This window comes from Acomys minous (genome assembly GCF_964271855.1).
Source record: "Acomys minous genome assembly, chromosome: 7".
NCBI classification, from domain to species: Eukaryota; Metazoa; Chordata; class Mammalia; order Rodentia; family Muridae; genus Acomys; species Acomys minous.
Genome location: NC_140488.1, coordinates 72,341,241 through 72,484,741, shown reverse-complemented (window position 1 = coordinate 72,484,741; position 143,501 = coordinate 72,341,241). Strand labels below are relative to the sequence as shown.

Here is a 143,501-nt window from a genome sequence, read left to right as displayed (position 1 = left end):
TACAGACCTGAATGAATTATTTAAATTTTGTAACGTTCAGTTCAACTCAGTTCAATCGTCTTTTTGAATGTTTTTTTCCTTTGTTTTATGTACATCGCTGTTTTTTGCCTACGTGTATAACTGTGTGAGGGTGTCAGCTGGAACTGGAGCTAAAGACAGTTGTGAGCAGCCATGTGGGTGCTGGGAGCTGAACCAGAACTCTCAGAAAGAGCAGCCAATGCTCTTAGCTGCTGAGCCATCTCTCTCCAGCCCATCAGTTCTTCATCTATAAAGACAGATATAAAGATGTAACTGAATGAGTCTCTAAACTACCATGTCCTCTCTCCTCCTCCTCCTCCTCCTCCTCCTCCTCCTCCTCCTCCTCCTCCTTCCTCTCTGTCTCTGTCTCTCCTCCCCCCTCTCCCTCCCCCCTCTCCCTCCCTCTCTATCTCTCTCTTTCTTCCCCACTTCCCCAGAACTAGCTCCGTAGACTAGGCTAGCTTGACTCAAAGATTCTCCTACCTCTGCCTCCCAAGCGCTGGGATTAGAGATTTGGGCCATTATGCCCGGCTTCAAAACTTCAATTGCAAACCTGCATATTCTTATTCATGAGAACCAACAAAAGTGCACCACCCCATCCAGCCTTCCTAAGCAACTTTAGACACTGTAGCTGTTTGGCTCAGAATACAGGGCTTTGGGAGTCAGAAGAGAGTCCAGATTTAAAAGCGCATCTGTCATTTACTAGCTCCATGATCTTGGACAGATTATTCTCTTTGTCTCTACATTACCCTTGTGCAATATGAGACTCAGCATGATACGGTCCTCACAGTGTTGTGAGGGAGGTTAAATGAGATACGTACACAGAGCACTTAGCACAGTCGGTGACACTTAGCAAGTCCCCAAAGTACCATTCAACATAAGAAATTAATAGAAAGTTTCCTCTTTTGTAAAATGTTAATAAAAAATGTTTTCCCTTTTCTCAGGATTCTCTGCGTAAGGGATTGACATATGTGTATCTTGAGATATTTTGGGCAAAGTCCTAAACTCGCTTTTATAGAATTTGCTATCCCTCGACTGCGTGCATAGAGGTAAATATATCCCGCATTAATTAAAAGACACTAAAACGAGAACGTATGTCCCCTGCGTACAAGAGACTGACGTCCGAAACGCAGCACGAAGATCAGCACCCGCAGAGCGGACCTCGAGAATTCCCTGGAGTTCACCTCTACCGGCCCCCTCCCCTTGGAGGCGCGCAAGCGTACACCGAATTTACTCCCTGGTCCCTCATGCCCCCGCCTCCAACCCCCGCGCTGTCTGCACAACACGCAGGCGCGTCTCCTCAAGTGCTTTCCCTACCCCCTCCTCTTTCTCTTCAGTTCATTCCCCCTCCTCTCCCAGCAGCTCCGCAGGTTCAAACTCTTCTCCTGGAGAGTGGCGGCGATCGCGAGGTCACGTGATGAGCATCCTGCTGCCCAACATGGCGGAGTTCGACACCATCTCGGAACTGGAGGAGGAGGAAGAAGAGGCAGCAACGTCGTCGTCGTCGTCGTCGCCGTCGTCGTCGTCGTCGTCGGTATCTGGGCCCGATGAGGACGAGGAAGATGAGGAGGAGGAAGAAGAGGAGGAAGAGGAGGAGGAGGAAGAAGAGGAGGAGGTGCCGCCCCCGCCTCGGGTAGTGAGCGAGGAGCATCTGCGGAGATATGCCCCAGACCCTGTGTTGGTGCGCGGTGCCGGCCACATCACTGTGTAAGCGATTGGGACGGGGGCTTGCCGAGGCTGAGATTTAGCTACAAACGAATGAAAAAGGGCATTGAGGGGCCTGCGGAGTGGGGGAGGGTTGACTAAGAGATACTGTTAGCAAAGGACACCTGGTCTAAATGGAGACACCGCAGGTTGAATAGATGCAGTGTAAAAGAAGCAGGGAGGATGATGCATCGACCCTGAGGAAAGAGTGAGTGTAGGACATGTAGTTGCAGGGGGGAGGGGGAAGCCAGAGGCACTGGAGTAGGGGTGATCCGCTTGTGCGTGTGCTGGCAAGTGAATAGTCTTAAACTGCAGGATGTACTAGGCTTCTCTGCTGCCAAGATTGAAGGCTAGTGGAAAACGGCTACTGCTGTGACATGTGACAAGATCTAGGTTTGGATTCTTCAAAACAAAAATGTGATGCATTTTGTGAATAATATAAATATTCATCCACCTACATATTTATCCATCCATTCTTACTATCTAATGCTTAGATGAATGAATATCGTCATCCTTTCTCTGTTGAACGCACTACTCTGACGTTCCTTTAATATCACATCCTGAGAGGTTCAGGTTGATAAGAATCTATGCAAAGTAGGAAGAGCAATGGATACTGAGTGAAAGGTCTTGCTTGCTAATCTCAGTTTCCCTTCTTACTGGCCCCATGACCTTGGTCAGTTGATTCTTACTTCCAGGCCCTGGGTTCTCCACCTCCAAAATGAAGGGTTTGGAGTGCGAGGTTTCTAAGCCCCTTTGGGTCCGAAATAATTTATGACATCTACAAGGGATCTTGTATGTCCAAACACTAAATATACAAACGTTAAATAGAGAGAAGTTAGCCCTTGATGAATTGAAGATGATTTCTTTAAAACTTATCCAGCATGGATTCTTTTACATTGAAATCCTGTATCATCTTTGAGAAAACAGAGTGTGCAAGGACTTAATATCTTCTTGGTTGTACAGTAAAAGAAGAAAAATTGATCTCTGGGCTTTGAAGAGTCCTTCTTTGCTTGGATTGTAAATACTTGGCATTTTGAATATGGTGTTGTGTTCTTTTGCTGCGTTTTCCAACTACATTTGCTCCTTTCCATCATGTCAGACTATTTTAGCTTTTGATCATGGCTCACATAGTCCCTTTGACTCAGTTGAGTGCTTGCATGAAATCATTCAATATGTACCAACTCCTCAATAGTGTTGTCTTTTAATTTTTCACAGTTAACCATTTTAACTGTAATATACTTTTAAAATCATTGAACGGATGTATTATCAAATATTTTTCAATTGTGGAAGGCTTTGGGGAGACCTTTAGGCCTTATTTTTTTTTTAATTAGGTAATTTTAAGACAGTTTTTCTCAGTCCAAGATTTTTGCAGATAACCTGCAATGTTCAGGTGCCAGCTTACTGTACTGTTAGACTTGCATTCCTTTTTCACTAGGGAGACCATTATTCAAGCTAATTATGATTCTGGTGTCCAGGATTCTTTTATGCAGATTGTTTTAAATGACCAAACCAAGAAAAGGTATTTTTTTATGCTGACCCATAATTTTATGTTACAACTCCCCCATTATTTTTTAAAATTCTAACAATGAGTACATAGCAAGGAAGCATAATTTAAGTTCTCTAAAACTTCCTTGTAGCTCCATTCTACTCTCCACACAACCAATTTCCTTTCTTCATTTAAAACAGAGCACCAAGATTTGCTGTGTCTAGCCCCTTACAGGTAATAACTCCCCTCCCCCAGTTTAAAAATTCTGGAGTTAGGTGTAAAGGATAGCACCGGTAGCGTCTTGGTATTGTGTCAAGAAGAGTCCAGAAAGCATAAGTCAATACTTAAATCACTAGACATGAAGTTAGTTTTGAAAATGGTTCAGTTTTATTGTATACATTTTCTCATTTAGGAAGAACATTTGATGCTAAATATCTAGCAATTTAAGAAAAAATACGACCTGTTTAAAAGGTCTGCAAAAACCTAGGCATGGTGGTTCATACCAGTGATGCCATCACTTGGAAGACTAAGACAGAGAGAGTGCCATGAGTTCAAGGCCAACCTGGGGCACATAATAAGGTCCAGGCCAACCTGGGCTACAGAGTGAGACACTGTTGTTAATAAAAATGTTTGGTTGGGACTTGAGACATGAACTGTAAAAACTGATTGTCAAATGAACTAAAATCCTTAAGAAATAATCTTAATCTGATACATCTAAAGTATCAAATTTTGTTTCATTCTTTTTCTGACATAGGCATGTGTAGATTGCTCTAAACTATATGTTGTATTGGTTTCGTGGGTGTTGTAGTGATGAAACTCAAACTATAGCATTGTGCATCCAAGCAAGTACTGCATCACTGAGCTACACCCCTGCCCCTAAGTGAGTGAACTATTTCTTGTTCTCTTCTTGTAGGCTGACTTTTTTCTATTCTGTGTGCAGCATTCATCTATAGAAGATTTTGCTTCTATTTAAAGTTTAAATTTTGAGAGTTGTCACCATCAATTACATTTTTTTTTTTCGAAACAGGCTTCCTCTGTGTATCCTTGGCTGTCCTGGACTCACCTTGTAGACCAGGCTGGCCTTGAACTGACAGTGATCTGCCTGCCTCTGCCTCCTGAGTGCTGGGATTAAAAATGTGTGTCACCAAGCCCAGCCAAACTAGATTTTTTTTAAAAAGGAAAGTATTTTGTAGCTTTTTACCATGAGTAAGAGATAACTATTTAAGGTGGTAGATATATTTATCCTGATTCTAACTCAGTATATCTTAGTATCTTAAACTCAACATTTTTTCCTCACCAAATGGGTTGTATTTCCAGTTGCCACATTTGTAGCAGGGGCACCAAAATTGTACTCTCCCAAGGTAATGTTTGAAATCTTTGAGTCATTTTGACTCTTCTCCTTGAATTGCCCTATGTCCAATTTTCCCAGAATTATGTCATCATATATTTGGAAATATGCTTAGATTTTTTTCATTTTCTCTGTTCCTATTTGGCACCACTCTTGTTTGAGTTGCCATCATCTCCTTCTTGAATTATAGGCACAGTCTGCTGCCTCTCGCCATTTCATCGTACATGCTTGTGCCAAATTAATTTTCTTAAAATTCACTGTGCTGCTGCAAACCTGCATTGGATCTTTATTAGATCTGAGTTCTCCCAACATCAGGATTTAAAGAGTCCTTCTCCTTACCCAAGACTCCTCTCTTCTGCCTTCCAAACTCTTGTCTTCTAGCCTCCTCCCAAGGTCTTGTACGAGATGGCAGTCCCTGGCTCCAATAGTACCTCACTTTGATCCTATCTAGAATCTAGTCTAGATTGTCCTATAATTATATTCAGTCCTTCAAAAACAAAAGCCTTCTGATACCCACATATCCTTTAGCTGCTATCCACATGTGCTGTATGTAATTCCTCTAATCTGGATTCTCCCACCTTAATTGTGAAGAATCTGGCCCCAGTTGAGAGCACTGTGATCAGAGAGTAGGAGTACCTTTAGTTCTCCCAGTACTTGCCCGGCATGTCTTTTTCTTTTCTTTGTTTTTGTTTGGGGAGAGGTGGTTTAGGACAGGATGTCTCTGTATAACCCTGGCTGTTCTGGACCAGGCTGGCCTCAAACTCAGAGATGGCACCTGCCTCTCCCTCCCAAGTGCTGGGGTTACAGGCATGCACCACCACCACCTGGCCTCCTGTCTTGCTTTTTATATACCAGTGATCCATCTGGTAGGTGGGCGCGGTAGGGCACTCCTGTGTTTTCGGTTATCCAGTGGTTCCAAAGATGTATCTCTGTAGCTGACTCTGCTCAGGCTTTTACCTAGGCTACTTCACTCTCAAATGTACCTTATCGCCCTCTATTCTCCATCTCAGTTGAGTGTATCTCCTGTTCCCTACCCTTTCTTCTTCTCACATTTCCCAAAGCTAAGCATTGAGCAATTATTAATAAAGAACTTAAGTGCCGCTTGTTTTCCTCTCTTCTGCTACTTCTCTGATTCCGGTCTCTTTTTCCACCCTAACTAGTTGTCTAACTAGTTGTCTAACCCCTGTCCTTGTCCACTCTGACACCTATCCTTCATCCTGTTGCTTGATTAAAACATCAGAAGTACAGATTTAATTGAACTGCTCTCCTGCTTAAGATTAGTCTGGTTTCTGCTTCATTACCAGGATAGAGTCCAAGCTCTGGAACATAGCATACAAAACTGGACCTAACATGTCTCCATCATCTCCTTCCATGTCCTTTGCTGCTTGTATGTTATTTGTCATAACATGCTATTTCTTTTCTTTTTAATTTTTTTACTTTTTATTTATTTAGTTATTTGGTTTTTTGATACAGGGTTTCTCTGTGTAATAGCCCTGGCTGTACTGGACTCACTTTTAGACCAGGCCAGCCTCTAACTCACAGAGGTCCATCTGCCTCTGCCTCCCTAGTGCGGAAATTACAGGCGGGTGCCACCACGCCTGCTATTTCTTATCGTCTATGCTATTATCTTAAAATGCTGTTTATTATCTTACATGTGTTCAAGCTAGTGCCTCCATCCTAAATGCCAACACACACTTCCTCTCACCCTGACTATCCAAATGTTACCATTTGTTATCAGTCTTCTTTGACCTTGCTAAATTGTAAGCTACAACAGCAAAAACAGTCCTTCGTTCCCTATGAATCTTCAGTGCCTACCATAATACCTATTTAAGTAGGGTCGTTGAATGTTGATTCATTTTCATGATAGTCCATGCCCATTGTTATGCAAACTATACTGCAGGCCCTCAACAAATGCTAGGTGGTAGAGTCTTGCTGCAAAAAGGACTCTATATAGCTGTGATGTTATCATAATCCCAACCATGAGGCATCATCCCTTTCCAGCTGATGGCCTCAGCATCCCTCTAGGAAGCTTTGTTAAGTTACACTGTGTGCCAGGGTTCTCCAGTTCACTTATATCATCTTCATATTTTGGCCTTCTAGTTACTTTAACAAAATATGAATGTTAACATGAAATTAATTATAATTAAGCCAGGTGTGGTGGGGCACATCTTTAATCCCAGTACTGGGAGGCAAAGGTAAGTGTATCTCTATGAGTTCAGAGCCAGCCTGGTCTACATAGTAAGACCCTATCCTTATTTTTTAAAATTACTAAATTAGCTCCCATAGGTTTGAGTCTATTAGGAACAAAGTAATGAATATCACTTGCAAGTATGAAGTATTTCAGAAATGCAGTATATATCAGTTAACTTTTCTTCTTTTTTTGGATAACTATCAGGGCATGGTATATTAAAATGCAGAAAGCATGCATCTGATAAGATTTTTATTATAATTTATTTAATTTTATTCTATGTGCATTGGTATGAAGGTGTCAGATCCCCTGGAACTGGAGTTATAGAGGGGTTGTGAGCCACCATGTGGGTGCTGGGAATTGAACCTGGGTCCTCTGGAAGAACAGCCAGTGCTCTTAACCACTGAGCCATCTCTCCAGCCCCATCTGATGATACTGTGTTTATAAATAGAACCACACTTAAAAATGTATGGCTATCTGCCCTTGCTAGAGTTCCTTATATAGAAGTTAGTTGAACTGATTGTTGGATTATCAGTTTTTGGTGAGTCTCCTTAGATATAGAATCAAAAATAGACGGTGAAATTTATTTATTTTTATTTTTTAGTTTTAGTTTTTTGAGACAGGGTTTCTCTGTGTAACCTTGGCTGTCCTGGACTCACTTTGTAGACCAGGCTGGCCTTGAACTCCCATGATGCACCTGCCTCTGCCTGCCAAGTTGACTGCACTGATTCTTAACCTGAGCACATGAACTTTCATTTCCACAGGGTTTTACATGATTGAAAATAGTCATTTTTACAAGCATGAAAAGCAAGAAATATAGGGGGGCAGGGAAAAATAAGGAAAAAGATCCATTTTTTTTTGGCCTCCATTTCCTATAATCCAAAAAATTGTTCCAAGAAAATAAAATGTAGAGGCATTGAAAACACTTAAAGAAAATTTAGTCATTGACAACCACCACCTTGGTCAACTTCAAACACATAATAGACTCTACATTTAATAAAGTCAATAAAATGACTGCATGAGTGGTTCCCAAGTGCCTCTTTGTCTGCTGCTGAAGAGTGCCACATCTTGGCTAATGTCTATCACTGATAAGCAATGAATAGATGCGTTTGTGTAGCCTCTGTACAGCCGTAGCCCTAGTTCTTTTTTTTTTTTCCCAAATTTATTTATTTATTACATACACAATGTTCTGCCTACATGGGTGCCTGCCCACCAGAAGAGGGCACCAGATCTCATTATAGATGACTGTGAGCCACCATGTGGCTGCTGGGAATTGAACTCAGGACCTTTGGAAGAGCAGCCAGTGCTCTTAATCTCTTGAGCCATATCTCCAGTCCCAAGCCATAGTTCTTAAATTCACAGTTTGCTTATGAAACAGAGAAAAGTATTTATTTAACACCAGTTATTTTAATATTATGTTTGTAGCTACTAAGTGAAACCCTCAGAATTAAGGTTATTTGAAGTAAGCATCTTTTTATGTCCTCACTGCTAAAGAAAGAAAGCAAAATTAAGAACGAAATCCTTGTTAAGTGAGAATAGGATAACTATTTCTTGTTAGCCAAAATTATGAGAGTATTGGCCTTGGTTTGCTTTTCATTAGGCTTTGTCTGGTTTCTGAGAGGGATTCTCGATACATTGTCCAGCTTGACCTGGACCTCACTATCCTCCTGCCTCGTCCCGGGATTATAGGTCTGTGCCACTATGCTGGCTTCTTTATATTTTATGGTATAGAAACAGTTTTCTGTAGTCACAGGTTTTGTACAAATCGAACCGTTTACAGATCAAAAATATCTGAAAAAAAAATTACCATCTACATTGAGCATCTGTGGACATCCTCTTATCATTATTCTGTAAACAATATAAAAGAACAATAATTTGTATGGTAGTGCATTAGCTATTACTAGGATGATTTAAAGAATATAGAAGGATATACATGGGTTACACGCAAATACTACGCCAGTTTAAAATAAGGAACTTCAATCCCAGCACTTGGGAGGCAGAGGCAGGCTGATCACTGTGGTCTACAAAGGGAGTCTAGGATAGTCAAGGCTACACAGAGAAACCCTGTCTCAAAACTACCCCCCCCCCAAAAAAAGGAAGTTGGGGCTGCAGAAGTGGCTCAGCAGTTAAGAGCACTTGTTGCTCTTACAGACAACTCTTTCTTAGTACTGCATGTAGAGGTTACTACGTGGAGTTCAGAATGGAGTTCAGATTCAATTCCCAGTACGCATGTGGATGTTCATAACCACAAGTAACTCTAATTCCAGGATATCCAACGCACCTTTCTGACATCTGAGGGTACCAGGCATACACATAATATACAGGCATACATGCAGGCAAAATATATCTGTGATAAAATGAAATACATATGAAAACTTTTAGTAAAAAAATTAATATAAGGGACTTGAGTACCCAAGGATTTTCCTATCCAAAGTGGAGCTTAGAACAAGCTCTTACAGACACCGAGAGATGTCTACATGTTGCTTATAATGGTTTTTTTTTTAAGAAATAAAAATAAGCCGGACAGGGATGGTATATGCCTTTAATCCCAGCACTTTTGTTTAAAAAAAAAAAAAACTTCTTTTAAAAATATTCTTTTGGGGGCAGGCATAGTGGCGCACGCCTTTAATCCCAGCACTGGGGAGGCAGAGGCAGGTAGAGCTTTGTGAGTTTGAGGCCAGCCTGGTCTACAAAGTGAGACCAGAACAGCCAGAGCAACCCAGAGAAACCCTGTCTCAAAAAAAAAAAAAAGGAAAAAAAAGAGTGATTTGCCTAAAGTCAAGTTCCCATCTAGTTAAGAAGTAGTGAGAACTAAAACTTAATATCTTTAATATAAATAAAAGTAAAGTTCCCTTGATGGGGAGGATAGCAGGCTACCAAGAAGAGACTTGATACCCTAGCATCATATTCAGGGGGAGGAGGTCCCCATCAGTCACAGTCATAGGGAAGGGGAATGGGGTGAAAGTGGGAGGGAGGGAGGAATGGGAGGATGCATGGGATGGGATAGCATTGAGATGTAATATGAATGATTTTATTTTTCAATAAAAAATAATAAAAAATAACTAAACAAATAAAAGTAAATCCTCTTCTAAAATATGGAAACAATATTTTAAAAAGTAAAGGAAGTATTTTTTACTTCTTTCCTTTTTTGTTTTGTTTGGTTTTTTGAGACAGGGTCCCTCTGTATAGCCCTGGCTGTCCTGGACTCACTCTGTAGAGCAGTCTAGCCTCAAACTCACAGAGATCCGCCTGCATTTGCCTCTGCCTCTACCTCTGCTGAAATTAAAGGCATGTGTCACCACTGCTCAGTTTTTTATTTGTTCGGTTTTATTGTTTTTTTGTTTTGGTTTTTTGTTTTTGTTGTTGTTGTTGTTGTTTGGTTTTTTTTAGGGAGGTGTTGTTTTGGTTTCTTTGTGTAGCCTTGACTATCCTGGACTCACTTTGTAGACCAGGCTGGCCTGGAACTCACAGACATCCTCCTGCCTCCGCCTCCCAAGTGCTGGAATTGAAGGCGTGTGCCACTGCCCAGCCTTGGTTTTGTTTTTTCTTTTTTTCTTTTTTTTTTTCTTTTGGTTTTTTGAGACAAGGTTTCTCTGTGTAGCCTTGGCTGTCCTGGACTCACTTTGTAGACCAGGCTGGCCTTGAACTCACAGCGATCTGCCTGCCTCTGCCTCCTGAGTGCTGGAATTAAAGGCTTGCGCCACCACACCCGGCTTGGTTTTGTTTTTTCAAGACAGGGTTACTCTGTAGAGGAGACTGGCCTCTAACTCAGATATCTGCCTGTAATGTTTTATTCAGAACATAATCTATTCAATTTAATATTATTTTTAAGGCTTATGTATGGGTTTTTTAGATCCCTTAAGTTTGGTTTTAGCTGGCACATATGTCATAAAGTTGTACATATTCAGGACACATTTTTTAAATCTGAAGACCAAAAGAAAATGTCATGGGTTTATAACATATTGTGAGAAAGGACTAAATATGCTGAATAGAATAGATTTTGTTCTTTCTTTTTAAGGTTTGGATTGAGCAACAAGTTTGATACAGAATTTCCGTCAGTTCTGACAGGGAAGGTAAGTGGATTTGCGTTGAATTTTCCAATTCTAATGCACTGTGTTATGGTTTATTCAATGTTATGACAAATGCTTTGACTCACCGGTAATGAAGCCAAATAACAGGAGGCCTCTCTACATGGAAGCTGTGTTCGCAGTGACTAAACGGTGTTTCCATGACTACCAGCCTCTGGCCAGCGATTTTGTTGGTTCTTCCTTAATGTCAGCCATTGTTTATTTACCTGTTCAGCTTTTCCAGTGTTGCCTTTTTTGTCCAGCACAGGTAGCTGTAATTGTTTTCATTTAGATCTATAATTCTCAATCTTTTATTGCCAAGGTTATCTTTTAATGGTGTCACTATTATTTTTAAAGTGTTATCTGCTATGCATCATTTATTACTGATAAAAAGGATCACGGTTTTTGCTTATATGTTTTTCTTCCTTTCAGATTGAATTTTTAAAATCGGACTCACAGCAATAAATAACTACCTTTCTATTCCCAGGGTTCTCTATATTCCATTGTATAGATAAGCATTCATGCTCAAAATTCAAACTTCGCAGGTTTCAAAGCTGTAAGTCTACATTAATGTACTGCCTGATGATTTTTAAATAATACTGCATTATATACTGAAAACTCACCAAAGTCAACAGATTTCAGGTTCTCTAAAAAAATGATAAATGACTGTTTAAGGAGCTATGTTAACTTGCTTGACTGTAGTAAGTATTTCACTATGGGTGTGTATGTACATGTTGAGCTGTTGTCATGGCATAGGTCTGCAAACCGAGCACTAGCATTCAAGAGGGTCATGAGCTCCTGACTAGCCTGGGTTACATAGTGAGAACTTGTCTCAGAAAAAGAAAGAAGGAAGGAAGGAGGGAAGGAAGGGGGAGAAAGGAAAAGAGAGGGGAGGAGAGAAAGAACAGAGGCATGCTGCATACTTGAAATATTGCCTTTTTAAAAGCACTGTATTTGGAACAATTCTCTTACAGAAATGCAAACCATCAGCTTGGGAAGATGGCTCAGTGGGCGAAAAAATGACTGCTATACAAGCGTGAGAACCTGCATTCAGACCCCCAGCACCCATATACAAGCCACAATGATTGGCAACTGTAACCCCAGTGCTGGGTAGCAAAGACAGACAGACAGACAGACAGACAGATCCTAGGAGACACTCTCTGGCCAGTTAGTCTAGAAGAAATGATGAGTTCCAGGTTCAGTTGGAGACCCCATCTCAAAAAATAAGATAGAGAGCGATAGACCTTTGGAGACACCTGAAGTCAATCTCTGGCCTCCACACTTGCACACATGTGCACACACAAAGAGAGAGAGAGAGAGAGAGAGAGAGAGAGAGAGAGAGAGAGAGAGAGAGAGAGTGTAAATGGCTTTGGTTTCTACTATCTTCTACCTTCCTCTCCTAATCATTTACAATGCTTTGCCAAGGGCAGCAGCAGCTTAAATTTAGATGTATTGGACTGAAGAAAGAGATGACTCAATGGTTAAGAGCACTGGCTGATCATCCGGAGATCCTCTGTTCAATTCCCAGCAACCACATAGCAGCTCACTACTGTCTATAGCTCCCATGGGATCCCATATCTTCTTCTGGTGTGCAAATGGCAAGTGTATGTACAAACAAAACACCTATATACATACATAAATAAATCTTTTTAAAGCTTAGCTATATTTTATAAACATTATTAATAAACATTTTCTCCAAATGTATAAAATTAAACATGGAAATATCTCTTCAATAATAACATATAGGCAAGAACATGGTAGCTTTAATATTAAAATTAAAGAACAATGTAAAACAAATAATCTCCAACAGAAAATTTATTTATATTTCCCTTAATGATACTGCATGTGTTGTCTGGGAAATTACATCCAGCTTTAATATTAGCTGCCTTTTTTTTTTTTTTGAGACAGGCTTTCTCTGTGTAACCACCTTGGCTCTTCTGGAACTCTGTAGACCAGGTGGTCTCAAACTTACAGAGATCTGCCTGCCTCTACCTCCTAAGTGCTGGGATTAAAAGCGTGTGCCACCCCCACCTTCCACCCCGGCTCTAGCTTAATTTTTTTTTACATGCTTAAAATTAGAGTTCTAGAAAGTTCTAGAAAATTAAAACCTTCAAAAAGTCAGTAAATAATAGCTCTCAAGCATAAGCAGTATCCATTTTTAAAAATTAGCCATTTTTGTGGTGACGTACCTTTTTAATATCTTTTCACAGCTCTTCGTTTCTTTCCAAATGTTCTGGAACTGAAAATTCTATTGCCCCAAAAGATACTAGAATGTTTTTAAAATCAGAGTTGTAAGAATGGTAAGCTGGATGTGGGTTGGGGTTCGATATTTACTGTACATATAGTCCTTGGCTGGTGCCATAACTTGAGCAGTACCCCTGGGCCCAGATCTGCCCATCATAATGTTCTTCTTGTAGGTTTCTAGGACCCTCTGGATCCTTCTGTTTCCCCATTCTCCCTTGCTTCTCTCACCTAAAGTCTCAATAAGATATCCTACCCTCTGTCCCACTTTCCTGATAAGTGAAGACTTTCATGAGACATGCTCCTTGGGCTAGTGCCCTTGATGGGGAGGCCTGGTGGCACTCAGAGGAAGGATAGCAGGTTACCAAGAAGAGACTTGATACCCTATGAGCATATACAGGGGGAAGAGGTCCCCCTCAGTCACAGTCATAGGGGAGGGGAGTAAGGGGAAAATGGGAGGGAGGGAAGAATGGGAGGATACAAGGGATGGGATAACAATTAAGATGTAACAAGAATGAACTAATAAAAAGAAAAAAAAAGAATGGTAAGTATCCATTCATACAACCTAGATGATCTGGGTGGGTGCTATTCTTGAAAACATTTCTTCTTCTTCTCCTTTTTTTTTTTTTTTTTTTTTTTTTTTTGGTTTTTCCAGACAGGGTTTCTCTGTGTAGCCTTGGCTGTCCTGCGCTCACTTTGTAGACCAGGCTGGCTTTGAACTCACAGCGATCCGCCTGCCTCTGCCTCCCGAGTGCTGGGATTAAAGGCGTGCGCCACCACGCCCGGCCTTCTTCTCCTCCTCCTCCTCCTCCTCCTCCTCCTCCTCCTCCTCCTCCTTCTTCTTCTTCTTCTTCTTCTTCTTCTTCTCTTGTCTGTCTTTCTTTTTTAGAAAGAATTTTGTTACGTACCCTAAGCTGTCCTGGAACTCATTATGTAACCCAAGCTGGTCTCAAACTTGTAGCAATCCTCCTGCCTCAGCTCTCTAATTCTTATGATTAAAGCATGAGTCATCATGCCCGGCTAACACATCTATTCCTTTCAGGTGATTATTTGTACAGTACACATCATACTGATATACAGATGTTTGTTCAAATATGTGCTATTTCTATTGTATGCATTTTCTCATGTATTGGGTAATACAGAAATGATAATGCAATGTTTTCTTAATATGTTTTTGACATTGAGAAAAGCGCTAAAAATAATTCTGAAATCCTGATCCATGTTTGTTTGTTGCTGTGGACCAAGCCCAGCACTTTGTTCACACTAAGCATGTGTTCTGCCACTGAGCTTCATCTCTGGTTCCTAAAGGTCTAAGTTTTAAAGTTATGTGATTATAATATAAATACAAGTTTTATTTCCTTAATGAGAAGAGTCTTTTTCCCCAGTAGGTACTACTTCATTAGTATAGATTAGTGTGGATTATTAAAAAACATTCCTGTAATAAGGTGGGTCTTATATAAATATGAAAAACTAAATTAAAAGGTCTTAATTCCCAACTTAATCTTCCTTGTGTAAATTGTCTTAAAGTGAGTAACTTTAATAACCTAACAGAAAAGAATTCCTCTTCATAAATATCAGTCTTTTGGCATGAGTGAGATAGTCTAAGGAGCTGGCTTGAGGTTTAAAAAAAAAATTACAGCCAAGTGGGAAAGTCTAAAAGGCCATTTGGTAAGCTCTACAACTCACTATTAACTTTTTGCTTCTTTTGTGTTAATTCTTGTAAGTGCAAAAAAAAAAAGATGGTTTTCCCTATTTCACTAAAGGTAAGTTGTCCTGTCATGATAGGACAAATCTTGTAGGTGTACGTGTATATACACACACAGATTCTGAGCACCAGAACGTGAAAGACTGACGTAAGTTTTAAAAAAAAAGAGATGAAGACGTCTTCCTTAGCTGGAAAGAAGAAAAGGGAGTTGTGGGGAGAACAGTGTTTAGTGTTGGGAATGGTAAGCCATAAAAATTGACCTCCTCTATTGTGATCCCGTATGACAAGTGATTGATAGGCCTGTGTCCCTCACAATGAGGGAGGCAAATCAGTCCTGCTGGGCTTTGCTTCGATTTTTGTCTGTTTGCAGAGTCTCCTGTATCCTGTTATAAAATATTATGACCCTTTCCCCCCACCTTCAAGATGTTGTTTTCCTTTTTCTTTCCAAGAGAGTCAAAAGGAATGAAATGGTTCTTTACAACCTACTGTCCGGCTAGAAAGTCAGAGGCTCCTAGCCGGCATCCAGCACTGGGACCACTCACTCGTATACAAGCAAATGAGTCCAGCCACACTAACTGGGCTTCTGCACTTAACCAATCCTTTATCTCGTGTTTAAAGTTGACGGTTGCTGGATTCTCATCCCCTAGCTCTGTTTTGTGACTTGTACTGCTACTCAAACACAGGGTTTGGTTTTTCCCCAAAAGCCAGTCCTGGCATCTTTTTAAAGTCAAAATGTCTACTGTAATATATTGTTTGAGATTCTAGTGAAAGGTTTTCTTTTCAATATGTTTGTCTTGTGAGCCAAAATTTCTCATTTTTAGTAACTTGACCAGTTGAGTTTTAAATTGTCTATAGTAAGAGAGTATCTCTTAAAAGTAGAGTGTTAGAAAAGGAAAATTGCCAGACTTGAAGAGTGCTGGGATTGTCATTTTCTGAAACATGTAATGAAAGGCAGTTTCCTAACAAACTGTGTATACCATGATGTGTAGTTGGTTTCACTCACATGTTTCAGATTAAAAGCTACCCTTTTCCTCAGCCTTCTAATACTGTTGTTTTTCCCTGCTTAAAAAAAAAAAAACTTCTTTTTTTTTCTTTCTTTTTGGTTTGGTTTTTTTGTTGTTGTTGTTATTGTTTGTGTGTATATGTGTGCATGAGTTTGTGTGTGTGTGTGTGTGTGTGTGTGTGTGTGTGTGTGTGTGCATGAGTGTGTGTGTGTGTGTGTGTGTGTGTGTGTGTGTGTGTGTGTGTGTGTGTTTCAAGACAGGGTTTCTTGGCTGTTCTGGACTCACAGAGATATTCACCTGCCTCTGCCTCCTGAGTGCTGGGATTAAAGGCCTGTGCCACCATGCCTGGCTGAAACGTTACTTTTTTTTTTTACAAATCCTTATACACTGTTTTGTTCTTTTGGATAGATTCATTTCTATCTCTGGTATAACTCTTTACTTTTAATTTTTTTATCTGTATTTGCATACTTGTTTTTAAATAAAAGTTTAAATCATAATTACAAACTTTTTTGGGTTTTCAAGACAGGGTCTCTCTGTTTACCAGCACTGGCTGTCCTGGACTCACTTTGTAGACCAGGCCTTGAACTCACAGAGATCCACCTGCCTCTGCCTCCCAAGTGCTGGGATTACAGGAGTCAAACTTTCTTTCTTTCTTTTCTTTTCTTTTTTATATTTTGAGACAAGGATTCTCTATGTTATCTTGGCTGTCCTGGACTTGTTTTATAGACCAGGCTGACCTCGAACTGACAGTGATCCACCTGCCTCTTCCTTCCGAGTGCTGGGATTAAAGGCGTGTGCCACCATGCCCAGCTTCAAACTTTCTTTTTAATATGAAAAAATGTTAATTGCCAAACCAATCACTTAAGTAGCAAAAGCACAAACGTTGATGATTACAACTACTGGAAAACACAGATTTGCCAAGAAATGAGGAGGCAAGTCTTTAGGATCAAGAAGAGAAAATGAAAACTGATTCTTCACAGAAAGTCCCTAAACCAACAACAACTCAATAAATTAATAACATAGTATATTAAATTTTCAGAAGACAAATAAAACAGTGAAGGACTTCTGGGCTGAGTGGCCCATGCCTGCAATCCCAGCACCAAAGGAAGAAGAGGCAGGCAGATCTCCATGAGTTCGAGGCCAGCCTGGTCTACAAAGTGAGTCCAGGACAGCCAGGGCTACACAGAGAAACCTTGTCTCAAAAAACAAAAACAAAAGTAAATAAATAAATGGATCATCAAAGGACTATAGGTGGAGCATCTGCTTAGTGTGGGCTAACCCCTGGGTTCCATCCCTGGTTCTGAGAAGAGGGAAAAAAGAAGCAGAGGGGAGGAATATCTCTGAACTGAAGAGCAGTGAAATGTCCTTCAGAGTGAGGCAGATTATTCTTTCATGTACAACCTATATGTAACAAAACTGTGAGGCTTTCTGTGCCCATCTGATCCATCCCTTTGCCTTCACAGAAGTTGGGCAACAGCTTTTCATTCTCCATTTCTGAGATGTGATTTGCAGACCTTTTGTTTGTTTGTTTGTTTTGGGTCTTTTTGTTTTGTTTTTCGAGACAGAGTTTCTCTATGTAACCTTGGCTGTCCTGGACTCACTTTGTAGACCAGGCTGGCCTCGAACTCACAGACATTCTGCCTGCCTCTGCCTCCCGAGTTCTGGGATTACAGGCATGTGCCACCATGCCTGGTTGCAGACCCTTTTTAAAAAAAATATTCCAGCCAAGAAAATCCTAAGTTAGAACTTCCATTTCCAGTGACTATATCAGCGTTAGAGAGATGGCTCAGAGGTTAAGAGTACTGGCTGCTCTTCCAGAGGTCCTGAGTTCAATTCCCAGCAACCACATGGTGGCTCACAACAATCTATAGTGATGATTTGGTGCCTTCTTCTGGTGTGCAGGTGTACATGCAGATAGAGCACTCAAACATAAATAATTTTTTTAAAAAAGCAAAAAAAAAAAAACGATACCATTTCATGTTATATATGAGGTGCTGTAATTAAGAAAATTTAAATGAGCTGGGAGTGGTGGCACTCGCCTTTAATCCCAGCACTAGGGAGGCAGAGGCAGGTGGCTCTCTGTGAGTTGGAGGCCAGCCTGGTCTACAGAGTGAGTTCCAGGACAGCCACACCTATACAGAGAAACCCTATTTGGAAAAACAAAAAAATAAAGTAAAATAAAATATTTTTAATTGAATTATCTTACCTACGATTTTTCTCCCCTGGACATGGCAAGAACTAGAAGGAGTCTCCTGATTTGGCTGATTAATGTTTTCTGATTTCAGTTATAAAGCATGACTCTGTTGATTTATTTTTATATTTACCCCCTAAAATGTCAGTTCATTGGAATTATTGGTGCAAAGTGACTGCCACTGCACCACGTTGGTAACAGTGTAGATGGAGAATGAAGTCCATTTTTCCCATGTAAACTAAGTTTTAAACTCTACAGTTACAAAACTGGTCACTGTTAGCAAGAATAGCCAGTTCATGGCCAGTTTGTGGACTGAATAATTAACTTATAGATGACACAAACATTTCTAATGAAGCCTACCTACTTAATGTTTTCATTGTTAACATGCTGAATTGAATCTGTCACATCCGCTAATACGTATGTGTGTGGATTCTAAGACATCCAATGCTTCTCTAGTATAGCCTTTCGTGTGGAAGAGTGAAGTTTTTAGGTTTGTGATGTCACACATCATCGCGGCGCTTTCATTTTACAGCAACTTAATTTTCTGCCAACATCATAAGACCAGATGCTGCAATTTTCCCCATGAATTTTGCAACTGCCGACTTTGTGAATAACGTGGTATCATCTTGATGATCCAGAAGCATGATTTTACTGAAAGCACACTATTTTTAGTATACTTTTGAATGATGTAACTTGAGAGGAGAATTTGTGGTGTAAATCTTAACTACATGGGTCACTCTCATGCCTTTAAATGGACTTTACATTGTTTATATAGAAGCGCAAGCCACCACTTCCAGGAACAGGGATAGTAACTAGAAATATGAAATTTGTATAAAGACCTTCCAGCCTTCAAAACTCAGAGTGATTATGAATCTGCTATGTGCTGAATACTAACAGACTGCTTTAAACATAATTACTAGATATTATCTCTTGCTAATGTATTTCTCTGCAAACAGCAGCAAGATTAACTATTATATTGCAGATTTGCCCAAAAGAAAAGGTAATAAGAGTTTATCTCAAAGGAATCCAGGATTATTATCCATGCCTAGTGTTTATTTCATTTCTCTGGTTAGTCCCTGGGTTGTTGTTTTTGTCTTATGCTTCTGGCAATCACTCAGCTCTAAGTCAGGGTACCCAAAGGCTGAGGAATGTTTGCTAACAAAGGTGTTGATGGGTTTCCTTTACTATCCGTCATGCTGCTTTCAGATTATTGTTGGTCATTTCAGCACATTGTGAATATTACGTGAAGTTCTTCAGGCATGAAATGATATTGCTTTACTCGCTCATTATCTCCCAAGAGTATATGCTACAGATTTATGGAGAGAATATACTGAGACATTGAAATAGTTGTGGTGAGACCTTTTCCTTAGGAGGAGAGGTAGTAGGGAGCTATCCACACATTTTAAAGATAGTCCCCCTGTTTTAGGTGGCTCCAGAAGAATTTAAGACCAGTATTGGCCGTGTGAACTCATGTTTGAAAAAGGCTCTCCCAGTCAATGTGAAGTGGCTGCTGTGTGGATGTCTCTGCTGCTGCTGCACCCTGGGGTGCAGCCTGTGGCCTGTTATTTGTCTCAACAAAAGAGTGAGTATAACCAGCCTATTGTATAACAATAAAAAGAGCTGACATTTATTGGACACTTACTATGTGGTAGAACTGTTTCCATGATTTATTTAATTCCCCTAACAATGCTGTCCTTATTTTCAAGCTAAAGAAACTCTGGGAAGAGAGAGTAAGCCACTTGTTCAGCCTTTTTCAATGCTTCATCACTTAATATGAGTTTCCATCATTTGATTTTTTTTTTTTTGAGACAGGGTTTCTCTGTGTAACAGCCCTGGCTGTCCTGGACTGGCTCTGTAGACCAGGCTGGCCTCGAACTCACAAAGATCTGCCTTCATCTGCCTCCCATGTAGCACTGGGATTACAGGCATGTGTGTCACCACACCCGGCTGAGTTTCTACCATTTGAAATAAATGCAATGTAACTGATGTACTTAAGTAAATATATATGGATTACTTTTCTAAAAAGAAAACCCAGAGGGATGACTTAAAATAGTTCCGAGCTATAGGTGTATTAGGAGAGCATCTTCGGCTCTGAAGCTAAGCAGGGGGACCAGCAATCCTCACAGACGAAGAAGCCCTTAGCTTTGAATATGTCACAGTAACATTCTTTTCTAGTCGTATGTCCTGAATTTAGGACCTTGTTCCCAGCAATGAAAAACCTGTGATTAAAAGACCTGAAGAGATGGGTAACAGCACTTTCTACGCAAGCACGAGGACCTGAGCTTAAATCCCAGCGTCCGTGTCAAAAAGCAGGCATTGATGGTCACAGAAGGGTCACCGCAGCTTGCTGGTCATCAGCAAGAGACTCTGTCTCAAGGAAATGGATGGAGCTAGAGCAGGGCGTTCTCCTCTGACCTCCACAAGCACACACACCACATGCATGTCTGTACACACACACAAACGAATTATGATTCGATCCAGTGAGGGAAACACCCATTTTACCTAAAGTTCTTTCCGTAGTACCTACTAATATTTTGTTTAAACTTGTAAATAACAATTGGTCCACCAAATCAGATAAAGTATTATAAGTTGAAAATACTGTCAAGAAATACTTTTATCTTGCATTTTCACTTAAGCTCTTTCATGATTACTTCAAAAAATAGATAATGAAATGACTTTTTTTTTTAAACCTAGGGCATTGTGCATGCGAGGCAGGTGCTCTACCACTGAGCTATAAGTTACCCAGGCTGATTTGGGGCGAGGGTTGTTCTAAAACAAGGTTTCTGCCAGGTGTGGTGCCGTATGCCTGTAATCCCAGCACTTGGGAGGCAGAGGCAGGCGGGATCTCTGTGAGATTGAGGCCAGCGTGGTCTACAAAGTGAATCCAGGACAGCCAGGGCTATTACACAGAGAAACCCTGTCTTGGAAAACAAAAAGCAAAAACAAACAAAATAGGGTTTCTCTGTGTAGCCCTGGCTGTCTTGGACCTCACTCTGTACACTAGGCTGGCCTTGAACTCATAGAGATCAACCTGTCTCTGCATCGTGAGCCTGGGATTAAAGGCCTGTGCCACCACTGCCTGGCAGGTGATTTTTGGGGGGGGGGGAGAGTGGGTTCCAGACAGGGTCTCTCTGTAGCCTTGGCTGTCCTGGACTTGCTTTTGTAGACCAGGCTGTCCTCGAACTCACAGTGATCTGCCTGCCTCTGACTCCCAAGTGCTGGGATTGCAGACATGCACCACTACACCAGCAGAAACTCTGCGCCACCACACCTGGTATGATGTTTTTTTTTAAAGACAGGGTCTTACTGTATAGCCTGGCTAGACTGGACCTCATTATGTAGTCCAAGCTAACCCTGAACTCACAGAAATCTGTCTGCATCTGCCTCTGCCTCCTTGGTACTGGGATTAAAAATTCACCCTAGCAGACAGCTGGCCTGGGCTGATCCTTCTGTAGCCCAGGCAGGCCTTGAGGTCATGGGCTTTTTGTTCAGTCTCCTAAACAACTGGGATTATAGGTGTGCGTCACCAGGCTTTCCGAAAGTAAAAGTTAAACACTTTACTGATTCCTTTTAATAACCACCAGTAGGTCAGAGCTTTGCTTTAAATACAGTTTAATTTGTTTGTCAAAGCGAGCATAGTATTTTCAACTGGCTTTCTCTAAGTTTTAAAAAGACTGACGACATAAAAATTTTAATTGTATCTTTTAGAAGTTAAATCAATAGCTTCCACCACTTTATTTTAAAGTCTCAGTGTGAATTAATCATGATTTGGATTTCCCATCATAAGTATAACCAGTCTCAGTTACTTCGAAACAAGGTTTTGGGTTTTAATGTTATCAAGGATATTTTTCCTCTGTGACTTACTTTTTGAGACAGGGTCTCTCTGTGTTAGCCTTGGTTGTCCTGGACTCAGTTTGTAGACCAGGATGGCCTTGAACTCACAGAGATCCCCCTGCCTCTGCCTCCTAAGTGCTGGGATTAAAGGTGTGCGCCACCACCACCTGGCCTGACTTTACTACTCTGCCAGATGACCCAAGGTCAAATTTCAGACCTATTTCAGGTGGCTTGTAGCCACCTATAATTCCAACTCCAAGGGATCTGAAATTTTATTGTGGCTTCCATAGGCACCCTCATACACATGGCACACATATATATGGCTTACACACACACACACACACACACACACACACACACACACACACACACTTTTTTTTTAAATAAAAAATATAAATCTTTAGAGATGACTATTCAGACTAGGGATAAATCGCAACCGTCAGAGTGCTTACTCTGCATACACAAAGCCCTAAATGCAATCTCCAACACTAAATAAACCGTGCATGGTAGCACATGTCTATAATCTCAACACTTGAGACGAAAACAGTAGAAGCAAGAATTCAAGAGTTCCTGTCTGAGGGGGGAAAAAAAAAGTTCAAGGCTATCCTTGGTTACATGGTGGGTTTGAGGCCAGCCTGGGCTATATAAGATCCTGTCTAAAACTATCCTTTAGTAGGGATTTGTAAACTATTAATTACCCCAATGGCCAAACCATTCTTGGATATTTAAAATAATTATCTGAATTTAAAAATTAGAATAGTAAAGCCGGGCACTCCAGAAACAGAGGCAGGCGGATCTCTGTGAGTTCGAGGCCATCCTGGTCTACAAACTGAGTCCACGACAACCAAGGCTAACACAGAGAGACCCTGTCTCAAAAAACAAAAAAACAAAACAAAAAAATTAGAATACTAAAACCACAGATCAGTGAGACAGCACTTGCCTAGAGTGTGTAGTGAAGTCCTAGATTCTACCCCTGGCACCTCATTAATGAATTAAATAATGTTTAAAATAAGATTTGCACTATGCACCCAGCTTCTCACAAAAGGGAAAGATCTGAGAAGATTGGGCTTCGGTGAGAGTTAACTGCAGCCACATAGATACACAGGGTCCAGTAGGTTTTGACTTACTGCTCTTCATGTGCCATGGAAGCAGCCATGGTCTCATATTCAGCTTTGAGTCTTGGCCACGCCACCACCTGTACAATGAAATGACTTTAAACTTTTCTCCTTTTTTGCTTTGAGCTGTGATAAATTGAGAAGGCTATTAAGAAGGAAGGGTCTATTCCTATAATACAAATATGATATTTTATGAGGTAGAGCTTGTAATCCACCATGGTGCTTGATTCCATGTTTTTTTTTAATTCAAGTATTTTTTAATTTGTATTTATTATTTTTATCTCTTTAAATGATTTATTTGTATTCATTTTATGGGCATTAGTGTTTTGCTTGCATGTATGTTTGTGTGATATCAGTTATTTGGGGTTTTGTTTTGAGATGAGGTTTCTCCCTGTGTGTAGCCCTGGCTGTCCTGGAACTCACTTTGTAGACCAGGCTGGCCTTGAACTCACAGAGATCTGCCTGCCTCCACTCCCAAGTGCTGGGATTAAAAGCACATGCCACCACCCCCGGTTTATTTTTTCAAGTATTTTTTGTTTTGTTTTTAGAGACAAGGTTTCTCTGTGTAGCCTTGGCTGTCCTGGACTCCCTTTGTAGACCAGGCTGGCCTCAAACTCACAGAGATCCACCTGCCTCTGCCTCCCCAGTGCTGGGATTAAAGGCATGCGCCACCACCGCCCAGCTCCAGTACTTTTTAAAGAAAGAATTTACATGCCATAAAACTTAGTCATATTGGCCAGGCTGTGGTAGCACACGCCTGTACCCCAACACTCAGGGAGGCAGAGGCAATTGGATCTCTGTGAGTGCGAAGGCAGCCTGGTCTACAAAGTAAGTCCCAGACAGCCAAAGCTACACAGAGATACCCTGTCTCAAAAAAACAACCAAATCATACTCATATTAAGAAGATGAACCAAGGGCCTGGAAAAATGACTACAATTGAGAGCATTTGCTGCTCCTCCAAAGATCCTGAGTTCAGTTCCCAGCAACCACATGGTGACTTACAGTCGTTACAATAGAATCATTGCCCTCTTCTGACATACAGACAGAGCACTCATATACATAAAAATAAATAAATAAAAGTTTTAAAAGATGAACCATTTAGTTTTAGCATATTTACAAAAGGTGCCTGTACGACCATTGCTACAGCCTAACTTTAGAACATTTCTATCACCTTCAAAAGGAAATCTTGGGACTAAAAGGAAAGAAATCTAGTGGCTTCAGATTTCTCCCCATGCCTGTTCCCAATCCCAACCAAGTGCGATCTACTTTGCCTCTCACCTTTCCTCCTGGGACGGTTTCAACAGTGCATTCGTACAGTATACATTACTTCGTGGTTGGCTTTGAAACCAAGAATGATGGCTCTTATTGTGTAGAAACGCATACAAAAGATGCTTTTGAAGCCACTTTCAAGTGTATACTTTAATGGCATTAAATACATTAACGCTGTCATGCAGCCATCACCAGTATGCAAGGCCAGAACTTTTTCATAATCCCCAAAGAAAAAAGCCTATACCCATTAAGCAGTCGTTCTCCGTTTCCCTTCTCCTCAGGAAGTGAAGAAGTTCTCCCTCCCCTATCTTTCAGAAGAGTTTTTAAAGGATTAGTATGAATTCTTAAATATATCTGGGAGAATGCACTAGTAAAGCCTAGGATTTACTGTGTTGGCAAGGGTTTGCCTTGCATGCACTCTCTTGACTTGGCTTAATCAGATTTACTCAGGCTTAGTGAGGTTTTGTATTTCTATTTGAGTCAATTCTAGGAATGCATTTGATCATTCATCTAGGTTCTCTGGGTCTTCTGCGTATCCGTCCCTGTAAAGTTGATAGTAAAGGTTCAGACAGTCATTTAAGTCGTCTGGTACAGCTAGAGGTTTGTCTTCTCTTCTTTTTTCTTTCTTTCTTTCTTTTTTTTTTTTTTTTTTTTTTTGGTTTTTTGAGACAGGGTTTCTCTGTGTAGCCTTGGCTGTCCTTTTGTAGACCAGGCTGGCCTCAAACTCACAGTAATCTGCCTGCCTCTACTTCCCAAGTGCTAGGATTATAGGCATGCACCACCACGCCTGGCTATGGTTTGTCTTATTTTCAAAGACGAAGACCTTTTAGTGTTTTGTTTTGTTTTGTCTTGTTGTTTTTCAAGACGGTTTCTCGGTGTAACAGCTATAAACCAGGCTGTCCTCGAACTCCCAGAAATCTGCCAGCCTCTGCCTCCCTGAGTGCTGCGATTAAAGGATTACAGCACCATGCCTGGCTAGGATGATCTTTTCAAGTTCTATCAATTTGCCTCCAAATTTCATGATGTCCTTGCTTTTAATAGCTGAATAATATTCCATTGTGTAAATATACAGTTTCTTTATCCATTTTTCAGTTGAGGGGTATTTGGGTTGTTTCTAGATTCTGGCTATTATGAATAAAGCTGCTATGAACATGGCTGAGCAAATGCCCTTGTTGAATGGTGGAGCATCTTTTGGGTATATACTCAGGAGTGGTATAGTTGGGTCTTGAGATAGAGCTATTCCTAATTTCCCGAGAAAGCGCCAAATTGATTTCCATAGTGGTTGTACAAGTTTGCACTCCCACCAGCAATGGAGGAGTGTTCCCCTTTCTCCACATCCTCACTCTTAATCACAGTCCAAGCCTCCAGAATTGTGAGATACAAATTTCTGGGGGTTTTTTTTCCCCTTTTATTGAAAATAGACAAAGGCCAGGCATGGTGGCGCACGCCTTTAATCCCAGCACTCGGGAGGCAGAGGCTGGCAGATTGCTGTGAGTTTGAGGCCAGCCTGGTCTACAAAGCAAGTCCAGGACAGCCAAGGCTACACAGAGAAACCCTGTATCGAAAAACAAAAAACAAAAAAAGAAAGAAAGAAAAGAAAATAGACAATAGATTATTTTCTCACATAATATATCCTGGTTATGATTTCCCCTCCCTCTACTCCTTACAGTTCCTCCCTACCTCCCCTCCATCTGGATCTACTTTTTTTCTGTTTCTCATTAGAAAAAGAACAAGCTTCTATGAGATAATAATTATTACAAAATAAAATATAATAAGATAAAAGAAAAAGTATCACATTCAAGTTTGACAAGACAAATGGAAAAAAAAGAGCCCAAAGGAACCACAAAAGAGTACATACTGTTTTATTATACTGCCTGAACAGATTAATTCCTGTATATATGTATGTATTGTCTGTCTTTTTCTTTTCTTTTTTGTTTTTTGTTTGTTTGTTTGTTTGTTTTTGTTTTGTTTTGTTTTTCAAGATAGGGTTTCTCTGTGTAGCCTTGACTGTCCTGGACTTGCTTGTAGACCAAGCTGGTCTCGAACTCACAGCGATCCACCTGCGTCTCCCAAGTGCTGGGATTAAAGGCATGTGCTACCACCACCTGACCCTGTCTTTTTCTTCTTTTCTTTTCTTTCTTTCTTTTTTTTTTCTTTTCTTTCTTTTTTTTTTTTTAACAAGACAGGGTTTCTTTGTGTAACAGCCCTGGCTGTTCTGGACTCACTTTGTAGACCAGGCTGGATTAAAGGCGTGTGCCACCACCGCCTGGCTTCTCTTCTTTTTATTCAGTCTATTTTGTCCTATATTAGCATAGCTGCCAGAGTTCCTTTTTGGCTAATTTATCATCAGTGTCTTTTTTCTGTCCTTTTATTCTTTTATTTCTTTCTTTTTTTTTTTCTAAATGTATTTTCTCACACTTCTGGAAGGTAAGGAGCCTGTCCTAGGGCTTTATTGCTGTGAAGAGACACCATAACCAAGGCAACTCTTCTAAAGGAAAACATTTAAGTGAGGCTGGCTCACAGCTTCAGAGGTGTAGACCCTTCCCGCCATGGCAGGAAGCATGGTGCAGGCAGGCATTGCTAAAGAAGGAGTTCAGAGCTCTACATCCGGATCCTCAGGCAGCAGGGAGTGAGCATATCTGAGACCTCAAAGCCTACCCCCACAAGGCCACACCTCCTCCGACAAGGCCACACCTCCTAATAGTGCTACTCCCTAGGGGCCCGAGCATTCAAACAATGTGAGTCTATGGGGGCCATTCCTGTTCGGACCACCACAGAAGTCAAGGTCAAGATGTCTCCAACATTGTGCATAATGGAGCACGCAGCACTTTGGAGGCTAAAGCAGGCATGTTTCTGTGAATTCAAGGCCAGCATAGTATTCATAGTGTTTCACGGCCAACCAGGGCTGCATAGTGAGGGAGACCCTAGTCCTTGGCTTTAAAAAAAAAACATCTCCAATCTTCTCTTCCTATAAAAATACCAATCATAGCCAGGTGTGATGGCGCATGCCTGATGATCCCAGCATTCAGGAGGCAGAGGCAGAGGCAGGCGGATCTCTGTGAGTTCCAGGCCAGCCTGGTCTACAAAGTGAGTTCCAGGGAAGCCAAGGCTACACAGAGAAACCCTGTCTCAAAAAAACCAAAAAAGAATCATAACCAGGTACATTACCTCATGCCTGTAATCTCAGCACTGAGGCAGTAGAGGAAGCTGGAGGGCCATGCCTTGAGTTAAAGACCAGCCACAGCTACCTAGTAAGTTTGATGCTAGCCTGAAACCCTGTATCAAATGACAAGGCAGAACAATTCCAATTGTTATATTACACCACACCTATAAGACCTCATTTGTCCTGAAATAGCTCCTTCAATACTCAATCTCCAAATACAATCACTTTCCAATATAAAGCGGGGTGTGTGTGTGTGTGTGTGTGTGTGTGTGTGTGTGTGTGTGTGTGTGTGATTTCAACATGGGTTTTTCAGAGAACAAAATTCAGCTCATAAAGACTGGAGAGATGGCTCAGTGGTTAAGAGAACTGGCTGCTCTTCCAGAGGTCCTGAGTTCAAGTCCCAGCAACCACATGGTGGCTCACAACTATTTATACCCTCTAATGCCCTCTTCTGCAGGTGTACATGCAGATAGGGCACTCATATACATAAAATAAATAAAACATTTTTTAAATGACAGAAAGATTTAACTTTTCTATTTTGTTGATTTTTAAAAATCTGTTATTCTTTTGTGTTTGTTGTTTGTATATTTTTGTTTTAGTTTTTGGGTTTTTTTGTTTTGTTTTGTCTTTTCAAGACAGGGTTTCTCTGTGCAGCCTTGGCTGTCCTGGACTCACTCTGTAGACCAGGCTGGCCTCGAACTCACAGCGATCTGCCTGCCTCTGCCTCCCGAGTTTTGGCATTAAAGGTGTGCGCCACCACCACCCGGCTTTCTTTTGGGTTTTGGGGGGCAGTTTGTTTGTTTGTTAGTTTGAGAAAAGGTTTCTCTGTGTAACAGTCCTGGCTGTCCTGGCCTCGTTATGTAGACCAGGCTGACCTCACACTCAGAGAGATCCGCCTAACAAGCGCTGGAATTTAAGGTGTGTGCTACCGCGCTGAGCCCTCATCATTCTTTTCTCACCCCTCAATTCCTATGCTACCTCCTGGTGTGGTTTGAATGGTAATACCGCCCCCCATAAGATCAGATGTTTGAGTACTTGGGCCTCAGTTAGTGGTGCTGTTTGGAGAGCTGTTGGAGCTGGGGTGGGGCTACGAGGTGTTATTCCCAGGCCTCTGCACCATGTTTATGGTTCACCTTGGAAGCCTCCCCTCTTCCTGCTCCTGCCAGCATGCATTCGCCCCATCATAGAATCCAGCCCCGTGGAAGTGTAAGCCCAAATAAATTCTCTTATACGGTGCCTTGCCCACGGCATTTTATTACAGCACTAGCATCTAACTCCCCATCTAACATATCACTGCTTTTCATAGTGAAGCGTTGTTTTGTTTACTTTTCATGTTTTGTGATAAAATCCCTGACAAAAGCAACTGAAGGCATGAAGGACTTCATTTGCCTCGTGACTCCAAGGACTATAGTCCATGGAGGCAGGGATGACATGCTTGTCACTCTGTCTGCGGCATCAAGAGTTGGCCGCTCGAGCCGGGCGTGGTGGCGCATGCCTGTAATCCCAGTACCCAGGGAGGCAGAGGCAGGTGGATCTCTATGGGTTCCAGCCCCGCCTGGTCTACAAAGCGAGTCCAGGACAGCCAGGGATACATAGAGAAACCCTGTCTCAAAAAAAAAAACAAAACAAACAAACAAAAAGACTTTGCAGCTTGTTTGCACCGTGGTTGATCAGGAAAACAGAGAACTCAAGGCCAAATTTCTTGGCCTACCTTCAAAGGCCTACCTCAGTGACCCACCTCCAGAAGCCATGCGTCCTTCCCAAAAGGTTCCTCAGCCTCTCAAAAAAGCACCACTAGCCAAAGGTTCAAACACATGAGTCAACAAGCACTTAGCTTTAATAGAGCCCATTAGTTTCAATAGTTTGCAGACTCTGCTCCTATGTATGTCCTCCCCTTGGCCTTTATGTTGCTACTGCCCCAAATAACATAGGCCCATATATATATGGTTGGTATTTTGGGAGGTTGTTGTTTGGGCATTTTGTTTTTGAGTTATTGTCTTACGTTGTAGACTAGGCTGGTCTCTAATTCACAGAGATTCACCTATCTCTGCCTCCCAAATACTGGGATTAAAAGCATATGCCACCATGTCCAGCTGGACCCATTTTTAGTAGCCCAGGCTTGGGATGCTTCCAGAAGGGGGAAAAAAAAAGACTGCATCTGTTCCAGAGTATGCTCACTAATCCATTTCCAATGGGGCACCATTTCTAACAAGATAGGAGCTAAAGGATCTATGCCCAGTTTTAGCTGTTTTTCTTTTTTGTTTGTTTGTTTGGTTTGTTATTGTTGTTTTGTTTTTCCAGACAGGAGTTCTTGTCCTGGGCTCACTTTTTAGACTAAGCTGATCTTGAACTCATAGCGATCCACCTGCCTCTGCCTCCTGAGTGCTGGGATTAAAGGTGTACACCACCACGGCCGGCCCTACTGTTTTTCTTTTAATAGTGTTCAGTTTTTAAAAATAATACACATACTTTACAAGCCAGTAATCTTCAAGGTAAGTATGTTGCAATTTTTTCTGAGCCCACTACTTATCTTTTCAGTCTCATAACAATTGTCTGTACTATACCAGAATTTCAAAGTTTTCTTAATTTTCATCATAACCTATTTTTTTCTATTATTGGTCCTTCTTCTTGGCTGTGAATCTGAGAATCCATTGCCAAACCTAAAGTCACCTCAATTTTGTTTCAGGTTATAGTTTCAGGAATTTTATAGTTTTCAGCTTACATTTGTCTACGATCTTTCTTTTGACTTATTTTTACCTGTGAATGTCCACTTGTTCAAGAACTATATGTAAAAATACCATACTATCTCTTCTCCCATGCCTTTCCTCACTTGTAAAAATCACATGGCTACACATTTATGTGCTTTTTTTTCTGGCCCCTCTAATCAGTCCCACTGATGCTATAATGAGCGCTTCTGTTGTTGTTGTTTTGTGTTTTTATCAATAGTACACTGCTTAGTTAATGTACTTTTACAGGGTTGGAGAGATGGCTCAGTAGTTAAAAGTACTGGGTGCTCTTCCAGAGGTCCTGAGTTTAATTTCCAGCAACCACATAGTCCCTCACAATCATGTACTATGGGATCTGATGCCCTCTTCTGATGTGCAGATGTACACGCTGATAGGGTGCCCATATATACATAAATGAATACATGATTTGGGGTTTTTTGGTTTTGGTTTTTGCTTTTGTTATTGGTTTGGTTTGGTTTGGTTTTTGGTTTTTTGGTGGGTTTTTGTTGTTGTTGTTGTTGTTGTTGTTGTTGTTGTTTGTTTTTTGTTTTTGTTTTTTTTTTTATTTTGGTTTTTCAAGACAGGGTTTCTCTGTGTAGCCCTGGCTGTCCTAGACTCACTTTTTAGACCAGGCTGGCTTTGAACTCACAGCGATCCTCCTGCCTCTGCCTCCCGAGTGCTGGGATTAAAGGCATGCGCCACCACGCCCGGCCTAATAAATGATTTATAAAAATGTACTTTTATACTAAGCCTTCAAGACAGGTAGTAGCCACCATCCTCTAACTTTGCTCTCCTTACGTACTTTGTTGAGCGCTCTAGCTTTCAGGTTATAGTGTAGGAGTTTCATAGTTTTCAGTAAACCTTTTTGTATAAGGTAAACTTTTTAAAAATAAACTCTAGAATCAGCCAGGCGTGGTGCCACTGGCCTGTAATCCCAGCACTCCGGGAGGCAGAGGCACAGGCAATTAGATCTCAGTGGTAAAGAGCACCAGCTGCTCTCCCAAAGGACTTACATTCAACTCTCAGCACCCACGTGGCAGCTCACAACTGTCTGTAACTCCAGTTCCAGGGCATCTGACACCCTCACACAGACACACATACGAGCACATAAAATTTTTTCAAAAGAAAAGTTATGGACAGACCCAGGTCCTCTGCAATAGTAGTAAATGTGGCTAGGCTTCATGCACACCTTTAATCCCAGCACTCAGGAGGCAGCAGCGGGTAGATCTATCTCTGTGATTTCAAGGCCAGCCTCATCTACACACTGAGGTAGACTGCATCGTGAGACCCTGTCTCCAAAAAAAAAAAAAAAAAGGTAGAAAATGTTCTTAACCACTAGGCCATCTCTCCAGCCCATGATTTAACTTCTTTGATAAAGGCTTATGAAGAAGATGACTTCTTCTTCTATGAGTTTTCTCTCCTTCAAGTAATCATTCCATTTCATGCCAATGCTCAACCCCGTTAGAGAACCCACTTACAGTAGCTGTTTTCCCCCTAGGGAATTTCATAATATTTTCATCATCATCTTTCTCCTCACCCAACTACTCTGAGATCCTCCCCCACCTTCCTACCCACCCAACTCCATGTTCTTCCCTATAAAAAGAATTTTAATTTAAAAGAAAGAAAGAAAGAAGGCTGGAGAGATGGCTCCGAGGTTAAGAGCACTGACTGCTCTCCCAGAGGTCCTGAGTTCAATTCCCAACAACCACATAGTGGCTCACAACCATCTATAATGAGATCTGGTGCCCTCTTCTGGCCTGCAGGTGCACATGCAGGCAGAGGACTGTGTACATAATAAATAAATCTTTAAAAAAAAAATAATAAAGCCAGGTGTGGTGGCCTTTAATCCCAGCACTTAGGAGGCAGAGGCAGAAGGATCTCCGTGAGTTCAAGGCCAGTCTGGTCTACAGAGCAAGGCCAGGACAGCCAGGGCTACACAGAGAAACCCTGTCTCAAAAAACAAAACAAACAAGCAAACAACAAAACCCATGGTGTGGGCCAACATGGGTGCTGCTGGAATTCCAACTTATCTTTTGACACACGATCTCTCACTGGGCCTGGAGCTTAGCACTGTTCTGACTTGCCTGGCCAAGCTTCCCTTCTCTGCTCCTCCCCACAGCACTGGGGTTATAAACACAGGCTACTATATTCAGCTTTTACATGAATACAGAAAATCCAAAGTCAGGTCCTCATGCTTGTACATCGAGCATGTGACCCACTTTACCCAAAGTAGACTTTTTTTTTTAAATCTCATCCAATGACCTTCTTTATCTCTGATAACTTGCCCCCAACTCAGCTTTGATACTGCCTGCCACCCACTCTCCTTGGAATTGCTGTCAGCATTTCTACTCTTAGACTTTCTATATCTCTTTATGTTTAATCTGTTTGTCTATATATGTAATGTGGGTTTTTTTGTAGACAGCATACGCTCTAAATCTCGTTCAACTGATACATTTGAACCGTTAGTGTTTAAACTGGTTACTGCTATAGTTGGAATAGTGCTGAGCCTGTTTTATACTATCTTCTGTTTATTTACTGTGTCTTGTTCTTGTTCCGCCACTCTTTTTCTGCCCTCTTCTACTTTAATATTGTATATGACAACACTTCTACCCTTCTTTAGCATATATCAGTTCTATTTCTTTATGTATTCTATGGGCGTTGTTTGAACCTGCATGTCTCCACACCAGAAGAGGGCATTCGCTATAGATGGTTTGGAGGCCACTCTGTGGTTGATGAAAATTGAACTCAGGACCTCTGAACGCACAACCAGTCCTCTTACCCTCTGAGCCTCAATTCTGAGCCCCTCAATTCTGTTTCTTTATAAACTTTTTTAGTGATTACCTTACATTTACAACCAGGTCAAGTGCTAGTATGCCCAGTGCTTCTAGGCCTTCTTTTTTTTTTTTTTTCTTTTCCCTCCTTTGGCTTTTCGAGACACAGTTTCTCTATGTGTAGCCTTGGCTTTGTAGGCCAGGCTGGCCTCGAACTCACAGTGATCCACCTGCCTCTGCCTTCCTGAGTGCTGGGATTACAGGCATGTGCCACCACCTTCCTCTTAACTAAAATCAAGTATCAAATAATGACATGCCCTTTCCCAAGCAGTACAGATGCTTGCTGCTCCTCCCTCCTATTCGCTGTAACATCTCTGCGTTCATCTCCTTACCTACAAGGAGAGTCACCAAGTTAGTCCTATTGTTACCTTGAACAAACTGTTACCTTTTAAATGAGCTAAGAATAAACACACATGCACACACGATTTTGTTTTACTTTCACTTATTCTTTCTATAAAGCACTTGTCCTGTCTTTATGTAGATCTGAGTTTCTGGAAAGTAAAAATCCAACCTTCTTAGTTATTTTAAGTATAATACCGTATCTAGCACTGTACTTTCATGGTCGGTTTTCAGAATTGATTTATTTTACATGACTAAGACTTATTTCCTCTCAATAATCAGCTACTCCTGTCTCGCCCTTCCCAGTTCCTGGCATGCTCTCTGCTGTTGCTGTGAATTTGCATATTTTATATTATTCATATAAGTGCGCAGGACCTTCCTGCAGAGGCCGGAGAGAACAGCATACCTTTGAACTAGAATGACACCAAGAGCCCCAAAACATTATTCAAATGCAAATCTGAGGCCGGGGGAATTAGCTCTGTCTGTAAAGCCCTTGCCTTGCAAAACTAAAGGCCTGAATTTGAGCTTCGGACCCCACGTGAAGAGAAAAAAAAAAGCCTGCATTTGCAGCTGTAGCATTGAGGACACTGAGGCAAGCTCACTGCCCGCCAGCCTCACCTTCTCAATGCCGGTGAGAGAGGCAGCTGTCTCAAAAGAATGAGGAAGCAAAGAGGGGCGTGGCAGCGCACGCCTGTAATCCCAGGCAGAGGCAGGTGGATCCCTGTGAGTTCGAGGGCCATCCTGGTCTACAGAGTGAGTCCAGCCAGGGGCTACACAGAGAAACCCTGTCTCCCTGTCTCGGGGGCAGAAGGGCGGGAGGGAAATGAAAACAATGATGGACAGCACCTGAGAAATCATAAAGGGCAATGCCTCTGTCCTCCGAGTGCATGTGCAGAAATACAAACCTGGTTTGATGAGTAAAATGGGTTTAATGGGGCTTAATTATTTAATAGTGAACTGGGAAGGGCTGCACTCACCCTCAATTAATGAAGTTGCCAAACATGGTACCTTCCTGCCTTACCAGCCACCTACTTTATATTGCTTTAGACCAATTAGTGCTTCGACCCTCTAATACAGCTCCTAATGTTGTGGTGACCCCCTCCAAACCATAAAGTTATTTTGTTGCTATTCCATAAGTGTAATGTTGCTACTGGGTTGTTTTTGTTTGGTTGGTTTGGTTTGGTTTGGTTTGGTTTGGTTTTGGTTTTTCCAAACAGGGTTTCTCTGTGTAGTCCTGGACTCGCTTTGTAAACCAGGCTGGTCCAGAATTTACAGAGATCCTCCTGCCTCTGCTTCCTGAGTGCTGGGATTAAGGGCGTGCGCCACCATGCCCAGCTAATTTTGCTACTGTTAATGCAGGATATCTGGTGGTGTGGTAGAGAGCCACATGTCGAGAATTACTGAGACTATAGTGGAAACCTGGACTTAGTGCGCCACCTTGTGACCATAAGTGGAAACACACAAAACCAAATTGGGGAAAGTTAGATATTTTTTGTTGCTGTTTATTTTGTTTTTGTTTTTCTCAGGATTTTTCTGTGTATCCCTGGATGTCCTGAAACTCACTATGTAAACCATGCTGGCCTCAAACTCCTGCCTCTGCATTCAAGTGCAGGGGTTAAATGCACATTTCTCCATTACTTTTTTTTGAGACAGAGTCTCACTATGTAGATTTGGCTGTCCTGGAATTCTCTATGGAGACCAAGCTGGCCTCAGCTCACACAAATCCTCCCGCCTCTGCCTCCCTCCAGAGTTCCGGTGATTAAAGGTATGTGCCACCACACACTAGATGCGTGCTTCACCCTTCTCCTCCCCCTCATCAGAGATTCTGCTGGTTTCAGCAAACGCTGGCTGATAAGAGAAAGTAGGCTTCAAAGTGTCCTACAGATTCATGTATCATTGTATTGAGGACCAGGAATTTGACAGATTCCCTGATAGGCAGACAGAGGGGCCAGAGCTAAGTAATAAAGGTAGAGAACTTCCAAAAGCCGCTGGCTTCTTCCCCACCCTCCTGGACTGAAACAAACGCCTGGCAGCTTAAGACAAAACCCTGGAGAGCTTTTTTTTTCCCCCTCTTGCACCTGTAGGGCTGGCTCCTTGCTGGTTCGTTGGTGTTTCTTCTGTGTTTAGGAGATTAATCCCATATCAGATATATGACTTGCAGATATGGTCTCAAATTCTGTTTATTCCTTTTCCTTTTTCTTTTTTCTTTTTCCCCTTCTCTGGGTTTTATGTTTGGGGTGGGAGGTTGGGAGGGCTGGGGATTTGTTTTTGTTTTGTTTGGGGTTTTTGTTTTATTGGGTTTTTTTTCAGGGTTGGATATATGCCGGGCATGGTGGATACACAGAGAAACCCTGTCTCGAAAAGCCAAAAAGATAAAAAGAAAAACCAAAAAGAAAAAAAAATTAGTTGTGTGAGTAGGTTTATTTTTAGGCTCTCTGTTCCATTCTACTGGTCTATATATCTGGGGAGATTTTTGGTTTGTGTGTGTGTAGGTTTTGGGAGGGTGTTTTTGTTTTTGTTTTTCAAAGTCTCTCTGTGTAACCTTGGCTGTCCTGGACTCCCTTTGTAGACCAGGCTGGCCTCAAACTCACTGAGGTCCATCTCCCTCTGCCTCCCACGTGCTGGGATTAAAGGTGTGTGCCACCACTGCTCGGCTAAAGACCAGTATTTTGGTCATGAGATGAAGCGTTATATTGTTGAACTGTTTACACTGTGTCACTGCGATATAGAAATAGAGAAAGAAAATCCCCAAAATTGGTATAGAATCACAAAAACCCACAAGCCAGAGGAATCATGAGAAAGAATAAAGGTAGAGATATCACCTGATGTGAAACTATAATTGAAAAGATAATCAAAACAGTCTGACACTAGTATAAAAGCCAGACATATGGTCCCAGAGAGATGGCTCCAGGGTGAAGAGAACTTACTTTCTCAGAGGACTGGGATTCAGTTTTTAGCATCCATATTGGGAGGCTTAAAACCATTTGTAATTCCTACTCCAGGAGCTCTGACACCCTTTTGTGGACTCCATGGGTACCAGCACATATGTACACACATATTGCAAAATCAATAAATCAAAACAGCTGGGCGGTGATGGCTCACGCCTTTAATCCCAGCACTTGGGAGGCAGAGGCAGGCGGATCGCTGTGTACCACAGCATGTACCACAGAGCTATCCATGTGTGTACTTCATTTGGAAAATTATGAATTAAAATTTGGTTGATTGATAGGTGGATTAATAGTTTTCTTTTTTTTCCCCCAAGACAGGGTCTTTCTGTGTAGCCTTAGCTGTCCTGGACTTGCTTTATAGACCAAGCTGGCCTCGAACTCACAGAGATCCACCTGCCTCTGCCTCCTGAGTGCTGGGATTAAAGGCGTGAGCCACCACCACCTGGCAGGTGGATTAATAGATAGATCTCCTTTTACTGGTATACAGTAACCACCCAAAGTGTTATTCTGCCTTTGGCGGTTTCTTTCAGATACATTGCCCTTTTTTTGATTGACTTATTTATTTATTCATTTTTGGATTTTCAAAATAGGGTTTCTCTGGGTAGTGTTGGCTGTCCTGGACTCACTCTGTAGACCAGGCTGGCCTTGAAATCACAGAGATCCACCTGCCTCTGCCTCTGCCTCTGCCTCCTCTGCTGAGATTACAGGCATACGACACCACGCCTGGCTCTTTTTTCTGATTTGTAGTAGAAAAAGCCGAGAAGAAACTAATAGTGCCTTACAAGAAAGCAGAAAACCAGCCGGGCGTGGTGGCACACGCCTTTAATCCCAGCACTCAGGAGGCAGAGACAGGCGGATTGCTGTGAGTTCGAGGCCAGCCTGGTCTACAAAGTGAGTACAAGATGGCCAAGGCTACACAGAGAAACCCTGTCTCGAAAAACCAAAAAAAATAAGAAGAAGAAGAAGCATAAAACCACCGACTCCTGTAGCTTATGATGTGCTTTAGCCCCTCTCCTCACAGAAGCTTGATTCTTTTCCTTAGACCAGAAGATCGATTCAGAAGTTACTAGAATGGGAAAATAACAGATTATACCACAAGGTAAGACATTTTAGGCAAATAAATGACCTGTTCATGTTTGCATTATCAGACTGAAAAAGTAAGTAGTCCGTACATTCTTCAGAAAACAAAGGAACGGATTCATGGACTACACCTCAGTTATTAGGGTTATTAGCATGCATTCTTTTTGCTGTTGTTGTGTTTGTTTGTTTGTTTTTGTTTTTCGAGACAGGGTTTCTCTGTGTAGCCCTGGCTGTCCTGGATTACCATTGTAGACCAGGCTGGCCTCGAACTCACAGTGATCTATCTGCCTGCTTCTGTCTCCCGAGTGCTGGGATTAAAGAAGTGCGCCACCACCGCCCAGCGGGGTGTGCATTCTAGATATGGGTTTTGAAGTGCTTTTTTATGGCCCAAAGCCTAGATTGTGGTTTTAGTGACGTGTTGAAATGTAATTAGCCAAAGATGATTTTTTTTTAAAAAATTCTTAACAAAGCTCTTACCTTCTTAGCTTGCTTTGCACTGGAAGTTGACTAAAAGGAAATGTGAAACTAGCAATATGATGGAGTATGTAAGTATGAAGCAGTTTTCATTACGTTCCTTGGATTTCACCCCAAGTGTAATGAGTTACGTTCACCACCTGTTGTCTGTGCTTTTTTAACTTCTCAGCCCAAATTTCTGTCAGTTGGGGTACAAAGACCACCATTCATTTTCTTTAGCTTTGTGGGCAACCTAAAGTCTCGTGGCAGCCTAGTCTCGGAGCCTGTGCTCAGTGGACAGTGTTGTACGCCCGTCATTTCTCTTACCACACAACTATAACATATGCTGTACCACAAACCGCAACATATGGCAGCGAGAACAGCTGCTGCCTAGCAAAACACGCCAAGGTGCAAGCTTGTCAAAAAACTTACCTAAGGAATTGACTTTCAGTTTTGGACTCACATCACTAGGTGTTTTTTTTGTTTGTTTGTTTTGTTTTGTTTTGTTTTACTTGGCTGGCATTTAACTTGAAGTGAATAAACTATTGAATGAATAAAATCTATTTAAATGGATTTGAATATAGGCTAAAAATTTTTGCTGAAAATCTATAATCTTGCTGTATGTGGTCACACACACACACACACACACACACACACACACACACACACACACACACCTCATTCCAGCAGGGGCGGGTGAGTTGCTGTGGGTTTCAGGCCAGCCAGGGCTACATAATGAGACCCTATCAAAAAATATTTCAAAAGTGCACAGCTTTTTTCATAAAGCATAAGACCACATATGAACAATATGATGTATTCATTCCAAACTTCCAGGGTTTATCACTAAACATTCAGGGGCTGAGACTACAGTGCAGTCAGAAAAGCACTTGTTCAGCATCTAGAGCCCTCAGATTGGTCCCCAGCACTGCTTTACACAGGCTGCCTGTAATCTGGAAGTTCACAGTCATCCTTGGCTTCCTAGCAAGGTCAAGGCTTGCGGGACATACATCGGACTGCCTTCACCATGTAATAATAGACGTGACTCGCGCCTTTAATTCCACCTCTTAGAAGCAGAGGCTGGTGCGTGGGTACATATCTTTGAATTTGGGGCCAGCTTGATCTACATAGAAAGTTCCAGGCTAGCCAGGGGCACATAGTGAGACCTTGTCTCACAAAACCAGAAATCTCGTGAGCCTTTCTGGAGTTCAGCTGTTTTATAGCCAATCCGTTTGAGCAACTCATATTTCATAAACAACTTACAAAAATGAATAATCCTCAACTAATATTCTCTGCTTTAATTAAAAAATAAAAACAGACATTTTTTTTCTAATCCATATAAAGAAGTTTTAATCTCTTCTCCTTGGCTGAAAAGAATCAGAGGTATAAAAATGTAGTAGAGCTTGGCTCTCAGCAAATAGCTGTCATAGATCAGGCCGTAGCAGCTGTTAGGTCTAGTGGGTAGGCTGGTCTGCCAGTTGAGTTTTGTCACAACTTGTGCTTAATTCTTTGAAGAACCATTTTGTGTATGTCACTCACTTCCTATGATGCAGGGTAAAAATACAGTCCTGTGGGACTCAACTGGATTTTGGGGCTTATGTAAATTAAATGAAGACTATTTTGTCAATATATTTTTTTCTGTCTTTGTTTTACAGGTAATACTAATAGAATTCTTACCAAAATACCCCATATTCCGACCCGACTGAGGAGTTTTGTTTGGTCACTTGTGTGTTATCTGTCATTTCCTACCCTTAGTGCCTTGTAGGTGATCTTGGAATGGAGACGGTCTCCTTTGCTGTGTTCAGTTTCTTCTTCACAACAGTAGAATATTCTCACTCTTATTTGTGTTGATTTAAGAAGACAATTTGCACATCCTTTTTGTTATTAAATGAGGCTTGTGTTTTGCACTCTCAATTTTTAAATGAACACACAAAAACATATACACGTATATATAGTTGACACTAAAAACACCAGTGCTGGTGTTTTATGAAACAAAACAAAAACCTTGTTCTGAGCATGCTGCCTTATGATTTTCATACTCACTGTTTCTAAATATGCATCATTTTTCTAGGCTATTTAATGCTCTGTAATCCCTTACTGAACACACCCAAATAAGCTTTTGGTAGCTTTTAGAAATGGTTTTACTCTGCTTTTAAAGAACATGCAATTAATAACGCTGGTTTCCTCCTGCACTTTGCTAAGTTGTCACTTATGTTAGTGGATAAAATATTTAAACTCCTAATGATTGTAAATATTGTCTCTTTGCATAATGTAAAATGTGGTATGCCATGGTTTACAGAATGTATTATTATTCTCAATGTATTGCCAACAATTCCGCGTAGATTTTAATATGAATGAAGTTTGCAAGTCCTTTTGAATGTAGAGACCTTTACCATGCTGTTTTGTGGCAAAGCCAGAATGAGGATGTTAAATTTCAGGTGCGAGGCCAGACTGCCCTTCCTAACAAGTGGATTAAAATTGAAATCATTTTCAGATCTTGTGCATTACACCGGAGACAAGAACCTTACTTTCGCATTTAATCCACTGGTCTTCATTTATCTCCACTCCACCACCCCCCATAGTGCTTGACATCAAGCGCATTTTATGGCCTCACCTGCTCTCATCCCCTTGCCCTTATGTGTCCTTTCCGTATGAAGATACATAGAATTCCAGTCTTTAAGTGTCTTGATAGCCAGGCTCACGCCTTTCATCCCAGCATTCGGGAGGCAGAGGCAGGCAGATCTCTATACATTTGAGGCCAGCCTGGTCTACAAAGTGAGTTCCAGGACAGCCAGGGCTCTTACACAAAGAAACCCTGTCTCAAAACACAAGCAAAAAAAAAAAAAAAAAAGGAGGGATGGTGTCTTGACAAAACTTTGCCTTTTGTGAGGTATCAAGACCTCCATGAAAGCCATGGCTTATCCTCTTATGAAGTTCCGGCGTTCTACATTGAGAAAGTGCTGAGAAATTCTGCCTACATCGTAGGCCTGCCAGGATTGATAAAATAGGCTCAGCCTTCTGCTTGAAGATCATTTTTAAGCATTTAGAAATTATTAATGAGGAAAAAGTAAATTTAGATAAAAGTGTTTTCGTTTGTAAATTGGCCACATGTTTTGATTGGTACATACATCTTTCTCTGTTTTCTTTTCACAATTAAATTGAGTGAGATTACTACTCTCTACTACAATTTAAAATTATAATATAATAAAGGTTTCATATCACATAAATTCAACTGCAAGTGAATGCCTGTATATAGGCATTGTTTATAATTTACATTGACTGGTATACAATCTCTTTGTCCTACTGTTAAGTGCTTTTAAGTAAGTTCATCCTAGTGAACAGAACAATCATACAAGCCAAGCCTTTTTAAGGCACTTTTAAAAGTTAGACTGAATCTGAAATCCTTAGTCCTTGACCTAAGGAAGAAAGATACCCTGTTTGATGTGTGGTTCTAATGGTTTGCACAAACACTTTTGGAGTCCTCTTCCCCCATGTCACCCAGCCACCCCAAATCTCTAAGTCTAATATATTGTGTATGCCTGCAAATATGTTTGCCTGCTGCAAAACTGAAGGTGTATTTTTATAGACAAGAAAGAAGCTTCTGAAAATGCATACCCAATGTCTTCTTTTATAGCTAAGGTCAGGGAAAAATATATCTATGTTTTATGTTCCAGCTAATGTCAACAAATTTATGCTTCATACTGTGATGTTTTAATACCAAAATTAATTTCCATCTTCACACAGAATTCTTACTTCTGACTGGTAAAATAATTTCTTGTAAATGTCAACCCTGAGCAATCTTCCATTTTGTTTGTCACCTTAGAATTTGACCAAATGGTGATTAGAGTAATTTTTTTTTTTGCCATGTACATATCACACTTCATTTTGTTAAAAACAAAAAACAAAAACAAGAAGTGTAATGAATTGTTTCCATGAAACAAATATTAAGATAGGAATAGATCGTATCTGGAGGTGACCAAGTATAATTCAAGTTACAATAGTATTTGTCATTTAAAAAAAAAAAACATTTGACACAGTATGTCAATTCCACTTGAGCTACTCACTCATAAGTGGGTTATTTTATTGTTCAGTATGCTGTTGACTGATCGTAGTTTCTTAAGCTACCCAGAAAACAATCAATTTTCTCTTTTCCTTTCTTCTTATGTGACTTTTTTTTTTCCACACTGGTTTCCCTTAAAGGAAGATGATTAGAAGCTGGGTAGTGTGCATGTGGGGAAGAGGTTCTTTTCTAACCTGACAGAATAAACCTTGGTTCCTAATCCCTCCCCCACAACACTTTTTTTTTTCTATTAGCCTCAGGATAGAATATAACTCGTATTTTTCTATTGGGTTAGCCAAGTATTTCAAGAAAGTTATTTTTGACTGAAAAATTAATTTTGTTGATACATGATGTTCCTTTATTAAAACTGCCATGGCAGTTTTCAAAGGAAAAGAGTTTAAAAATAACCTGTTTTTGCCAAAGCATTTAAATCTCACTAGGCTTTGAGATTGCAAGTTAAAAGAGTTATTTTTGTGTCGCATTCTGAAAAGCCTGGCATGGTGGTTTACACCTTTAATCCCAGCACTCAGGAGGCTAAGGCAAGAAAATTGCTATGAATTTGAAGCCAGCCTGTACTACATGAGTTCAAAGCCAGCCTGGGCTACAGAATGAGATCCTGTCTCACGAAAGAGAAATGGGGGTGTGGGGGTTGTCTGTTACTTCTCATTTGATCCAACTGGTCATTTTAAAGCTTATCTAAAAGACCAATAGCATCTATATTATTAATAAAAGTAAGGGCGAATGTCATTTGCGGATTAACTCCATCTCAGATATGTCCTCTGCTCGCTTCCCCTCTTACCCCATGTTCATTTAGGAAAGAGATTATTGTAATTTGAGAGCTAGACGGGAAAGTGCCTTGTCTTTTTCAGAGATAATATGGTATGTGGAAGGAAGCAGAACGAATAAGTTAGTAATTATTATTTTCAACTAACCATGATAGCATCAATTATTATATTTTTCTTATGTAATCCCATTTACATATCTGCCAATCATATATATTAATGACAAAATATCACGGAATAAAATTACCAGTCACTTAAAAATTAGCGTGATTTTTTTTAATGCTAGTAAGCATAGAATTTAACATGGTTCTGGAAGGACAAATGGTCTTTGATTGAAGACCCTACCAAAACACACTTAGGAATTGAATGTCCGACAGGCACAGTGGCGCACACCTGTAATCCCAGCACTTTGGGAGGCAGAGGCAAGTGGATCTCTGTGAGTTCAAGGCCAGCCTGGTCTTACAAAGAGAGTTGCAGGACAGCCAGGGCTACACAGAGAAACCCTGTCTCAAAAAAAAAAAAGCCCATATTTCTTATATTAGCATGACCTATGAACACTAATATCTCAGAAAATAAATTGTATTCATGCCTAGCATTGTCACTTTTAGTGAGAGTTTGATAATTTTAGGAATGCTCAATAACATTTATAAGTCTAACAACAGTTAAGGATTTTTAAATGTCTGAGACCTTTACAAATCATTAGCACTTTTACTTTTGCTTACAGGTAGGCTGCCACCTAAAATTTAAACCACTACTTAAACATGAAGACCCCAGATAATATTTCATTTGCATTTACTGTACTCCTAGGCAAATATAGACATTATACTAATCTGATTAATTGGAACAGTTTCACATAGCGGAAATATGTTTTATTAAATTTACAGGAAGTGTTCAATTCGTTGAAATTAAGTCCAATTATGCCTATAAAAGTCTGCTTCTTTAAAAAAAAAAAAGGTCTATTTTACAACTATGAAATCATTCAGGTTCCCTTGAGTGGTGAACTGTTGAGAAATTTTTCATGGTAAAGAATAAGTTTATTAATACTTTCATAAACTTAATAAGTTTATCATATACTTTGTGAGCTAAAAGTAATTGAAGGATATCTATAAATATATCCTTCCGTGTGTGTGTGTGTGTGTGTGTGTGTGTGTGTGTGTGTGTGTGTAATCCTTATCTTGCTCCAACTTTTCCTTACCTGATTCTGAGCCAGCCTTTTTATTTTGATGATGGCAACCTGAGAATATGTTCCATTTTCTGTGAATTTTGTCCAAGTCAGACTTAAAGAAGAAACAGTCTATCTACTATTGTGAGCCCCAGGCAAGTTGACCTAAATTTCATGTCAGTGATTTTCATTTGTGAAAGTAGAGGGTTGACCCTTGAGCTGGACAGAAAGCGAGAGCTTTGCTAACATGCTGTGGTTCTGAGAAGCCCTAGAAGAGCTTCGCTGTGCAGGGTGTGAGACTGGTTCTGCTCAGGTCTCCACTCGGTGGAAAGTTGCAGTGCCTTGCACACAGTTTGAGTTCACTTTGCTGGATGGCTGCTAGTTGATACATGTTACTAAAAACAAATCTGATGCCTCGTAGACCTTATTCGCTCTGTGCTGATAAAAGTGAATGTAGCTTCCCTAGGAAGTGAGAGCTGGGATCTCTTGTTTTGCCATACGGCATGTGACTAGGCAGTTGGTATCTAGGCAAGAATTGTAGGTGTAACAGGAGCAGACATGTAACAGTATCCGCTTAGACAACGTGATGAGTTGCATGTTCAATTTCACATCTGCTTCAGTGTCTCACCAAGTTCCCTACTTGTGAAAAGGTCAATCAGATTGGAAAGGAAAATGGCATAGAGTTCAAGCCCACGTCACTTCTGGTTTAATTCTTTGTTCTGCTGCTTAGTTCCTCTGTACCTCATGTCCTCATTGCTGAAGTGGGGACAATAATCTGGACCTACCTCACAGGGGAATTGAGGGTCTTTTTCATGTGTTCGTGTGCTTAGAAGCTGCCTACGAGAAATATTGGATAGCATAATTATATAATTTCTAAGTAGCTGTGTCTTTCCATCTGTGTTATGATGTTTTCTTTCTTGGTACCACCCTACAGAATACGTGGTTACAGTTGATTTTTTTTTCCAATAGTCATTTTTGTTGCTGATGCCCTGTTTGTTAAAGCATGAATGATTGTATTAAATCAATACTTGATTTAGGGAAGAAAGCAGGTGGGTATAAACCAGTGGCTCTCAGCTTGGGGCTGATGAAAATAGCAGTGCAGAGTATCCTTGAGCCTCTCTCAAAAATTACCAATTAAAAAAATAAATAAATAAAACAACAACACTAAAGGCCACACACTGACCTATCACACTCCTTCTACACCAGCCAAACAAGACATGGAATCACCATGCATTTCTACTCATGTTCTTTCCTGTTCTCTGTGTGACACTGCTTACCGACACTGATTAGAAGCTGTGAACGGAAGTGTGCGTGTAACTAATGTAAATGAGGAAGATGTCCTTAAGTGTACTTTAATATATACTTGAAAGTGGGGAAGGAATTGAGAGATCCATATAATGAAAATGTTTGGAGCCACTTTTATAAAAGAACTATTTGCCCCTCTCAATACATTGCTTCCTGGTCCCTGAATGATGGAGAGAGAGAGAGAGAGAGAGAGAGAGAGAGAGAGAGAGAGAGAGAGAGAGAGAGAGAGAGAGAGGAGAGGATGTGAGGTGTGTCCATGTACGCACACAGGATTGCAAATGTACGGTGTTCTAGTGTCATGTTCTAAGTAACAGTTTCTCAGCCTCTTAAAGTAGTTCTGTGTGTAAAGTCTGTATGATAATCAAGGCAATAAGTTCTCAAATGTTCCTTTTAAAATCCTGCGCATTTGATTTGCTTTTATCTTGGCATAAGTTTCCTGCTTTTCTGTTTTTCTTGTAAGCAAAGAGTTAAAAATTGTTTTCATGCGTGGACTTTGGAACCCGTTACAACTGTTTGAAATTATATAATCTACAAGCTAGTTTGCCATCCTTGGACTAACCACACCCAGGTATGAATCTCTACTGTAAGAACAGGCCATCCAGATAGCTGCAGAGAGCTGGCATCATTCAAAACAATCTGGTGGATAACGAAACGACTTCTACGTTTTCGCAGAGGATTCCTGTTGGGACAGCTTTACCGGAAGAGAATAATAGTGGCTATGTCCATCAAACCAAGAACTATCATGCATCTTGTAGTGTTATGTAGCCTGTGGAATGAATTCCTCTTCCCCCTTGAGTCCAGGACTGACTCCCCTGGAAGAACTCAACCTATATACAGCTGTGCCAAAATGAAGGCTACCTGCCTCTGAACCTTTCACTGCTGCTTCTCTCGTTGTTCACTTGTCAGATAAAATTTTATTCTCAGGATGCAGATTCCAATAAAGTATAAATCTATGTTAATGAGTTGACCCGTGTGGCTTTGAGGTGCACCTTCTCAATTTACTACCTTATGTTTTCATCATTCATAATAGCATTACTTGGGGGTGGGTACAGTAACTCACCTGGTCAAAAGTCTTGTTGCCAAGCCTGATGACGTAACTTTGATCTCTGAGACCCACATGTTAGAAGGAGAAACTAATGCCCACAAATTGTTCTCTGACCTTCGCACATCAATCACATCACACAAGTAAATAAGTGGAATTTTAAAACTTTTTTCAAGAAAGGGTTTCTCTGTATGACCCTGGCTGTCCTCGAACTCAGAGATCCACATGCCTCTGCCTCACAAGTGCTGGAATCAAAGGCGTGTGCTACCACTGTCCCCACTAAATTAATTCATTAAACAAACTTTAACACTTTTTTGTTTTTAGAAGAAAGCATTTATTTGGCTTATACATCCAGGTCACAACTTTTCATGTCATATAATAAAGTTAATTTATATTATGTTACACAAGTTTAGACCATCACTATACTTTTGTTTGTTTGGTTGGTTGGTTTTGGTTTTTGGAGACAGAGTTTCTCTGTGTAACCCTGGCTGTCCTAGACTCACTTTGTAAACCAGGCTGGCCTCAAACTCATAGTGATCCACCTGCCTCTGCCTGCCAAAGTACTGGGGTTACAGGTGTGCGCCGCCATGCCCAGCTTGTTAAAACCATCACCATAGTTAAGGTCAAACATATTCTCATCTCTTCAGAAAGATCCTTCCAAGCTCCTTCAGTGTCAGTCTAACATCATAACTCATGCTGTTTATTCCCAGCCTTTATTCCCAGCACTTGGGAGGCAGAGGCAGGCAGATCTCTGTGAGTTTGAGGCCAGCCTGGTCTACAAAGAGAGTCCAGGACAGTGAAGGCTACATAGAGAGACCCTGTCTCAGAAAAAAACACACACACAAAAAAAAGGGTCAGAGCACTTGCAGATGGTCTGGGTTGATGAGCCAATGAGCACCCACATGGTGAGTCCCAGGGAATCATCTTCTGATCCCTACAGGCCACTTTATGCACATAATGTGCATACATATACTCAAGTATATGTATACACACACCCACACACCATTTTTTAAATAATAAGGGGAGCTAGAGAAATTGATCAGCAGTTCAGAGCTCTACTGCTCTTTAGAGGATCTGGGTTCGGTTCCCATGTTTTTGTTTTTGTTTTTTTTTTTTTTTTGACACAGGGTTTCTGTGTAGCCTTGGCTGTCCTGGACTCACTTTTTAGACCAGGCTGGCCTCGAACTCACTGAGATCCCAAATCTAGCTGGCTGGTTCAACTCAGGTGTTCTGGTTCAAGTTCCTCTCCAAGCTGATTGATTGAATCTGGCTTCTCTCTGTTTTTCATTGAATTGCTCTGCTTGGTCTCAAACTAATTTTAGCAATCTGGCTCCTCATCCTCTGGCTAGTTCTGTCTTCACCTGTCTTGCTTGTTCTCTCTTCAACCTCTTTGGAAATGTAAGACCTAGGGGGCTAGGTCCTACTTCTCGGAGCCCAATGAGACACGAGAGTCCAGTCAGATGCAATCAGCCAGGGATGCTTTATTGTTCCATCACGAATAAGCAAAGCTTGGGTCTTTTATACTCTTACAGAAGCAGAACTTAGTACAAACATGATTGGTTAGTTGACCTTTAAAATGATTGGTTACTAGTTATTTTATCCTTGAGGGGGCAAGAACTCAGCTTGGGACATCATCTGCTGTCAGGTGCTCAGGACAGGTATGAGGGTGTGGTTTTTCTCAGAAAGTACAGAACAGCCCTGGGGCCATCTCAGAAGGTACCTAGTGGCCAGGATTGAAAAACAACTTTTCTGTCTTTAAAAAAAAAAAAAAACTCTCCGGGGGAGTGGAGGGGGCCTAAGGCTGGAGAGATGGCTCAGAGGTTAGAAGCAAAGGTGCTGAGTTCAATTCCCAGCAAAAGTAAACCGCAATGGTGCCTCACAACCATCTACAACAAGACCTAGTGTCCTCTTCTGGCTTGAAGACATACATGCAAGCAAAACGCTGTATACATAATAAATAAATAAATCTTAAAGGAGGGGCTGGAGAGATGGCTCAATGGTTACAAGCACTGACGACTCAGAGTTTAATTCCCAGAAACCACATGGTGGCTCACAACCATCTATAATGTGATGCCCTCTTCTGGCCTGTGGATGTACATGCAGGCAAAGCACTATACATAATCATAAATAAATAAATCTTTAAAAAGAAAAGAAAAATAGCCAGGCAGTGGTGGTGCACACCTTTAATCCCAGCACTTGGGAGGCAGAAGCAGGGAGATGTCCATGAGCTCCATAACAGCCTGGACTACAGAGCGAGTTCCAGGACAGCCAGAGCTGTTACACAGAGAAACCATATCTCAAAAAACCAAAAAGAAAAAGAAAAACTCTCCCGGGAAAAACTGCTTCTGATTTCCACAAACTGAACTGCCACAGACTAAACTCCATTGCACTGCCTCTCAACTCACTGACACAAAGGCCTGTAGCACTACACCTGGACCTAAACTTTTCTTTACCTGAAACTTGCTCAGTACCAAGATGGCCTTAAAAGCCAGGTGTGATGGTGCATGCCTTTAATCCCAGCATTTGGGAGACAGAGGCAGGCGGATCTCTGTGAATTCAAGGCCACCCTGGTCTACAAAGCCAGTCCAGGACAGCCAGGGCTACACAGAGAAACCCTGTCTGGAAAAATTGGGGGAGGGGGATAGTGCATACAAGGTATTATAGCACAATAGAAAGATATGTACTGGAAAAGCCTAGAAGAATTAGCCATGAATAACTCCCCAGGGCTTATGTGCATCTCATAATAAGACAGGAACCCTAAAATAATGGAGCCCAACCGATTAAAACTTGCCCAGGAACCCCATGCTGGTGGAGGAAAAAAGGGTCAAGGACTTAGTACAAAAGAGAAACTTGCCTTACAGGAAGAGATTTCCCACAGGTCTAACAGCTTACCACATGCTCAGGTTAGCATATGCATATCTGCTAGCTTCTGTTTACCTTTGTTGTCAAAGTTTAAGGCTGTTGTTGGGTACATGAGAAGGGATTAGTAAACCCCGCAGTGGTGGAGCACGCCATTAATCCTAGCACTTGGGAGGCAGAGGCAGGCGGATTGCTGTGAGTTCGAGGCTAACTTGGTCTACAAAGCAAGTCCAGGATAGTCAAGGCTACACAGAGAAACCCTGTCTCGAAAAACCAAAAAGAAAAAAGAAAGAAAGAAAGAAAGAAAGAAAGAAAGAAAGAAAGAAAGAGAAAGAAAAAAAGAAAAAGAAAGAAGGAAATAGTAGCCTTGGGGCTATTGAGGGTGGACCTTTCTGGCATGGTGAGCTTTTCACCTCCCTGCCCCTTACAACTTACAACTTAAATGTCCACTCCTGAGGTAGAGGTTTCAGGGCTCTGTAGAGGCCCTTCAAGGAAAACTAAACTTCCTCCAGGTGGAAAGAATGGAATCTGAGCTCAGACTCTGGTTCTAGGTGGAAACTGACATTCTGATCATTCCAAAGATTAGAAAAGGACATACTATTGTCTCCACCCTTAGCAGTTAACCCAGGACTGGAAGGATAGTTCAGTGTTTGCAGGTTTATTACTCTTGCCAAAAACCCACACTCAGTTCCCAGCCCCCACGTCAAGTGGCTCACACCACCCATAACTCCAGCTCCAGAGGATCCAATACTCTGGTCTCCGTGGGAATGGCAGACATGTGGTCCTCATAAATTCGCATGGGCACTCACACATACACAAGAAATCAATAAATATCTTTTTTAATAGTTAATCCAGTTGGGCTTGGAGTCCAGCCCACAACTGCTCGTCCACCTGCATTACTGAATGTGCCATCTTACATGGACACTAACTCATCCAGCACAGCTTACTCTCTTCCTCTTCCTCCTGGGAGGGGGAGTGGGGGGGTGCTATTAAAGTTTACAGCTGTATTCTCAGTATTTTTGTTTGCTTGTTGGTTTTTTTTCAAACTGTAATAGAATGGCCCTTGAGCTTAGTCTGTGGGAGTTTTATTGGTTGTTCTTGTTTGGGGGGAATCTTTGGTCTGTCCTTTTGGGGGAAGGGATGGGGGCAGCACTGTCTCACTATATAGCCCTGAATGGCCTGTAACTCCCGACTAGAGAGATCCACTTGCCTCTGGCTCCCTAGTGCTGGGATTCAAGGTGTATGTCACCGTGCCTGGCTGTGAATCTATTATTAAAGTCTTCTGTTAACAAGATTAAGTCCATAATGAGGATCTGGAATTTCCCTGTGAAGCTACTACAAGAAAGAAAGAGACAATGAGTTGGGGTTTTTTTGGTTTTGTTGTTGTTGTTGTTGTTTTTCAAGACAGGGTTTCTCTATGTAGCCTCTGTGCTGAGATTAAAGGCATCTCCTTTTTTTTTTCCGTGAAAGGGCTTCTCTGTGTAGCCTTGACTATCCTGGACTCGTTTGTAGACCAGGCTGGCCTCGAACTCACAGTGATCTGCCTGCCTCTGCCTCCCCTGTGCTGGGATTAAAGGTGTGCGGCACCATCGCCCGGCTAGCATCTCCATTTTTAAGTTAACATTGTAAGGGAAACATTGTGCATCCTTACCAGTCTTTAAGTGCCCTAGATGTAAAGCTTATCTGTTATCCTGAAGCACTATGCCATTATAGGACTTGGAAAGATCTTCTTGCTTCTCCATGGATGGTACTCTGCCCATTAGTCACACCGTGTACAGCTGTCTAGTGTGTGCGCACAGATAGATCTCTGTGAACATAGAGAGGATGCTCTGGGAACTCAGACAAGAACTATGCTGAAAAATGAAGTATCCCTGAGCTTAGTAGACTGTTCTCTGACAGGGCCTGGCATTGTCATGCATCTATGAATTGATGTAGCTCTTGTAAGTAGAAATACTTCTGGCATGTTCACATCCTGTAACACTGTCAGCTTACTCTTTCGCTATCTAATTAGCAATTGCGTATGATATACACTATTTCCACAAATGTGTTTTCTATTATAGCCATCCAGATTTATAAAAACTACAGTACATGTTGGAAATATTATTCAAGTTTCTCCATAAAAGGTGTATTTGTCAGCCTGGAGAGATGGCTCAGAGGCTAAGAGCAGTGACTACCCTTCCAGGAGTCCTGAGTTCAGTTCCCAGCACCCACATGGTGCCCTACATGCCGGCAGAGCACTGTATACATAATAAATAAATCTCTTTTTTTTTAAGGTGTATTTGTCAGACCACAAATTCCGTTTTTTTTTTAATTTGGAAATTAGAAAATACTCGTGTTTTAACACCATAACTAAAATATTACGATATCATGAGAAAAGGGGGTAAAAAAAAAACTTGTTTTCTATTCCTCTGTCTCCCTCAAGGGCACAGCAACAAGCACTTAAGATAACCCAGCTGAGCCAGGCGTGGTGGCGCAATCCTGTAATCCCAGCACTAGGAAGGCAGAGGCAGGTGGATCTTTGTGAGTGTGAGGTCAGCCTGGTCTAAAAAGTAAGTCTAGGGCAGCCAAGGCTACAAAGAAAAACCCAGCCAAGGCTGCACAAAGAAACCCTGTTTCCTGAACCCCTCCCCCACAAAAAAGATAACACAGTTGGTTTTAGTCAAGCTAAGTAGTCAGCAGCTGGATCAAGACTAGGTTAATTAAAGTTAGAGACTTCCCAAACACAGCAGACTCCCAGGACAAAAGTCTTTGCGTTCACAAATGCTGCCCTTGCAAGGTATTTTCTTTATCATTTGTAAGAGGTAGATAAACCACATAGTGAAGAAATGCTTTGAGATCCCATTGGCTTCCAAGCCTTTCCATTCCTTAGACCTGGGCCTAAACACATTTTACATATCTATAGGGCTTTTAGCATTTCCGCAGCTTTCCGGATTCTCTCAAAAACTTCCAGTCACCAAAAGTTTGGGCTTTGTAAGTAAAGTAGGCATAATGATCTCTAATTTAAAGATAGAGAACTCAGCCGGGAGAACCCAGCACTCGGGAGGCAGAGGCAGGCGGATCGCTGTGAGTTCGAGGCCAGCCTGGTCTACAAAGCGAGTCCAGGACAGTCAAGGCTACACAGAGAAACCCTGTCTAAAAAAAAAAAAAAAAAAAAAAAAGATAGAGAACTCATTCCTAAGAGGGGAAGTGAGTGTCCTTACTGCTGCCTTTGTCTTTTAAAGCTTACTTCATCCTCTTGGCTGGCTGATTCTAAACTGACCATTCTTTGTCTTTCTCACTTTCTGGACTCTGAAGCTCTGACAGTCACAAAGCAGCCATGTCTGCCGGGCTGTGGTGGCTCACGCCTTTAATCCCAGCACTCAGGAGGCAGAGTCAAGCGGACCTCTGTGAGTTCGAGGCCAGCCTAGTCTACAAAGTGAGTCCAGGACAACCAAGGCTACACAGAGAAATCTTGTCTCAAAAACCAAAACAGAACAAAGAAACATAAAACACTGATATCCACCTGCTTCTGCCTCCCAGAGTGCTGGGATCACAGGTGTGCATCACCACTGCCCGGCTACATGTTTGTAACATTTTTAATATCAGTTGAGACACAGTAATCCAACTGACTGAACCCAATGAATATTTTCCTGTTTTTCATAAGAAGGGTTTGGTTTGGCTCAAAAAGGTTTGATTTAAAATATGGGTGGTTGGGCTTGGTGGCACACACCTTTAATCCCAGCACTCGGGAGGCAGAGGCAGGTGGATGGCTGTGAGTTCGAGGCCAGCCTGGTCTACAGAGTGAGTCCAGGACAGTCATGGCTAACACAGAGAAACCTTGTCTTTGAAAAACCAAAAAAATAAAATAAAATATGGGTGACCTAACATAGAAGCCAGGAAACTAGAAACAGGCCTTTGTGTGCGGGAAGAAAGATCTTAAAGGAGTAGTTACTGTAGAATACACGAGATAGGAAGAAGGTCAAAGAAGAAAGCGGGGGGGGGGGGGGGGGCGGGGGGAGGGGGGCGGGGACGGAGATAGCAGGGTAGAACTGGGGAGGGGAAGGGAGGGGTTACTAACACTGGGGATTTGGGGAAACGCCATGTAGAAACCTACTATCTTCTAAGCTTCCTTAAAAAAAATGTTTTAAAAAAGTTTAAATGGGGTTACCCTGTACTGGGAGGTGGGGAAGTGGGATATAATGTTCCTCTCATAAGTCATAAATAATCAAACCAAAAACCCAGGGCCAGGTGTGGAATATCTCCTTTAAGTTGTTGGTCAGAGGGTTCCCAGAGACCCCCCCCAAAAAAAATAATTCAGGCTATTGTCATTGTTCTTGGTTGCCTCCAAAAACCTTGATTGCTAAAGGCATCATACATTTTGACCACAGGCTATAGAGAAATCAAGCTGGCAGTGACAAGGAAGCCTCTTCCCTGCTGGAGAGCTTTTCATAGTACCAGAGGGCACTACGCAGCCTGCTGGAGGACAAAAGTCATTGATACTCTTTCCTATCTGTGAACTCTGTTTTTTTGTTTTGTTTTGTTTTGTTTTTCAAGACAGAGTTTCTCTGTGTAACAGCTTTGGCTGTCCTGGGACTCGCTCTATAGACCAGGCTGGCCTCGAACTCACAGAGATCCACCTGCCTCTGCCTCCTGAGTGCTGGGATTAAAGGCATGCGCCACCACATCCAGCATCTGTGAACTCTGCAAGCTAGGTTAGTGATGGGCCTGGCAAAATAGTCCTGTTGGCCTACAGTAGCAGAAATTCTATGGAAGTAACCACCAGTCTTGTTTTTTTTGTTTTCTGCCTTTTGTTTTGTTTTGTTTTTCTCAAGACAGGGTTTCTCTGTGTAGCCTCGGCTGTCGTGGACTCACTTGGTAGACCAGGCCGGCCTCAAACTCACAGCAATCCACCTGCCTCCACCTGCCTCTGCCTCCCGAGTGCTGCTGGTGTAGCACCATGCCTGGCTAGAAGAGTTTTTTCCTGCCGTTAGGCATTGTCTATCCTGTAAGTGAAGGCTTTGTCCAATGGGAAAGCATATAAAAATAAAATCTTATCACAATTTTTAAATGTCTGATTTAGTAAAAAGACCAAACAAAATCCTATTTTTCTAAGCCAGTTTTAAAAATAAAAACACTGTTAAGAATAGATTAATACTTTTTAAAAAAGAGATTTCCCTTACTTTGATGTAATACACCTATGTCATGCTTCCACTAATAAATTTTAAATGCTTTTATTCTGTTTTTGTTTTGGGGTTTTTTTGTTTGTTTGTTTGTTTTTTCGAGACATGGTTTCTCTGTGTAGCCTTGGCTGTCCTGGACTCACTTTGTAGACCAGGCTGGCCTCGAAGTCACAGTGATCCATCTGCCTCTGCATCCTAAGTGCTGGGATTAAAGGCATGCACCATAACCACCCAGTTTATTCTTTTTTTAAAAAAATGTATTTATTTATTAAGTATATAGTGTCTTGTTTGCATGCACACCAGAAGAGGGCACTAGATCTCATTATAGATGGTTTTGAGCCACCATGTGGTTGTTGGGAATTGAACTCAGGATCTTTGAAATAGCAAGAAGTGCTCTTAACCTCTGAGCCATCTCTCCAGCCCTACATTAATATTTTTTAATGTATTGTAAACTGGGCATGGTGGCATACAGACCTTTAATCCCAGCACTAGGGAGGCAGAGGCAGGCAGATTGCTCTGAGTTCAAGGCCAGCCTGGTCTACAAAGCAAGTCCAGGACAGCCAGGGCTACACAGAGAAACTCTGTCTTGAAAAAATCAAAACAAACAAACAAAAAAATGTAACAGAAAAGCAAGTGTTAGTTTTATGAAGTTATTGGATTTTCTTTTTTCTTTTTTTAAAAGTAACTTATTTTTATTCTATATACATTGGTGCTCTGGCTGCACGTATGTCTGTATGAGGATGTCAGATCCCCTGAAACTGGAATTACAGACAGTTATAAGTTGCCATGTCGGTGCTGGGAATTAAACCTGGGTCCTTTGGAAGAACAATCAGTGTTCTTAATCTCTGAGCCATTTCTTCAGTCTTGGTTATTGGATTTTCATCTTTAAATTTTAGTTAAAATCCATTTTGGACACAGAGAAACCTTGTCTAAAATAACCAAAAAAGTAAAATAAAATAACAGTAATAATAATCTACTTCGGCATAACTGTACCCACTTTTTAAAAGTCTCACAATCCCTCTGTAACATACTTTAATTCACTAACTTTGTTTCCATCTATATCTATTTTTGGTTTTCTTTGTTTGTTTGTTTTGATTTTTTGAGGCAGGCCTTTCTATGTAAATCTACTTTGGGGCCATCTTTTTGCTTATTGTTTGGAGACAGGGTTTCTCTTGTAGTCCTGGCTGTCCTGGATTCACTTTGTAGACCAAGCTGTGCTTGATTGAACTCACAAAGATCTGCCTGCCTCTGCCTCCTGAGTGCTGGGATTAAAGGCGTGTGCCATCATGCCCAGCCTATTTTTGGACAATCTTTACCATACAGAGTCATTTCTCATCCAAAGCATTTCCCTGGACTCGGAACCACCAGCCCAGAGAAGACACCAACCAAAATGAGGTGCCCCAACCCCCGCGTGTGCGTGCGTGCGCGCGCCATATCAATAACTAAACAAGAAAATGCCACATAGGCCAATCTGATGGAGGTGATTCTTCAAATGAGGTGCCATCGTCCCAGCTGACCCAAACATATGTCAAGTTGACAAAAAACTAACCAGCACAATCGTTTATCAAAAGTACATCTCATACCTATAACCTTTATAAATTGTATTGATTGTCCTTATCTTATTATTGGTGTCATTATATTTTTTATAAAATATAGGAAATACAATAAAAATTTAGGAAGCCATGTCTAAACCAAAGAAAACAAGTATATGATATCTTAAATAGGTAGCAATTATAGAGACAAAACATATTGGTCATCTTGTTTTCTTTATATAATTTCATAAGGATTTTTTTTTTTTTGCTTTTTGAGACAAGGTCTCTCTGTGTTAGCCTTGGCTGTCCTGGAGTCACTTTGTAGACCAGGCTGGCCTCGAACTCACAGCGATCCACCTGCCTCTGCCTCCCGAGTGCTGGGATTACAGGCATGCGCCACCACGCCCGGCTGATTTCATAAGGATTTAAGTCATTTTAACAGGTACTTTGAAATTGCTCTTTTTAGAAAGGATGGTTCTCTTTGGGCTTCTGAGGCATCCAGAGTAGGATATGGTTTGAGCATTTGTGCCTGCATTTTTTCTAACAGCACAGCCTAGATAGTGCCAACTACCTATTGGGGGGAAAGGCTGAATCTTGGACCAGGAGCTATTAGCACACAAAAAAAGCAGTTAATATCTCAAGTAATAGGGACCTTCCTACAACCTCATAGAACCAGAATGGAGACAAGGATCAAGGAGGTAACATCATGACCAGAATGGTCTACTTATATACACCTCGCTTTTGTTTTGTTTTGGTTTTGGTTTTTGGCTTTTTTGAGACAGGGTTTCTCTGTCCTGGAACTCTCTTTATAGAACAGGCTAGCCTCTAACTCACAACAATCCACCTGCCTCTGCCTCTCAAGTGCTGGGATTAAAGGTGTGTGCCACCACTGCCCGGCTCACCTCACATTCTTCTTTTTTTTTTTTTTTTTTTTTTTTTTTTTTTTTTGGTTTTTTTCAAGACAGGGTTTCTCTGTGTAGCCTTGGCTGTCCTGGACTCACTTTGTAGACCAGGCTGGCCTCGAACTCACAGCGATCCGCCTGCCTCTGCCTCCCGAGTGCTGGGATTAAAGGCGTGCACCACCATGCCCGGCTTCTTTCTTTTTTTTTTTTTAAATGTTATATGGAGATTACTAAATGAGCATGGGGGAGAGGGAAAGGAGGAAGGGGTACCCCAGAAAGATAGAGGAAGAGTAGAAAGAGAGAGGGGAGAGGGGGAGCGGGAGAGGGAAAGGGATAACTCACCTCATATTCTTTAAATCTCATAAATCTCATCTTCTTCAAAGTTTTCTATTTAAAACATGGTGGCACATGCTTTTAATCCCAGCACTTAGGGAGGCAGAGGTAGGTGTATCTCTGTGAGTTCAAGGCCAGCCTGGTTTACACAGCAAGTCTAGGACAGCCAAGGCTGTTACTCAGAGAAACCTTGTCTTGAAAAAAAAAAAACTAAAAAAAATATATACATTTTTTCCTATTTAAAGTCAAAGGGTCATGTTAATACCCCCCCCCCAAAAAAAAACAGGCATTGGTGGCATACACCTTTAATCCAGCACTCGGGAGGCAGAGGCAGATGGATCTCTGTGAGTTCGAGGCCAGCCTGGTCTACAAAATGAGTCCAGGACAGCCAAGGCTACACAGAGAGACCCTGTCTTAAAAAAAAAATGCTCCCAAAGAAAGATCTGAGACCATTACAAAGCTCTATTTGCTTGCCCAAAGTGGTCTCATTGATTATGTATACTCTCTTAGTCTCTCTTCAAACTGTCTGTAAAGGTTTTATTTCATTTTATGTAGTGTACATGAGTGTTTTGCCTGCATTTATGTAAGTGCAACATGTAAGGGAAATTGCTGTGGTAGATCTTTGGCCAGGAAAACCTAAGTGAGGTGTTCTGGTTTCATTCTGTTGCTGTGACAAGTACTGAAAGGACCAGACAGACTCCATTTTGAAAAAGAAACTCCATTTTGTGTTAAACCTAGCCAAGGGCTGAACCCAGATTCCTGAAAAACCACAAACTAATCTAAACAGAAAAACATTCCCTAGCAACACAATCAGCTCACCTTGGGAAAGTCCAAATATACTCTCTGCTGGTCAAGCTGACCAGCAGGTGGTCTCCCACTTAGCCACAACCAATTAGAAGAAGCCAGGCCAAAGTCCCAAACGCCCCCATGACTGCTTCAACCAATCTTTTCTATGGGCCAGCTTGCCCCTACACCTATTACCCAACCATGAAACGCCAAGGCTTGTAACTCCCTGTTTGCAGCTTTGCCCAAATATCATCCAATCATATACTGTAAAACCCATTTCTTCTTTTAAAACCTATAAAAACTTGTCTCAATTGAGACTCGAGGCCATTTCTCTGCAACTGCTGTGCCTGTGCATGGGAGGGATGGTCCAGGTTCGAACCTGCAGTAAAGACTTCCCTGTCATTACATTTGGACTCGGCTCTTGGGTGCTCTGTGCCAGGCGAAATATGGGCATGACACATGGTGCATTCGCTGGTAACCCCGAGATCCCCCCAAGACCTCTGACCCAATGGGAGTCTAAGCTGACAGTAAGTGTTGTGTTTGCTGTTGTTTGTCCGGCTCTCAGTCTTACTTTCACATTGTGGTCTCGAGACAACTGAGTACAGGTAGTGATCAAGTTGGCTGAGCGGACGTGCCTTAGGGCCAACATTACAGGAAGTCTGGAAGATGGTCCAAATTCCATGGGTGGGGACAGTGTGCCCCTTTGTGAAGAACCTAAGGAGGTTCATGCGTAGGGTCAAGGTGGGTCACTCCCACAGCCTGCGTGGGGCCAGTGTCCCATTTTCGGTTTTGTTTCCGATGGGATCTTGGGCACACAGTTTCTGTTACTCTTGACTTTGTCTGATGTTTATGCCTTCTTGTTGCTCTTTATCTGACTGAGACTTGAACAGACATGGGACAGACCACTTCCACCCCTCTAGATTTAACGACAGACTGTGACAACCCCCTTTTCCCTCCTTATGAACAATTTTAAGAAAATTTGTTTAATTGTTTAAATATTGTTTTACGTTTTATATTCAAGGGCGGGGCGGCGGGGGTGGGGGTGGGTGAAGGCCAAACTTCATCTGCTGGTTGTTAGTTCTAACTCATTTCAAAGACTCTCAAGAAAAAAAGAAACAGCAAAAACTGATAAACTAGCTCTGTCCTTGGAGCCAGGCTGGGAGTCTCCTGCCTAGATCAAACTGGCAACAAGCCTAGGGCTGCCTGAACTCCTAATGATGTGCTTTCAACTCCAGCAAGCCCAGAAGCCTCAACATGGTCAGTGCAGCGTCACTACACCCAACAGGGAGAAATAGGTGGCTGAGCAGTGGGAGCTAATGTGATGGGTCTTTTCGGGGACTGGGTGGTAAACGGTGACTAGATGAAGCCACTGGTATGGTCTTTTTCAGTCCTAGTCACTCCTTGGACTCCTTGGCTATGGGCTGTTCAGAATGGCGCCAGCCTTAAATTACATGCTTAATTATTTGTTACAGATGTTAAAGATTTTCAACCATACCCAATAACCAATGATTTATAACCAAGATATACAGAACACATCCAGCGGGGTGGTGAACGCCTTTAATCCCAGCACTTGGAAGGCAGAAGCAGGCAGATCACTGTGAGTTTGAGGCCAGCCTGGTCTACAAGGTGAGTCTAGGACAGCCAGGGCTACACAGAGAAACCCGGTCTGGAAAAAACAAAACAAAACAAAACAAAACAAAAAAACCCTAACCAAACAAAAAGATATACAGAACATAATAAAGTTATACCTGTAAAGCCAATCAGAAACAAACATGTAGTAAAATAGACAAAACTCGTCCTCAATTTTTTTTTTTCTTGCTGAGGTTTCAAGGGAGGAGCATCTTGCTGCCTGCCTGGTTAGCACATTACAGTTCTCATTAATTTTATAGCATAATTTAAAAAGGATCTTACAAGCTGGGCATGGTGGCGCACGCCTTTAATCCCAGCACTCAGGAGGCAGAGGCAGATGGATCTCTGTGAGTTCAAGGCCAGTCTGGTCTACAAAGTGAGTCCAGGACAGCCAAGGCTACACAGAGAAACCCTGTCTTTAAAAACCAAAACAAAGAAATTACACATCCAGCATACATATATCTGTGAACTTTCATCTAAGGATTGATAATTTTCTTACTGCCTGTAATGTTTAAATTTTGTTTTGTTTTGTTTTTCGAGACAGGGTTTCTCTGTATATCACTGGCTGTCCTGGAACTCACTCTGTAGTCCAGGTTGGCCTCAAACTCAGAGATGCTCCTACCTCTGCCACCCAAGTGCTGGGATTAAAGGCATGCGCCACCACCATGTAGCGATGTTTAAAATTTAAGTTTAAACTCTTGTTTAAAATATATGAGTGTAGCCGAGCATGGTGGCCTTTAATCCCAGCCCTCGGGAGGTAGAGGCAGGAGGATCTCTGTAAGTTCGAGACCAGCCTGGTCTACAAAGCAAGTCCAGGACAGCCAAGGCTACACAGAGAGCCCTGTCTTGAAAAACAAAAAAACAAAAACAAACAAACAATATATATATATATGATGTGTGTGTGTGTTTGTAACATAGATATTATGTGATTTAATCCTAGCTCAAAATATTCTTTATTTGATGGTAAAATGTTAAGGTTATGAAAATTGATTCAGATTGGCAGACTGCTACATTGCAGATTTTAAAAATGAGTGATTCTAAAGATACCTTTAAGTTGAAGTGTATTAACTTTAGAGATATTCAGTTGTTTACACTGTGAAAAAATCTGGTTTTGACTTCTAAAAATTATGGTTATACTCTGACTACACTCTTAAACAAATGTAAAAAGACTCATTTGTATTAATTATGTTACAATCAATGCAGATTACTAGTGACTTAAAGGAAACTTCTGTAAATCATAAGTTAAATAGGTAACAACACTGATGAATTTTCTTTTAAGAAAACTGTTGTTCATTCTATAATGATATGCCATATGGGAGTCAGAAAATGTCCAGCCCCTATATCTGGAGATCTTCATGCAGAAGTAAAGGAGCTGCAATTTAATGGTTGTCATTTTATTATTAACTGTTAAAAATAAGTAATTGAGAAGTGCAGATTATCAGTTATCTCATGAATGACTGTATTCTTAAAATATCATTGACTGTGCTTATGGTCATGAGTGATTGCCAGGATGGGATTTATTTGGCCTCATAGATTGCTGTGAGTTCTAGGCCAGCCTGGTCTACAAAGTGAGTCTAGTATAGTCAAGGCAACACAGAGAAACCGTGTCTCAAAAAAACAAAACAAAACAAACATACAAACCAACAAAGATTATCTAAAATATTAAAAGGACTAACAAAGTATTTTTATAAATACTAGAAGGCCTAAGAAAGTATTTAAAAGTTGGTAATAAAAAGAAAGTATTTGAGGGTCTAAGAAAGTGTTTAAACGTTAAGCTCAACTGATAAAGATTAGAGGATGTTAAGAGAAGTTTTAAGAGCCAGGCTATGGTGGCACATGCCTTTAATCCCAGGACTCAGGAGGCAGAGACAGGTAGATAACTGTAAATTTGAGGCCAGCCTGGTCTACAAAGTTAGTCCAAGACAGGCAAGGATACACAGAGAAACTCTGTCTTGAAAAACCAAAATAAATAAATACATAAATAAACATAAGTTGTAGAGCTACAAAAAAATGACTTAAGGCATATAAAAAATGAGATTAATAAAGTTCTGATAAGCTGGGAAAGCACTGACTGGTTATTAATCCATCACAAGCTCAAGATTCTAATGTCCCTTTGGTTGCCTTCTGAATATAAACTTTAGGGTAGTTATCATTATGCTAAAAACAAGTCTGTCCAATCTGTATATCAAGGCTACTGGAACTGAGGGGGAAAAAATGTTCTCAAAAGTATGAGTCTACTGCTGCTACCTTTTACAATTATAATATTAATGTGCTTCCCTTTGTAAGATAAAATTCATAAAAGCTTCAAGAGAATCAAAAAGTCATAAGAAGTGGAATCCACATGCCACAGATCAAATGAACTCCTACCTGTTCCTGACAATGGGAATTTACCTGGTCTTGGGATTCTTCACCTTCCCCAATTACTAGAAAATTCTAATTCTGTTCTAGGTTTATATTTGTCTCAGTATATTTTTACCTGGCTAACAGACTCCATCCAGAGATCACCTGTAGATTACAAGCTGGTGAGATCTGGACCTGTTGGAAGCTGATGTTAACCAGCCCCTCAGACATGATTGCTCCCTGTCTCTTCAACTAGATCGGCTAAGCAGATGCTTCTGGTAAGTGTCCCATTACCTAGCCTTTAACTAGCTTTTCCGCCTTCCTGGGTCACTGATAACAACATCCTAATGTCAGCTTGAAGAAGCTACAGAGGAGACTACAGCATCCATTATCCCACCTAATAGGCTGAAATGCTCCGTAAAAACAAAAAGACTCTCTGGCATAAGGGACAAACGGGCCCTTAATTCTGTTTCTCCAGGTCATGCTATGTGCCCCTTATATGATAGACTCTATGTTATGTTTGTCCAAAACCATATCACTGATGGTTTGCATCATGGTTCAGTTCCTCTCCATGGCTGACCACTTTGATATTCATGGTTTTAGGTCCTTTGCTCATTTTGTTTCTCCTTCTCACCTTTCAGCCTTGTATCCTAAATATGCTAATACAATTCATAAAAGAAAGACTAGGTATTAATCATCTGATGGTTACCAGCCCCTACAAACTGTGGACCTAGTCAGTTATGAAATACAGAGAACATAGAGGCCCGAGATTGAGCTTCTCTAGTCACTAGAAGAGGGGGAAATGAAAGGACCAGACAAACTCCATTTTGAAAAAGGAACTCCATTTTGTGTTAAACCTAGCCAAGGGCTGAACCTAGATTCCAGAGAAAACACAAACTAGTCTAAACAGAAAAACATTCCCTAGCAACACAATCAGCTCACCTTGGGAAAGTCCAAATATACTCTCTGCTGGTCAAGCTGACCAGCAGGTGGTCTCCCACTTAGCCACAACCAACTAGGGGAAGCCAGGCCAAAATTTCTAACGCCCCCATGACTGCTTCAACCAATGTTTTCTATGGGCCAGCTTGCTCCTACACCTATCACCCAACCATGAAACGCCAAGGCTTGTAACTCCCTGCTTGCAGCTTTTCTGCCCAAGTGTCATCCAATCATATACTGTAAAACCCATTTCTTCATCTAAAACCTATAAAAACCCATCTCAATTGAGACTTGAGGCCACTTCCCTGCATTGGCAGCATCAGTGTATGGGAGGGGTGGTCCAGGTTCGAACCTGTAGTAAAGACTTCATTGTCATTTCATTTGGACTCGGCTGGTCTGCTCCAGGAGAAATATGAGCATAACAGTATCATGACCAAGGAAGCAACTTAGAGGAAGGAAGGTTTATTTGGCTTTCACTTTTGGGTCACAGTCTATCACTAAGGGACTTCAGAACTTTAAGCAAAATCAACAGAGGAATGCTGCTTACTGGCCCACTCGCAGGTTCATACTTAGATAGCTTTCTTATATAGCTTAGGACCACCTGCCCATGGTTGGAGCAGGCCTCCAATGGGCTAGGCTCTCCTGCATCAATTAATAACAATAGACATACCCACACGTCAATCTGTTCTGGACAATCCCTCAATTGGGAATCCCTTCTTAGTTGACTCTAGGTTGTGCCACATTGACGGTTAAAGATGACTAGGACAGCCGGGCATGGTGGTGCACGGCTTTAATCCCAGCACTCGGGAGACAGAGGCAGGCAAATCCCTGTGAGTTCGAGGCCAGCCTGGTCTACAAAGTGAGTCCAGGACAGCAAGGCTACACAGAGAGACCCTGTCTTGAAAAACCAAAAAAAAAAGATGACTAGGACATTCTATTCCTTGTCAACTTGACATATGTAGGCTTGGATGGCCTAGAATTGCTATGTAGACCAGGCTGGCCTCAAACTCACAGATAACCACCTGCCTCTGCCTCCCAAGTGCTTGTATCAAAGGTGTGCACCACCATATCTAGCTTAAACCCATTCCTTTTAAACGTTAACCTCCCATTCTTTTTTTCCCAAAAATTCATGTTAATATCATAATAGAAAACAGTCCAATTAAAAAAAATTCCAGTCTTTTTTTTTTTAATCTAATACTTGCTAGGTGGTGGTGGTGCACTTTAATCCCAGCACTTGGGAGGCAGAGGCAGGAGGATCTGTATGAGTTCCAGGACAGCCAAGGCTGCACAGAGAAACCCTGTCTTGAAAAACGGAAAAAAAAAAATAAAAAGCCAGGCAGTGGTGGCGCACACCTTTAATCCCAGCACACTCAGGAGGCAGAGGCAGGTGGATCGCTGTGAGCTCGAGGCCAGCCTGGTCTACAGAGTGAGTCCAGGACAGCCAGGGCTACACAGAGAAACCCTGTCTCAAAAAAACTAAAAAAAGAAAAAGAAAAAGAAAGAGAGAAAGAGAAACAAAAGAAACAAACAAAACACCCACTACCAACAACAACAACAAAATTCCAACACTTTCAAAGTCAGTATCTCTGCCAGGCAGTGGTGGTGAACACCTTTAATCCCAGCACACTCCGGAGGCAGAGGCAAGTGGATCTCTGTGAGTTCGAGGCCAGCCTGGTCTACAAAGTGAGTCTAGGACAGCCAGGACTACACAGAGAAACCTTGTCTTGAAACAACAACAACAAAAGTCAGTATCTCAGCAGGACATGGTGGCACCAGGCTTTCTTTTTTTGTTTTTGTTTTTCAAGTCTGCCTCTGCCTCCCCAGTGCTGAGATTAAAGGTTTGTGTGCCACCAGGCCTGGCTAGTAAAGGGTTTTTAGAAGCAGTCAAGTGAAGTAATGGTACGGCACAAAGATCTTAAGCAACACTGAGGATGTGGGCATGTACTGAGCAGTTTCTTGTTGACCTGACACAGACCAGGGTCACTCTGGGAAAAGGGAGCCTCATTTGAGAAAATGTCCCTATCAGATTGGCCTGTAGGCAAAGCTCTGGGGCAGTTTCTTTATTAATGATTGATGTAGGAGGGCCTAGCTCACTGTGGATGGTGCTTGCTACCCCTGGACAGGTAGGAGGTCCCAGCCCACTGGGCTGTGTCACCTCTGGGCAGGGGGTGGTTCTGGGCTGTACCAAAGAGCAAGTTGGACAGGCCATGGGAGCAAGGCGGTAAGCAGCAGTTCTCTGTGGTCTCTACTTAAGTACCTCTAGGCTCATGCCTTGAGCTTCTGCCCAGGATTCCCTTCAGGATGATACTACATGCTGTAAGGCACCCTTTCCTCTCCAAGTTGCTCTGGTCAGCATTTTAGCACATCAACAGAAAGCAATCTTGAACAGTAATGTGTACCGGTATGGCAATTGCTGTGCCAGATTTGCCCGTGTTTTGGGAAGGATTGTGGTGCAGTGCAGAACTTTGGGCTAGAAAGGCTGTTGAGCGGCCTTTGATTAAATGGGCTGTTCTGTAGGACCTTGGAAGGTAATGCAGCTGAAGAAGGCTGGCTTGTGAGCTTTCAGAGGGAAGTTTGAAAGTACCTTAAAGGATCTGCCTGCCTCTGCCTCCCGAGTGCTGGGATTAAAGGAGTGCACCACCTGGTCTACAAAGTGAGCCCAGGATAGCCAGGGCTACACAGAGAGACCCTGTCTCAAAAAACAAAAAACAAAACAAAACAAAAAAGAAAGTATCTTAAAGGGACCAAATAAATCCTTATCTCCTGTGCAGCTAGTTTTTAATTTGACACAGGCTAAAGCCATTCATTCCCATATGACAAAATACCTTCATCAGATTGCCTATACGCAAGCCTGTAGGGCATTTTCTTCATTAATGACTGTTCTGGAGGATCAGCCCATTGTGGGCCTTGCTTCCTCTACCCAGGTGGTCCTGGGTTGCATAAGAAAGCAGGCTGAAAAACAAAAGGCAGGTTGAGCAAGGCAAGGGGAGCCAGCCAGTAAGCAGCATCCCCCTCCAAGGCTTCAGCTTCAGCGTCTTCTGGCCTCCAGATTTTTGCCTTATGTCTTATTCCGGCTTCCCTCAGTGAGGGAGTGGCCTGAGAATTGTAAACGGAAGTAAACCTTTTCCTCCTCAAATTGCTTTTAGTCACAGTGTTTTATCACAATGGAAACCAAACTAGAACCCAGAAGGACTGCAGAAATACCTGCCTAGGGAAAGACCGAAGACATGCCTATGGGAAACAAGCAGTTACTATTGGTGAGTTCTGTATGCCTGTTTGATTTTTGTTGTTGTTGTTTTGTTTTGTTTTGTTTTTTGAGACAGGGCTTTCTCTGTGTAGCCCTGGCTATCCTGGACTCGCTTTGTAGACCAGGCTGGCCTCGAACTCACAGAGATCCGCTTGCCTCTGCCTCTCGAGTGCTGGGATTACATGCATGCACCACCACCAACAGGCTTGCCTGCTTGATTTTTAACCATAGCTAAGAGCACATTCAGTATGCCAGAAGGCCAACAGGGCAAGCCTTGGGTTAGGCAAATACTACTGAGAAATACATTGATCTGCACAGTCTGTTGGGAGGAAGAGTCAAGCTCTTCAAGAAAGATCTCTGTAACTGTTGCTGATTAAGGAGGCCCAGTACCTGAGCCAGAGGCAGTTATGGGTTACCACCCACATAGCCAGAGAAAGGAAGAGCAAGAAACCGGCCTTTCCCAACCAATGTGTATGTACATATACAAACATACATGAACTAGATTGCAGACATTTTCTTAGCTTTTCATCCTAGCTGGGGGAGTGCCTAGGCATCAGCATTTGTGAGGTTTTCTAATGATGATATAACATTAGGCTATTCTATGAGCCCTTAGGGCACTTAAGAGGTGTAACATTTCATTCATTCATCTGTACATCCCTCGCCTGCACCCTCTTGATCCTCATCCCGCCCTCCAACCTTCCCTGATCCACAGTTTACCTTCTGTGTTCCAGGAGTGGTGCTGGGAAATCTACTGGGCTGGGCAGGTTCATGGGGAAAGCGAGCCAGGGCCAGAAGTGAAGTCTTGGTACCTTTGGAAGATGTCGAGATCTGCTATAAAACACAGTGAATGCAAGAGCATAGAGATGACCCACTGCCCCCCTCCAGTAGTAACCAGGTCCCAGACATTTTCTTCACACTTCCAACCCTGCTGAGAGAGAACTTAAGCACTAGTATTTTCTAGGCCCTCCAACCACAATGAATCTTTAGGATGTGACAGAGATGTGACATTTTCTATTCCTTATCCTCCTAGAACCCCCATGTTACCCTTACCTCCTGGCCCCTAGCTACATCCTAGCTCCCTCCACCCCATCCCAGTCCCACTTCCTGTGTTGCTCAAGCACCACTTCAAGATCAGATGTTAAGATAAGTTAAGGTTAGGTGCTTTTGTTTCATTTGGTCTGTTTTGGTTCCATTTGGTTTGGAAAGACAAGCAGTGTCCTCAATATGGGTTTTGTTGTTGTTGTTGTTGTTTCTCTGTGTAGCCTTGGCTCTCCTGCACTCTGTAGACCAGGCTGGCCTCAAACTCACAGCAATCCACCTGCCTCTGCCTCCTGAGTGCTGGGATTAAAGTCATGCGCCACCACTGCCCAGTCTCTATACGGTTTTAAGGTCTTCCCCCCCCCCAAGACAGGGTTTCTCTGTGTAGCCTTGGCTGCCCTGGACTCATTCTGTAAACCAGGCTGGCCTCGAACTCACGGAGATCCGCTTGCTTCTGCCTCCCAGAGTGTTGAGACTACAGGCATGCACCTCCACACCTGGCTTGGCTTTAAGATCATTATAAGAAAGAGAGAGCCAGCACTTCAGCCAGTGGAAGAAGGACTACAGACCCAAACCTCTGCACACACCACCACCACAACAACAACAAAAAACCTTCATGTTTTCTTAGTGCCTCAAATCTAGCTGAGGGAGAGAAAGTGCCAGTGTTTTCTGGGTCCTCCAATGAATGTGAGCCTTTGGGATAATTAAGGCTCCTGCATTCTCTAATCTTAGACTTCCCCGCTGGCCCCATCACACACATTTGACTCCCCCTGCCCTTTCCCACCACCTTACCCTGGCCCTGATTTCTGAGCTCTCCAAGTCCCATGTGGGAAAATAATGCTCTGTGTCCTAGGGTTTCGAAGGAGTCAAGGTCCCCAGTGAAGTCTCAGGGTTTTTACAAGATAAAAGCTAGTATCTGACCCAGTGGGGGAGCAATTCCCTCTCCTCCCTAATATTAACTAGAACACAGACATTTGTGTAATGTATCCACCATTAGCTGAAGGAGATTCTAGGAGCCCGGCAATAGTTTCTAGATGTTCCCATGAGGATGATCAGACTTGAAGATACTACGGAGATGTGACTTTCTCCCTAAATTCCCAACCTCCCCCATGGGACCCACCCCTGCACCCCTCTCCCTGCAGCTAGATGGCCCTGAGCTCACCTCCAGATCTCCACAAATACTTATGGGAAAGCTGAAGGTATGCACAAGTCTTTGGGAAAGAGAGTGGTTCTCCACAATGATGTCTTTCCCACCTTTACAAAGTAAGGCAGTGACCTGAGTCACTGCAAGGAAAAGCACACATACAACGGGGCCCCCTCACAAAATAGTAGCTGGAAGGCAGGATGGCAGTGCACTCCTTTAACAACCTCCTGTGAGTTGGGGCCAACCTGATCTATATAGTGAATTCAGGTTGAACAGGGCTATACACTGAGACTGTTTCCAGAAAATGTTATCTAGAGCACAGACGTTTCTAGAGTAGCTGAAGGAAAATCTATGTGTTGGTGTTTTCCAGTGTCATCCCTTATAGGGCTGCAATAAGCCTTTAGCCTGCTGCTACAAAGGTGTGGCAGCCTCTCTCTCTCTCTCTCTCTCTCTCTCTCTCTCTCTCTCTCTCTCTCTTCTCTCTCCTCTCTCTCTTCTCTCTCTCTCTCTTTTGGTTGTTTGTTTGTTTGTTTTTGTTTTGTTTTTCGAGACAGGGTTTCTCCGTATAACAGCCCTGCCTGTCCTGGACTCGCCTTGTTAGACCAGGCTGGCCTTGAACTCACAGAGATCTGCTACAGGTGTACGTCACCATGCCCAGCTGACAGTCTCTATTTACATCACACTGCCCCCCCTCCGGCACGTCATCTCGCCTTCCGGTCTCCCAGACCTGATCGCACCACCAAGCATAACATTGTACCCCACCCCACCGCACCGTACCGCACCCTCTTTCATACCCTCAACTTCCGTGCTACACAGGGGTTGTTTGGAGCTCTGATGATCAATGCGTACACCTCGGCGGGAATATCGAGTCAAATTCTGCAGTGAGGTCTTGCTGGCTTTGTAAGGTAGGGGATTCAATATGCGATTCACTAAAAGGAAGAACATAGGACAGCCCACCTAGATCAGTCATTTTCTCGCTTCTTCGAACGACGCTGAGGGAAACCCTAGCAGCAAGTGTGTTATTCTAAGCCTCCTGATGGGGAGCACATTAAGGGTAGGCACTAACAAAGTGCAGCGCAGCAGTCTCTACTTCCTGCTCCACCTCCCTTCACCCCCATCATTTTTTTCTTTTTCTTTCTTTCTTTCTTTCTTTTCTTTTCTTTTCTTTTTTTCAAGACAGGGTTTCTCTATGCCTTGGCTGTCCTAGACTCGGCTATGGAGACCAGGCTGGCCTTGAACTCTCAGAGATCCACCTGTCTCTGCCTTTCCCGCATCATCTGAACCCCTCGCCCCACACAACCCCCACAGCTCCCGCCACCAGCCCCACCCATTATGGCGTTCATTCCAGCCTCGTGCCCACTGGACACGAGACCCACCCACGCCACCTGCGCCCCTCCAGTTCTGCTTGGAACGGTCGGTTGATAAGGAGAGTCAACCTCCACAGTGTGGTCTCTGTAAGGTAGGGGGTTCCAGTACGGCATTGTGAAAGGAAGGATATGAGTGCTTCCTACTCCTCTGCCTTCGCTAGATCTCAGATATTCTCTTAGCGTTTTCAGTTGAGAGAGAATACAGCCGCCGCTTTTTTCTATGCCTTCAGAGGATAGGGGTATAGGATACCACAAACATTCTCTCATTCTATACCCCCAAGAACTGCTTCCTCCCGGCCTATTTCCTCGCCTTCGGACCTCACCTCTCACCTCACGTGCTGGTACCCAGCCACGGTGGTACCCTCCCGACACCACTGCCAGCTAATCCCACCCAGCTTCCTGTTCTATACAAGAAGTGCTGGGGAAAACGTCAATAAGGGTGAGGGGAGATTGGGGAAGGACAAGCTCCATGGTGCTAAGTTGGAAGGTCTCATACCTGAACCAGTAAAAGGAGGCACATAAGATCTATCTCCTCACCCCAACCCTAACTAGATTGCAGAGGTTTTCTTAATATGTCTACCCTAACTGAAGGACAGTTTAGATGCCAGTGCTTTCTAAGACCTCGGAGGAAGACAAGCGTTTAGGGTGGTTGTTCTCTGGTTCTACCCATTTCCAACACTCTGGGCTCACTGGGCCCCGCCCCCTTATCCTGACCCCTCCCCAACTCCACCCACCACTGCATCACAAACACATCTGAAAGGCTGTGATGAAAGCTTGAGGCTCTGGCCCCAGACCGGCGGTGGCGGAGCTTCATTCACAGCACCCACCTAGACTTGGGTGTCAGTCTCCTCCCTGTCCTGTTCCCAAACGCAGGAGTCTAACCCCGGAGCTATGTCTGAAAAGCAGGATCCCCAGACCGCTGAAGCGGCATGCAGCGCAGCGGACTTCCCGGCATTTGAAGATGAGGAAAGTTGGCTTTTCAAAGGTAAAGAGCTAATTTTTTTTTTTTAATCGTTACTGAAAGTGACTCCTCTGGGCTTGAGTCCAGGGACACTGTTTCTTTCAAATTCCCCAGGAACAAAGGGGAAACCATCATCTATCTCCCCAGGTTTTAAGTTTCTCATGCCACCTCTCTCTTGGTTTCTAAGTAATATCCTAGGATCCTTAGTTTTCTCCAAAGCTACCGAACTAAATCAGGGATTCCTTTTAACTGGAGCTTGATGAATAATGAACAACACAAACTTTTACAAATGAACTAAAGCAGCATTGCATGCTACACTGTGTGGAGCTACAGGTAGAGACTATTGGAAAGGATGGCTGGACATGGTAGAATGTTCTAGCTTAAGCTGGACGGTGGTGGCGCACGCCTGTAATCCCGGCACTCGAGAGGCAGAGGCAGGTGGATCTCTGTGAGTTCGAGGCAAGCCTGGTCTAAAAAGCGAGTCCAGGACAGGCAAGGCTAACACAGAGAAACGCTGTCTCTAAAAAACGAAACAAAACAAGAGAATGTTCCAGTGTGAGCCAGTAGTTACTGTCCCCTTTCTTCTTTCTCCTCAAATGTGGGTCATCTGATATTACTCCCAGAGCAAATTGAAGGACCCCTCAACAACAACAAAAGCCCTGTAAGCTTAGACACGTAACATATGCTTTGGATTCACTTTTTCACCCGAAGAAAGTGAGCAGGAAGCCTAGTGATGCAGCACACATGCCTTTGAATCCCAGTACTCTAGAAGCAGAAGCAGGCAGATCTCGGAGTTCGAGGCCACCCTGGTCTACAGAGTGAGTCCCAGGACAGCCAGAGCCATACAGAGAGAAGCCTTGTATCGAAACAAAACATAACAACAAACAAGATAGAAAGTAAGCTGGATGTGGAAGCATATATCTTTAATCTCAGGCCCCTGGAAGGCAGAAGTGTTCAAGAAAAACAAAGGAGCTCAACCTTCCCTCACTTGCCACAAAATCTGCACATTCTTGCCCCTTTACCTCCCAGAACATGTAATGATAAATACAGAGATGGTTTCACAGTTCTTTGACTTCTAATGCATTTAATATTAGTTTTATTTCCACTGGAGTCTATATATGTTTTAACCCTCATTTTGCCTTTTTTAAATTTTCTTGTTTCTGTCACAGTTCTGGGAATCACGCCTAAGTCTTCCTCAACACTGGGCAAGTATTTCACCTTGGAGTCCACCCCTACCTCCACCATGGCATTTCTGTTTGTTTTGTTGCTGTTATGATTGTCATCGTCATTTTGGTTTCATGTTTTGCTAGTCTAGTCCTTTAAAAAAAAAGTTCAGCCTTCAAAGAAATGAGCTCCAGCAGCGCAGGTTTTTTCCCATTAACTCTCACAAAAGTACTTCTCTGGGTGGAGTGGGCCAGCCCTTCAGATGAACTCAGGCACTTTTGCGCAGCCTCCTTTTTCAGCTTGTTTTCCTTTACCTGTTTCAAGAAACTAACTTGATTCCGAAAGTGCTAAATATGCTCTGTTCCTACATTAATTGAGAGACAAAGGTTTACATCTGCATTTTGACATTTTTTTTTCATGATTACAGATGATAAGACCGATGAGCAGGAGAAAGAACCTCTGGAGTAAGTTGTGCAACATTTTACTCATATTAACAATGGTCACCTTCAAGCCACCGGCAGCTGATTTCAACCCATGTGAACAAGAAGTGCACACCAGACTTAACTTGCTAGATGATTTGATGAGCAGCACACAAATGTAGACTTCAATGACACACTCTAGAGCAGTAGCTTGGATTCTATCACACTTTTTTCCCCAAGAGAAAAGAATTTTTGGTCTTCTCACTGATTGAAATTGGTAACTTGCTATATCGTTAAAAAAAAAAAAGTGCTACTGCCATAAGACGTTTTCTTTGGATTTTGATTTCTCATGGCGTTCTGAAGCCCTTGTTATGAACATGGGGGATAGCAATTTCTCTTTTGTTCTCAGTTTTCAGTGGCGCTCTTCCCAAGGCCGGGCGCATTCTGGTTGTTAAGGCTAGTAAATGAGGTTCAATGACTCGGAGAACTGATAACTGGTTCCTAGAAACTGCACGGAGAAAACAGTAGATGCAGCCTATGTATTTAACGATGAGAGCAAAGGGTGGGAGCCTAAATACAGCCCCTTGCAGAATCCTGGTCTACAGTGCCTAGAAAAGCACCCAATCTCCATTGTGAGATGATCTAGGGTCCAAATCTCAACATACTGAAAACATTTAGTGACCACTGACAAATTCTGTTAGGAATACTGGGGATCAAAATTAGGCTAGTAATTGTGACCTCTACCAAAACCAAGAACTGACTGGATAACATGCCAAAACTAAACCTTTTAAAAGTGAATGTTGAAAGCCGGGCCGTGGTGGCACACACCTTTAATCCCAGCACTTGGGAGGCAAAGGCATGTGCATCGCTGTGAGGTTAAGGCCAGCCTGGTCTACAGAGAGAGTACCAGGACAGGTAGAAATGTTACACAGAGAAACTCTGTCTTGAAAAACCAAAAAGAAAAAGAAAAGGAAGTGTTTGGGGAAACAAAAGACATATATCATGTGAGCCAGTTAAAACTGCACCAATATTTGAGACAACTAAACTAGAACAAACAAAATATAGTCAAGACAGATTCATCGCACTATTTCAGTTCCCTAATCTATGAAATGAAAAAGTTGGCCGAGGTGACACCCTTCAGCTTTTAATTCTGTCGAATGCATTTTCTGAATTCAATAATAGTTATTCAACCATTTGGCTTTAGCCCCTGATTGTACTTTAAATGACAGATTAGTGCATGGGTTTCTGAATTGCATACAATCTGATGATGAAGCAAATAGCTCTTCAGTGTATTTATTATTATGTCACTTTTCTCTAGTCACCCTGAGTTTCTTCACCTGCAAGATATTCTTCAAGAGGACAAAGTCAACAGCACTGATGATAGCGAGACTTGCCAAACTGTAAGTGAGACAAGGAAGACAAAGACACCAATATGTGGGGACCTGGAAATCACATTAAATGTGGATGGACTCTAAACATAATAGAATAGATATGGTGTTAGGGTAACGCTGTCCAGTGAAAACTGAACCACACTGAGAATATATTTAACTGATGGTCAATTTTTTTCCTCCCTTAGAGCATTTTTGTTTGTTTGTTTATTTTTGGTTTTTGTTGTTGTTTTGTTTTGGGGGGTTTTTTGTTTTGGTTTTGGTTTTTCAAGACAGGGTTTCTCTGTTTCTTTGTGTTAACAGCCCTGGCTGTCCCGGACTCTCTCTGTAGACCAGGCTGGCCTCGAACTCACAGAGATCCACCTGCCTCTGCCTCCCAAGTGCCACCACAGCTGGCTTTCTGTTAGAGCTTTAAGGGAGGGATAGCTAGATGCATGGACAGATAACTACTTAAAGAGTATTTTCTTTATTTTTTTTTTTTTTTGTTCTTTTCCATACCTATTAGTAGAAGTATTTCTAGAAGTAAGAGTAGGAAAAGCTTTTGAAAACTGGGGTATCCTCGAACTGAGAAATCTGCCTGCCTCTGCCTCCTGAGTGCTGCAATTAAAGGTGTGTGCCACCACCACTGGCTGTAGGGAGCTGTCTTGCTGTTTTTAAACCATTGATTCTAATTCAGCTCCTGTGAAACATTACTATAACAAATCAAATATTGGTCCCATAGGATAAGTCTTCAAACTTTTAAAGATTTATTTTATTTTTAATTCTGTATATGCATGCATGTCTGTGTAGATATGTGCATCTGAGTGCAGATGCCCCCAGAGAGCAAAGCCATTGGGCACTGGCTTTTCTGGAGCTGCAGTTACAAGTGGTCATGAGACAGCTAATGTGGGTGCTGGCATCAAGCTTTGGTCCTCTGGAGAACCCACAGCATTCTTAACCACTGGGCTATCTCTCTAGTCCAAAGGCTTCTCAGTATTAAATTAGCCCTAAATCTTCTCCAGGATGGGTCACACCATCACAAGTCCTTGTTATGATTTGATTTACAGTTCCCTCCCCATTCCAGTTCTCTAAACACGTATTTGTCTGCATTCTTTTATTCTTCTCTCAAACCTTACATCTCAACATCAGTTTCTCTTCCCTTCATTCCTCCCAGCCCCACCCCACTCCCCACTTCCCTCTTCCTCAGATTTGTTTGGGGAAAATTTTTTGGTTTTGTTTTTTGGTTTTTCTTTTCTTTTTCTTTCTTTCTGTTTTTTTTTTCTTTCTTTCTTTCTTTCTTTCTTTCTTTTTAAGACAGGGTCTCTCTGTGTAGTCTTGCTGTCCTAGACTCGCTTTGTAGACCAGGCTGGCCTTGAACTCACAGCGATCTACCTGCCTCTGCCTCCTGAGTGCTGGGATTAAAGGTGTGGGCTACCATGTCTAACTTGTTTGGAAATTTTTAAAGTGGGGCTTTCTAAAATGAAGGCAATATGGGCTGGAGAGTTAGCTTAGTACTTAAGAGCTTTCACTGCTATTCCAGAAGGCCTGAGTTCAAGTCCCAGCACCCAAATTGTACAGCTCACAGGCCCTTGTAATTCCCAACTTGAGGGAATCTTACTGCTGGCCCCTGAAGGCACTATCACTCATGTATACACACATATAATTACAAATAAAAATAAACCTTATTCACAGCACTTGGGAGGCAGAGGCAGGAGGATCTCTGTGAGTTCAAGGCCAGCCTGGTCTACAAAGTGAGTCCAGGACAGCCAAGACTAACAGAGAGAAACCTGTCTCGAAAAAAAAATTGTTTTAATTAAAAAAATAAAAATAAATCTTCAAAAACAAATACATTTTAAAATTACATATATCTTTTTATTCTCTGTATGCTTATATATATTGGGGTGTTTGTGTGGAAGTCAGAGGATGCCGATTCTTCCATCATGTGCTGCTCAGGGATCAAACTCAGGTTGTCTGGCTTAGTGAAAAGTGCCTTAACGCACTGAGTCATCTTGCTGCTTCTACATATCTTGCTCTTTTTCCTTGGTTTCTGAGGATCAAACTTGGGTTGCCAGGCTTACATGACTAGCACTTTTTACCCACTAAGCCACCTCCTTAGCCTTCAACATGTTAGATATCTTAAATAAATGTCATTTTTATGTGTTCACTATAAGAGGGTATGTCTAATATAGTAAGACCAAAAAAAAAAATCTTGTCAATTTTGAATGGGCCCATCACAAGTTTATTCTTGGCTGAATTAATGAAGCACAGTGTACAGAAGAAGGCAAGTAAAGTCACGTCTTACCACGTTTCACCCAGCTTCCGGAGTACTGTGAATTTTTATTATCATTTTCTAAAGTGTAGGTCTGTGAAATAGTTTTTTTTTAGCCCATAAATAGTTTTTAAAAGCCAGGTGTGGTGTCTTGAACCTGTGAACCCAGCATTCCTATGGCGAGATGGGAGGCAGAGACAGAATAGTCTGGAAGCTTCTAGGCCAGCTAGCCTGAAGTGTGCAGCATGCCAGAAACAAGAGCTACCCTGTCCCAAACAAGACAGAAGATGAGAATCGACTCTTGAGAGTTGCCTTCCACCACCACATATGTGCCTTTCTCTCGCTGTCCCTCCCTCCCTCCCTCTCTCCCTCTCTCCTCCCCCCTTCTCACACACACTTTAATTAATTTATTTATTTATTTATCTTTTGGTTTTTCGAGACAGGGTTTCTCTGTGTAGCCTTGGCTGTCCTGGACTAACTTTGAAGACCAGGCTGGCCTCGAACTCACAGCAATCTACCTGCCTCTGCCTCCCAAGTGCTGGGATTAAAGGCATGCGCTACCACCACCGGACTACACACTTTAATTTTTGAAGATTTATTTATTCATTTATTATTTATACAGTGTTCTGCCCACATGTGTGCCTGCATGCCAGAATAGGGCACGAGATCTCACCATAGATGGATGTGAGCCACCATGTGGTTGCTGGGAATTGAACTCAGGACCTTCAGAAGAATAGACAGTGCTCTTAACCTCTGAGCCATCTCTCCAGCCTCCACACTTTAAAATTTAAACATAAGACACAGTACAATACAGTCTTATCTGCTTAGATACACTATACAGAAAGTTTTAACACTATGCCTGGGGTTGGAAGTTACCAGCAAAAGGAACATCAGTGTGGAAAGATGAACAATGCAGAGGATATGTGCTTAAAGTATGAGAAGTGAAACAAGAAGGCAGAGAAAGGGTCAGCCTCAGCTGGAAAAATACACATCACGTGACAAATTTTCTACCTCTCTATGCATGTATGAAATGACCAAAATGCACTCAAAGTATTGATTTAAGTACCCTAAGCCAGGGCGATAAGCCTGGAGAGCCGAGGTGACTGAGACCTGGATGGATATAATCTCTCTCTCTCTCTGTCCCTGTCTCTCTGTCTCTCTCTCTCTCTCTGATTTTTCGAGACAGGGTTTCTCTTGTATTCCTGGCTATCCTGGATGGTTTGTAGACCAGGCTGGCCTCAAACTCAAGGAGATCCATCTGCCTCTGCCTCCCAAGTGCTGGGATTAAAGGCATGTGCCACCACTGCCCAGTTCTTTATATGTTTGATTTTTTGTTTTTTTGTTTTTTTGTTTTTCGAGACAGGGGCTCACTTTATAGACCAGACTGGCCTCCAACTCACAGTGATCCACCTGCCTCTGCCTTCTGAGTACTGGAATTAAAGGCGTGTGCCACCACCGCCTGGCTTGATTTTTAAGACAAGGTCTCAGTATGCAGGCCTGGTTGTCCCGGAACTCACTATGGTAAGACCAGACTGGCCTCAAACTCCCAGAGATCTTGCCTCTTCCTCCTGAGGGCTGAGACTAAAATCTACCTTTGAGTTGCCCTGCCTCCAGCTCACCAGTGCTAGGACTGCAGATGTGCATCACCACACTTAGATTTCCTTTTGGAGTTTTGAAAGAAAATAAGTATCAGTAGTAATAAAAGTCAACTAAGGATGGTAGTCAGTGACCAAAGCCACTAAAATATTCTCGAACCAAATCAAGTGTCTTCAAGGTATCTGGTGCTTGCATTAATGTGAGCAATGTACCATTGTGAGCACCCTGTACTGTTGTGCCGGGCTTAAATGAAACCCCAATCAAAACTAGGAGCGGATTTGGATGCAAACACACAAGGGTCTGGTTTATTGATTGATCAGCTTAAGCTGGACCCACACTCACCGACACAGTGGATCAGGTGTGAGTCTTGAGTACAAGTAGAAAAGAACTTTTATTGATTGTAGTAACCAAGAGAGCAAGTAAGTGGATTTCCAGTTTGGCAAGCATCCTATTGATTATTTCTTGAACTAATTGATATTCGTCTGGTACCAGTCCGGTGTCTACCCACGAATAATTAACTTCTAAGGAATAACTCTTGAGAAATCCGGGGGAGCGTCTGATCTTCTAGTACTTTCTTATTTTCCAGCTAATTGGCAATTCTATCTTTGTGCCAAGTGTATCTTTGTGGGTTTTCCTAGATCTGGAGTTCAAGAGTAGGTCACCCAAATATAGAAATGAAAATATTAAGCATATTGAAGTTTCTTTGATCCATCAGTACCCAAGGCCTACTTTCTCAAAAGTTACCAAGTTACCTAATGATTTTGATGTGGGAGAGAGGCCTAGAAGTCTAATTATAAGGTACAACTCTTTTTTTTCTTTATTTTATTTTATTTTATTTTATTTTGGTTTTTCAAGACATATTTTTTCTTCTTCTTCTTATTATTATTATTATTATTATTATTATTATTATTATTATTATTATTTTGGTTTTTCGAGACAGGGTCTCTCTGTGTAGCCTTGGTTGTCCTGGACTCACTTTATAGACCAGGCTGGCCTTGAACTCACAGCAATCTGCCTGCCTCTACCTCCCACGTGCTGGGAGTACAGGCGTGCGCCAGTACACCAGGCTTTCTTTCTTTTTTATGTGCATTGGTGTGAGGGTGTCAGATCATCTGGAACTGGATTTACAGACAGTTGTGAGCTGCCATGTGGGTGCTTGGAATTGAATCTAGGTCTTTTGGAAGAGCAGACAGTGCTCTTAACCACTGAGCTATCTCTCTAGCCCCCACAACTTTATTTTCATCAGTTAAGACTATCAGCTTAGCTGGGCGTGGTGACGCACACCTTTAATCCCAGCACTGGGGAAGCGGAGGCAGGCAGATCTCTTGAGTCCAATGCCAGCCTGGTCTACAAAGTGAGTCCAGGACAGTCAAGGCTACACAGAGACACCCTATCTTGGAAAACGAGAGAGGGGGGAGGGCAGAAGGGAGGGGGAGAGGGAGAGGGAGGGCGACAGGGAAACAGACAGACAGACAATCAGCTCTAGGGCTAAAATTAAGACAAAAGTCCTCCTTTGATGGCCAAAAGTTCTGTCTACTTCATTTTGACTTTGCCCTGTGTCTTTATTACTCAATAGGGATATAATAAAGATGATGATGATGATGATGATGATGATTCTAGCAACAGTGACAGCGACACTGAAGATAATGTGAAGGTTATCATTGGCAACATAAAGACCAACCCTGCCATGTATATGTATGTAGCCTTAAGTGTGCTTGGGTTGTGGGACATCCAGAGAGGAAAAGTACATTATGAGTTGTCTCTCTGTTAAGTGTTTAATCTTATCTTTGGTATCAGCTGAAAAGAAATGTGATGATGACTGCCCCACACACTAGTTTTTTGTTTTGTTTGTTTGTTTTGTTTTGTTGACCTTTGGTTTTTCAAGACAGGGTTTCTCTATGTAGCCCTGGCTGTCCTGGACTCGCTTTGTAGACCAGGCTGGCCTTGAACTCGGAGATCCGCCTGCCTCTGCCTCCCAAGTGCTGGGATTAAAGACGTGTGCCATCACCTCAGGCTCATGCTCCGTTCTTTTAGTACTATTATTTTGCCAAGTGATAGTGGAGGCATACATTTGATGTCGGTCTTTTTCCTTTAAAATGGAGAAATAGGTGATAAAAGCTCCAGCACCTGCGAGGCAGAAGCAGGACCATCTCTGTGAGTTCTAGGCCAGGCTGCTCTACATAGTGGCTTCCTTTTACCTCTGTCTCCCAGAGTGCTGGTGGAATAAAGGCTGGCCTTAAGCTTACAGTCAATCAGTCCTGCCTCCTCCAGCGCTGGGACTGCAGAAATGCATCACCACATTCAGAGTGCTTTTTGAGAGCTATGTAGAGCCTGATCTACATAGTGGCTTCCAGGCCAGGTAAGCCTACACAGAAGGAGAGCCTGTCTCAAAGACAAGAGGGGTAGATAGTCTGTTTTATTTTTATGTTTGTTTGTTTGTTTATTTATTTATTTATTTATTTATTTTAAGCTGGAGTTACAGATAGTTGTGCGCTGCCATGTGGGTGCTGGGAATTGAATCCGGGTCCTCTGAAAGAATAGCCAGTGCTCTTAACCTTGAAGCCATCTCTCTCCAGCCCCAATAGCCTGTTTTGTGTGTGGCTAAGTTCAAACTCCCCACCCCCACCCCTTCTAAGGAAGACAGGTGGTTTTTGTTCCTTTGTTTATTTGTTTTGTTTTTAGTATTTGATAAACAAGGAAACAGTAGCTCTAATCCAACTTTTTTTTTTCAAGACTGGGTTTCTCTGTGTAGCCTTAGCTGGCCTAGACTCACATTGTAGTCTAGGCTGGCCTTGAACTCACAGCGATCCACCAGCCTCTGCCTCCCAAGTGCTAGGATTAAAGGCGTGCGCCACCACCGCCCAGCTCTAATGCAACTTTTACCAAAACTTCTAATTCCTTCTTTGGTCTTTTCTGTTATATATCTTCTTATCATTGATAAGAATGACATCTTATCATTAAAGTAAAAAATATAAATTTCAAATCACCATTCCTTTTGCTAGAAGACAACCTTAGTTCAAATATGAATGGGTCACATTATCACATGTGCATTGATGACTTTTGTGTCTCTAAATTTTTGGTGTTAGCCTATTGGCAATTGGTTACACTATCTCTGTATTCTAGGGAGATGCTTACTAATCTGAACTCCTCGCAAGCTGACCGAGACCGGGAAGTCGCTGAACCAGGTATCTTTCTTGCCCTTAGGATTGTTATTGAAGTCAAACATTGCATCCTTAGCTGAGCATGATGGTGCACGCCTTTAATCCCAACACTTGGGAGGCAGAGAGGCAGGCAGATTGCTGTGAGTTTAAGGCCAGCCTGGTCTACAGAGTGAGTCCAGGACAGACAAGGCTACATGGAGAAACACTGTCTCAAAAAAAAAAAAATAAATAAAAACCAAACAAACAAAAAAAAAACATTGCAGCCTGACATACATACAAGGAAAACACTCATAAAAATAAAATTAATAAACTCGGCAGTGGTGGCGCACACCTTTAATCCCGGCACTCGGGAGGCAAAGGCAGGCAGATCTCTGTGAGTTCGAGGCCAGCTTGGTCTACAAAATGAGTCCAGGACAGCCAAGGCTGTTACAGAGAAACCTTGTCTCAAAAATCAAAAAACAAAAAAATGTAAAAACATGGTAAGCAGGCATAGTGGTGCACACCTTTATGCCCAGCATTCCAACACTCAGATAATCAGGCAGGTATCTATGAGTTCAAGGCCAGCCTGTTCTACGTAGCAAGTTCCAGGGAGCTAGAGCTATTTAGTGAGGGCCTAAGAAACACAACCATGCACAGTGCCTCATGCGTGTAATCCCAGCACTCGGGGAGGCAGAGGTAGATGGATCACTGTGAGTTCGAGGCCAGCCTGGCCTACAAAGTGAGTTCAGAACAGCCAAGGCTAAACAGAGAAACCCTGTCTTGGGAAAAACCAAAAACAAATAAAGTAAAACATGCAGTGTGGGACTGGAGATGCTCAGCCTCACACCTGTGCATGCACATGGAGTGCAGGGAGTAAAGGCATGAGCCAGCACCCTAGGCTAAAGTACATTTTAAGCAAAGGAAAGCCCAGTGTGGTGGCACAGGCCTCTAATCCCAGCACTCTGGAGGTAGAGGCAGGCAGATCTCTGTGAGTTCAAGGCCAACCAGGTGTACAAAGTAAATCCAACACAGCCAAGGCCAGAGAAACCCTGGAGAGAGAGAGAGAGAGAGAGAGAGAGAGAGAGAAAGAGGAGATAGGGAGGGGGAAGGAGAGAGGAGATAGGGGAGAAGAGAGGAGAGAGAGAGAATCAGCAAGACTTGGTAGTCTTTGGTGGGTCCTTTAAAGGTGTGCACAAGGGAGGCATTACTGGAAAACAAAAAAATAACTGAAAGCCTTTCTTCCACAGATAATGCCACGAACCCAACTGATTAAACAAGGATCAAAAGCATGGTACCATCACCTGCCATGCATAAGTGAAGCTGTAATGAAAACAAACAAACCAAACCTGACTTTCAAAAACAATGGCATCATCTCTACCCACTAACCTGAAAGCAAACCTACACTAAACTGCTGGAACACATGGAAAATACTTAATTTGAGACCAGATGTAAAGTGAGGAAGCTCTTTTGAGTCTTTAAGTGTTTTAAGAATAGGAAATCCTTGTTCAACATGAAAAGTCACCCTCAAACCATCTAACCCTAGGGGAATTTATTGTCCATTGTCAAATAAAATGTTTTTGTGGTGAAACCTCTGAGTTTCTGTTTGACAGTTTCCAAGTCACTGCCCCTTCCTTGCTATGCTAATTGTCTTATCCCCTCCCCCTTTTTTTGGTTTTTCAAAATACAGTCTCTTGAGACAGGATTTCTCTGTGTAGCCTTGGCTGTCCTAGACTCACTTTGTAGACTAGGCTGGCCTCGAACTCACAGAGATCCGCTTGCCTCTGCCTCCTGAGTGCTGGGATTAAAGGCATGCGCCAGATATTTGCACATTCTTTATAATAAAGTTTTAATTTTTAAAAAGAGGAAGATATTTAAGAATTTAGATAAAAATTTAAGAATACATTACAATCACTTTTACCTTACCAACTAGAAGTATTTTTCCCAGATCATGTCACTAACTATAAAAGTGGGAATCAGGGCCAGGCCTGGTGGCACAGCCCTTTAATCGCAGCATTCGGAGAGGGAGAGGCAGGCAGGTAAGTCTCTGTGAGTTCTAGGCTAGCATGGTCGACAAAGAGAGTGGAGGTAAGCCAAGATTTGTTTCACAGAGAAAGCCTGTCTCGAAAAACAAAACCATTTCTTTTTTACTTATGTGTGCACGGGGCAGGTTGCCGGAGGATGCCGTAAAAGGGTGATGGATCCCCTGGAGCTATAGCTTATAGACAGTTGTGAGACACCTGGGGACTGAACATGAGTCTTCTAAAGAGGAGCAAGCATGCTTTTTTCTAGCCTCACCCCAACAGGGGAAATATTTTGTCTTAAGCCTCAAGAGCAACGTTTAGCTCTAAGTACGTTTTCCACACTCACAGAGTGCAGTTTCGGCTCACAGGGCTCTAGGCATGGCTCGCTAGACACAGTTCTTACAGCACTTCCTGTCAGTTGGAACCAGCTGGCCTGCACCTCTCCCAAGCTTTAATTGCGTACTTGGTGGCTCGGCAGTTCTTTGAACCCCGTAGTGCTCCTGTTTGCGCACGCGCGGGTGCGCGCGCGCACATGTACGCACACACGCATATAGAGAGAGAGAGAAAGCGAGAGAGATGCACAAACACACAAGCCGGTATGCGCGACACACGCAAAGAAATACTGCCCTGTCATGTTTGGGACTTATTTGGAAGAGTTATCCCTTTCTTTGCAATTTCTGACTTGGAGTAAGTATGTCTTCCTATTGTCTGTCTCACAGTTGTATTTTTTATTTTTTGAAATTTTTGAAATTATTTTTTGCTTGTTATTCTTATTGTGGGGTAGAGTGGTCAGGAGACAACTTTCGGGAGTTAGTTCTTTCCTTCTACCTTGTTTCTGAGGCAAGGTTTTTCTTGCTATTGCTACCATACTGTATGCTTCAGTCTAACTGAAAGATGAGCGTCCGGGAGATTCTCCTGTCTCCGCCTCCCATTTTTCTTGATGAGAGTTGCTGGAATCACAGATTCAAGGTACCTATTCAGCTTTTTTTTTTTTTAAATATGGATTCCTGGCATTGAACGTCGGTCTTCAGGTTTGTATATCAACTGCTCTTTCCTACTGAACAATCTCAATAGCCCTTAGAGTTTTGTTTTTCTAGCGTTTGGCTTTTCTTCACATACAGAAGCAAAGTACATAAATGCTCTTTTGGTTGGGTTTTGTTTTGTCCTTTTTTGTTTGTTTGTTTGTTTGTTTTCCGAGACAGGGTTTCTCTGTGTAGCCTTGGCTGTCATGGACTTGCTTTGTAGACCAGGCTGGCCTCGAACTCACAACAATCCACCTGCCTCTGCCTCCCGAGTGCGGGGGTTTAAGGCGTGCGCCAGCTCCACTGCCATAACTTTTTTGGTTTTTCCAGACAAGAGTTTCTTTGTGTAGCCTTGGCTGGCCTGGAACTCACAAAGATCTGCTTGTCTTCGCCTCCCAGAGTCCTTGTGCCACCGCACCCAGCTCCATTGCTGTAATTTGTTTGTTTCTTTTGTTTTTTGAGACAGGGTTTCTCTGTGTAGTCTTGACTCACTTTGTAGACCAGGCTGGCCTCAAACTCACAGCGATCCTCCTGCCTCTGCCTCCCGAGTGCTGAGATTAAAGGTGTGCACCACCACACCTGGCCATTTTTGTAATTTTTGTTTCTTTTTTGGTTTTGGTTTTTTGTTTTGTTTTTCTTGTTGTTGTTGTTGTTTGTTTGAGGCCAGCCTGGTCTACAAAGCGAGTCCAAGACAACCAAGACTGCACAAAGAAACCCTGTCTTGAGCAAAAATCAAAAAATGGTAAGACGTTTTTGGATGGAATTGAGTCAATAACCTATGCCTTCCTGAATTGATTTTTGTCCCTGTTAGAGCAGCCGAGCAGTGGTGGCACACACCTTTAATTCCAGTACTTGGGAGGCAGAGGCAGGTGGATCACAGTGAGTTCGAGGCCAGCCTGGTCTACAGAGCGAATTCCAGGACAGCCAGGGATACACAGAGAATCTCTGTCTCGAAAAACTAAAAGGGGGGGAGGAACTGTTAAAGGGACACATTAATGTCTTTTGTCTTCCATTTCTTTTGCACTGAAAATGGCGGCAGCCGCCCTTTCTGCCCTCCTATCTTGTCTTGGGTTTTTCGAGACAGGGTTTCTCTGTGTAACAGCCCTGGCTGTCCTAGACTTGCTTTGTGGGCCAGGCTGGCCTTGAGCTCACAGAGACCCGCCTGCCTCTCATGAGGGCAGCTATCTTTTTTTTCCCCTGCAGACAATGTTTCTCTGTGTAGCCTTGGCTGTTTTGCCCCATTTGTAGACTGTTGGCCTTGAACTCACAGTGATCCACCTGATCCACCTGCCTCTGCCTCCTGAGGCTGGGATTAAAGGCGTGGGCCACCACACCTGGCCTCCCCTTCAGTCTTGTAAGGGCAACAGGCAAGCCTGTTATCTTTTTTGTTTTGGTTTGGTTTTTTTTTTTTTTTCTTTTTTGAGACAGGGTTTCTCTGTGTAGGCTGCCCTAGACTCTTTGTAGATCAGGCTGGCCTTGAACTCACAGCGATCCACCTAGTTCTGCCACCTAAATGCTGGGATTAAAGGAGTATGCCACCACGTCTGGCTATTTATTTATTTTATTTATTTATTTATTTATTTGGTTTTTTGAGACAGAGTTTTTCTGTATAACAGCTCTGGCTGCCCTGGAACTCACTCTGTAGACCAGGCTGGCCTCAAACTCACAGAGATCTGCCTGCCTCTGCCTCCCGAGTGCTGGGATTAAAGGAGTGCGCCACCACGCCTGGCTTTTTTGGTTTTTCTTAAGACAGGGTTTCTCTGTGTAGCCTTAGCTGTCCTGGACTGGCTTTGTAGACCGGGCTGGCCTTGAACTCATAGGATCCGCCTGCCTCTGCCTCCCGAGTGCTGGGATTAAAGGCGTGCGCCACCACACCTGGCTCAAGCATGTTATCTTGGAAAGGGATCTTTTGCCTGATACTAAACTTGCAATCACCGATCACAGCTGGGCGTGGTGGCACAGGAACTGAGTTCCAGGCCAAACAAGACTACAGAGAGAAACCCTGTCTCCAAAAACCAAACAAAAAATTAACAAACCTACAAATCGCATTGAACTTGAACTTCTGAGCTTCTAGTACGTAAGAAGTGAATGTGCTGTTTATAAATGACCATTCTCAGTATTTTGTCCTAGCAGCAAAAGCAGACTGAGACAGCATCAATGAGTTTCTTCCCTTTTAAGTGTAAATATATTTCATTGGATTTATATCACACTTTGTTTATCCTTTCATCCATTAATGAACATTCATGTTGTGTCCTAATGTCTCCATTTTAAGGTCTATAAAGCTTCTTTTAGATGTAAATTAAAGATTTGAATAAAATTCAGCTAAGAGAAATTTTGAAGAAATTGCTAATATGTGTTAAGGAGTAACTATAAGTCAAATAAGGGTATATTACATACAGATTCACTTATTTAAAGAATTTTAATTGTGAGCGGGGCGGTGGTGGCGCACGCCTTTAATCTCAGCACTCGGGAGGCAGAGGCAGGAGGATCGCTGAGTTCGAGACCAGCCTGGTCTACAAAGTGAGTCCAGGACAGCCAGGGCTATCACACAGAGAGGCCCTGTCTTTAAAAAATAAAAGAGAATTTTAATCGTATGTAAGTATATAATTCAACTGTAGGCCATAGTGCTTTGATATGCACATGGTGAATTGATTACTATAGGTAAGATAATTCACAGAAGCATCTCTATAGTTACCACAGTGGGAGGCACACACACAATGTACTCAGCATATTTTAAGGGCATAATATAGTGACTGGAGAGTTGGTTAAGAGCACTTGCGGCTCTCACAGAGGACCTGGATTCAAAGGTTTCCAGGACCGACATGGTAGTTCACAATCATCTATAACTCTGATCCCAGGGGACCCGATGCCCTACTGTGTGCCCCGCCCCCAACTTGAGTGCCAAGCACATATGAGGTACATAGATATTTAATCAAGACACTCAAGTACATAAAAATAAGTAAACTCTTTTTAAAGAGATATAATATAGTATCATTAACTGCAGTGCCCTGCTATACTTTATTTTTTATTTTTTGGTTTTTCAAGACAGGGTCTCTGTAGCCTTGGCTGTCCTGGACTTGCTTTGTAAACCAGGCTGGCATCGACTCGCACTCACAGGGATCCACCTGCCTCTGCCTCCCACGGCTGGGATTAAAGGCATGAGACACCACACCCGGCCCGCCCTGCTATACTTTAGATCTGTAAAACTTTTTCATCTTATATCTGCTATATGTGTGTACCTGGAGGGTCCAGGAAGCAATATCAATATTGAACCAAGGTATCAATGTCAGATCATTGTCTGGCACAATGTGTCTGGCACAAGAGAGAGAAATAAAAGTCCTTGAAGAGGGGGCTGGAGAGATGGCTCAGAGGTTAAGAACACTGCCTGCTCTTCCAAAGGTCCTGAGTTCAATTCCCAGCAACCACATAGTGGCTCATAACCATCTATAATAAAAATCTGGTGCTCTCTTCTGGCTTGCAGGTATACATTCAGGCAAAACATTGTATACATAATAAATCTTTTTTAAAAAAGTCCTTGAAGAGTGCAGCTTGTCCCAAGGACAGGTAGTTTATGTTTAAAGATAAAAGGTCCAACTTGACTCAGGGACAGCCAGGCTGTGCTCAGGGTCCAGCTTGACTCAAGGACAATCAGCTGTGTCTAAAAATATTCCACTGTCCCTGGAATGTACTAACCCCTCCCAGCCAGCCTGCTAAATTCTGCTTTTGCAAAAAGATATTAAAAAGCACTTGCTTCTGCTTTTCCAAATCTGCATCTTGAATGAGTTTGACAGACCCTGACGCCGAGCATCAACATCAGACTCCGCCTCTCACTGGGGACTCTGGAAATTAGACTAGAAATCTCTCTGGAGGTCTCAGTCTTACATATCAATTGGTTTTTTGTTTGTTTTTTGTCTTTTAAGACAGGGTTTCTCTGTGTAGCAGCAGTGGGGCTGTCCTAGACTCCTTTTGTAGACTAGGCGGGCCTCGAACTCACAGATCCGCCTACCTCTGCCTCCCAAGTGCTGGGATTAAAGGCATGTGCCACCATACCTGGCCCCAAAGTAAGAATTTCATTAGCTATTTCCATACATGCATATAACGTAATTTTATTTTTTTTATTTTTTTGGTTTTTTTGAGACAGGGTCTCTCTATGTTAGCCTTGGCTGTCTGGGTTCGCTTTGTAGACCAGGCTGGCCTCGAACTCACAACGATCCGCCTGCCTTTGCCTCCCGAGTGCTGGGATTAAAGGCGTGCGCCACCACGCCCAGCTGTTGCCTAGTTTTGAAGAAGGGAGTGACAAGGTCTTGGTTTATTCATTCTGGTTTTTAATGTACAGGTGATTAGGTGTTCGCAAACTTTGTGGAAAGGGTTATAAGGTAATTTTAATATATTCACCCATCTTTTATTTTTTCAAGACAGTTTCTTCTGTAAACAGCCCTGGCTGTCCTAGTGCTGTCCTTGAACTCACAGAGATCCGCCTGCCTCTGCCTCCCAGTGCTGGGATTAAAGGTGTGCACCACCACGCCTGGCCTCGCCCCTCCATTCTTTCTTATCGCTCCTCCCTTCCCTTCCTATTCTACATCCTCTGTGGTGCCACTTTTAGCTTCATACCCTTTTTTCTTTCCTAGCAACCACTTATGAGAGGAGACCTTCAGCACTCGTCTTTATAGAATAGACTTATTCTATTTCCTGTCATTTCCCCACAAACAACATAATTTTGTTCTTTTGAAATTCTTCTTTCTTTTTTTTGATACAGGGTTTCTCTGTGTATCCTTGGCTGTCCTAGACTTGCTTTGTAAACCAGGCTGGCCTTGAACTCACATGATCCACCTGCCTCTGCCTCCCAGGTGCTGGGACTAAAGGCATGCACCACCACATCCAGCATAATTTTGTTCTTTTATGGCTAAAATTCCATTGTGTATACATGCTACATTTTATTTGTCTATTCATCAGACGAGCAAACTCAAGGTTGGTTCCATCTTCTGGTTATTGTGAGCAATGCAATGGCAGATGTGGCTGTTCAAGTGGGTATAGTAAGCCAATTTAGGTTTGGGGTGTGTATACTCCAAAGTGATATGGCTGAGTCATGTCAAGGGTCTATTTTATTTTATTTTGTGTGTGTGTGTGTGTGTGTGTGTGTGTGTGTGTGTGTGTGTGAAATCCTCATACTAATTTCCATTAGAAGATGGACCAATTTACATTCCCATTAGCAGTGAATAAGAACTCTTTTCTCATATGGCGTAGTGTGTACAAGCCTTTAATTCCAGCCCAAGAGGCAGAGGCAGGTGCATTGCTGTGAGTTTGAGGCCAGCCTGGTCTACAAAGCGAGTCCAGGACAGCCAAGGCTAACACAGAGAAACTCTGTCTTGAAAAATAAAAAAACAAGCTGGGCAGTGGTGGCATACACCTTTAATCCCAGCACTCGGGAGGCAGAGGCAGATGGATCACTGTGAGTTCAGGGCCAGCCTGGTCGATAAAGTGAGTCCAGGACAGCCAGGGCTGTTACACAGGAAACCCTGTCTCCAAAAAAAAAAAAAAAAGTTATTTTCTTGTTTTGTCAGGAAAACAGCAAATGGTAGATGATGACACCAAGGCAGTGGGAGGGCCCAAGATTAGGAGGCCATGGTAACAGTTTTAGGGGCCACATATGTTGAGGCCATGGGACTCATGGAGATAAAGCTGAAGACAAGGAGTGGATCCCTGTCACCAAGTTGTGCCACCTTGTTAAGGACATAAAGATCATCAAGTGTTTGGAGGAGATTTATCTGTTCCCACTGCTCATTAAGGCATCTGAGATTATTGACTTTTTCCTAGGTGCATGCCTGAAAGATGAGGTTCTAAATGTACGTCAGTGCAGAATCTGACACGGCCTGGCCAGCAGACCAGGTTCAAGGCTTTTGTCACTATTGGAGACTACAATGGTGTTAGGTGCTCCGAGAAAGTAGCCACTGCTATCTGAGGGGCCATCATCGTGGCCAAGCTTTCCATTGTCCCTCTGTGGAGAGGCTACTGGAGGAAAAAGATTGGCAAGCCACACACTGTTCCTTGCAAGGTGACAGGCTGTGTGGCTCTCTTTTGGTGGGTCTCATCCCTGCCCCCAGAGGCAGTGGCATCGTCTCCTGTGCCCAAAATGGACCTGCACTGTCATCCCAGGCAACTTTGCAAAGGCCAGCGTTGAAGCCATCTCTACGACCTGACACCCGACCTCTGGAAAGAGACCGTGTTCACCAAGTCTCCTTACAGGAATTCACTGATCATCTTGTGAAAACCCACACCAGGGACTGGAGAGATGGCTCAGCGGTTAAGAGCACTGACTGCTCTTCCAGAGGTCCTGAGTTCAATTCTCAGCAACCACATGGTGGCTCACAACCATCTATACTGGGATCTAATGTACACTGTATACATAATAAATAAATCTTTTTTTAAAAAAAGAAACACAACCCACACCAAGTTCAAAGGACCCAGGCTCCAGCTCTAGCTACCACATACGGGTTTTATACAAGAAAAATAAAGTAAATTGAGTCTTTTTTAAGTTCTTTTCCCATCCCCATCCTTGACAATTAGTATTGTTTTTTGTCTTGATTGTAGCCATTTTGACAGCGGTGAGGTAGAATTTCATTGTATTATTCATTTGCATTTTCCTGATAGCTGAGAATGTAGGGTATATTTGCAGGTATTTATTGGCCATCTGTACTTCTTCACTGAAAGGTATCTGTTCATTTCTACTGTCCATTTGTTGATCGAATTGTCTTTTGCTCCTCAATTCTTTTAGTTCTTTATACATTCTTATTAATTAATATTCATATAAGATGGGCACGATGGTGCATGCCTGTAATCCCAGCAGTTGAAAAGACAAAGGCAAGCCGGGCGGGTGGGGCACGCCTTTAATCCCAGCACTCGGGAGGCAGAGGCGGGCGGATCACTGTGAGTTCGAGGCCAGCCTGGTCTACAAAGTAAGTCCAGGATGGCCAAGGCTAACACAGAGAGACCCTGTCTCAAAAAACCAAAAAAAAAAAAAAAAAAAAAAAAAAGACAAAGGCAGATCTCTGAGTTCGAGGCCAGGCCAGCCTAGTCTAGACAAGAGAAAGCCTTTCTGGAAAAACATACATGTATATGGCCTATGTCAAGCGTTATAGTATTCTGTCTAGCTCTAAACAGAATCTCTTTGGTGGGATCAGCTACAAGCTCCTACACCATGACTTTGAACAAATGCAGTAAAACCAATCCAATAAAGCCAGTCCAACCATTCAAAAGGCCCATACTGCTTGCAACTGAGGTATGCTCATGGCCCAATGGTACAAACAACCCCAGGGAACACTGGTCAGAATAAAAGACCCCACACACATTGCTACCTACCCCTGGGAGTAACTCCAGAGACATTATCCACAGGTAGATTGGGGTGGGTGGCTATCTGGGTCTGCCTGGTTCTACACCCTGCCATTGAGCATCAGGCAAAGTACTGATACTATCTGTCTTAGTGAAACACAGGTCTCCACCTGGTGCTAGGGCAGGTCTGGAGGCTGGGGACATTGTCTGGAGAGTGGTGCTGCCTGAATTGGGTACCAGTCAGGGAGGTAGTTCTTTGGCTCCCAAGGCTGATGCTAGGGTGAATTGCATCAGTCTCACAGCACAGGAAAGTGCAGCCCGAGTTAGAGGAAAGGTAGTAATCAAAGCCCATCCTGAGCCTTGTGATAATGTCAACCAAATTTCTAGTCTGACTGTTACTGATGAAAGTCTGGCGACTGGGAGCTCTGGGCTGGCTCTCACTGAGATGCTGCTTGCCACTGAATGAACTCTAAGGTAAGACTTGACCTGAAACTTGATTTCTTCCCATTCCACTGAGCTGGAAGCCAACAACTCTATCTCTATGGTGCTTAAAGTTGGGAAAAAGCAGCTCTTCCTTTTTTTTTTTTTCTCCCATCCTTTGAGACAGGGTTTCTCTGTGTAGCCTTGGCTGTCCTGGACTCACTTTATGTAGACCAGTTGACCTCACAGTGATCCACCTGCCTCTGCCTCCCAAGTGCTAGGGTTAAAGGCTTGTGCCACCACCTCCCGGCCTTCCTGTTTTCTTTAATGAGCTTTTTCTTGTTATTTTTATTCTACTAGTCACACACTATTGTCTCTCAACTGATAGTCTAATTCTTTTCTAACTGTTGCATCCTCGGATCAGAAGAGTGCTAGGGGCTCTTAGCCACCATGGTTCTGCCCATTTCCTGACATTTTACAAATGGAAAAACAGCAAACTCCAGACCTTAGCTAAACATTGCAATACTTTAGAAGTTTCTAGCTAACCAACAACAGTTACGTGACAAACAGCTTACTTTAGTTTAGCATTATTTGACTTAAGAAGTAACAATTTAAAAACGGAGCTGTCAGGTGTGGTGAGGTGAGGAAGGTCGATCTTTCTGAGTTCCAGGCCAGCTAGGGCTGTATTGTGAGAGCCTGCCTCAAAAATAGCCATAGCACATAAGGAACATGAACATGCGCCGAGTGAGGTGGCACACACCTGTGATGTCAGCACTCAGGGCGACAGAGCTCTGTGAGTTCAAGGCCAGCCTGGTTTACAGATGGAGTTCCAGGACAGCAAGGGTTATTACACGGAGAAACCCTTTCTGGGGGAGTGGGGTTGGGGGATCTATTGATAAAAAAAAGCATGAGAAAGGAAAGAAGAGAGAAAGTGCCAGGCAGTGGTGGCACACCCGTTCAATCCCAGCAATCGGGAGGCGGAAGTAGGCAGATCTCTCTAAGTTCCAGGCCATTCTAGTACACCGAGTGCGTCTAAGACAGTCAGGGCTGTTACACAGAGAAGCTGTTGTGAAAAAAAAAAAATTTAAAGGTATTTGTTCATTGTTCGCACATTTTATGTTGTCTGTTTAGCACAGGTATTTCTTATCTCTTTCACTGTATAAAAAATAAAGTTCATTTTAAAGTCTCTCTTTCCAAGTAAAGCTTCTACTTGTAAGGGGTTATTGCTTCATTGTTTTTAAATCAGTGCCACAAATCATATATGTAAAAGATGATGTCAAAAATGTATCGCCATGCTCAGCTGTTATTTTCGTCTTCTTTTCTTGTTTCTTTGTTTGGTCGGTTGGTTTTTCTCTCTTTCTTTTTCCTGTTTGTCAGTTGTTTTTCTTTTTAAGCATTTTTAAAAATATATTTTATTAATTTATTCATATTACAGCTCAATTGTTACCCCATCCCTTGTATCCTCCCATTCCTCCCTCCCTCCCTCCCATTTTCCCCTTATTCCCCTCCCCTATGGTTTTTTGAGACAAGGTTTCTCTGTGTAGCCTTGGCTGTCCTGGACTCGCTTTATAGACCAGGCTGATCTTACAGCGATCTGCCTGCCTCTGCTTCCCTATTGCTGAGATTACAGGTGTGGGCCATCGCACCCAGCTTTTCGTCTTCTATTCTTTCTTTACTTATTTAGAAAAACAGTCTGGCTCTCTATTCTAGGCTGGCTTCTAATCCTTCAGCCTCTAGCTCCTGAGTTCTGGGATTACAGATCTCTAGTACTACAAATACACACATACGCACATATACATACACATAAATATATACATATATACAAGCATGCACATGCACAAATGAAGATAGAATTCCTTTATTTCTATTTTGTTTGGTTTTCATTTTGTTATTTTGTGGTTTGTGTTTTTGAGACAGTCTCTTCCGTGGCCCTGGCTGACCTGGAACTCATATTGAAGACAAGTTTGGACATAAATTCAGAAATCTGTCTGCTTTTGCCTCCAAGTGCTGAGATCAGGGCATGTGCCACCATAGCACACCATATTTTTATTCTATTTTATTCATACACATACACACACACATATATATATATTTATATATTTGTGCGTGCGCATGCGCAGGTGTGCGCGCAGGTGTGCGCGCACGCGGAAGTACGTATGTGTGTGTGTGTATGTATGTATGTACGCGCCCTAGCTTGCAAGTTCTCAGTGTGAGTACAGGCACCAGACCACAGGACCATGGCAGCGTGTAGCAATCAGAAGACAACTTTCAAGATTTCATTCTGTCCTAGGAAGGTAAAGCTCTTAAATTTGGTTTTGTATAAAAGATGCGGTCATTTATGTCTGCACCTTACTTTATTACCTATGTTTGTATGTTTGCTTCTTACTGCGAATTTAATAGAAAGGAGAAAATGGGGGCTTTGTGCAATGATTTTTTTTTATTTTGTTTCACATGTAGAACAGTTTCAAATAGATATCTCAAGTGTTTCCTTGGTTAATAAAGATAATTCACCTCATTTTCAAAAAGCCTCCAAAGTAGGGAAATCTAAGCTCCTGGTTTTCTCCTAAGGCCTACAATGGTGTTCTGGTGTGGTATAATTTGCGGCATGATTTGTAAATTATTACTGTTTCTCTGGGTGTTATTTCTTATAAAGAATTCACGCAGGAGGGAGCCATGGAGCCTCTGGGAGGGAGACTGACAGCATGGCAGCCCATCTTTTCCACTGACAGGGGAGTTTTGGGGACCCATTAGCTGTCATTGTCATTGTTCTTGTTGTCGCCGTTGTCTTCTTTCTTTCTTTTCTTTTGGTTTTTGGAGACAGGGTTTCGCGTGGTAGCCCTGGTTGTCCTGGACTCACTCTGTAGTCTAAACCACTGAGCCATCTCTCCAGCCCCCAAAAGCCACCTTTCTTTATGGAGTTGAATTTCTCTTGTATGACTTTTCCTGGGGAAAAGTGAACGGAGTCTATCTAACTCTAGTTAGGTGAACCCACGAATTTTGTGGGGTAGGTAGAATGTTACTTACAGGAACATGGGCGGACCAAAGACAGTTGTGCCACTAAAAAGCCCATCCCAGCATGGCTAATGACAACGTCTCTCACGGACACCTGAAGCTCACCAATTGTGAGGCAGACTGGCCTGTGAGAGCCAAGGTTTCGCCTGTCCTGTCTCCTCAGAGCTGGTACTACAGGCGCACACCAGCATGCACTTCGTTTTATAGGGGTGCTGGGACTTGAACTCAGGTCCTAATGCTTTGCTGATTGATCTGTCTGCCTGCTTTCTGAGTCTAAAGGGCCTTCTTTTAGGAGGGAATGTTTCAATATAGAGAAAACTGCTATACAACTCTTTTTGGGGGAGGTAGGATTTTCTTTCTTTTTTTTGGTTTTTCAAGACAGGGTTTCTCTGTGTAGCCTTGGCCATCCTGTACTCACTTTGTAGACCAGGCTGGCCTCGAACTCACAGCGATCCGCCTGCCTCTGCCTCCCGAGTGCTGGGATTAAAGGCGTGCGCCACCACGCCCGGATGGGAGGTCGGATTTTCGAGACAGGGTTTCTCTGTGAAGCCTTGGCTGTCATGGACTCACTTTGTAGACCAGGCTGGCCTCGAATTCACAGCGATCCTCCTGCCTCTGCCTCCCCCAGTGCTGGAATTAAAGGCCTGCGCCACCATGCCCAGCTCATAACTCTTTAAAAGAGAAACCTTGTCCTGATTTTAAGGAAGAAAACATAACTTTGACATTTTAAGAATTGGGCTGGGGAGTTGGCTTGGCGCTTTAGACCACCGGCTGCTCTTCTACAGAACCTGGGTTTAATTCCCAGCACCCATGTGGTACCGTCTGTGTCTAGGGCTCTAAGCATGCTCGTGGTGCTCAGACATACATGCAGGCAAATATAGCTACACATAAATTTTTTTTAAAAAAAGAATTTTTAAGAATTACTAGCTGGCTTTTCCTCAGCTGCCGCCAAGGTGCTCGGTCCTTCCGAGGAAGCCAAGGTTGCACATGTTGGGGTGAGGCCCTCACTTTATCTGGCGACTGGCACCATGCAGGCAGTCCACAACACGGCTTGTCTCCTTCCTAGAGGATAAGATCAACGCCCCCATTAAAGCAGCCTGTGTCAACGTTGACCCTTTCTGGCCTGGCTTGTTTGCAAAGGCCATCCCAGGATCAACACTGGGAGCCTCATCTGCAATGTAGGGGTTGGTGGGCCAGCTCCAGCAGCTGGAGCTCCCCTACCTGGTGGTCCTGCCCCAGCTGAGGAGAAGAAAGTGGAAACAAAGAAGGAAGAGTCTGAGGAGACTGATGGCCCAGGCTTTGGTCTTTTTGACTAAACCGCTTTTGTAAACATGTCCAATAAAAAGCTGGTAGGGCTGCGGTGGCGCACGCCTTTAATCCCAGCAGTTGGGAGGCAGAGGCAGGTGGATCGTTGTGAGTTACAGGCCAGCCTGGTCTACAAAGCGGGTCTAGGGCAGCCAAGACTACACAGAGAACCCCTGTCTCGAAAAACAAAAAGAAAGAAAGAAAGAAAGAAAGAAAGAAAGAAAGAAAGAAAGAAAGAAAGAAAGGAAGGAAGGAAGGAAGGAAAAAACAGAAAGAAAAAGAAAAGTTGAACCTGTAAAAACAAAAACAGAGGGTTGGAGAGATGGCTCACAGGTTAAGAGCCCGGGCTACTCTTCCAAAGGTCCTGAGTTCAATTTCTAGTAACCACATGGCGGCTCACAACCAGCTATAATGAGATCTGGTGCCCTCTTCTGGTGTTCAGGTGTACATGCAGGCAGAGCACTGTATATGTAATAAATAAATAAATCTTGAAAAAAAAAAAATAAAGCCGGGTGGTGCATACCTTTAATCCCAGCACTCCGAAGGCAGAGGCAGGTGGATTGCTGTGAGTTCGAGACCAGACTGATCGAGAAAGGGAGTCTAGGACAGCCAAGGCTACACAGAGAAACCCTGTCTCGAGAAAAAAAAAAAAACCAAACCAAAAAACAAAACAAAGAAACAAAAAACCAGAAATAATTATTAGCTGTACATTGTAGCACACGCCTTTAATCCCAGCACTTGGGAGGCAGAGGCAGGCAGGTCACTGTGAGTTCGAGGCCAGCCTGGTCTGCAAAGTGAATCTAGGGCAGCCAAGGCTACACAGAGAAGCCCTGTCTCGAAAAAGCAAAACAAAAAAAAACAAAAAAAAAAAAAAAAAAGAAATAAAGAAAATCTATTAATCTTGGTTTCTACCAAGATCCTCAGGGCCAAGAGCTGAAAGAAATGCAGTTTGAAATCAGGAATTGTGATGTCTTCATCTTTGCTCTTTTTCAGGGTTGTTTTGGCTATTTATGGGCCTTCAGTCATCTATATATATTTTACAGTTGTTTTTGCTATTCTGAAATACAAAAGCCAGAATCATTGGGAGTGCAAGAAGTATTGATTGAGTCTACAGATCCCTTTGATTTTTTTTTCTTTTTTTTCCCCTTTCATTTTTCGAGACTGGTTTTTTCTGTATAGCTGTGGCTGTCCTGGACTCGCTTTGTAGACCAAGCTGGCCTTGAACTCACTGTGATCCACCTGCCTCTGCCTCCCAAGGGCTGGGATTAAAGGCGTGTGCCACCACCGCCTGGCTTTACAGATCCCTTTGAATGGTGCAAACATTTTTACAATATTAAACGTTCTAGTCATGGCAATTATCTTAGACCAGTCTGTGTTACTATAACAACATTCCTAGGCTACATAAGTCGTGAATAATAAAGATCAATTTAACTCGCGGTTCTGGAAGCAGAGGCATTCAAGAGTGTGCTGGCCAACATTAAATCATAGGAGCGCTGTTGACCAGGAAAGATCTATTTGCCCAAAGGAATACGTGCATAGAAGCAATCAAGGATGGAGTCTAGGCTCATTTTATAGTAACCACTTGAAATCCAAGAAATTGGCCAGTCTCTTGGGAAATGCATTACATCCTCTTAAAGATGCCACTTGTCAACATCAAGACTGAAAATGACAATTGCTGGGAGTAAACCATGTATTTAAACTATAACATCAAGTTTGGTGTAGTGGTACACACCTTTAATCCCAGGGCTGAGGCAGAGGCAGGCAGATCCAGCTTTGTCTATATAGTAAGTTCCAAGCTAGCCAGGGCTGCATGGTGAGACCCTGCCTCAAACAAAAACAATAAACAAGCCAAAACATACAACACCAATGAACAAAGGGTATCTTTGCATTTGATTGTATTTTATTTAATTTCTCTCATTAATGTTTTTCCATTTTTAGTGTCATTCATCGCATTGTTTAATTTCATTAAGTGTCTAATTCTGTTGGATAGTATTGAAAGTGGGATTTTGAAATTTTCCTTTTCATAAATTTATTGTTACTGTACAGCAGTTCAACTGACTTTCTAAAATTATTTATTTATTTTGATTTTATGTGCATTCGTGTTTTGCCTGCACGTACGTCTGTGTGACAGTGTCAGATTCCCTGCAATAGGAGTGCAGAGTGCTATAAGCTGCCATGTGGGTGCTGGCAATTGAACCAAGGTCCTCTGGAAGAACAGCCAGTGCTTTCAACTGTTGAGCTACCTCTCTAGTCCCTCAACTGACTTTTAAAATACTTTTTCTTAACCGAGTGTGGTGGCTCACACCTTTAATCCCAGCACTCAGGGAGACAGGGAGGTGGATCTCTGTGAGTTCAAGGCCAGCCTGATCTACATAGTGAGTTCGGGACAACCAAAGCTACACAGAGAAACCCTGTCTCAAAAAGAAAACCCAAAACCAAAACAAATAAAACACATTTTTTTGATTGTACAGAGTATGGGTAATATATTTTTGTGCCTTTAATATCTTTTGTTTACTGCTGTTCCAATATTAAATTCTTAAAATTTCTATGTGCTGATTAAAATCGTGCTGTTAGTTTACTGAGCATGCTAGGAAAGGTTACAGAGCTCAAATGATGTATCAACAATTTGCCTTATAAATACATAATTTTTCACACAAGTTATTTGTATTATTTTTTGCATTTTAAATATCCACTTGTAGCAATTCTACTAAAAAATGAAATTTATCTAGAAATCAAGTGGAAGCGTAACATTTGCTGTAGTTGAAAATATCAGCAAATGAAGTTGGCCCGACTCACCACACAGATTGGATATTGAGCCTAGGGCCTTCCACATGTGACAACTATTACGCCACCGAGCCACCCAAGCTCCCTCTCTCTTCTCCTTTATTTTATTTATTTTATTTTTTTATTTATCTGGTTTTTTGAGACAGGGTCTCTCTGTGTAGCCTTGGTTGTCCTAGAACTCGCTTTGTAGACCAGGCTGACCTCGAACTCACAGTGATCCACTTGCCTCTGCCTCCTGAGTGCTGGGATTAAAGGGGTGCGCCAAGACATCTGGCTATCTTTAACATTTTTTTGGAGAATATATGAAGACTGTATTCCCATTTCCCTTTCTCTTCTCATCAGCGTTTCCCATGGTCCCCCCACTCCTTCTTAAAGTCATGACCTCTTATTTTTTAATCATGCGCGCGCGCACACACACACACACACACACACACACACACACACACACACACACACACACACACACCTTGCTGGGTTCACTTCATGTTCCAATTCAACATCTTTATATCTATTAAGGACCTCTGACAAGAAACTTTGATTTTTCCTAGGTGTGGAATAGAAACATGCCTCCAAAATAGGATGGTGCCAACATCCCAAAATTGTATCCATGCTAATCCAGTCTGACTTGAAATGCATTCAGTAGGGGCTACCTACAAGGCCTGGAGCACTACAAAGGGCTGTATCCACCTCAAGTCCTACTATACCTAACATACCACTACCCACCTACCTAGCTCCTTAATTCGCATGGCTGTAAGTCTATAGCACAAATATGGGTTTATAGAGCCATCTAGTGGCCAAATCGCAGAATGCCAGATTATTTTGCTGGCGTCTGGAAGGTAGAATAACCAGCTAGAATGCTAAGAGCAGGTATGCTTGCAGGATACTGGGCCAGCACCACGCTTAGCACACTCCAAGGAAACACTTGGATTTTGCCCCAAGATACAAGATTTGAACGCTGAGGCCTAAAAATGAGAATACTGCTAGATTAGTGTTACTCAAGTCTTTTATTTGTTTGAATATCTTTTGACATTGAATTTCCAAGAGACACTTTCTATTCATTTCTATTTTTCTTATTTTTTGCTGTTTTGTTCTGTTTTTGTTTTTTGAGACAGGGTTTCTCTGTGTAGCCCTGGCTGTCTGGGACTAGCTTTGGTAGAGCAGACTGGGCTTGAACTCACAGTGATCCGCCTGCCTCTGCCTCCCTAAGTGATGATTATTACTTCTAAGGCCATGTGCAGTTGGGTGGATGGGGCCATTGAGTCTTGGGGGGAAGGGGCTCCCCACCTCTAGTGCCATGACCATAGGCCTAACTGTGATAAGTTCTGTAACTCTGACTTACTACAGCCTTACTTCACGTAAATTAGAGGATTAGTCAGACCTAAGCCAACACAGATGTGTTCGTGATTGAAGACACGGCCTACCACGATGAGAAGTGTGAGGCTCCCCAAGGTCTGTGTGGGTGATTTAGCAGGCCTTTGATTCGGTTACAGGGGCCGTATCTGAGGCCAATGGCCTAAATCATATCCGTAGCCAAGAACTACCAGTGCTCTTAACCACTAAGCTATCACTTCAGTCCCTTTCTAGCATAACTAGTTGCTTATGTTTTTGTTTTTGTTTTTTGCTTTGGTTTGGCTTTGGGTGTTGCTTTTTTTTTGGTTTGGTTTGGTTCCGGTTTTTCGAGACAGGGTTTCTCTGTGTAGACTTGGGTGTCCTGGACTCACTTTATAAACCACGCTGGCCTCAAAAATCACAGAACTCCATCTTCCTCTGCAACCCCGTGGTAAGCCCTTGAGGGCCCTGACATTGGCCTGGCCAAGAGCATCAAAGCCCACACCCACACCTGTCTTTCTTGACCTCAAGTGTGATTCCGGGTAAACTCTCACTCCCTCCACAGAGCTTGACAAAGATGCCTTCCACTAGCAGAGTGAGGGCTCAGTTATGGGAACTTCGAAACGTCCACTTCTAGAAGTAGGCCTTAGAAGGCCACACAATGTGAGCTTGTCCGTATCAAAGATCCGCTGCTCTCCAAACAGCGTTTTTTTTTTTCCTGAGAGTGCTTACTTGATTCTTGCTTGCATATTGAAATTTGGGGTATACATTTTTATAAAATCTGTATTCTTGGTTATGTGTGGTCTTGGGAAGAGCAGGGTTCTCTCTTCTAGAGTGCATGACTTTTATTTTTTTGTAGGGGGACACAAAATTTCTCTGCAGCTTCTGCAGCCTACTTTGACTTGCCGGGGTGATGGCCACTGCTGGCAGGAGCTGACCCAGGCACTGGGCATCCAAACTGCTCTGGCCTATCTGAGCTCTGACTCAGGCACCCTCAGGTCATACTCTACACAGGTAACGTTTACCCCCAGAACTTTCTGATTCTCTAAGAAAGAAACTGCTTCCTCCACCTTCATTACACTGCACCAGACAGACAGAGACAGCGCAAGGGCCTCAGACAATGTCACGGAACTGTCTATTAAGTTCTGCTGGGCTTTGTCTTTATCACCTCGGAATCTACTATGGCTGCCATGAAACCCAGGCTGAGTTCCTAAAGACAAGGCCAACTTCACCCTGCTCCACGTTTTTTCTTGTTTTTGTTCTGGTTACATTCATCACTGTCCTTGCTTGACTTTCAGCCCTTGTCCTACTCAGGAAAGGGTCATAGCCCACGAGGAAAGAGGATTTTCCTGAGGCAAAGGGACATTTGGCTTCCCCAATGAAAACCCCCCACTTCGCTTTTACAACACAAACAGCAGCTGCAAATCACAAGAATTGCGAGGGCCTCCACTTCTGCTATTTTAAATGAGCCTTTATGTTCGCTGAGCTTTTTCTCTGTGCCTGTTAATGTTTTAACGATTTCTAGGGCTGCTGTGAAATCAGTCCGCTTATGTTTCTTAACTGTGCCTGGGGAGAGAGAGAGGACCTTGAACTTCCTCTTCTACCTGATCCTCCACCTCGTTGCTGTCCCCATCCTGGGAGGGTCGGTTTGGTGGGGTTGGGTGGGACCTGTCTTGCCCATGACCAAACCACGCCCCCAATCCTCCTGCTTTAAGCCTGAGACCAGAGCACCCCGAGTCACCCTGGGCCCCAACCCTCTCCAGGCTCTTGTGGAACATCTCAGTGCCTGTCACCAGGGTGCGAGGGTTCTCGCTATTTGCCAGCAACTCTCACTCATCTCCCTTTTCCAGGGAGCACACTGGAGTACCCTCCAGTGTACCTGTCACCACTGTGCGCCGGCCAGGCATGCAGTAAAGTGACTCTCCAGGGGAGCAGGAAGGGCTTCTCCAGGTCCGGGGTGGGCACTGGAATGCAGTCCATGGCGGCGTCCTGCAGCTTCTGCACTGACTTCACCCCTCGCGCAGGATCACGTTTGCTCACGGGCACGGAGAGCAGAGCCTAGGGTGACTGGTGTCTCCTGTATAACAGCCAGACTCCCGCATCTCCAGCTCTACAAGGCATCTGCTGGGTGCTCCACCCCAATCTGTTGGGGCAGGCAGCAGTAAGTGCTCTCGGGTCTGGGGCAGGGGGCTGTCCTTAGCTCCCACCACCCGGATGCAGCCATCCAGAGGGGCAGTGCCTGTGATCCTATCCTTAACCTAATCGGCACGACCAGGGCAGTCTGTGTGCAGGGCGGGCATAGTGTCGAGCAGCAGTGCCACACTCCACTGGAGCTGCGTTGGTGGTGATACCGGCAGCTCGCGCCTCTGGGGCATTGTCTTGTCTCCTCTTACCTGTTGAACTTGGCTCCACCTCCCTGGGCTAGAATTCTCATGATGGCCGCGGCCAGGGTGGTCTTGCGGAGATGCACATGGCCGATGACGCTACTCGCTTTCACCTGGGGCTCGTCGCCCGTGTAAGTAGTTCTTTTTGGCCTCTACAGCTAGGGCGTGAGGCGAGAAGGGCGGCGGCGCCGGCCTTCGGGGTCCGCAGGGGACTTTGCAGAAATGGGGTGAGGCAGCCACGGAGACCGCCCAAACGGGTCGTCCTTCATAGTAGGGTGGCGGCCGCCATTGTGGTAGTACTCATCGCCTGAGAAGGAGGACTAAGCATCTGGACCCAGTGCGTGCAGGTAAGGTCTCGCACTTGAAACTTCAGGTCACTTCCGCCTACTTTGTTTTTTTTTTTTTTTTTTTCCTTTTTAAGTCAGAGTCCCACTGAGTACCGCTGTCTGGCTGTCTGGCCGGGAGCTCAAGACCAAGGTGGCCTTGCACGCACAGAATTAACGGTGTGTACTGCCAGTCCCAGCCTGAATGTACACTTTTCCTTAACTCGTTTTTCTTGTTGTTTGTTTTTGGTTCTTCGAGACAGGGTTTCTCTGTGCAGCTTGACTGTTCTGGAGTCGCTTTGTAGAGAAGGCAGGCCTTGAACTCACAGCAGTGCCCCGGCCCCTGCTTCCCGAGTGCTTGGCTAACTAGAGTTTTTAGTGGCGCTCTTGGCACTAAAAACATTTAGCCCTTTCAACTCTCTTTTCAGAGATGTTCAGTGTCTGATGACAAAGCCTTCAACTCATGCTTCTGTGTGACTGTGCCACCATTCAGAGCTGCACTCAACTTATTCTCCGCTTAACTTCGGCTGAGGCACGTGAAACTCTCCTGACGGTGAGTTAAAATGTCCTCTTTCGTTTGAGACCGTTAACTCAAAAAATGTATTATATCTCGTGAGCTTATGTAGATTTGCTGTTACTGGAGAGCTTGAACTGGAGCTGGTCTTTGGAAGAGCATTTTCAATCTTTGACAATAATATATATATATAATATGTCATGCACTCTGCTTGCTCTCCCCACACTTTCTTGATTTCCCTCCCACTCTGGCCAGCACCTTATTCCTTAAAAAAAAAATTCTCTCATATTTACAAGTTTTATTTTGTTTAGTGTTTCAGAGTTTAACTAGAGCATCTATGTGACTTTGAGTTTGAAATTGTCAGATACTGTTGGGCTCATGATTGTTTACATGGGTGTGCCGCCATCCTCCCCCCCACACACACACACACAATCTTTTAGTTGCCAATAGTGTAGTGGTAGGGCCTCATGGGCTCTTGGAGTTGGGCCAATACTGCTTTTCCAAAGATGGTAAGGTTTAACATGACTGACTGGGACACCTCCCTCACACAGACCCCTCTGTCTCTTTATGGATCAGCCCTGTAGCCGGGGCTCTCCAGCCCCATAGATGAGGCTTTGGTTTTCATTGTGTTGATGCCAGGAGAACTGCTTTAAGGTAAAGCAGTGTTGCTTCTCTGGCCCATTGGATGGAAACGGAGGCCCTGTGTGGTTGGCACATACCTACAGGACAGCTGTGGCTGAGGAGAGGCATGTCTAACTATAGACCTCTTTTACACAGTACAAACTTTCCTATGAGGATTTCTTTTCTCGTAAGGGGCACTTTCTTTTTTTTTTTTTTTTTTTTTTTAATTTTTAAAATTAATTTATTCATATTACATCTCAATGGTTATCCCATCCCTTGTATCCTCCCATTCCTCCCTCCCTCCCATTTTCCCCTTACTCCCCTCCCCTATGACTGTGACTGAGGGGGACTTCCTCCCCCTGTGTATGCTCATAGGGTATCAAGTCTCTTCTTGGTAGCCTGCTATCCTTCCTCTGAGTGCCACCAGGTCTCCCCATCCAGGGGACATGGTTAAATAGGAGGCACCAGAGTTCGTGTGAAAGTCAGTCCCCACTCTCCACTCAACTGTGGAGAATGTTCTGTCCATTGGCTAGATCTGGGGAGGGGTTTGAAGTTTATGGCCTGTATTGTCCTCTGGGTGCTTCTACTTTGCCATTCTCCCATGTTTCTCTCGTCTATAGTCCCAATAGGATGTCCTCCCCTCTGTCTGAGTTTCCTGGTAAGTGAAGACTTTCATGGGACATAGTAAGGGGCACTTTCATCCTTTAGGATTCTAGAGATATCAGAGGCCCTTTCCCTCACTCAAGGGCCTATTTGACAGCATGGGCCTTCTTTTCCTCGGTCATACAATTCCTCCTACCCACTCTGTCCTTAATTATATTTTGCATCTCGTGGTTCTGTTGTGATTTGTGTTCTCAGAATCCTTCACCCAAACAACTTGAGCTATGACAAACGTGGCCCCAAATCACCCACCAAACAGGGTGACTAAAGTATTTGTGTTCTTAAAACACAAAGAACTGGCTAGGCCTGACTGACCTGAGCTGGGTCTTGTTCTTCCTGGCTTCTGGATCTGGAAAACTGACAAAGAATGTATAGTCTCTTGTCCCTTCCTGGCCTCACTGCATGCCCTCTAGAAAACCCAGTTTCTGACACCGCTCCCCGCAAACTCTAAAGTTACCCTTGCAGCAAGGTGAGATATTGCAGCGGTATTGGTGGTGTGGTGTGCCTGCAGTGGCAAGCTAACACTCCTGGAAGCTAAAATGCTGACCATGCAACCCCCTGGTAAGCCCTCGAGGGCCCTGACATTGGCCTGGCCAAGAGCATCAAAGCCCGCACCCACTTCTGTCCTTCTTCCTCACTTCCGGTGTGTTCCCGGGCAAACTCTCACTCCCTCCACAGAGCTGGATAAAGATGCCTTCCACTAGCGTAATGAGGGCTCAGTTATGGGAACGTCAGACTGTCCACTTCTAGGAAGTAGGCCTTGGAAGGACGCCCTATGTGAGTTTGTCCTGTATCAAAGATTTGCAGCTCTCCCATTGATCCCCCCCCCCCCCCCCCCCCGCCTGAGACAGTTTCTCAAGTGTAACAGCCCTGGTTGTTCTGGAGCTCCCTTTGTAGAGCGGGCTGGCCTCGAACTCACAGAGACCTGCCTGCCTCTCTGCCTCCTGAGTGCTGGCATTAAAAGCATGCACCACCATGACCGCATCCCCCCACTGCTTATTTTACAGGATGTTTGTTTGCATCCTGGAATTTGGGGTATACATTTTTGTAAAATCTGCTTTCTTTGTTATGTGTGGCCATTGTTGCGGGGGGGCAGTGCTCTCTTCTGGCATTCACAGAATATTTCTTTAAAAGATGTACTACAAAGCCAGGTGGAATTGCGCATGCGTTTAATCCCAGCACTCTGGAGGTAGAGGCAGGTGCATGGATCTCTGAGTTTGATGAGAGCAGCTTGGTTTACAAAATAAGTCTAGGACAGGCAGGGCTACACAGAGAAACCCTGTGTCAAAAAAGCAAAGCAAAGCAAAGCAACCAACCAAACAAAACCCAGCTGTGCTACAAAGAGACTGAATTGATGGCTCAGTGGTTTTAAAAAAAAAAAGTGAGAGAATAAACTCTCTCCTAGAAGTTTATGGAGCAGCTCTACGTGTGTTAGGACACACATTTAATACCCAGCCAGGCAATTTTCAGCCTTGTCCTGCGTGGGTTGAACATGAAGGCCACGACTCTCTGCCACACCCCAGGTTTTTGCCCTAAAATGAACCTGAGTAACGAGCACAGAGGTGGCTTTGTAGTAACCTCAGAATGTGTAGCTAAACAGTTTACTTTTCTCTTTTGGCGGGAGGGGGCGTGGTGGAGGACAGGGTTACTGTGTGTAGCCTTGGTTGTTCTGAACTCCCTTTGTAGACCAGGGTGGCATCAAACTAGCAGCGCTCCACCTCCCTCTGCCTCCTGAGTGCTGGGATGAAAGGATAGCTACTCATTTTCAAAGCTCTCTTCCCTATCCTCACCCCACAGCATTCCCTTTGCCACCTTAGACTGTATTGTGGTGCCCTGGATAACAACACTATCATTATTTTTTTAAATATCTACCTGAGGAAATTCTCAGGTAATGGTACCGATCATAATGCCTTGCACTGATCTGCAGGGAGGCACCAAACAACCAACACACACACACACACACACACGAACACACACACACACACACACACACACACACACACACACACACACACGTATATTGGAGGGCTGTGTCTATATTTTTCACTCTACTGCAAGTAACCTGTCAGCAGTCTGAGCTGCTGGCCTTCAAATCCACCTCCGTATACCTTTGGTTACTGCAGCTTTATGGGAAGTTTCAAAATCAGTACAGGTATGCACAGTGTTTCTTAGCCTCTTAATTTCCCTGCAAAGCCCCCTTGTGTTTTGCCCAGGGCCTTGGCTGTCCCAGCGCATTCTTCAGGGATCGCTTGCCTAGCAGGCTCTGCAGCCTACTTTAACTTTCCGGGGTGATGGCCACTGCTGGCAGGAGCTGACCCTGGCCCTGGGCATCCAAACTGCTCTGGCCTATCTGAGCTCTGGCTCAGGCACCCTCAGGTTATACCCTAAACAGGTAACGTTTACCCCCAGAACTTCCTGGTTCTCTAAGAAACTGCTTCCTCCACCTTCATTACACTGCACCAGACAGACAGAGACAGCGCAAGGGCCCCGGACAATGTCAAGGAACTGCCTATTAAGTTCTGCTGGGCTTTGTCTTTATCACCTCGGAATCTACTATGGCTGCCATGAAACCCAGGCTGAGTTCCTAAAGACAAGGCCAACTTCACCCTGCTCCACGTTTTTTCTTGTTTTTGTTCTGGTTACATTCATCACTGTCCTTGCTTGACTTTCAGCCCTTGTCCTACTCAGGAAAGGGTCATAGCCCACGAGGAAAGAGGATTTTCCTGAGGCAAAGGGACATTTGGCTTCCCCAATGAAAACCCCCCACTTCGCTTTTACAACACAAACAGCAGCTGCAAATCACAAGAATTGCGAGGGCCTCCACTTCTGCTATTTTAAGTGAGCCTTTATGTTCGCTGAGCTTTTTCTCTGTGCCTGTTAATGTTTTAACGATTTCTAGGGCTGCTGTGAAATCAGTCCACTTATGTTTCTTAACTGTGCCTGGGGAGAGAGAGAGGACCTTGAACTTCCTCTTCTACCTGATCCTCCACCTCGTTGCTGTCCCCATCCTGGGAGGGTCGGTTTGGTGGGGTTGGGTGGGACCTGTCTTGCCCATGACCAAACCACGCCCCCAATCCTCCTGCTTTAAGCCTGAGACCAGAGCACCCCGAGTCACCCTGGGCCCCAACCCTCTCCAGGCTCTTGTGGAACATCTCAGTGCCTGTCACCAGGGTGCGAGGGTTCTCGCTATTTGCCAGCAACTCTCACTCATCTCCCTTTTCCAGGGAGCACACTGGAGTACCCTCCAGTGTACCTGTCACCACTGTGCGCCGGCCAGGCATGCAGTAAAGTGACTCTCCAGGGGAGCAGGAAGGGCTTCTCCAGGTCCGGGGTGGGCACTGGAATGCAGTCCATGGCGGCGTCCTGCAGCTTCTGCACTGACTTCACCCCTCGCGCAGGATCACGTTTGCTCACGGGCACGGAGAGCAGAGCCTAGGGTGACTGGTGTCTCCTGTATAACAGCCAGACTCCCGCATCTCCAGCTCTACAAGGCATCTGCTGGGTGCTCCACCCCAATCTGTTGGGGCAGGCAGCAGTAAGTGCTCTCGGGTCTGGGGCAGGGGGCTGTCCTTAGCTCCCACCACCCGAATGCAGCCATCCAGAGGGGCAGTGCCTGTGATCCTATCCTTAACCTAATCGGCACGACCAGGGCAGTCTGTGTGCAGGGCGGGCATAGTGTCGAGCAGCAGTGCCACACTCCACTGGAGCTGCGTTGGTGGTGATACCGGCAGCTCGCGCCTCTGGGGCATTGTCTTGTCTCGTCTTACCTGTTGAACTTGGCTCCACCTCCCTGGGCTAGAATTCTCATGATGGCCGCGGCCAGGGTGGTCTTGCGGAGATGCACATGGCCGACGACGCTACCCGCTTTCACCTGGGGCTCGTCGCCCGTGTAAGTAGTTCTTTTTGGCCTCTACAGCTAGGGCGTGAGGCGAGAAGGGCGGCGGCGCCGGCCTTCGGGGTCCGCAGGGGACTTTGCAGAAATGGGGTGAGGCAGCCACGGAGACCGCCCAAACGGGTCGTCCTTCATAGTAGGGTGGCGGCCGCCATTGTGGTAGTACTCATCGCCTGAGAAGGAGGACTAAGCATCTGGACCCAGTGCGTGCAGGTAAGGTCTCGCACTTGAAACTTCAGGTCACTTCCGCCTACTTTGTTTTTTTTTTTTTTTTTTTCCTTTTTAAGTCAGAGTCCCACTGAGTACCGCTGTCTGGCTGTCTGGCCGGGAGCTCAAGACCAAGGTGGCCTTGCACGCACAGAATTAACGGTGTGTACTGCCAGTCCCAGCCTGAATGTACACTTTTCCTTAACTCGTTTTTCTTGTTGTTTGTTTTTGGTTCTTCGAGACAGGGTTTCTCTGTGCAGCTTGACTGTTCTGGAGTCGCTTTGTAGAGAAGGCAGGCCTTGAACTCACAGCAGTGCCCTGGCCTCTGCTTCCCGAGTGCTTGGCTAACTAGAGTCTTTAGTGGAGCTCTTGGCACTAAAAACATTTAGCCCTTTCAACTCTCTTTTCAGAGATGTTTAGTGTCTGATGACAAAGCCTTCAACTCATGCTTCTGTGTGACTATGCCACCATTCAGAGCTGCACTCAACTTATTCTCCGCTTAACCTCCGCTCTGAGGCACGTGAAACTCTCCTGACGGTGAGTTAAAATGTCCTCTTTCGTTTGAGACCGTTAACTCAAAAAATGTATTATATCTCGTGAGCTTATGTAGATTTGCTGTTACTGGAGAGCTTGAACTGGAGCTGGTCTTTGGAAGAGCATTTTCAATCTTTGACAATCTCATAGGCATATATATATATATTGCACTGCTTGCTCTCCCCACACTTTCTTGATTTCCCTCCAGCTCTGGCCAGCCCCTTATTCCTTATTAAAAAAAAGAAACACCCTCATATTTACAAGTTTTATTTTCTTTCGGTTTAACAGTTTAACTCGGGCATCTGTATGAGTTTGAGTTTGAAATGGTCAGATACCGGTGGGTCCATTACTGTATACATATGGGTTCGCCCTCCCTTCCCTATCTCCCCCCCCCACACACACACACACAATCCTTTAGTTGCCAATAGTGTAGTGGTAGGGCCTCTTGGGCTTCTTGGAGTTGGGCCAATACTGCTTTTCCAAAGATGGTAAGGTTTAACATGACTGACTGGGACACCTCCCTCACACAGACCCCTCTGTCTCTTTATGGATCAGCCCTGTAGCCGGGGCTCTCCAGCCCCATAGATGAGGCTTTGGTTTTCATTGTGTTGATGCCAGGAGAACTGCTTTAAGGTAAAGCAGTGTTGCCTCTCTGGCCCATTGGATGGAAACGGAGGCCCTATGTGGTTGGCACACACCTACAGGACAGCTGTGGCTGAGGAGAGGCATGTCTAACTATAGACCTCTTTTATATAGTACAAACTTTCCTATGAGGATTTTTCTCATGAGGGGCGCTTTCATCCTTTAGGATTCTAGAGATATCAGAGGCCCTTTCCCTCGCTCAAGGGCCTATTTGACAGCATGGGCTTTCTTTTCCTCCGTTATACAATTCCTCCTACCCACTCTGTCCTTAATTATATTTTGCATCTCGTGGTTCTATTGTGATTTGTGTTCTCAGGATCCCTCACCCAAACAACTTGAGCTATGAGAAACTTGGCCCCAAATCACCCATGAAGCAGGGTGACTAAAGTGTTTGGGTTTTTTTTTTTTTTTATTTGTTCGTTTGCTTGCTTTGGTTCTTAGGGTTTCTGTGTAGCCTTGGCTGTCCTGGACTTGCTTTGTAGAGCAGGCTCACCTGGATCTCAGTGATCCACCTGACTCTGCCTCCTGAGTGCCTAAATTAAAGGTGTGGGCCACCATCGGCCAGTTTTTGTGTTCTTAAGGAAAACAACTGGCTAGGCCTGGTTGTACAGGTTTTTAATTCTAGCATCCATGAGTTGGAGGCAGGTGGATCTGCATGGTAATGAGGCCAACTATACCCAGTGATGCCCATTATACAAGATTAAAACTGAACAGAGTTAGAAACTATCATAAGGAAACTAGGCTTGGTGGTGCAAACCTGTAATGCTGACACAGGAGGATCAGGAGCTCAGAGTCATTCTGGCTTCATAGGGACTTGGAGGCACACTAGCTCTGACTATGTGAAATCCTGTCTTTTAAAAAAAAAAGGGGGGGGGTGGGGAGTGGTGGTAGTGGAAAGATGGCTCAGTAGTGCACTTCTATTCCAGAGGACTTGTGTTATTTTCCTGCAATCCACCCACCAAGTGGTGACTGTAATTTCAGTTCCTTTGGCTCTACCACCCTCTTCTGGCCACACAAGGGTACAACAGCCACACCTGATGTATAGACATACATGCAGACAAAACACTCATAATATACAAGATTTAAGGAAATTATCATATACAGTACATGGTGTTTTCAAAGCACAGTATTTTATTTGACAAAAAAACTACCCTCACCACCTCCCCCCCCCCACTCCCTCCATCCCCCACCCCCACCCCTACCCCCACCCCTGGGCTCATTGTGACTTATTGATGGTCGCACAAAACACCCAAGAGTCAAGAGAAGTTTGCATTCCACATCAGTTCAGGAGTCCAACTGTGTCCCATGTGTACAGCACTCTTTCGCAGATGGTGGAAAGGCGATGCCACTGTCTTTTTAACAACAACAAATTTGGTTGTAAGTTCGTTTTTGGGACCAAAGCAGATGATGATAGGATGTCCTTATCTTTGTTTAATTGGGAGTCATGGTGATGGCAGAAACTGTGAAAGGAAGGCTGTTAGTTACTTTTTTCCTTTGTACTTTCCAGAAAAGTAGCCCTATCCCTACAAGCTAATATTAGTAGCACCTCAACCGAGTCTGATGTCCAATTTAGTTTTAATGAAAAAGAAACAAACAAACAAACAAACAAACTTTAAAAACTCCCAGACCTCTTCAACCTGGCTCCATCAACTTTTCTGTTTCCTTCTCCATTTGTGGCTGTCATCACTGCCTTGCTAAATGAAGTCTAGATACTTTGAAAGTATGCATGATTTACAATACATAAGCTTCCTCACAGCAAATTGTGACCATAGGCTTAAGGCAACTTGGATAAAGAGGTCACTTTGATTGAATTAATAGATTTTGTTCCCATCTGAGTCAAGGCTTAGCTGATCGCCATTAGGTAAAAACACATTACATTTAACTCTTCTCAACAGTGTTTGGTTGTTTGGAACTGCTTTGAAGTCAAGAAAAAGCAGTCCCCAATTTAGGGTCCAGATAGCAATAATGTTGGTTCGAAGACCAAGTGAGAGCAAGGGTAAGCTGCCCTTTAGACATAGCTTTGACCGTTTCCTTCACTCATCCTCCAGCCCCACCCTCTGAGTGAAAGAAAAACCAAAATGGTCAAAGCAGTCGGTCCTCCTTGTAGAAGGCATCTGTTTTCAAGTTCTTTTGATTTGGCCTTTCTTTCCTCCAATTTTTCCAATTGTTTTCAATTTAATTATTCAATTTTATGCAAGCATGTTATCGTCATCCACTGGCATGTTTCTACCACAGCAAGCCTTGAGGAGAACGTTTCTAAAGTCCCTATGTGCTGCCTGACTATGACAGACCTATTCAGACACTTCACAAGCTTTAGCGTGGAAGATACAAAGCTGAAGCCAGACAAAATGTGCCAATATATTGTAAAGCCTGCTGCACTTCAAAAATGGGTTTGTTTCCCCCAGGATAATACTAAGGAGACTGAGGTTATGGAGTGAGGTGGCTGTCATCCCTCCTGACCAGTAGTGGTCACAGTCATAGGTAAAATAAGGCAAGGTCTAGAAACTTGGAAAAGTTCTTTTTGTGCGGAGGGCTCCTGCAACTTTAAGAGCAGGCTTGCCACAAAACCCAGCTTCTGGCTCATTGCAGTGGCCAAAGCATCGGTGAGGGTGAGGGCTCACACTACATGTTACCTGGGGACTAAGTTGTGCCATTTCCTCAAATCAGACCCCAAAGTTCAGCAGTTCCCTGGGGGAAGCTATGCATATTTGCTTTTCTTCCTTTCTTTTCTTTCTTTCTACCATGGGTCAGGAGCCAAATAAAGGCCTAAGAGCCTCGTGTGCAAATACCTGTGGAGTAGGTGCATAAGGGAAGCAAATGAATGAGTAGTAACCTTCCTCCTATATTCTAACCAGAGGCTGTTAAAAGCAAGGGTCTTCCAGTCTAGAAAGTGCTTGAGCTAATTAATATTTCTCCTTCATAAAGAGCATCAGTCTGATTTTTAAGGCACCTGTGAGTCACACCACGTGCCTTTTGGAACAGGTGTGTTTCATTTAGCTTCCAGTAGCATCCTCTACAATATGTGTAGTTCAAGAAGTAGAGAGCCACAGTTATTCCCACTTGACCAAGCATGTCCACGAGAAGGAAAGTTATATATTTTTTAAATTCCTTCTCACCATGTTGTTTTTTCCAGCTAGAGTGAGAGCTGCAATGTCTTATGTGCTATTGAGATAAATAAAGTATACGTTGAGTTATGTCCTTTAATGTCTTCCTTGTTTTCAGCACTAAGAACTGCCCTTTATTTAGACTTAAGCTTTGCTTTTGTTTTGTTTTTTAAGATTTATCATTAGGTATACAATGCTCGGCCTGCATGTACACCTGCAGGCCAGAAGAGGGCGCCAGATCACATAGATGGTTGTGAGCCACCATGTGGTTGCTGGGAATTGAACTCAGGACCTCTGGTAGAGCAGTCTGTGCTCTTAACCTCTGAGCCATCTCTCCAGCTCTGTACTTAAATTTGATGATTGTGTTAGTATTCTTATTGCTCACATGTCTCCTTGATTCTGAGCCAGGCAATGAACAAATACCTTTCAAAATCATTGATTCATCTTGATTCTCCTTTGAAACACTTCAACTGTAAGAAAAGGAGAATGTGTAACTAATTATAGGGCAGACCTTAAGTCCCCCTTATCCTTCCTCCAAGGTAGGCCAACGAGCAAATGACCTTTGGGGCTTCCTTAGCCAGAATGAATCTTGGCCTTTGTTTGGTTTTCAAAATCTTTAGGTCAATCCAGTGGGTCTTCTAGACCAGACCTGTTTGATTAATTCATCAAACATAACACCACCTTCAGGCAAAGAGCCACTAAATTATTTGCCCAGCAATCAGCTCTATTCTCCAAGCTGGGCATTGGTTCGCACATCTGTAATCTCAGCACATGAGAGGCTGTGGCAGGAGACTCACCAATTAGAACCAGCCTGGACTGTATGGTATGAGGCCATGTCTTGGTGTCTCCTCTTCAGCTATGATCTCTGATCTGTACTAGGTCCACCTCACATTTTAGTTTTAGGACCTAGATTAGGATATTCCATATAAACAGTGTTTTTATTAGACGATGTGCTTTGAATGTACAATGCTCTGGTTACTTGGTCCCCAGGCAGCATGTGTATTTGGGGAGGCTCTGGACCACATTGAGTATGTACCATCTGGTGCTTGGGCCCTTTTCTGTCCTTCTGGTCCCTGGTATCCATGCTATTGGGACCACCTGACTCTGGCCCTTTACTGTAACACCTTTACTGGAAAGGCATTGGTAATTTATCTCCAGCAGCAGTATTCAACATTTAAGAAACTGGATGGAAAAAGCACAGGTTTTTTTGTTTGTTTGTTTTGTTTTTTTAATCCAACTCTTCAATGAAGCCAGCCAGGAAGTATTTATCCTTCTAGACAGGATAGTCTACTTGGTGCAACATACAGTTTGCTAAATCCATATTTTCTCTGTTTTCATTTCATCACTTAAGTTAAATGGAGCTTTGGTCCTGGCCTGTGAGTACTTCATAATGATAGCAAGCAATCTTTGCAAAGCACCACAGTAAGATGCATATATTAGGCGAGAAGCATTCTGAGTAAATGTCAGCCAAGATTATACTCAAAAAGTAAGCACTGTTCACTGATGAGGCCAACAGTTAGGTCCTGGCTTGATGGAACTGCACACTTCATAAAGCTCCACACACAGATCTTTGCTGTGGGTTAATAATAATGGTAATGAGTGTTTGTACCCCCCAGTTGCCACATCTGGGGGTAAAATAAAATAATCATTGCTTACTAGGCAAATATTGCATACATATGTATATGTATGGCAGCTTACAAAATATAAATTAATCTTGCACGTAATTTCTTTAAACACACAAAACACGAGAATGCTTTGTCTTGCATCCCAATGCCTAGCAAGGGCACTGTTCGTAATAAATGATTGTCATCCGGTGTCACATTCATCAGATGATGAATGCCTCATATATTCACAGGTACTTAATTACTTTATTTGCACAGTATAATAAATGTGGCAGAATTTTAAAAGCCTGCAAATTAGCGTCAAATAAGAAAATGAATTGTTATGTTTATAAGGTACCTCAGAGTTCATAAAAAGCCAACAGTACACATTACTCTGAGCAGTGGGCACAATGGAGTATAAGTTTGCATATCTCTCCAGTGTCCATGAGAGAATATATATGGTAGACAACCAGTATTGACATATATATATATTCAACAGGCATTTAATTCTTGGTTTGAGATTTATCTCACTGTGTTCCCAGGCTGGCTTCAAGTTTCCGTGCTCAATTGGTCCTGTTGCTTTAGCTGCTTGAGGTCAGAGTATATACTACACACCCAGCTTGTGAGCTTTCTATACTATTCTCACGTGGGCCAAAAGTACAATGAGAGTTTTGTATAGAGACCATGCCTGTCTTATAGGCAGTTTTATTTGTATGCGTCATGTCTTCCCTTTCCAAAGTGCCTTATAGTCAAGAAAATACACACGGTCATAACATGACCCGGGCAAATTAATACAGAAGTATTATTAACTTGCCCTCATCAGCAAAGTATAGACTGATTCAATTGAGCATTATCTCATCCCTTGCAAATAAATAGTATAGTATGCGAACATTCTAACTTCATGGCAGAGTTACTCAAGACAATTTACCTTGCATTTCATGCACCCAAAACAATGCCTGATGCATGAGAGGGAGGAGTTAATATTCATTCACTTGTGCACCTGGAGCTATCTAGTGCTTTAGCTTACAAAGCACTTAGAATGTGCTCTTAAATTTTAGTTCTGTGGTACAATGTGTCCCTTTGTTATCCCTGGTGCTGAGCATCGAATTTGGTAAATCATAAGGTGATTACAATAGGGTAATCACTTGCATTTGTGGCATATTTTGTAGTTTAAAGTCAGTTTCCATATGACTCTTTCCCCCCTGCTACCTGGTATGTTATATTTTACTGAGAACCACCAAAGTAGCGGAAACACATTGGCCTTAAGTATATGGATTATTCTCCATTCGAGCCTTATATGTTTATATAATATTTTTTCCAAAGCATGTTTATTCATTATTCCTATAGCAATATTTGTACCTATAGCATGTACCACAGCAGAATGCATGGACTGGATAACAGCATTCGTTCATCAACATTCGCTTAGAAGTGTTAGCGTGCTTTACGGTTTACAAAGCACATGGGTACACTTTGTTACCTGGAAGTGACCAGTTAAGCATCACATCCATAGCACTCAGCACAGAGAAGGACGTTGATGTTATCAGACATAGTCCTTGGCATTTATCGCAGGGCTTGGTCAAGTGCAGGCAGTGGGCCAGTGGGCAGTTCTGACCTTTTGAAAAGGTCTTTTCTTTTTAAAAGAATATACAATTGAGAGCAGCGGCCCACAAAGTCTCAGGTACTTACAGTAAAACCTCAAATTACATTTTCAGATGCTAACTATGTATGATTGCCAATGTGCTATGAGCACGATACTTTATTTCTTTCATATCATTTAAGTAACTTCCCTCTTAAAGGGGAAGAGGAGGGCACAGGAAAGACAAGTCTGTTAAATAGTCCCCAGATTCTCTCACCATTAATCCTAAAGGCGGGTGTTAAACCCAGGGAAATGCACCAAACTACTCAGCCACTACTATAAGCAGGGAGTTCATATCTTATACTGTTCCAAACCTAATCACTGCTCCCATTATTAGAAATGCCATACCCTGCTCACCTAAGCCCAAAGAAGGAAGGTGATGCTGGCTGGCGCTTCTCAGGAGGTTGGCACATCTGCATATTGCTTGTCTAATTCTTCTCACTGGTCTGGAGCAACTCTTCATATTTTCTCTAGATAGCCTGACATTGTTTCCCCTTAACAGCCTGATGCTTTCCTTCTCTCATCAGCCTAGGGCATCTGATGAGATTATGCACTGGCTGGATTTTGTTCTCTCTCTCTCTCTCTCTCTCAAGTGGAGCAGATGTGAAGAGAAATGGAAGTTGTAGAACATCGACACTTTAACAAATGGCTAAAATCAGGCTTAAAACAGACCCTTGCACAACACGGTCAATCTAAGAACTTGTTCCTTTACGGCAAATGACAATATTGAAAAGCACAGCTCAAATGCTGCTCACTTAAATGGAAATCTAAGAAATAGAAAGGAGTCCGAAAAATGTCCCAAGAGAAGGGGGATTAACAGTATGAAGGAGCTGGGGTTCTGGGGGTCTCATCTTCAGACGTCCCCTTGGTCTTGGGCCATAGGCCTCCAGTTTCTAAACTTTATCTCATAGACCTTCTGTCCATTTGGACTTGAGCTTATCTCAAGTTGTATCTTATGATGTAGGTCTCAGTTCTTAAGACTTCACGTGTCCTGTAGAAACGGTCCCTCTCCTATGGGTTGTCAGCATCCTGTCCATCCACCTTAAGAAGACTCGCGCCCTCCTCCAGCTCCTCCTCCATCCAGCTCAGATAGGTCTTCTATGTATCTTGGTCCTTTTAAGTCTCAAGTCACAAACCATCCATCCTCCACGTTGGGCCTTATACATGTGCTCATTTCAGATCTACTTCAATCCTGGCCGGGGTGCTGTGTTTTGAAGGGCAGTCCGATGTGATGAACAGTTCCATGGGTGACATTCTGTACCTATTGGGAAAGGGGCTAGGAAGCCCTGCTGTCGTCACACATCACACACACAGAAATGTGCAAAAGAAGATTACATTAGATAAGAGGTGACATTGAGTTGGGGAAGTAGCAGAGAAAGAATACAAGCAAGCACAAAGCAATGGCGAGAATCACAAACAGCAAAGAGACACTGATGCATAGAAGGAAAAAAGAGAAAACAGTACAATGAAGGCAGAAAGGAAGTAAACAGAAGTAAACAGAAAAGTGTGAAGTGTTGAGTCACAGGGCTGACAGAGTTCACAGAATAACAAGTAAGGTGAGCAAAGAGGGACGCATACGAGGGAGTCGTGAAAGGCAGAGTGAAAAAAGAGCTCAGAGAAAAGCAACCAGTTAGGAAAAAACAAAGAACAAGACAGACACAGATCACACAGGTACCAGAAGAGAAAATGAAACAAAGTTCAAAGCGCTACAAGAAAGAAATTAGTAAGACAAATAATACGGGACTAGGAAAGGCACACTGTACATAGAAAGGGAGGAGACATTTAAGATGCAAACATCAAAACAGAGAAGCAAGAAAAAAAGACACACAACGCAAGGAAGGAAAAAACACAAAGAAAGGAAGAACGGCACACAAAACAGGAAGAAAGACAACAAGGCAAGGAAGAAAGACACACAAGGCAAGAAAGACACACAAGGCAAGAAAGACACACAAGGCAAGAAAGACACACAAGGCAAGAAAGACACACAAGGCAAGAAAGACACACAAGGCAAGAAAGACACACAATGCAAGGAAGAAAAAACACAAAGCAGGAAGAAAGACATACAATGCAAGGAAGACACACGATGCAAGGATGAAAGACATATAAGGCAAGAAAAGACACACAATGCAAGGAAAAAGACACACAAAGCAGGAAGAAACACACACAAAGCAAGGAAGAAACACACACAAAGCAAGGAAGAGACACACACAAAGCAAGGAAGAGACACACACAAAGCAAGGAAGAGACACACACAAAGCAAGGAAGAGACACACACAAAGCAAGGAAGAGACACACACAAAGCAAGGAAGAGACACACACAAAGCAAGGAAGAGACACACACAAAGCAAGGAAGAGACACACACAAAGCAAGGAAGAGACACACACAAAGCAAGGAAGAAACACACACAAAGCAAGGAAGAAACACACACAAAGCAAGGAAGAAACACAGAAATCAAAGAAGAAACACACACAAAGCAAGGAAGAAAAACACAAATCAAAGAAGAAACACACACAAAGCAACAAAGGCACCAAAGATTTAGACACACAAAACCAGGCAGAAATAGACACATGAAACAAGGAAGCCAGACACAAAGCAAGGAAGAAAGATCTAACAAAGAAGTATTTAGACACACAAAACATAAAAAAGAAATAGACACACAGCACAATACACACTTATAAGATGGAAAAAAGTAATCAAAGTCCAACAGAAAGAGGGTAAGAAGAGAAACAGGGAAGAGAAAAAAAAAAGGTGCCATTAGTACAGTAAACTACCCGTGTACCCAGGATTACCTATATTAGTTACTCCTATAATAATCACAATCCCTAATAAGGCAGATGGTCTTCTGCTTATGCAAATATTAGCTTCAGGATTTCTTAGCATAGAGCCAATGGAGCATGTCAATTCTGCTCACTAGTGAATGTTTATACGCACTATGTTGTGCCAAATGGTCTCATTATGCAACACCAGCGCATACATTTTATTTGATAGGCACTGTCATAAGCAGGTCTACCCTACACCTCCAAGTACAGTGAGACACTTCCCTGTTAGTCCAGAAGCTGTTATTCTCAAAGCAGACATGGGAAAAAGGAGAAAGATGACAAGTAAAAAACTAACTTACCTATTTGGATGTACAGTGACTGTCTTTGACTCTTTATCTTCTTTGCTGGCTTCAGGAACATGTCCCACTAAAATCTCCCAGGCTAGGCCTGTTGCCCCAGTGGTGGTGAGCTATTCCCCTGGAGGATCCTCATGCCCCATCTCCACCAACGGATCCTCAAAGGGAACAGGTCACCAGCACTGCAAAGCAACAAGCCCATGCTTCCAAGGGGGGAAATCTAGAAAAGAAGCGAAAGAAAAACAAATTATTGAAATCAAGTATGTAGTAAGTAACCAGCAGTTGTAATAAGTCAGGTATTTTGTTGTTGTTGCTGCTGGGGAGTTGGAGGTAGGAGTAGGGGTGGCTTGGATGGTGGACCCTTATAGATTTGAAGACCTTTATTTTAGTGACATAAGAATTGCCCGACCCGGGCCGCAGAGATGGCTCGCTGGTTAAGAGCACTGTCTGCTCATCCAAGGGTCCTGAGTACAGTTCTCAGCAACCACATGGTGGCTCACAACCATCTATAATGTTATCTGGTGCCCTCTTCTGGTATGAAGATGTACATGCAGGCAGAGCACTGTGTACATAATAAATCCCAAGTTCTTTCCTGCCTTTATTCTCCATTATCCACCAATGAGCAATCCTTTAGATTATGCATTTGGTTTTTTTGTTGTTTTTGGTTTTTGTTTTGTTTTGTTTTGTTTTGAGACAGGATTTCTCTGTGTAGCTTTGACTGTCCTGGACTTGCTTTGTAGACCAGGCTGGCCTCAAACTCATAGCAATCTGCCTGCCTCTGCCTCCCATGTGCTGGGATTAAAGGCATGCGCCACCATGCCCAGTTTAGAGTATAGGTTATTAAAGCCATTGTACATTCAAATACCCTGGGGATAAAAGGGTTAAGCAAATTAGAATTGAAACCAGTGGAAGAAGCCCATCTTTCTAAACAAAGAGTGCTATGAAGCCCCTTAGGAAAAAAACTTCCAGATCCAATGAGTTCTTATTGGCCCTGACATCTTTGAGAAGTGTAATTTAAAAACCGGTGACACCTACATTAATCAACATGCCTGTCACCTTGTGGTTGTGGGGCATTTCTCTAATAGCAACAAGTTAGAGCACTGCCAAAGTGAATTGAATTGTGTTTAGCTCAGTCCTTATGGTGCATATGTAGCAATTGGTGTAGCATTGGAACTCCAAAATTCAAGGCTATTCAGAGAAGCCAGGATTGTGACAAGCCTGCGAAATGCCATTTATGACAACAGCCGTATGTACTCTATCAAGTACAAAAGGCTAAGGTGCCAGAAACGAGCCTTCGTTGCTCTGGTACTCTGTTAGGCATCTCAAAGCAGAACTGTAACAGACTCAAGTTGGTCACAGAATGCTGGGAACGATTTCAAGGCCTAATCAGAAGGTGAGCGTCTCATTAGCTAACTGACCATGCAAGGAGAAGGGGAGAGTGCTCTACTGATTCGCCTCCCTCATTCTTCTCTGAGGAACTGGAAATCAGATATCTCTACTACCCTTCCCACCTCCAGGGAGCCCATCTCTGAGGATAAAGAAAATAGACTAAATACACAGTGGGTTTAAAATGCATGTTTGCATGCAAGGAAAAAAAAAAAACGGTGTGGGAATTGCTGGCTCTGCTTTAAAAAAAAAAAGCTGCAGAAAATTAAAAGCCCTTAAAACAGGAGAGAAACCCAAGAATAGGAAGTTGCCAAAGTACCCTTTTCTCCATGTGGCCTGCAAGTCATTTGTTCCGATTAGCTGGAACTTGTCTAGTGTCTCAAAAGGAAAGATGTGCTGAATTGGAATGAAGCCTGTATCAGCTGCTGGCCATCCTCGAGTCTCATGCAGAGTCGGATTGTCCCTGTGAAGAAAGATAACGCTCTCATTAGATTACAAAAACCATTGAGAAAGGCCCAGCTGGTAAAAGATAACGAATTATCTAGGAAGTATGACCCGACACATCAGACCCTTAAGGGCAGAGATTAGTCCATCAACCAAACAATCAACCCCAAGCCAGTACCTTTGGATGCTGTCCAGCACCCATCACTCCTCTAAAACCGGGCCATCCTTCTTGAGTCAGGGGCACAAAGCCAACTCCAGAGTCTTCCCTGGAAAACAAATTCCAAATGATAATTTGATGATTAGCAACATGATATTCATATTCACGGACGAGTGTTTCTTGTATTGGTGCTAAGAACCTACTGGTGGTAAGAATTCCAGGTGTGGGTATTCTCACGGATCCCCAAGTTCTTAAGAATCATGAGAGTCTTTGAAATTGAAAAGCATGTCTACATTTCAAAGACCCTTTCTTCCTTTCTTTCTTTCTTTCTTTCTCTCTCTATTGTCCTGGCTGTCCTGGACTCACTCTGTAGACTAGGCTGGCTTCGAACTCAGTGATCCACCTGTTTCCGCTGGATTTAAGGCGAGCACCACCACTCCCAGCTGACCTTTCATTTCTTTAAAAGACGAACTGCCTGCATGCATGCATATATGCCTACCACCAGAAGAGGGCGCCAAAAACTCCATTAACTGCCAGGGCTCCTAACCTCTGAGCCATCTCTCCAATCACTCCACCCCTTAAAAAAGGGGGGGGGGAGGGCATTTTCTTTCTGTGTTTTGTTTAAACTTAAGTAACAAGCCCCTGGTGACTACACAATAAAGCCATTTTCTCCTGGGGTGAGCCAGTACACTAAGAGTAAGGGACAGGCAGAATGGTTTTCACTAGACTGGGAAGGCAGGACACAGGCTCAGCAGGGGCTAGGTTACTTTATGGCAGTGCACATGCAGAGAGCTGGTCTGGTTCTGCCCAATCACCATTTCCATTTCCCACCACTTAATGAGGGTGTGCTTCATAAGCATCTATCTTCCTATCCACTTGTTCTACTGGGTTCTTTGTTTACAAATTCTTGAAAGTCTGGGACAAGCCATTGACAGCTTGGGAGAAAGCTCATTTTTTAAAAAAAATTTATTTAAAAAAATTTTATTAAATATTTTTAACATACATTTATGTTATTGCACATATATACAACAAACTACACCAAGAACTATGAAATAATTAGGAACTATATGAATGTTATGTTCTTAGTGTTTTGGCTATTTGTATTTTACAGCCTTAAAGAAAACATCTTTCCTATCTTGGTGAGTCTAAAATTCTGAATGTAAATCAATCTCTATCAACTTAAAACAACTATCTAGACCTAAAAACATCTTAAGCTCTAAACAACTAAGCTTCATTGTAAGACTAAGCAACCTGGTCTTCAACCCCAGAGACTTGAGAAGGAATAAAATTAATTACCTGAGTATGCCGGGAGTACAGGTTAGTAGCTTTCCAAATGAGAAGATGACAGAGACAGTTTGCTGTCTTTTTTTTTGCTTGCTTGTTTGTTTTTGAGATTTATTTATATAGTATTTTGCCTGCTTGTGTGCCTGCACACCAGAAGAGGGCACCAGCTGTCATTAGAAATGGTTATGAGCCACCATGAGGTTGGTGGGAATTAAAGTTTGGGAAAACAACCAGTGCTCTGAGCCTTCTCTGCAATGCCCGAAGGCTCATTCTTTTTTTGGTTGGGGTTTTGTGTGTTTTGTTGTGTTTGAGATAGGGTTTCTCTGTGTAACAGCTTATTTGTAGACCAGACTGGCCTTGGAGTGCTAGGATTAAAGGTGTGGGCCACCAAGCCCAGCTTCCAAACACTCAGAAAAAGTTGTTCCTTGAAAAAAAAATGTTTCATTCTGAAGAATTACTTGTATTTGAGTTAGAAAAACAGTGGAATGGTTTTTGTTTCCCAAAGATTCAATACCTCAATATGCATTATTCCCAAGGCAGCCAGACAATGGTAAACATTTGAGTGTGGGAAACAAGCTCTGAGGGAATTTACACAGGGGTAAAACGGATGGTTAGGGTGCTACAGATCATTTGCATGCGCACAAAGGCAAAAGAAAGCAAATGCAAAAAGTCTAACTGTTATGGGCAAGAATGTTTTCTTCAGCTAGAAAAAAAAGGAATAAGTGTTTGTTGTTTTAACTTAAAGTACCTGTTGAAAATTGTATGGCGGGTCCCAGTGGGGTGGTGCATGCCTGGAATTCCAGCGGGGCTGTGGATCTCTGTGATTTTGAGGTCAACCTGGTCTACAGAGTCTAGGGCAGCCAGGGCTACAGAGAAACGCTGTATTAAAAAAAAGAAAGAAAGAAATTACAGCAAAGTTTGCTCATAAAACTTATACTTCTTGGGGCTAGGGAGGGAGATGGCTCACCAGGTAAGAGCACTGACTGCTCTTCCATAGGACAGGGGTCCCAACACCCATTCTCACACACAGACACAGATGCAGGCAAAACAACAATGTACATTTAAAAAAGAGATCGGCTCATTAAAAACAAACAAATGTATGCTTCTTCATTTCCCTTTTGCTAAAAAGATTATAAGCTACAAAATTATCTCTGAGCTCTGTGACCCATAGTCATCTGTTCAGGGGCAGAAATGCAGAACATAATTATCAAATTTATATCCCATTCCTATGCTTAACTCCCAAGCTCAAGTTTCTGAGACTGAGTGGACCATCCTTTGCACCCTTGGCATATAGCCAAGTATAATGGCAGGGTCCTTTACTCTTTATATTTTCCCATGCTTCCAAGAGGTTAAAAACAGATGGCATTCAAATCATCAGCAAGACTACTCAGATGGCACTAGGAATAGTCTGAATCCCTGGGGCAAAGCAAGCACACTTTCTTCTTTAAGAAGTTATGAGCTCCAGCCCTCATAGACTTGCTAAAATACAATTCATGTAAGACAGTACTTGGCCATCGTTTTCTAAAATGATGTCAAGCGTGTTTATGTTACAATCATCTCAGGGGGGAAATTACGTAAGATATTCCTGCTTATTTTGGTGTACCTTGGCATAAGGCTGGGCACACAATATTCATCTTTCCGTTTCCTTGCCCCCCCCCCTACACACACACTGTGCCTAAGATGAGAAGAGCTACCGACTTTCTCAGCCACATGGACTTTTCAGTGGGTGACACATAAGAGAAAAATCAAATGCAGTGGGGAGACTAGAGAGGTGACTCAGTGGTTAAGAGCAGCAGTACTGACTACTCTTCCAGAGGATCAGGGTTCAATTCCCAGCAGCCACATGGCACTCACAACTGTCTGTAACTCCAAGATCTGACACCCCCACAGACAGACAGACAGACAGGCAAAACACCAACGTACATAAAATAAATAACTGGAAAAAAAAAACAGTGGGAAAAAGCTTAGCAGCTACAAAGTACCACTTACTGTGTTCTAAACGGCCAGAGTCTTCTGTAACTGGGTCCTGAGCTGAGTGAAGTTCTTGGTATCCTCAGAAAAATACTGTCCTGTTTCAATAACTTTGACGACCTGCCGTTGTGATGACTTATTTTCATCAGCAATGCCACATTAACTACTCAGCAGCAGTCTGGCAAGATGGCAAGGAGGGTAAAGGCCCTTGCTGCCAAGCCTGATGATCTGAGTTTGGTCTCCAGGACCCACAAGATAGAAGAACCAGCTTCCATTGTTGTCTGATCACCATGTGACTGCATAAGTAGGTACTCAAGGAGCGCGCAGGCATGAACACGCGCGCGCGCGCGCGCGCACGCACACACACACACACACACACACACACACACACACACACACACACTTCAAAACAAAAAATACTCGGCGGCCGCAAAACACCTTTTACACTAGAGAAAGAGATTTTTTTACTAGGCAGATCTCTAGATCTTGCCATGTGTTTTAAAATGCAAAGTGGGGAGACCGATCCCCTTGTCTCTAAGATAAAGTTCCCAGTTTAGGATGGTTCTTTTTAAGCTGCTTCAAAGTACTGCCAGAATTTAATGGCGAGTAGAGTGAATTAACTAAATGTGATTGATGGCCAATAATATTCAAAGACAACTTGACATGTTCTCGGCTAGTCTTTTCGCAGCCACCTTTTAAAAAGACGCAAGGGCTGGTGTTCAATATGCAGACAAGATATGCAGGCAAGATTACAAAGTTTAGTTGTCTTCCTAAAAGTTAATGATACCAAAGGCCACACAAAGATTTGATTTTTGTGTTTTAAACTTGAGTATAGCCCAATTATACTGGTCTTACGCAGTCTCCTCTACAACTGCTTTCATGGTATTGGAGTAGCAACAGTTGTAGTGATCTAGCCACAGGCTCAGCACTCTCAGTAAAATCTGCTTGGTTGCCAGAGACATAATATAAAACGTCTATTTTAACTTCAGAAAAGCTAATGATCACATAATCGATTCTACGTTATGATCCAAATCCTTTCCTAAAGAATAAAAACATCACCAACTTTTCTGGCAGTTGATATTGTACAATAGCAGTATACAAAAAACAAGCTTACATTTTTTTTAAAAAGGTTTATTTATTTTACAATGTTCTGCCTGCATCTATGCCTTCATGCCAGAAGAGGGCACCAGATCACTTTATAGATGTGAGGCACCATGAATTGAATTCAGGACTTTTGGAAGAGCAGCCAGTGCTCCTAACTTCTGAGCCACCTCTCCAGCACCCAGTTTAAGCTTCTTAAGCAGGCAGTTGGCTCCAGGAGGAAGAAGGGAAGAGAGGAACACTAAAGCTTCCTTCTCTGGGAGACAATTTTCAGTTGATACCATATAAGGAAAGCCCCAAATATAAGGTGGCCATCAAGCCCGCTAGGCGACTTGCCTGGAATATTTTGCACATAAAGCCATTAATGAAGGTAGGCAGGAAGTTAGTTCCTGGCCCTAGAATGTACCAGCAATTAGAATTGGAGTACTTAAGAAATGCAAGTACGAAGGTTCATCCACCTAGTCTCGGCCGGCTTTTGATGTTCCATGTGTATAAATAAATCAAAGTAGGGAGCTCTTGGACAGATGGGCTGAAAAGTGGGATAATCAATCATTACTGCGTTCATTAATGACACAGGTAGCTTTTGAGTAATCATTGACATTACTCAGGGCAATGCAGGAAGAGGAGGTGTCTCTGTTCAGTGGGGATAGGACTAAGGAAAGGTCAATGGAAACATTGCAGCCATTTGAAGTGGGTAAAATGATGGTTTCTGGGACTGTTGACTTTAAGTCAAGAGAAGGGCATTGTCCAGTCAATCCTATCCAGGAGGCAGAAGGGACAGTAATGGGATTGGGGAAGGGTACAGTCTTCTTTAATGACTGGATTGTGAGAATTAGTCATCCAGAAGAGTGGTCCATGGACAAGTTAGGGGCTGGGCAGAAGGAAGACTGTATAAAGTGTGAGATAGTGAGTATTTAGGATTTTATGTACTAGAACAATGCAATAGGGATGGAAATATGGGTCATTGTTTGGTGTACAGGGCATAAGCATACTTTATTATGCCAATGGGAGATTAGAGGAGGGCATTTGCTCAACAAGTCAGAGTAGAAAATAAGCCATCAAGAACTGCCATTGTGCCTACTAACAGTCCCAAAATAAGTTTAGGAAAGAAAGCAAACCATTGGTCATAGTCACTATGTTCATTAAACAGTTCTGGGAACTTTAAGTGGCCCAGCAGTATCCGCCTTAATGCAAAGGGGGCGGGGGGCATGGTAATTCTGGGAACTTAGTTGGTCAGCAGCCTTGATGTCATGCAAAAACAGCACAGAAGTCTGACATTTTTGCACAGTAATTATCCAGATGCTGAGGTTGTGAATAGTTTTTGCTCCTCAGCAGCCCCAGGCTGCTAGTAAGACCTAGTTAGTAAGAACTACCTTCAGAACCTTTGCTGCTGTACAGGCCCACACGTGCAAGTGTAGTGTCCATACCAATGAGAAGTACTCACACATTGCTAATGTGCCTCTGATGTCCAAGGAGTAGAAGGATGTAAAATCCGACTCCAAAGGTACGACGGACAGCTGTGCTAACGCACATTAAAGTCCAAATGAAGGACGCTTCATAAAAACTTCTTTCTGCTGTAAAGCAGAGAGGTAGAGGGTACAGGGGTCCCGAGAGAAGTGCTCAGACATTATTATTTGTTCATGTGAACTTTCCAAATGAAAGTCTGTAGTAACACTTCCTGCTGAAGGTGATAAGGAAGTTAGTGGGATCCTTTTCAAGTGCACAGAGCAGGAGGAAATGCATGCATATAATATATAATACATAATATATAATATATAATAATATAATAATAATATATACTACATGCCACACACTAACAGTCCAAAGAAGGCAACCTTGCTTGATCAGGATACTCCGATGTACTGCAAGTAAAGGGTGAAGGAGTATGACCTTTGTCTACTGACAAAGACAAACGAAAAGTTCCACTGTATATATTAATGGTCCACTAGCAGGGACCTTGTGAGATAAACAGTATCCTTTGCAGTAGTGCAAGAGATACAACGGTCCTAACAGTAATAAGGTTCTGGATAACCGCAATTTTGCACATTAACTGCCCAGATATTTTTATTAAAGTCAAAGACTCATGTCCTTATTATTTACATTAATGTTCAAGGGATATAGCAGTCAATTAAACCCACACCCTTTATACAAATATTAAGACATTATTAAGTAATATTTAGTAATGGACACTCCTGGAAATTAAAGAGAGTGTAAAGCAGGGAATATCCTTATCCTATACCCAGAGAAGATGGAGAAGCCAAGGGATGAGTGATCCTTGCTGTACTGCAAAAGGGTCTGAGATTAGGATCTTATTCAAATGGAACTAGACATGTCCAGTTAATGCCCACTAATATTCAAGGTATGTGGTTGTGGCCATTACAGTTTTGCAGTTTGACTGCTCAAAAATAAAGGAGTTTGGCCACGTGCGTTCCCTGCTGAAAGGGAAGGGCAGAAGAGTGGGCAGTGGTTGGGCAGTGATTTCCTTCTGTAGTGAACAGAAAAGGCAAATGCAATCAGACGTCATTAGCAAGTCACAAAATGGGACCTTATAGGTCAACACCACCATAAAGGTGTTTGGCCATGTGCATTCCCTGCTGAAAGGGAAGGGCAGAAGAGTGGGCAGTGGTTGGGCAGTGATTTCCTTCTGTAGTGAACAGAAAGGACAAATGCAATCAGACATCATTAGCGAGCCACAGAATGGGACCTTATAGGTCAACACCACCATGAAGGTGTTTGGCCATGTGCGTTCCCTGCTGAAAGGGAAGGGCAGAAGAGTGGGCAGTGGTTGGGCAGTGATTTCCTTCTGTAGTGAACAGAAAGGACAAATGCAATCAGACATCATTAGCGAGCCACAAAATGGGACCTTATAGGTCAACACCACCATGAAGGTGTTTGGCCATGTGTGTTCCCTGCTGAAAGGGAAGGGCAGAAGAGTGGGCAGTGGTTTCCTTCTGTAGTGAACAGAAAGGACAAATGCAATCAGACATCATTAGCAAGCCACAAAATGGGACCTTATAGGTCAACACCACCATGAAGGTGTTTGGCCATGTGCGTTCCCTGCTGAAAGGGAAGGGCAGAAGAGTGGGCAGCGGTTTCCTTCTGTAGTGAACAGAAAGGGCAAATGCAATCAGACATCGTTAGCGAGCCACAAAATGAGACCTTATAGGTCAACACCACCATGAAGGTGTTTGGCCATGTGTGTTCCCTACTGAAAGGGAAGGGCAGAAGAGTGGGCAGTGGTTTCCTTCTGTAGTGAACAGAAAGGGCAAATGCAATCAGACATCGTTAGCGAGCCACAAAATGGGACCTTATAGGTCAACACCACCATGAAGGTGTTTGGCCATGTGCATTCCCTGCTGAAAGGGAAGGGCAGAAGAGTGGGCAGTGGTTGGGCAGTGATTTCCTTCTGTAGTGAACAGAAAGGGCAAATGCAATCAGACATCGTTAGCGAGCCACAAAATGGGACCTTATAGGTCAACACCACCATGAAGGTGTTTGGCCATGTGCGTTCCCTACTGAAAGGGAAGGGCAGAAGAGTGGGCAGTGGTTTCCTTCTGTAGTGAACAGAAAGGACAAATGCAATCAGACATCGTTAGCGAGCCACAAAATGAGACCTTATAGGTCAACACCACCATGAAGGTGTTTGGCCATGTGCGTTCCCTGCTGAAAGGGAAGGGCAGAAGAGTGGGCAGTGGTTGGGCAGTGATTTCCTTCTGTAGTGAACAGAAAGGGCAAATGCAATCAGACATCGTTAGCGAGCCACAAAATGGGACCTTATAGGTCAACACCACCATGAAGGTGTTTGGCCATGTGCGTTCCCTACTGAAAGGGAAGGGCAGAAGAGTGGGCAGTGGTTGGGCAGTGATTTCCTTCTGTAGTGAACAGAAAGGACAAATGCAATCAGACATCATTAGCAAGCCACAAAATGGGACCTTATAGGTCAACACCACCATGAAGGTGTTTGGCCATGTGCGTTCCCTGCTGAAAGGGAAGGGCAGAAGAGTGGGCAGTGGTTTCCTTCTGTAGTGAACAGAAAGGACAAATGCAATCAGACATCATTAGCAAGCCACAGAATGGGACCTTATAGGTCAACACCTGTGCTGTAAAGTGAGGGTAAAACTGCCCCTCGAGTTGCCTTTCTGTTCATAAAAAGTTTCAGAAAGGGGCTTTAAGTGAATAGCAAAGAGGATATGAATGATCAGAGACATAAGTGTAACTTGAAGGACCATTGACAATATTGGAACCATTTCAATGTATAGTCTCAAGAAAGAGGCTTTCTGTTAATGAGCCCCTTTGCTTTGATGCGTACAGGAGTCCTGATCTAAAAGGCACAACTGTGGACATGAGAATATGTACAAGACAGTTAACACTGTGCACGATCACTACGTTAAGGATCTTAAGTACTAGGAACCTCCTGCTGCAATACAAATGGATAAGGTGTTATAGATGCATGCTTCTACAGCAAAATGATGCACGCACACTCACAACCATAGAGGTAGATAGCAGTTTTGCCAGCACTTGCCAGATCCTGAGCCCAGGCTATATACAGTAAGTTCCAGGGCACTCTGGAAATCAAAACAGAACAGACTGGATCTGATTTCAAAGGTCTTGCTGAAGACAAAAGAAATGACTTGAGTTTGCTTTCTTTATCCAATGCTTAGGAAGAGGGGCAAGTGCAGCTGTGCACACAAACACAGGCAGAGGTAGTGGACATGCCTGTAATTCCAGTAACTGGGACTGAGAAGCAGAAGGACTGCGTGCTGGCTCAGCCCAGATAAAGAGACTATTCTCAAACCACCACAGGGTGGGGCTGTAGCTATTACAGAGCACTTTACCAGCATGTACAAGACTCTATACTAGTGTGCACATGTTTGATCCCCAGTACAACCAAAAGGCCAAAGCAATGAAGTAACCTTATCGGTTGGCACCCCTCTATTGTCACCCATTAGGGCGAAAGAGTATGGGATCCTGATTAGTAACAGAAGGAAACGAGCAACTGCAATTTTGCACAATTTTATAAGAGGCTTTATTTAGATAATCAGCACCCTGTTTGCATAAAGCAAAGGACCTTGAGCAAAGATTTCAGTTCTTAGGATTACTCACACAAGCTGTGCAGAGGTTTTTGGATGAAATAAGGGAAGCCAGTGGAACTAGTATGCAATACCACGTGCAAATGAATTTGTGTCCATCATCAATTTAAAAGATTTGACCCAGGGTGATAGCACCCGGGCCAGCATACAAGCACTATCTAGTGTCCCATTTAATGGCCAAGGCCTTCAGAATTAGTATTGAGCACCCTAACTGTCCGATAGCGGACTCATGTTTGCCCCTTTGCTGGATGCACTCGGAGATCGACTAGTTACAGTCTGATCCAATGGATAAACTCTGGACAGTTAGAATTACTCAGTGCAAAAGAGTGCTCAAGACAGTATGTGAGAAAAAAAGCTGAGTACTGCCCAGAAACTTGGGACTGTGACAACTACAGCAACGACAGAACGGTCTTTCCTTCCTTAAGGAAAGGAGACGTAGGACATGGTGCCTTGATGGCAATTCTCTGATACAAAACTCTTGCTCAGTCAGTGTTTCTTGATATATGAGGGGCAAGAGTTCTTTATTATATACTATGAGTCCATGGACAAGTAAAGTACGACTGTACGCATAAAGTGAAAGCCGTGACTCAAGCAGTCAGCATAGAGCAAGGACAGAGAGCATATCTCAGTTTTGCAGGATAAGTAATGGGCACTGTATTTTTAGCACTGAATCAATGAAGATTGGGATGTCTCCGAGAAGGGGACTAGAGTTATGGGAATGTGGCTACAGCTGGAGAATGGGCCTGGGGCTGGGGCTGGGGCTGGGGCTGGGGCTGGGGCTGGGGCTGGGGCTGGGCTGGGGCTGGGGCTGGGGCTGGGGCTAGGGCTGGGCTGGGCTGGGGCAGCTGTAGCACTGTTTTCTGGGCCTGAGGAGAAACTGGATACTACAAGGTCAGGAAAACAGAAAGTTGGAATGTGGGCATTAATATTCCAATAGTAAGTCTGATAGAGTACCCAGACCACTATAATTCAAGGCTCCCACCTAATGTAAAGACATTGGTCAATGTAGCAACAAGGATGGCAACAAAAGCAAAAGCCTGGACTGGTGTCGATCTTCAAATACTCCTTTTGATAGTCAATCACAGAGGTAACTTTACATTAACAGTATCTGTGTCAGAAGACTCAAAATTTAAGAGTAGTTCAATGGCTCAGTTGGAAAGAAAGTAAACCTAAGTGCCAAATAGTTTGAGTATCATCTGCCAAAAAAGTTAGTGACTCCAAAGCAAAAACTCACTAAAGGCAATTAAAACAAATTCTACAGTTAGACAAAGCTCCTAAATATATTTTTATAGGGATCACTTCAGCCTTAGATTCAAACACTAGCGAACCACACTGTCAGACTTATCACTGACATCCAAAACATTCAAGTAAATCAAAATCCAACCCCAGCATTAGCCCTGGGGTAGATGATCCTCTGGAGAAGGTAGGATTCCACCTCTCAGCCACTGATTTGTGATCCATTATAGCTCTGGCCAAGGTCACCACTATGCCCACAGCAGGCGTGCCAATCACGGTGCTACATTAATCAGAGGCCAGGGAGTGAGAAGACTAGTCTTAGGCCACTGAACCAATACAAAGGAACGGGGTGAGGCTTACCTTTCACCACCATATAGAGAGCACTATAAGAGACATTCTTAGACAAATAGAAGACCAAGGAGACAAACCAACTGTCTTTGAAATAACCTTGGATGCTTTTCTTTCTTTTAAGGTTTCAACATGTAACGTACATCGACCCCAGGAACCTCCAGCCTCAGTCTGTCGGATCGGATCGTTATGCAAAACTGTTAGAATTACAAGCATGGGTACCCACTTAAAAGTACAATGACTAAAGACAGATGTGAGGTACCAAGCTAACTCGAGTCCTTACAGGACAGCGAGTCATCATCACAGTCTATCTCAATCCTCTCAACCAAAGTAGTAGCGCCCATCTCTGGCTAGTTAAGTCAAGCAGCAACCAACATTTCCAAAGTAGTGCCCATTTCTGGTTGATTAAGTCAGGCAGCAGCCAACATTTCCAACCAGGTTTTTCCTCATCTTCGAGTGGCACAAGGTAGACCCAACCACTCGCTATATTAATGCACCAAGTTCACCTAGGATAAAGCCCGCCAAGACTGCTCAAGACCCGCCAAAATCGTACGTAAAAAAAACCCACCCGCTGAGGGCTGGTCACATGACACCGCCATCTTAGACACTCAAGAGCACGTGCCACATTGTCCCCAGGCTAACTCAACCAGGAAACTGATAAGTGAAAAACAAAGCCCACTGCGTTATTCCTGCAGCAAGAGCTGGAGCCGCCATCTTTTCTTGTACGAACTAAATGCTGCGCATTAGAATAAAGGTTGGGCTGTCGAGCCTCGGGTGCGATACCCGAGCCACCATCTTGTAGAACCTAACAAGCATCCCTTAGAGCTGGGCAGAACCCCCACAGCGATTTCGACATCCCCGTATCAAGCACCAGCCCCCAGCCCCTGCTCTTTCCGCCTAACACCACACGCGAACGCGAGCGCTCCTTGGCTTTCTGCTTCCGGTTACTACGATTCCCCAAAAGCCACAAATCAAGTCCAAACCCGCACATATAAAATAAAGCCTTTAGCTAGCGCAGAGCACGTGGTTGCCTCTGTCCAGTCCCTGTCCTCGGCTCCCTAATTCTTGGCGTAACTGGCTCGCGAATAGCCGTGTCACGCAGCAACTGTAAGATGGCGGACATAGGTTCTCCACGCCCTGAACACCCACTCAGCTTAAGCGCAAAGTCGTTTTTCTAAGCCATAGGTTCACTCACACAGCCCCAAACGATCAGCAGCAGCAACAAGCAGAAAAAGAACAGATACGGATATTCCAGGTAGTGCGATAACTCACAAAACCAACATATTTCCATCCACCAAAAGCCCCGATGGGCAACGAAAAAAAATTAAAGCAGGTATCCACAGCCCCGATGGGCAAAAGGAAAAGGAAAAAAAAAAAATTAAAGCAGGTATCCGAGGCCCCGATGGGCAAGGGAAAAGACTAAACGCGGATATCCGAGGTCCCGACGGGAAAAAAGACTAAACGCGGGTATCCGAGGTCCCGATCGGCAAGGAAAAAAACTAAACGCAGGTATCCGAGGTCCCGATGGACCAAGAAATACGTTTTTTGGTAAAAAGCAGGTATCCATGGCCCCGATGGGCTAAGGAGGAAAAAAAAAAGAATGAAAACAGGTATCCACAGCCCAGATGGGCAAGTTTAGAAGGAGAAGAAGGAGAAAAAGAAGAAGAGAAGAAAGAATGGAAAGGCACATAAGTATCCAGCCACAGCCCCGTTGGGCGTGAAGTGGTGGGGAGGACACACAGGTATCCGTGGCCCCGATGGGCAAAAATACAGAAATAGAGTAAAAGAACGGTAAGTCCACCAAGCAGAGGTGTCAACCAAAACGTATGGCAAAGAAATAGTCCTTAAAAATGAAAAATTGCATAAAAAGATCGCAAAAATCAAAAAAATCAAAAAAAATCAAAAAAATATGGAGGTCGTGTCAAGAAAACCTTACCAGAACCTATCAAAAATTCACACGCAAAAAATGCAATTTTGATGTATTTTCTTAAATACACCATATGTCATGGTGGTAGGGGAACTAAAAATGTTCCCGTAAACCCACTTAGAATGGAGCGAGACCACGGAGGGACCTCACATCCACGGAAGACTAGTAAATATGGCTGCAGCAAGCAGTTGCACGCCTTTAACTGACCGGCGCAGAAGGCGGAGACCAGAAGAGGAGTGGCCACAAAGATTAAGGTCCGACATCTTATCGGAAGTTTAGCGCAAACTATAGTATTAAAAATTTAAATGAAGATTAAAAATGGCGGTACACAAACCCAATGACAGGACAACCAAATTTCCATTATTTTATGTGAAATTATCTTATAATTTAAAGCTATGGGAAAGGAACATATACGTTAAATAATGTACATGAGGTCACCCACCATGTTTATGCAAATTTTCCATATGTCTTCTACTTGGACATCCTACCGTATACAGCGTCCTATGTTGGAGACGAAAAGTTCTTATAAATTCATTGGTGAGCTTGCGGAAAAGAGGAACTGCTTCACAAAATGGCTCCTTGGCTCGTAAGCTATCAGAGTATTGGTTGTGAGTTTGCACTGCTTAAACTCCAATTTTTGGGTCTTACCCATTTTTGTACTATCGGCGGGAATGTGATAACTCCAAACCTTCGACCAGGAATGCAGAAAAGATGTATTCTCACTAGCAACAATGGAAAATAATTCCTAAAAGTCAAAACAAAGGTTGAGGGAATAGCTCAAGAGGCATCATACTTGCCCCAGAGAAACTGTTAGCATAGCGGAATTGTCAAATTTTGTTAACAGAGAAACAGTGAATATCCACCTGAAAGAGATTACACGCCAGGTATTAGGAAACCAAAGAATACATTGTCATGTTGATTTAGCTAAGGAAAATAACTCGCATCCGATTCAAAGTTGCCTTTATGCATCAGGTGAGTAATGTCTACAAAATCGACCTGCTTAGGGACCATCCAAGAACCTGCCCTTCACTAAGCTATCACGGTGGTTCAGATTGGGACAGAACATCTCTGCTACAAAATGAAGAAATTCTGTCTCAACAACAACAAAAAAATGAAAGTGATAAATAAGCAGTACACACAGCCTGAATAAACCAGCAGGTGGCGGCATGAATCTTTCAAAGGCATTTGGCAGCCCTACTTAGGAGTCCAGAAAGATTATGATCTGAACTGGAAGGCAGAGACTGCTTTGTCTATGTTCAGTATTAGAAGAAAGGGTGGGAGAGAAGTGCGCAGTTTCCTCTCATTGAAGGAGTTGGCCTCGCTTCGAGGTAATAATGTTAATACAAACGTTGATGGCGAAAAGTAGCAACACATGAAAATCCACTCCCCTCCTGCCATCCCAAAAGCATTACTAGTGAGAAGTGGGCAGAGCCATGTTACAGAAACAACCATCAAATCAAAGAGTTGACTTTAGGCTCTGTCTTCTACATGGTCCCAGTTCCTACAGACCTCCTTATCCTAGCGCACACCAGTAATGCCAGGCTTGGGAGACATTCTGTAGTCTAAATAGAAGAAGGTATGAAGTGGTACGTGTTAAACTTCAGTTCATGCACACTTAAGCAGGCAATTCACTCAACACCCAAATGGAAAATATTATCGCGGAGCGTTTGGGGAAAGATAGCGAGGTTGAGGTTTTCTCCGCGTAAGCGTCAACAATCAGAAGAAGTAGATTAGGGGTCAAGAAAGAAGCAATGGCATCACTAAAAAGCAAGGAGAAAAAGGAAACTTAAATATGGCCTCCCAGTATGCAGAAAGTGACAAGACTCTGAAGTATATGGTCTTAGACTTCATCAAGCCCTTTCTTTCATGACTCTGGGATCTATGAAGAAAAAGAGTAGGACAGACAGGAAGCGAGAAGTAGTAGATGACTCCAAGGGAGCAGCATCCAAACACAACAGGACTGCTTTTAAAGAAAAAGAATGTGAAGATGGATGAAACCAGGTGTGGTGGCCCACGCCTTTAATCCCAGAACTCGAGAGGCAGAGACACAGGGATCTCTGAGTTCAAGGCCATCCTGGTCTACAAAGCGAGTCCAGGAAAGCCAAGGCTACACAGAGAAGCCGTGTCTCGAAAAAAATAAAGGTGAAACACTTGCAAAGTTCATGAATCAAGAGAATATTTTCTAAAACCGATCTATACATTTAGTGCAATCCATACCAGAATTCTTCAGATAAATAGTAAATAAAATGAAATCGAGGAAGACACACAACAAAAGCCATGACTAGTCCATGCTGAGCAAAATGTCATGCTGGAGGTGTCAAAACGCCTGGTTTTAAATGATGTTGCAGAGTCAGGCATAGGGCATGGTGGGTAGCTCATGTCTGAATCTCAGCACTTGGGAGTTGGAAGCAAAAGGATCAGGAAGAACCAAAGCAGAAAGAATAATGTGCTATTCAGGTAAAGTTTAATTCAAGTCAACATCCACAGCCACCTGTCAGAATCGATGAAGTCAAGATTGCTTCATTGCATGTGGCCTTTCTGTTTTTTCTCTGAAACTAATTAAATAGAAAAATTAAGATCAAAGCTGCTGAAGTTGTGTGACCTGTTCCTTCTGTGACTCCTGCTTCTAATAAACGGACTATTGCAAGGGGTGTGTTATATCTCACTAGCTATGACTTGTAATTACATAAACTTGCCTGGTGCCTTTATCCAGATGTGACTGCATTATAACCACTATTCACTTCCAAATACACGAATCAAATTTCCTATTTATACATCCTCTTAACTCTTAAGTGAAACTGGAATACTGAGACACCTTCTCATAGCTATAATGTCTTACAGACCCTGGTGTAAAAGAGAAGCATTTTTACTCACTTCACTTCCATTACTTTATGTAACAAGTCAATTACTTGGGAATTCTAAGTCTCCAAAGATTTTCAGTGGACACGGGTCTGGTGGTGTGTCACCTCCTGTAACTGCCACAGTGGCTTTTCTTCCAGCCACGTTACTTTACCTGCAAGGGGCTCAGGTATGATGCATGTTTTGCATGACTCGTTTGATGTTCTGAGCTTTCTGAAACCATTTATGTTAATGTATATGAATATTCCACTAGCATGAGTGTGAATTGCATCTGTCACCATGGTCCACAGAAGCCAGAATCCGGTGCCAGATCAGCTGAAAGGTCAACAACAACAGGTGCCTTAACCTCTGTACCATCTCTCCAGCCCGAAAGCTCTTTATTTGTCTTCAATAAATTCATTTGGGCATTTCTGTTTGATCCCTTCAACTTCTCTCATTGCATTGGTACTTTTATTCTCTAGTTCTCACTGTCATGTCACAGGTTCATTTCTACAGGTTTTTTTTGGGTTGCCTCTGTACCACCTGCACTGCAGAAGGGTCTGGCCCATCTGACACTTCAAGGATGCTCCTTTAGAGTTTTTATTTTCATGTTTAATATAAGGTAATAAGATACAGGGTACCAAATGCCAGATATTAGAGGACAAGAGAGGGCAGAGTGAGATAGGTCTGTCTTTTTTTTTTTTTTTTGGTTTTTCGAGACAGAGTTTCTCTGTGTATCCCTGGCTGTCCTGGACTCACTCTGTAGACCAGGCTGGCCTTGAACTCACAGCAATCCGCCTGCCTCTGCCTCCCAAGTGCTGGGATTAAAGGCGTGTGCCACCACCATCCAGCGGTCTGTTCTTTTATATACTGGGCAAGGCCACATGCCCCCATGTAGGTAGGCAATGACATCACAGGTAGGCCGATTGAAGCAGAATTCTGACATTCCTCCCTTTTCTTCTAATTAAAAAATGAGGAACATTGGATTGTTTTTATGTAAGGTAAGTTAAAGTATATAGATGTAGGTAAGGGAGAAAAGAGAAAGCAAGAGCAACAAGATGTCCAGATGATCTGGTGAAGGGGAAGGAAAAGCTCTGTCCTGTAAGTTCAGGGTAGAGGGCAGGCTATGTCAGCCATGTGCTGCAGCAGATAGGAACCGAGGAGTGCTGGGAAAAGCTGGAGCTGTTTGTCCTGAGTCGGGAGCACACCATTTCAGCCTTTTGTAAATGGATAAGGGGTGAAGAAATCTTAACTACTTTCTGCTGACAGTGGGGTAGCGCTAAGGGGTGGAGGTTAAAAGGCTGAAATGTTGGCCAGGTTCTGGAAGAACGAGATGTTTCACTTGCTGTCCAGGGTTTGAGAACATCTGTGGCTAGTAGAGGCAATGCAAGTCCAGCCACCATGATCTGTGAGGTTACACTGGAGCAGCTGTCGGTAGTTGCTTTGACGATGTCCTGGATGTGGGAAGTCTGGCAGGATATTGGAACATATATGTGGACAGAAGAGTGCTGCTCAGCTGCTGAGCTGGCCTGGGGACACAGCCTCCTACCTTTTTGGATTGGAATTTTTGGAGGCCATGGAGCGGCAGAGGCAACGGTGTCAGTTCTCACCCAGTGGGAACTGTCCTAGTTGTAGGTCATCGAGAAGAACCAGCCATATGTTTAGTATAAGATAAGACACAAAGTACCAAATGCCAGATATTAGATTATATGAAGTTTATTAAATGAGCATGGGCGAGAAGGAAAAGGGGAGGGGTACCCCAAAGAGAGACAGACAGAGATAGAGGAAGAGAGAGGGTAGAGGTAAAAGAGTAAGGGATAAGAAAGGGAGGGACGAGGTAGTTCTGTCCTCTTATATCCTGGGCAGGGCCATGCCCCCATGGCAGGAAGGCAATGGCATCACAGGTAGGCCGACTGAAGCAGAATCCTAACATGACATTGGGATATGCAAAATCTGAACACCTTGTGGTGGTTATGGGTGAACATTATGCCATGGCTAGGATGAATGGTGAACAAACATGGAAACCTAGTTACAATCTGACTTTAAAGAAGGGGGAGAGAGAGATGGGTTGAGAAGCAATCACATTTAGCTATTTAGTACGCAGGCATACAGGCGCGCGCGTGTGTGTGTGTGTGTGTGTGTGTGTGTGTGTGTGTGTGCGCGCGCGCGCGCGCGCGCGCTTGCAGAATCTGGAAAAGAGCATTATATCCCCTGGAAGTGGAGTTGCAGTCATTTGTCAGCATGTAAGTACATTGTGACCAGGTCAGAGATGAACATCAGATGGCCTTATTTTATGACTGGGTATCAATGACCTTGGAGCTCACTAACTGCACTAAGCTGGCCAGCCAATGAGACAAGTGTCTCTGCACACAAGGACTGAAGTTACAGGCACATACTACTACCCTGAGCCTCTATGTGGATGTTAAGGACCCGAATTAAGGCCCTTATGCTTGTGAGCCAAGCATTTCACTGACTGAATCATGGAATTACTTCACATTTAACCATTTCAAAGTGTTTGGAGCCAGTTAGGAAAGAGCAAAAAAATGTTTGGAGGAGTCAGGCTGTCCCTTCCCCTGCCCTCATTTCTTATATTTCTTTTTTGATCTTTGAACATGGGTTGCGATGGTATCTCTTCTGGTTTTGTATGGAGACAGGGGGTAGCTTTGTAATGAGCAGCCTTCCAGCAAACTGCAGAAACAACTTCAAAACAAAGCAGGTGTGGAGAGCTTCAACATCCCCATCCCTCTCATCATTTTGAAGATTCTCTTCAGTGAATTTCTGTCTAGGCTGTTCCTTTTCTGGAGGGTGGCCTGGGATGGGGGTACGTGTTGACACAGAAGCTTTCTATGCCTCTCTTTCTCAACTGTGAGTCTGCAGTCATTGACACCACTACAAAAGTAACTTCCTTGTCCTTGTCAGCAAGATCATGGATGTCCACATGGTTTCTGACAACACCACAGACCACGGACATCCACGTGGTCTCTAGTGGCAGTACAGACCACACACATCAACACAGCACAACCATGGACATAATCATAGCCCTCAGTGAGAGCATAGACCAAGGACATCAACATGGCCCCAGGCAGTAACGTAGACCACCTTCATCTATATGATCTTTGTTGGGAACACTGGCCACTGACATCAAGTGACCCTCCCACACTCACCCGTGCCCCTGACTACAGCAGGACCACTGGTCCCAACATTGTCCCTCTGCTGTGAACAGACCATGGGTATCAAGCTGATCTCAGATGGCCGTGCAGGCCACTCACATCAACATGGCCCCATGTGGCAGCACAGTCCACCGACAGATTAAAAAATTTTGGCCTATGGTTTTATTATTATTATCTTTTTAGATTTCTTTTATTTGTATGTGCATTGGTGCTTTGCCTGCATGTATGTCTGTGTGAGGTTGTCAGATCCCTTGGAAGTGGAGTTACATACAGGCAATTGTAGACTGCAGTGTGGGTGCTGGGAATTGACCCTTAATGCTCTGATTCCCTAGTACTGGGACTACAGGCATGCACCCTCACCCAGATTACATGTTTTTATCTTAATCACATTTCTTCTTCATATTGCAGCCTCACTAGTACCCTCATAGATCAGCTTATACTGTTATTTAAAACAAAACAAGCAAGCAAACAAACAAAACTTTTGGGCCTGGAGAGGTGGTTCAGTGGCTTAAGGACATTGCTGGATTTTGTTTTGTTTTGTTTTGAGAGAACCCAAGTTTAGTTCCCAGCACCATTAGACAATTCACAACCACCTGTAAGTTCAGCTCCAGGGGCTTTGATGCTCTCTTCTGACCTTTGTGGGCACACAAGGACGCATACATATAAACAAAATCAGAAATGAGCCTTGAAATTAAAAAAAAAAAGTTTCAACGATGTAATGAGGGGCAGTTAAGTATTTTCTATGAAAGGCCAAGGGGCAGAGTTCAAATGCACAAAAACTGTAATTGCAGCTTTGGAAGGCTGAGACACGGATCCCCAGAGCAAGCTGGCTAGCAAGACAAGCCACGTCACTGAGCTCTCGGTCTGACTGAGATCTTGCCTCAGTCAACGAGGTGGAAGAGTGACTGAGGATGACTTCTGACATTAAACTTAGGCTTATATATGCACACACGTGTGCATATGCATCCATACATGTGTGCCCACATATGTGGACAAAATGCATACACACCCAAATTTGCAAAAAGAAATGACAGAATGGGTAGACCAAGGAACTTTTTATTTTTTTCCCCTTCAACCTTACTTATAAACTACATCCTTTAAATAATGTAAACACTAAAGCCCCCAAATCAGTTATATAGTTGCCGCTGAAGGACCTAGGTCCATGTCTCCCCTCATGCCCTCTCATGCTTTCCTTCATCTGATTCCTCAGCACTCTGACTTTTCTGCAGTTTCTTCTGAAACAATTACTCAGAAAAGAAGAAAACCTGGTTCCTATCCAGAATGGAACAGATGCTTATTGGACCAAATGTTGAGGATGCACAGGATATGTCTTTTTTTTTTTTTTTTTTTTTTGAGACAGGGTTTCTGTCTGTAAAAGAATTCACAAAGATCCACCTGCCTCTGCCTCCCGGGTGCTAGGATTACAGGTGTGCACCATCATGCCCAGGGCACAGAATAAGTTTTTGTTTGTTTGTTTTGTTTTGTTTTGTATGTGTGTGTTTCAAGATAGGGTTTCTCTGTTTAACCTTGGCTGTCCTGGACTTGTTTTGTAGAGCAGGCTGGCCTTGAACTCACAACAATCTACCTGCCTCTTCCTCTTGAGTGCTGGGATTAAAGGTGTGGGCCACCACGCCCGGCCTAGGATAATAAGTCTTAAAGAACAAATACTGTAGCCTGCAAGTGGAACTCTGTCTCTGGTGTTATTCTGGAGACACTTTTCCTGGGTTGGAATTAAGGCTGCTAAACTAGGGGAAATATGACCAGGTAGAAACCAAGGTGTGAAATAAGTACCTTGGCTTCTACTCAAGGCATAGGTCATTTATCAATCTGTGTGGGATGGGTGGTACCTGACAGACGGCACTGTTTCTGTCTATTTGGGGGCTACAGTTATCCTCCCCCTAAATGGAGTCAAAAGCTATTCATCAGATGAAGTATCCAAGGGCAACCTGAAAAGTTAATGTTTTATAGACTGTGGAGTGACTTACAGTAGCATAGCCTGATCTCAAAAGTGGTGAAGGTCAGAGGAGAGATCTGATCGACGTGGTGATGTTACAGAAGCAATAGAAGGGTCCAAAGAGCCTGGCCCCATCATTGGAGAACTGACTCCAGATTCAAACTTAAATACAAGAGAGCAAGGAGGATTCCTAATAAGTCATTTCCTCCAAGGTGTGGTCGGCTTAGTTATGTCATGTTATCTCATGTGTTTCTGCAAGATGGCCCAAAGGAACCGTGATTGCAACTGGGCATGGTGGCCCACACCTGTAATCCCAGCATTCGGGAGCTTAAGGCAGAAGAACTGCCTCTCTGCACATGGTTGCTGATATGCACACTCCCTTTCTCTCCCCCCACCCTTCCCTTTCTCCCTCTTGCTCTTTCTTTCTCTGACACACAAACATGCACTAAAGAAAGAAAGAAATGTAGAATATTATAAGAAGCTATAGGTCATTTATATAAAGATGACTAAAGATCAAGGAAGTACTTTTAGGTGAGAAGGGATTTTTCAGATGGCAAAATAAGGTTTTTATCCTAAAACTAAAACATTGTTCCAAAATGGAATCAAGGAGTACAAGGGAAGAGCCAGAACATGTAAGATCAGTGCAAAAGGCCTGGGTATGTCAGAAGAGGTTTGTAGAAGAGAAAGTCAGGCATGCGTGGCGGTGCACACACGGATCCTACTTGGGAGGTGGAGGGAGGAGAGTTTGGAACTTGCCTGAGTGGAGGCCAGCCTAGACTACCTGGTGGCCCTGTCTCAAAAACAAAACAACCAAGATATATGCATGATTGAAAAGAGAAATCTTTTTTAAAATTAGCTAATATTAGACTTTTTAAAAAGTGCTTCTCTCATCAGTTTTTCCACAGACATTAGAAAGAAATTGGAAAAGCAGCCAGTGGGGCTTCCAGATAACCTAAATCAACATTCATTTGGCTTTTGAAAGAATTTTATACAATATATATATATATATATATATATATATATATATATATATATATATATTGGTTTTTCGAGACAGGGTCTCTCTGTGTTAGCCTTGGCTGTCCTGGACTCACTTTGTAGACCAGGCTGGCCTCGAACTCATGCCATCCGCCTGCCTCTGCCTCCCGAGTGCTGGGATTAAAGCCGTGCGCCACCATGCCCGGCTCACAAACAATATTTTTTAGATATGTTTTTATTATTTTATGTGTATGAGTGTTTTGTCTGCATGTAGGTCTGTATGCCACATGTCTGTCTGCCTGGTGCCTGAGGAGGTGATGAACCTCCTTGTGGGTGCTGGCAATCCAACCTGAGTCCTTTGCAAGAATAATCAGTGTTCTTACACACTGAGCCAACTCACCAGCCCTGCTTTTTGAGTTTTTTGAAACAAAGAAAAAGAGAGACCAAACAGGGGCCCAGGGAAAATCATATACATACAAGAGCCTGGGAATTTGAGAGGGAGAGTGTGTTTGTGTGTTTGTGTGTGTGTGTGTGTGTGTGTGTGTGTGTGTGTGAGAGAGAGACACCTGTGGAGACCTAGGGAAAGAACCGCCTACAATGGAATGAAAAGAAACCAGGGCTCCACTGTCTTGGCAGAGAGAAAAGCCAGTATAAGGGAGAATGTGTTACCCTCTGGAAAGAGGAGAGTCCTCAGTTCCCTGAGAGTGGTCCAAAGTTTCCTAGCAAAGCCTTCCTCAAGTGACTGAAGATAGTCATTGAGAGTCTTTGGGTAACTTTTTAAAATGGTTCTAATTAAATATATACACATACATGTATATATGTATGGCCATGTATTTCCTTGCTGTGTTTATGCGTGCATGCATGTTCAAGTGCATGTATCACAGTACACATATGGAGATCAGAGGGACAGGTTGC

At 43.1% G+C, this 143,501-nt stretch overlaps 3 protein-coding genes and 2 long non-coding RNA genes across 10 annotated transcripts; 4 read left to right on the top strand and 1 right to left on the bottom strand.

Moving 5' to 3' along the window:
* The first annotated feature begins 1,240 nt into the window (after positions 1 to 1,240).
* Positions 1,241 to 45,975, top strand: CHIC1 (cysteine rich hydrophobic domain 1). The gene is made up of 6 exons (XM_084790317.1): positions 1,241 to 1,725; positions 10,763 to 10,817; positions 19,379 to 19,534; positions 37,220 to 37,276; positions 37,743 to 37,802; positions 39,363 to 45,975. The coding sequence occupies exons 1-6, from the start codon at positions 1,436 to 1,438 to the stop codon at positions 39,411 to 39,413; spliced, it is 669 nt and encodes a 222-aa protein (XP_084646443.1). The 5' UTR covers positions 1,241 to 1,435; the 3' UTR covers positions 39,414 to 45,975.
* Positions 45,976 to 61,847: 15,872 nt separating this feature from the next.
* Positions 61,848 to 81,783, top strand: LOC311602369 (testis-specific protein TSX-like). Of its 4 annotated transcripts, XM_084790319.1 has the most exons (9): positions 61,848 to 61,876; positions 65,684 to 65,794; positions 70,207 to 70,318; positions 71,464 to 71,499; positions 71,886 to 71,922; positions 73,196 to 73,277; positions 78,686 to 78,804; positions 80,233 to 80,294; positions 81,497 to 81,783. In XM_084790319.1, the coding sequence occupies exons 2-9, from the start codon at positions 65,765 to 65,767 to the stop codon at positions 81,520 to 81,522; spliced, it is 504 nt and encodes a 167-aa protein (XP_084646445.1). In that variant the 5' UTR covers positions 61,848 to 61,876; positions 65,684 to 65,764; the 3' UTR covers positions 81,523 to 81,783. The 4 variants fall into 4 exon arrangements, with proteins under 4 accessions (XP_084646445.1, XP_084646444.1, XP_084646446.1 ...); XM_084790318.1 differs by lacking the exon at positions 61,848 to 61,876 and having other exon boundaries at positions 65,405 to 65,794; XM_084790321.1 differs by lacking the exons at positions 61,848 to 61,876; positions 65,684 to 65,794 and adding an exon at positions 68,724 to 68,871.
* A 1,068-nt stretch (positions 81,784 to 82,851) lies between these two features.
* On the top strand, positions 82,852 to 90,055 carry LOC311602580. Its single transcript, XR_014780784.1, has 2 exons — positions 82,852 to 82,957; positions 89,107 to 90,055. It is a non-coding gene; the product is annotated as an uncharacterized lncRNA (long non-coding RNA).
* Positions 90,056 to 93,150: 3,095 nt separating this feature from the next.
* LOC311602371 lies at positions 93,151 to 136,932 on the top strand. Of its 2 annotated transcripts, none has more exons than XR_014780736.1 (4): positions 93,151 to 93,332; positions 102,604 to 102,728; positions 108,480 to 108,606; positions 121,801 to 122,710. It is a non-coding gene; the product is annotated as an uncharacterized lncRNA (long non-coding RNA). The 2 variants fall into 2 exon arrangements; XR_014780735.1 differs by lacking the exon at positions 121,801 to 122,710 and adding an exon at positions 131,844 to 136,932 and having other exon boundaries at positions 93,157 to 93,332.
* LOC311602367 (uncharacterized protein) lies at positions 111,273 to 128,236 on the bottom strand. 2 transcript variants are annotated; one of them, XM_084790315.1, is made up of 6 exons: positions 123,963 to 128,236; positions 122,722 to 122,852; positions 120,711 to 120,798; positions 120,408 to 120,551; positions 118,706 to 118,922; positions 111,273 to 118,258 (listed from the first exon to the last, which is right to left on the bottom strand). In XM_084790315.1, the coding sequence occupies exons 5-6, from the start codon at positions 118,764 to 118,766 to the stop codon at positions 117,369 to 117,371; spliced, it is 951 nt and encodes a 316-aa protein (XP_084646441.1). In that variant the 5' UTR covers positions 118,767 to 118,922; positions 120,408 to 120,551; positions 120,711 to 120,798; positions 122,722 to 122,852; positions 123,963 to 128,236; the 3' UTR covers positions 111,273 to 117,368. The 2 variants fall into 2 exon arrangements, with proteins under 2 accessions (XP_084646441.1, XP_084646442.1); XM_084790316.1 differs by lacking the exon at positions 122,722 to 122,852.
* Positions 136,933 to 143,501: the final 6,569 nt, after the last annotated feature.

Excerpts from the sequence above, each read along its gene's own strand:
- CHIC1 (XM_084790317.1), top strand. The coding sequence starts at position 1,436 with ATGAGCATCCTGCTGCCCAACATGGCGGAGTTCGACACCATCTCGGAA. Across the intron at positions 19,535-37,219 it reads TTATTTGTCTCAACAAAAGA|ACCAGAAGATCGATTCAGAA; the intron begins GTGAGTATAACC and ends TCTTTTCCTTAG. Across the intron at positions 37,277-37,742 it reads ATAACAGATTATACCACAAG|CTTGCTTTGCACTGGAAGTT; the intron begins GTAAGACATTTT and ends TTACCTTCTTAG.
- LOC311602369 (XM_084790319.1), top strand. The coding sequence starts at position 65,765 with ATGCCTATGGGAAACAAGCAGTTACTATTG. Across the intron at positions 78,805-80,232 it reads ACCAACCCTGCCATGTATAT|GGAGATGCTTACTAATCTGA; the intron begins GTATGTAGCCTT and ends TCTGTATTCTAG. Across the intron at positions 80,295-81,496 it reads CCGGGAAGTCGCTGAACCAG|ATAATGCCACGAACCCAACT; the intron begins GTATCTTTCTTG and ends TTTCTTCCACAG.
- LOC311602367 (XM_084790315.1), bottom strand. The coding sequence starts at position 118,766 with ATGTTCCTGAAGCCAGCAAAGAAGATAAAGAGTCAAAGACAGTCACTG. Across the intron at positions 118,259-118,705 it reads GTCACTGTACATCCAAATAG|TGTGTATTGTGCTGTGTGTC; the intron begins GTAAGTTAGTTT and ends CCATCTTATAAG.